Raw genomic sequence first — 128,925 nt, forward strand, 5'->3', positions numbered from 1 at the left:
AAATCTGGAGGTGCAATGATTGACCTTCGCCTATCGCACTCTTTAACTGTTTTTACACAACTCTAAGGATACTTAGAATAAGATTTGTCAAACCAAAATGTAATAAGCTGCTTGACAACACCAAGTAACACGGCATGCATGTAATCTATCGGAACACCCAATATTATGTCAAAATGTGGCAAAATAAGTCCCCAACTGATACCCTTTACTCCCTGCACAGCCTTTTTACTGTTTTGAGCAAGAACAGCATTTCTCTTAGTTTGTTCATGTGTTCTTAGGCTGTCATGACCAAGTTTACTTTCATGTTCACTATTGAAAGGATAAATTCTAGAATGGCCCTTTCCTGATGTAACAACTTTCCCCTTTTCAGTACAATACCCACATCCATTTTCCCCATTAAACTGTGTAAAATACTGAAACATACATCTGGCTGGAGCATCCAGGCAAGCTGTTAAAAGTATTGAACGAACAGTAACAATTTGATTATTAATTGTAAGAGTTATGCCATTGTATGCTTCAAACAATTCCTCAGCAAGTGGACGCAAAAACGTTGTCATATTTGGTTTTGCAGAGCCAAACCATAGTCCAGCAAATATCCTCATGTTTCGGGAAAATCGTGCTTTTGGTGGAAGTTCATTTACTGTCATATATATGGGCCAAACACTAACATTTGAAGATTTAAATATAGCAACTCCATCTGTATTCATCTGCAAGGAAATGTTGTATTGATCAGACAAAAGTCCTCCATCTTTAAACAGTTCTTTATATTTCAGTCCATCATGCACATCACAGATATCAGTAGTTAGTTCTCTTTCAAATCTGTAAGATAGGTTTTGAACAAAGTCTTCTTTCAAGAATAAGTTTCTTATTTGCTGAATGAGTGATATATGAAGAAAATACGGTTCCTTTCCAGTTAGTTGTTTGCCACATCCTCCACATGTAGTACCTTCTTGGGGCTGAATTCTTGAACTCAAATGTTTGTAGCAATTCTTACAGTAAAAGTGAAGTACCTTTTCAGAATTTATATTTCCAAAGTATGCCCATACTTTTCTTACAGATGTCTTGACATTATTTGGTTGTGGACATAAAGCACTGACTAGTTTAAGCAAATCATTTAGTGCAGCAAAACTAAGACAATGTCTTATTGCAAATGTCAAAAGCAACATTAAAGTTTCAGAAACACTTATTGCTGCATTTGAATACAAGGGCTCATCATCTGGGGATTCATCAAACAATTCTTCGTCATTCACACTTTCTTCCTCGGATTGTTCATCTGAACTGTCTGAACTTAGTGAATCTTCATCAGTATCAGTTTCTTCATTTTCATCAGGAGTGTTATTGAATGCCATATTGTTCAAAGTGAATGCAATATTTTGATCTTCATTGTCCAAAGTATCAAAAAGTGGCTCGGCACTGTTATTATCGGCAGTACCTGTATCTTGCTGTCCTGAATAAGACATGTCATCATGTGGCAAAGAATTATCATTGTCATTGTTAATATCTGATTCAGCACCAGTGGTATGTGTAATGTCAGTTGTATCAGTGTCACAATTACTATCGTTTCTTTTTGTTTTCAATCTCCATTCTGTTGTCCTGGGTAATTTAGGTTCTGACTGGTTATGAAGGTATGACCTGTATGTTCTTTTTCCTGCACTCATGACAAAAGATGTTTTGGCCCTACCTGAAAAAAACAACAACAACAAAAATGAAACAGTGAGCACTTTAAATTAAAACTAATGTTTTTAAGTTTGAGTTTGGATGTGACTGCAGCCACCGCACATATCAAGAATTATGGCAGAGGCTAGAGGTCCTGAATGCTGAGAAAAATATAATTTGCAAAGAGAAGAATATATTTTGTCTTCATACATGTCATATACATTGTAAGAGACAGGAAATAGTATTTAAAATTCTTTAATCTTTAATATGCCCACAAATTTGATATAAAATTAATAGCAATTTGTATGTCGTAATAGGAAGCTTTCATCAAACACTTGTTTCTTTCGGGGCTGATGAATTGAAATAGTCTGTTGTACTTCAATGAGTCATTACCCAACTAAAACATAGTATCTGTTTTCCTAGTCAAATGAATTCAAATAATAAAAAAAAAATAAACAGCACTCAGCAGCAAAAATTTGTTACCCCCCACCCACACGATCCTGTAATAATACGAGAGAAAGTGGCGTGCTCAAGTCGTTACCCGACTGTTTTGTGTTTTTCATTCGAAGAAACAAAGCCTGCGGTCTTGGAAATTAGGATTTAATATCTATAACACATGTACTTACCAAAATAAACGGTTTAAAATCAGCTTTTTCTTTGTGAAATGTACGCGAGCCTCAATTTCGTTTTGTTTACCAGTTTAGACCAAAACCCGTTGTTCCGTAACGTTCCGTTTCGGATTCTGTGACGTTTTGTGCTTGAAAAACGAAAATGAGTATTTATATTATAAACCGTTGAAAAATATCAATCTTTTTTATTGTTTTCTTATATTGAAATATAATTTTTACACGTAAAAGAACAGTTTACGCCGATAACTGCAGATGGGTTAGACAAGTAATCGTTACGGAACGCTACAGTACGGGTCTTACACAGAGCCAGTTCCAGGTCATTTCATTGGTTATATTTTTTGCGGATTTTTTAAAAGCATTTCCGGTTGATTCGTGTGATTACAAAAAGGCGTCTCGTTAAAAATTATTGTTGCAATTTTCTCTGTGAGTTATCGAAAAGCTCACTATGTTCGCATTAGTTGAATGGATTTTGGAAGGACTGTTCAGTGTTATCAGTCTTGCATCGATAGTTTCTCCAAGAAAAAAATTCGGCGAGTACAAACCTGGGGACGAAGTTGAAGCCAAGTTTCAAGGAAAAACGTATCCTGCTAGATTAATAAGTATTGGTGGTAAGATGTCTTGCATTATTTATTCATTCATACACATTGGCATAATTGGTCCCGCTGGTATCAAGTCAAAACGTCCCCTAGTCAAAACGCCCCCTGGTCAAAACACCCCCCATTTTGGTCAAAACGTCCCCCATTCAGTTTAGAATTTGGTCAAAACATCCCCTATTTTTTTTGTATTAGATCTATTAATTCTTTTTAATTAATTCATATCTTTTAAAGGGTTTGAAACTTATGGTTTATGTTTTGATAATACACAAAATTTTATGATTTATTAGCACCTAAATTAATGCAATCAACACCTATCAACTATACATGGTTGTGCATTAATTGTGCTGAGGGCTTAATATTAGTAGGTGTTATAAACCCATTAATCACCAGTAATAAGGTTTGAACATTTATGAAGGGAACATTTTTTCTTCTATACAATCTAAATTTGTGTAGAATGAACAAAAATCCTGATCAGAGTTATAACTTTATTTATAAAACATTAATAAAACATTAGAACAGTCACAACTGCATAGTTATTAAGTAAAAATCACATATCGCACTATTCATTCACTGTTCTACACCAAGAAGTCAAATTCACAATATAATAATTCAAAGTGTTCCAGCTACACAATATCAAGAAGTCAAATCCACTCCTATGCTAGTTAATGTTTTTATCACAATTATTCCTCCTCGTGAACTGTTGTAGTGAGCCTGGGTTTGTAAATGGTGCTCATCTTTTTTAGCAAGGAACTTGCAGACATACCCCCTGCACGGTAGCTGTAAAAGACATAAGAAACATTTATAGGAGATAGAAATGACAAATTATGCATAAGTAACTGAAAAAAATATAGTAAGAGAATGATATTACTGAAAAGAATGTTAATACATTTTTACACAAACTATAAATAATAATACCTTTTTACACAAACTATAAATAATTTTCCGAAAAAAATCTCTTATCATACTGTTGCTGGAAGAGAAGAGTCTTATAAAATTCATAAATTTTTTTTATCAAGGCAGTGAAATACTAATAGCATGAACATAATCACCTGTCCAAAGTTGCGAATACTCTGGCCAATGCATGGACCTATACTTTAAGATAATTACTTCAAATTTTAAGATTTTAAAGATAAAAAAATGTTCTTAATGAATATTTTGTTATCTTAATTTTGATTTTTTTGGTCACTAATACAGGTTTCCTCATGGAACGACCCATTATTTCTTTTTAATTCTGGTACTTTAAAATAAATATTTTTTATTTATTTCTCATTCCATTCAATATACAGTATTTCTTGATTGAATTAACACCTACTGATAACACATTATCTCCTCTGATTGGATTAACTTGACAATGCATTGTTTACTTGTATATTTGAATTTGTTTGCTTTCATAATGTGATTATGATCTGTATATTGTTTATTTCTTTCTGACCAGATTTTACAATATTTTATTAAATATTATTAAATGGTAAAAAGTAGTTAATCAGATTTTGGTCAGCTAATGGAATGTAAACATACTAACTGTATAACTCTATGTAATGGGCCTTTTTGTTCCTTGAATAATGTATATATCTAAATAATGTATAATTTTATATGATGTATAGTTCAGCCAGAAAATTACATATTTGCCAAAAAAGTAGTTAGACAATTCGGAATATGATAAGTATTCCGCAAAAGATATTGTTTACTGAAGTCTAGTAATTCAAGAAATCAATAATAATAATAATAATAATAACATAAATATAACTTACCTTATCCCTTTGTCCTCATGCAGTTGTAACAATTTCATTTATAACATAACAACATCATAATTTCATTTAATTTTATTATTAGATAACAGAAACATCACTTTTTCACTATATAAACATCAGATATAATTTCACAACAATGCTATAACATTCTAAAACTAATGGTTTACAACATTCTAATTAAAAACTATGCATGTAAAACAGTATAATGAACATTTAATATTTACCAAATTAACTTAATTAATATGTATTTACATATGTAATTTTTAAGGGGGGTGTTTTGACCTGGTAATTTTTGGAAGGGGGGTGTTTTGACCAGAAAAGGGGGACGTTTTGACCAAAATGGGGGGGGGTGTTTTGACTCGGGGACGTTTTGACTAGGGGACGTTTTGACTAACATCCGGTCCCGCTTAATCTAATGGCCTATTCCAGAAAGCATGCATCCCCTGCCCTGTGGAAATGGAAGCCGTTTTGGGACTTAAGGGGGTGGGGTGGTAATTTACAGTCAGTCAACGGGAACATGGTTTGTCTATAGAGGAGAAGTGGGAAGTATTTTGATTCTTTTTATTTGTATAGTGTGCAAGCAAGGAGGGGTATTTAACAGATTTTCAGGACGGGGGAGGTTCTTTGGACGGACCCATGCAGTTGGATGGGGGGTGGTAATTTTGAGTAACTTAATTAGATGTATTGTCTTTAGCAAATCATCACGGAAACCATGAACGCCTCGCTCGGTATTCGAACCTACTTTGAGGTCTTGTGTATTCTATCTATTAAGCATAGCCGGGGATGCGCATGTAGCGTTCTGTATGAAAATCAATATATATATATAGTCTTGTGCAGTGCAATTCCTTTCGATGTTAGGAATTCTACTGCTGGCAGTCCGAACCATAATTCAGTCTCACCAGTTATTACAGTCCACGGGTAAATGTCTATGATACAGTAATTCCGTGATAGGATATATTTTGATTGAGTCTGTTAATTATTGAGCACCTTGCTATCATTTTTGCAGATAACAAGAAGGAGTTGGAAAGTGGTCTGCACGCTAGGTCAAGATCTTCCTCCAACAGAAAAAGTACAGATTCATCAACCATAATGCCTGGTAATTATTTATCTGCCAGTTACTATATAAGCCGTTTTTTAATAACGCTGTTTCATTACTGACTTCGTTCGGTTAAAATTAAGAGCATTTTAAATTATAGTTGGACAGAATAAAGTTCATTGAAAAGCTTATTTAATTAATTAATATTCAATTTATAACTTAACACGATCAAGTATCAATTTAAGATACAATAATGTGAAACTTCAATATTTTTTAACTATTTTTTAATCCATATCTCATTAAAATTTATTGCTAATTGATTTACACAAAAAGTATAATACATGTTAGCTTCTAAAACAAAAGTTGTATAATATGAAATAGTCTTAAGCACAAAATACACATTTCTTACTTTCAAAAATGCGTGGTCATATGGTGTTAATTAATAATTGGCAGTGTGTTATCTTTCGCCAAAGAGCTATAAAAATAAATAGATCGGCAACTTGAAAGGCATATAGAGCAAATCTCGCCAACATCCCGTGACAACTGAATGGGATCTCTTTACCGGAATTGAAGTGTTCTCCACGCACTATTTTGTATGCGAAAGCAATTATTCATCGGTAAATTAATTATCACCGTATGACCATGATTTTTCTTTTTATGCAAATTATGGTAAGAAACGTGTACTTTGTGTCTTACGACTATTTCACATTAAACTAATGTTGTTTTAGAAGCTAACATGTATTTTAAATGTTGTTTTAAAGGTACATATTGTAAATCTATGCTCGCCGATGTTTGTTTTTACTAAGATAACGCCGATTCACGCTCTGACACGAGATTACAGCCAGCTGCCATACTTCTTTGCTTTTGCATACAAAATGGCATGTGGAGAACTTCCGGTAACAACATCTTGTTTGCAGCCGCGGGATGTTGGCGAGATTTGCTCTATGTACCTTTCAAGTTGCCGATCTATTTATTTTTATAACTCTTGATTTACACTTACATTTTAGCTGAATCTGGATCAACAAGAAAGAAACAATGTGATTTACCCAAGCCAAAAACTTCAAAAGGAACTGCAGCAAGTATGTAACTAATAATAGAAAAGACATATGCATGCAAGCAAAATCTGTATCTGTAGAAATGACTAATATTACAAATAGTTAAAAATTTTCATTTGATATTAATTTTCTCCAAATGTCTTTAGTGTTATGACATTTCTCAAGCAGATATTTTCTTCTGTTTTAAAAATCTTTAATCATTGAGAGAAAACTAACCGTAACTACTAGATAAACTGTTTAGACTGCTTTTATTTTAAATATTTTTCCATAAATACTTGGTCAACTTATTATTGTATTCCTGTTGAGTAAACATTGTTGTTATTTTAACAGAATCTGTACAACTCGGAAAGCGCAAGTATGGAGCTAGTCCCTCATCAGGGTGTGAAGAAACACTTACTGCAAGTAAGTTCATTATTTCACTAATGTACACTTTATTAATTTTCAATGGTTTCTCACTCAGTAACATCAGAATTCTCTATATGAGCGAAGACTTGAGCAAAAGATTATAAATGCATACATACAATACCCAGAAGTTGAGTGGCTGGCAAGTCTAACTGGGTTGTTACATGAGCATGTTAAGCTCAGCTTAAAAGATAAAAATTCATTAAGGTAATGCTTATCTACGTAATTCAGTATTCATAATTATTTCACTTGTTTAAGGTTCCATAATTTATCAAGTACTTTAACTGTGTATGATTTTCATGATGGAAAGAGTCTGCATGATAACTTAATCAATGCAAATGACACCCACACTTAAACTTCAGCATGAAAATTACAAGGTGAACACCTGGACTCTGAATTCCTCCCTAAACAGCTGAATGAAGTTTGTTCATTTGAAATTGAAAACAAACAACTCTCTTAAAACAGACTGATTGTAGCGATCCATAATAACGCTTACTGTGCTGGACATGCTTGATTCTGCTTTTGCGACCAGTGTAGGTCATAATTCTGCATAATTCGCTATTCAGTCACTCAGTATCTTTAAGGTGAGCACCCCTTTGTTACTGATTCTATCCAAATTGGAAGATGGACAAGTTCATAATAAAAATATAGCAGAGTAAGGGTTAACTGCCAATCTGTTTTCAGGTCATAATAATTTTAATGCTTGTGTTTGAAACATCTTTTTATACAATTTTCACAAAACATATTTTTTCAGCCATTATTGATGCCACCATCCAGGATTTTTTTAAAAATACACCGACAGATACAAGCACACCAACAAAGACTCCTGAGCCAGCTTGTATGCTACCAAAGACTCCTGAGCCAGCTTGTGTGCCACCAAAGACTCCTGAGCCAGCTTGTGTGCCACCAAAGACTCCTGAGCCAGCTGAGACACCTGGACACTATAAGAGGTACCAGACACCAAAGTATGTTGAAACCAGCAGCAGTGATGATGACACAGATGATGATGTTGTTTTAACACCTCTTGTTAATGTGCCAGCTGTTAAGGTACCGCGACAACTGCATAAAGATGCATCACCATGCAGACGGGAGGAGTGCATAAATGTGAAAAGAGAATTAGCACAGCTCAGAGAACAAGTAGGATCACTGGAGGCAAAGAACAGAAAGCTCATGAGAATTAATAAGGGTATGTTCAAATCCATTCATTTTTAACTTGACTATTTGAAGACAACGGAGAGCTATATTACTCACCACTTCGTCAGTATTGATTCAAGCTTTCATAAAATTGTAATATCTTGTATACCATCACAGATGTTTTCTTTAAACTTGTTTATTATAATAGTCTCTACATCTAGGCAAGAGTACATAACTCTGCTAAGTTTTTTGCCAGAACTTGATGGCCCTAGGAAATTGGTTTAGATTTCATACAAGTCGGCTTGTTTATTATATTTAATAGTATCTAAATCAACATATACAGGTATATTGTTTGTTTTATCTATTTTTCTTGTCTGAATATCTCTGATAATATTTTGACTGTATACTTCCATCAATTCTTTGAATGGTCGAGCGTGCTGTAAACAGGCAGCTCTTGTTTATATTTAGGACTGGGATGATTACTCTTTGAAACTGATTTCAATTTCGCAAAACTGCTAATTGTTCTCATTCTCAATGAAGTCAGACACATTCTTTGACCAGTACATAGACACGCAGTATATTTCCGCTAAAACACATCAACATAATCAATAGTCTCTGATTTGCCTGTTGTGGTATATTTAAAATAAAATACACCAAAAATTGAAATATAAATTATCACACTGCTTGCAAGTGATGAATTCCGTAAGTTCCTAATGAAGTCAGCTAGTGATAGCTTAAGACATTAATTTTCTTTCTTTTTTTGTCTTTATTGTGGTTTTGACATAATAGTGACATTTTTCGCTTCAGACTTGGAATCAAAATGTGAAACATTTAATGACTCGGAATTACACCAGCAATCATCTTGTGAAATCCTTGACGCTATCAATCAGTTAAGACCTGGGGTAGTAACCGATCGAAATGCTGCTAGAGAACACAAGGTGAGACTTTGTGAATTAAGACTAATAAACGTAAAACTGTGAAGAAGAATGAACAGTTATAAGCCACATAGATGTGCATATTAAAAGATAGTAATGTTACTGTTATTAACAGAAAAAATACCATTTCCTCTTTCACATCTTAAAACATCTGAGAAGTACTAATGAATAATAATACTATTATATATAATATACTACTACCAATATTAATAATGTCTTGACAAAATTACATTACAAAAGTCCAAAATATTTTAATACTTTATCACCACTTATGTGAATGTTTCTCTGTTGCAGATGGTAGAGCTGGTACGAGGTTCATACGTATTTCTTTATGAAAACCAACTGAAGCTGGCAAATGAGTCATCAAAATCTATGTCAGCACTGGCACGACATCTAGTGGATATTTTCTTTAGTTTGGATATCCAGAAGACGTCAAACCTATCCGGTTCTAATGGGTTGAAGGCCTTGGACAAAACGATTGTTGATGCCATCGTAGGTAAGCAAACTTAATAAAGTGAATTAAAATTTATAGGCAAAGAAGAAGTCATTAGAAAATGTTGGAAATTTGAACTGACATTTTAAGCTGTATCTTTCAGGAATTAAATTTTTTATAAATTTGTTTGAAGTAAGTTTAATGGTGCTGAACTTGTTCCTCATTTATTCTGTTTTGTTAACATACTAATATTTTCTAAATAAGGAACATTAGCTTATTACTTCCCTTGTAAAGTTGTATAATAAAGCGTAAGGATAACCAAATATAACATTGGTCCCTTTCAGTTGGATTCCTCTGACTTTATCATTAAACCTTTGTCCTCCAAGATGTTGGGGTTGGTAAAAATAAATATGCTTGTTATGTGTAAGTTTCTAAATAAAAATGATTAATCAAGTCTAAATTTTACAGAGAGCCACTAGAAGAAAAGTTCAAAACCTGTCCTCGATCAAGTTTATTACAAAGTCCATGATTTTATTTTACAGCTTACAGTGTATCATGTGAGCAGTTCAAGAGGCAGTCTCCAGCAGAGATAAGGCAATCTTTACGAAATAAACTTGGTTGTCTAAGGGCTCCTTCCAGAACAAAAGACTGAAAATTATATTTGCTCTGTTCACCTTATTGTTATACTGTATAGCAGGTTAATTCTGCAGGCAAAAAAATCAGCAGTTTTGTCCTAAAATGGGCCTTTTTTATTTCTGCGTTTTTTTTTATTTCTACAACCTTCGAGAAAAGCAGAAAATAATGTTTGCGGTTTGCATTTAACGGAAGTAAATTCTGTGCGTGGGAAATAGCTACCGTATTTACTATGTCAAAATTAACGACTCAAATTGATGCACATTGTTCTCGTCAGTTATGTCTTTGTGTCATTATCTAGGTTCGAAGAAAGGACAGTAAAGTTGGCACAGCTGATTCATGTTTAAATCTGATTTCTTTTCATTACCGTGCATGATCAAAAATCAAATTTAAAAATAGATACTGTATGTCTAATACCAGTAATTCAATTTAAAAGACATCTCAGAAAATAGAAAAATTTACAATATATTTACAAATATATACAAATGCAAAATCTAGTACATAGTTTCACAGTCCATTCAGTTACAACACACATTAATTAGTTTGTTTGACTTTTCATAAACCCAGAGTGTTTTGTAATATACACTTGTAAAGATTACACGCCCGAAAGGCTAACCATTCATTCGTGGGCAATATATTGATACAATAACAAAAGCAGTCAACCACAGATAAAGATAACGGGTCATTATATTAGTTGAAATATCAAAAGTTTATTTTCGCTTAAAAAATTCTGCTGATAGTTTAAATGTGCGGAATTTATTTCTGAGGGACAGCCTCGACCCTCAGAAATAAAACCCGCAGAATTAATCCGCTATACGGTAGTTTGTTGCAGTATTCATTGACAGTGGCTTTTTCTTCCACATTTATGTACAGTTTGGTGTTCATTTTAATGCATTTGTGAAATCATACTGGCCTCATGATGTTGGGCACAGCTGCTTGGCCAATTTGATTTTCTAAATGCATCAAAATATACACTAACCTAGTTGTTAATTAATTGTTGAAATTATAGTTTTGTTTATCAGAATTATTGAAATGTTATCTCATGTGGCAATTAGTATTCTTATATGATATCAGTATTTGTAGGTTATTAAGGTTAGTGTTATGGTGATGCATTAATGAAATTAACTTGGCCTAGTGGCAGCCCAGCAAAACAGTTAATTATTTTTTTTTTCTGCACCTGTCAGTTTTTATATTAATGAGTTGATGAAACATTTACTCATTTTCAGTTATCAATAATTAGTCTTTTTCAACATTTATGTAGATCTTTGAGTTAATTTTTAGCTCAACTATTCGAAGAATGGGGAGCTATCCTACTCGCCCCAGTGTCGGTGTGACTGTGAGCGTTGGCACGAGCGTCACACAAATGTTAAAAGTTGCGTACCACCCCAAATATTTTCAAAATCCATTGAGATATTGCTTTCATATTTTGCATACTTGTTTACCATCATGACCCCAGTCTGTAAAAAAGGAGGAGGCAACTCTTATCAAGCATTTTGATTGAATTATGGTCCCTTTTAGACATAGAATATGCTTATTATAATGTTACAGTTTTACTCGTTGCTTATATTATACTATCAAGCACTGAGAATAGTCGAGCACGCTGTCCACTGACAGCTCTTGTTTGTTACATGTAATATTTGTTTTATGTACATAGACAAAAAAGAAGCAAATACAATTTAAGGAGTCTTTCTTTAGTTTAAGTCCCATTCCTCTTAATTTACATTACTATTATCTGTGCATGTATCTGTATAAAAACAGTGTACCAGTCATCTGGTTTTTGTTCATTTTTGTTTGATTTTTTAACTTGGAGTTTGTACATCTAGTCCCAGTTGTTGATTTTTATTTACATTTTTTAATCAGTGCCTTTCATTACTAGTCATTTTATTAACTTTTATTATTTTCAGTATTAATTTACATTTAATTGTTGTAACATTAAGTTTAAATAACAGATCTCTTGAAATCTCGCCTCATTTTTAACAGTTTACAGGATCTCATTTTTAGTAAGTGCCATTTGAAACTACGGGTAATAATTATTGTTGCTGTTGTTGTTGTTGTTGTTAATTCACTTAAAAATTGAATATGATCCTCTATTTTGACAAATATAGAGTATTTAAAATGTTCTAAAATGTCATTTCATTGACTAACAGTTTTTTTTTTGTTTTAATTCCCTGTTCTTTCAGTACAGAAACATTGTCAGGGCAATTGTTGTATGAAGCATCAGTCAAAATGCACATAATTTTTGACCACTGTTGTAGAAAGGATGTCATCCTGAAAATGGTTTGAAACTGAGTTTATCCTTGAATGTATATGGTGAATAGCAACAACTTCCTTAAGCTTAGATATTTGAGTATTATCACAATTTTATTTTTGTAGCAATTAAATAAACATTTTATGTACTTTTTGATGTATTATATCATTAAAGTTGAGAATTTGAACCTGTAATTCATTTCTTGCTATTTGTAACTTATTTGCAAATACTTTGCATATTATTTGCATATTGATTGCGAACACTTTGCTATTACTTTGTAAATTATGTTTTACATATTTGCAATGTATTTGCAATGTATTTGCAAAATGTTTGCAGCTGTGATTTGTAAATTGTTTGCAGAGTATTTGCGTTTTGTGTGTGTGCAGTGTGTATTTGCAAAAGCTTTACGGAATAGTTGCAGGTTTCGTTCCAATTCTACTCGTATGTGGAATATATTCAGCAATCATGTGCTGCAACTATTCTGCAAAGGTTATCGCAAACATTTGGCAAAGGTAAAACATATAATTCGCAAAGGCCCTGTTTAAGCTTTGCAAAAGCTTTGCAGAATGTTTGCAGGTTTCGTTCCATTTCTACTGATCTGTGGAATATATTCAGCAATCGTGTGCTGCAACTGTTCTGCAAAGGTTTTGGCAAATATATTGCAAAGAGATAAAATATATTCCGCAAAGGCCCTACTTATGCATGGGAATTATACTATGAATCTATTTTTTACAGGATCATAAATTGTTTTACACACAGCAAGGCTAAAAAATTTCAAAATTAAAAAGATTTTCATTATATAGCATAAATTCCCACTATCCAAAAAAAATCATCCTGTTACAAAACATTCTGACTCAACAATAATAGAAAAAAAGAGTAGTCACCAGACAGAAATAACATGACTTATGAGACCCACAGCAAAAACAGTTACCATTTTATAAATGGAAGTGTCTAGACATCCGGTAACCAGAAACCTAGCTGGTGTTCTAGCCAACCAGTAACAGGATGCCTATAAGCCTATCCAAATTTCTATCGTATAGGGGTTTTCTAGGTGTCCGGTAATCAATTTTAAAATATTGTATACGCCTTGCAGGTTAATATTCAAACCTATGCCAAAAATGATACAATAAATTTATTTCCTTACAGTATTCATATATAAAAAGATCGCCGAACAGCTAGAAAAACATTCGCGGAGAGGCTAGTCGTATTGTTGCCGGACAGCTAGAATGCAGGGTAGGCGTCCGGTTACCGGACATCTGCATATTTCCTTTTAAAATACCTTGGCTACTACTTGAGAGGGGACTTTTCGAGAAATGATGTGACACAGGCAGGCATATATAAGTCTGCATCAAATTTATTATTTATCATTGCTACATGTATATTGCATTTTCCATAATAATGCTTACTATGGACAATGGGCTATTCCAGAAAATATCCACCCCCCCCCCCCCCCCCCCCCTGTGGAAGCAGTTTTTTCGGAGAAAATTACCCCCCACCCCCTCCTGGAGACATTTTAGCCCCCTCTCCCCCTTCCACACCCCGGTTACCTCAAAATACCCCTCTCCCCTTCCTCCCAATTGGATCCCTCCAAATACCCACCCCCCTCCCCTCCTCTCGGGTTATTTCAGAAAATAACGCCCCCCCTCCCATCGGGCTATTTCAGAAATATCCCCCCCCCACTCCTGGAGATATTTTACCCCCCCTCCCCCTTCCACACCCTGGCTACCTTAAAATACCCCCCTCCCCTTCCTCCCAATAGGATCCCTCCAAATACCCCACCCCTCCTCTCCGGTTATTTCAGAAAATATCGCCCCCACCCCTCCTGGTGACATTTTACCCCCCTCCCCTTCCACACCCGGTTACCTCAAAATACCCCCCTCCCCTTCCTCCCAATTGGATCCCTCCAAATACCCCCCCCCCCTCCCCTCTTCTCCGTTATTTCAGAAAATATCCCCCCCCCCCTCCCCTCCCATCGGGCTATTTCAGAAAATATCCCCCCCACCCGCCTGGAGACATTTTACCCTCCCCCTTCCACTCCCTGGCTACCTCAAAATATCCCCCTCCCCTTCCTCCCAATAAGATTCCGCCAAATACCCCCCCCCCCCCCCCCCCCCCACATCGGGCTATTCAGAAAATACCCCTTCCCCCCTTCCATACCCCCGTCAATACAGTATTCAATTCATAGATCTCAAGCTTTTGCGACCCCCACCCCCATGTAGTTCTTCAAATTCTTCAACTCCCTTAGATGTGTTTCATCACCATCTCCTAGCTACCAGCCAAACAGTTCCCACCCCCACTTGCCACCACAAAAACAATGCAGTCTGAAAGACAGCTAAATCCCCCCCCCCCACTGTTATAGTGAAAGGGTAAACCTTTGACCTTGAGCTGTGACCTTGGCCTTGAACTGACATGGCTGACCCATGAATTCTGCACATCGTCTTGATGAGGTGGTCATTTGACCCAAGTTTCATGAAAATCCTTTAAGGGGTTAGGGGTTTAGAGCATCATAAAGAGCTCAAACCTTTGACCTCGAGTTGTGACCTTGACCTAGAACTGACATGGCTGACTGATGTGTTCTTGATCAGGTGATCATTTGACCAAAGTTTGATATAAAAATCCTTCACCTGGGTTTAAAGAGATACAGAGCGGACACAAAATGGAAGGCTCAAACCTTTGACCCCTAGTTGTGACCTTGAGCTGGCATGGCTGACTCATGATTTCTGCACATCGCCTTAAGAGATACAGAGTGGACACAAAATGGAAGGCTCAAACCTTTGACCCCAAGTTGTGACCTTGACCCTGAGCCGGCATCTTTGACTCATGATTTCTGCATATCGCCTTGATGAGGTGATCATTTGTCCCAAGGCTCAAACCTTTGACCTTGAGTTGTGACCTTGACCTTGAGCTGATCGACATGGCTGACTCATGAGTTCTGCACATTGTCTTGATGAGAAGATCATTTGATCCAAGATTCATGATTATCCTTCAAGGGGCTTAGGAGATACTGAGCGGACACAAAATGGAAGGCCCAAACCTTTGACATTGAGTTGTGACCTTGACCTTGAGCCGACATGGCTGACTCATGGGTTCTGCACATCGTCTTGATGAGGTGATCATTTGGCCCAAGTTTCATGATTATAATTCAAGGGGTTTAGGAGATACAGAGTGGACACGAAATGGAAGGCTCAAACCTTTGACCTCGATTGTGACCTTGACCTAAAAACTGACATGGCTGACTCATGGGTTCTGCATATCGTCTTGATGAGGTTATCATTTGACCCAAGTTTCATGAAAATCCTGAAGGGTTTAGGAGATACAGAGCGGAAAACAAAATCTTACGAAGGATGGAGACCATTCCTATAACTCCCCACCACTCGCGGCGGGGGATTAAAAAGATTAGTGCTTTCACACTGTTGACCAAATTCTCCGCTTACCATATCCAAGAGTCTAGCCCCTCCCTGGCTGACCTAGTGTGGTATCTTCTTGCTACATGGTTGAGCAATGATAAACTACCTGCTCACTCGACCCCCAACACATACCTTCACTGAATAATGAATGTCCTCCACTCCGCCACCCACCTGGTTTCTGCTAATGGCAAAACAATATTCATGCTAAAATGTGCTCCACATCCCTTGTCTATACAGTATTCAGTTCATAGACCTCACCCAACATGCCTGCATTTGTCCCCCTACTTTCTGCTTACCTCAAAATACAACCCCCCCCCCCTTAACTGGCCACCCCCTGAATTAAACTGCTTCCGCACAATCGATTAGTTCTCACTTCTTCAAAATGTCCCTGTCCTAAAGGGTGCTTCCAGACAGTTGTTCAATACCCCCTCCTACCATCCAAATAATCCAGCCCCTCCCCTAACCCTAGTGTGGTTTGTCCTTTCTACATGAAATGGTAAACTACTTACCCCCTCCCCTCCCTATTATCATCACCTCCACCCACCTGGTTTCTGCTTGCCACAAAATAATACCCCACTCACACTTGAAAGTGCAAACTCCACCCTTTCACATATAGTAAATTACCTTGGTAAACTAGATGCCCATGGGCAACATGTCGAGCCCGCCCTTTGACCTCTAACTATGACCTTGACCTTCAAGATAGAGTCTGTCTCACTGGGTTAAACATTCATACCAAATATAAACAAGATTCCTCAATGCATGTCAAAGTTATGGGCCGGACAAGATCTGACATGAACTTTGACCTCCAACTGTGACCTTGACCTTTGAGATAGGAATCTGGGGTTTGTGCATGACACTCTGTCTCACTGGGGTTAACATTCAAGCCAAATATAAACAAGATTGCTCCATGCATGTCAAAGTTATGGTCAGGACAAACAAATCCAGATGCACGCACATACACCAAACAGCCATTTGGACAACTATGTCTTCGCTTCCGCAAGCGCGTTCGACAAAAAGTATGTAAGCAAGAGATAAAAATCAGCTCTTTAATAGGTACGAGATTTTTTAATTCTCCATTGTTTACAGTAAGCAGTCTTGTTATAACTGGAACATATATAGACATATACACAACACATAATTATACACCCTGCATAGGGTGTAGCTCTCATTATGCACAGTACGTATATGCATAATATAAAAATACAGGTATGTTTGTTGCCAAAAGAAGAGTTACTAAATTAAAGCATCTTTAATGCAAGCAGGAACTTTATATATATATAACCCTATTATATGCCACAAAATGCATCAGAATGCACCATTTTTTTTTATCTAATTCTACAAAATTGGCAATAATATGGGGATGCTTTTAGCAGTTAAAATATTCAAAAATTTGACCTTTTAAGTGTACTAAGTCCCCTTGATATCCAACAAAATGCATCAGAATGCACCATTTTTGATCTAAGTTTCCAAAATTTCCCAGGAAACTGGCCCTGGTGCCACCAGCAGAAGGGGGAAACCTCCTCCCCCACTCAGCTCTTGCATATCATTTTTGAAGCTCTGGCTACGCCTATGCCTTGCAGTGTTTTTTATCAAATTACAAAATAAAATTCTGTAAAATGTTATATGAAACCCAATACATTTGAAACACAAGGCAGCAATCTAAATTAAGTTAATTACTCAAAGTAATACTTGGACATTTTTAAAGTATCACCTTCTTTAACACTTCCAAATCTGGACATATTTTTTTCCAGTTCTAACATCCTTGGCCAGATTTTCAATTCAGTGGAAGAAAACACAGCTCTGTGGATTCCTTCCATTAAAGTAATGGGTTATAATGATACAATCTGCAATGTCAGCAAAAACCTACACCCCTAAATAAAATGAAGTTTCAAGAATCAGTTTTCAAGCCCTGTTTGCTAGCATTGTATATATACATGTATATTAAGTTAAATAGTTCATCCCTTATGAGTAAAAGTATTGTGATTGCACTCATTCTCTGGCTTGTATCCAATTTAAAAAGTGAGTTTTGAGTTTAAAAAAGCATGTTTTGCGGTAGGAAAGGAGTGTTTCGAAGTTTCTTGATAAAATCAGAGGCAATATAGGCAGGGTTTTTTCTAGCTAATTTGGGAACATAGCCTATACCCCCAAAATTGGGAATTTTGACGCGTAAATGTTCCAAATTGGGAAATATGTAGTCCCATAGGATATAGTAAGGATGTGTTCAAGCACTTTCTCATACACTTGTTTCATATTGTACAACCTTTTTAACATACTGCCATTACAAAATTGTCCATAATTTGGTCAATATTTGTGCAATTTTGATGATTTTTTTTTTCAGAATGTAGATTGGGAATTTTTGCATTCATTTTGGGAAAAATACATACTTTTTGGCATTGGGAATATAGCCAAATAACGGCTATAAAAACGGCCGAAAAAAAACCCTGATAGGTCTGTGTGCTGGGACTGGTACTTCTAAAATGAATTATATTTCTGCTGTTTATCAGTTCTAGGACTTAACCTTGCATCTTATTTAGCACAGATTTACTATCTGATACAGGCCACTACTGAGTAAAATGTTATAAAATCTTTCTGCCATAAAATCCTCTATAATACCACTTTCTGAATCTAATGACTTGACAAAATAGTAAGTAAGTACATGTGTAAGTAAGTAACGACTTTATTTATAGTGGATGACATATTTCGCAGAGCCAGTTTACAATATGGTCCACTGTATAAATATGTACAAGTACAATACCACATGATTATAAACAATAACAAGAGAAAATTTTACAAAACATCACAGCAACAGTTACTGTTATGATACAATCCATTATTAACTACAATTACAACAAAAGCAATATGAACTGAAATAAATTATATACATATATAAACAAACAAAAATATTCTAAGTAAAGTTAAAAGTCTGTACATGTAGAAACTTAAAGATTTTGGTAGGCAGTATTTTCTGATAGTAATTTTGGTTGAGAAAAGTGCCATTGAAGATAGGATTGTTTGAATTGTGAATGCATGCCATGACAGTTGTTACTCCATCTCCACTAAATCCATGCATGTAATTTTATGACCATTTAATGGACATAAGTTAACCAAAAGCTGTTTATTAAGACAAGGTGCTAATAGATATGATCAGGCCTTACTGCCTCTGCTATAATCCAGTGATTTCTTGTCTGCAGAAACAAGTCTTATCAGATACATGATTTTATAGTTTAAACTATGATACATATTTAAAAACCATTCAATGATAATATGTGTACAAAATTAATAGTGTTTTAAATCGGAGTCATCACAAATAAGTTTATTATTAACCTATATAAATTCTGTAAAAAATCGGCTTGTATTTCACAATTAAATATGAACAGACAGACAAAAATTCCGTATTGTACCTTTTAAATTCCGTATTGTACCTTCTGTATTGTATGCTGCCAGACTTTTTCCATTAATATGCATAACCTGACACAGTTCTATAAATAGCACACATAAAAACTTCACTAAGTTCCATTTAATATCGATAAACATTGAAGATTTCATTCAAGAACAAAACAAGAATCAAAATGGTAAAGGTATATATTAAAAGGTCATTATAACAGTAGCTGGATCTGGGACTTTGTATTCAGCTCTTGTGGATTTTGCAAGGTCGGATCACACTCAGCACTTGCACGCCTCGTGAGATGCGATCTGGCAAAATCCACTCGAGCCGAATACTGCATCCCAGATCAAGCTACTGTTAAAAATCGGCTTGTATTTCACAATTAAATATGAACAGACAGACAAAAATTCCGTATTGTACCTTCTGTATTGTATGCTGCCAGACTTTTTCCATTAATATGCATAACCTGACACAGTTCTACAAATAGCGCACATAAAAACTTCACTAAGTTCCATTTAATATCGATAAACATTGAAGATTTCGTTCAAGAATAAAACAAGAATCAAAATGGTAAAGGTATATAATAAAAGGGTCATTATAACAGTAGCTGGATCTGGGACTTTGTATTCAGCTCTTGTGGATTTTGCAAGGTTGGATCACACTCGGCGCTTGCGCGCCTCGTGAGATCCGATCTGGCAAAATCCACTCGAGCCGAATACTGCATCTCAGATCAAGCTACTGTTATAATAACCCTATTATATTGTATGAATTGAAATAGTAATTTAATTTATTTTTTATTTTAAAATATTATGAATATAGTGCTCTGTTCTAAACAAATATAAATTTATTCTTAATGCAACATAAAATTACTGTAACTTATAGCTGTATAAAATATGAAAAAGGGCTGTGTGTATATGAAAAAGGGCTGTGTGTAAGAAAAAAACATTGAATACATGGTATAAAATTTTACATACAATCCAACTTCATTCGCTTCAACTGAACACCCGCTTTTACTAAGTCCATGGGTTGAATTTCTCTGGGCGCAGCCAGTTTGAGCAAACAGAATTGAGCTGTATTGTATTTCGTTGAACAATGATCAAATTACATAATAACAGGGTTATAATATAATATAACAGTAGCTCGATCTGGGATTTTGTATTTGGTTGGAGTGGATTTTTGCCAGATTGGATCTCAAGAGGTGCGCAAGCGCCTAGTATGATCCAACCTTGCAAAATGCAACTTTGCAAAATCCATGAGAGCGGATACAAAATCCCAGATCTAGCTACTGTCATATAATGACCCCTTTTATTATATACCTCTACCTTTTTATTTGTTGTTTTGTTATTGAACAAAATCTCTAATGTTTATCGATATTAAAATGGAACTAAGTGAAGTTTCCATGTGCGCTATTTATAGAACTGTGTCAGGTCATGCATATTAATGAAAGTAGTCTGGTAGCATACAATACGGAAGGTACAATACGGAATTTAAAAGGTACAATACGGAATTGTTTCTGCCTGTTCATATTTAATTGTGAAATACAAGCTGATTTTTTACAGCATTTATATAGGTATATAATAAAAGTACATATTGCTACATCTCGATATCAAAATTTTCAAAACAGCAACATCTACATTAAAGATACATGTTCTTTTTCCCTTCAAAAACTATGTGATATCATCATTCATAATGCGGATAGTACAGATCCTAAATATATGTCATTCTTAATAATACAAAAAGATAAGAAATAATGTCTTTTTATGTCCCTGAAGGTGTGTATATTAAAATCGCACTGTCCGTGTGTGTGCGTCCGTGTAAATTCTTTGAAATAATTTGGCATAATTGTTCACCATAATCAGACATGCAAGACCCAGACCCTTAGCTCCAAGGTCAAGGTCACACTTACAGGTCAAATGTTAACAGGGTCTGTTTCGTGTCTGGTCCATAACTCTGTCACATGAAGAGATTTTGAAATAAATTGGCATAAATGTTCCCCATAATGAGATGGACATGTCATGCACAAGATCCAGACCCCTAGCTCTTAGGTCAAGGTCACACTTAGAAGTTAAAGGTTAACATAGTCTGTTTCTTCAATATTCATAGGGAATTTGAAAATGATTTGACACAAATGTTAACCATATTGAGAAGGTGTGTCGCGCTTATGACCTGGGTCTCTCAGGTCAAGATCACAAATGAATTTATATATATTTGTGAAAGCACTAGCCGATTCTGAATCGTTTTTATACAAAACTATATGTTAGTCTCTAGGAAAACTTGCACCATAATGTTCCACAACATTCCTTCCCGATGCACACAAACTTATTGACTGCAGTTTTTACACTCCCTTTTCTTTGCAAAGCTGTTGCATGAAATGTATCTAAACTGTTGTGCACGTGTTTTGTCTATTTTTCTGCAGAATTGTAAAGTTAAATCACCAAAATCAATAAGGATATGTATCAATGCACGTTAAACATCAATATCTTTAACATATTTACATGAAGAAAACATTGCATTTCCAGTGCGCATGATAAAAAACAATTGGTTTGCAAGGTGAACTTATCTTCTGTTAGTTTTAAATCATATTTTGTTCCTATTATATAGCAAATGATAGAAAGACCTATCATAAAAAGCTGCACTTCTTTATTTTAAAGTATTATCGGCAAAGGCAGAACCAAACAATAAAAACTGTTATTACTTGAGCAGTATGTGGCAAAAAGATCACAAGTGGTAATTTTTGCGTTTTAGCCTTAATAAAAATGTTTTGAAACATGTTTACTAAACATGTGCTGCATGATATCATTAATTTATTCTAAAATCTGATGACTAATTTTCGATAAATCATGTTCAATTTATTTATTTATTTGGGTTTACGGCGCACCAATATATGGCACCAAACACGACTACAAATTTTGGTTTCACATCTCATTTACATCGAAAAAAGAAATGACAAGCCTTGTTGGCGTCTGGTAATACATACATGTATGTTTTAAAATAAAAATGTCCTTAACTCAATATAATTTTTCCAAAACTGTATTTCTGTAGAAATTGTGCTAGATCCATTATACATTTTCATACACTGACTGGCAGATTTTCAGGATATTTGGTTGAACACAACCTATAGATTTGGACATTAAATTATAAAGCACCAGCCTAAGTTGCAAATGAAAATCCGGCTTAAATGTGCATAAATATTGGGCCTTCTTATATGCAAAGATGGAAGAGGAAGCAGAAGTTTCTTCAATGTATCTTGGCATGAAAACTGCATGTGCCTTTCATGATGCTCCTTTGGTATTGACTGCATATTTACAGAAAATTATTATAAGTGTTGGGTCGGAAGTGGCAAACAAACATATTAAGGGTGGTCTTATTTCAGAAAACTGACTGAAATATTATCACTATGATTTTGGACATAGGATAACAGACTGCCTGTATTTACAATTTTAAAAATAAAATTCTAAAAAATGATATACATGTATCATAGTTTAGGAGTTAGTTTATGAACATCAAAACATTAGCATTTGTTTCTGAACTTCTTAAAAAAATGCTAATTCAAGGAAAAATGCATGTCTCTCTATGCATTTAATCTTGATAAGGCAGTTTTAGTAGGAAATAAAATAATTAATAAAGTAAACCAGTGTTTTTTTTTAAGTTTTGGGGAAATGGTGGCGGCCCATAAAGGAGGGGAAAATTGCACCGTAACCACTAAAATAGGGGGAAAATTGTGTTGTGATAAAAGCAGTATTTTTCATAAATATGTTGCACTAAAAAAGAAATTTACTTAAAAGCACATTGTCTGATGTACAGTTTACATTATAATGTACATCTAGAAAGGGTTTTGTTGGTAAGGATATGTTTTATTGTTGATTTTAGGGGTCTTTTTCAGAAGTAGGAGAAAATAACACACTTTTTGGACAGGGGAATGGGGCCAAATTTCAGTAAAAAGTCACTGTAAACATAATACTCTATATTTTCAGATGATGAAAATATAATACTCTGTGCTTAATTAGAAAATGTAACTTGCATAAGATACATATTAATCTAACATGCACCATTCATCCACCACAAGTTGGATAATAACTTGGCTCATAGATTTCCAAAATTTTAACAGGCTGTAAAATGTGCAGGTCAAAATGATCCTATTAAATATAAATGCAGCACAGATCACCATTATCATGACCTGTGGCCCTGTAACTCTACAGGGGCCAGGAATTTTACTGCTATGGTGATAAAATTAATTGCTTCTCAAGTTGGCAGGAGCCCTAGTTGTTTCTACTACATGTCTAGGGAAACTAGAAAGGGAATTATTACAAATTTGCTACATGCATGTATTGTGAACTTTGGCTGACTTCAATGGCCTGTACTCAGAATCCCAAATGGCTTTAATTAGTGGAATAAAGTAACAAAGCTAGTATATTGTGTTAGGGACCGACCATTTTATATTCTGGGCCCAGGATTGGTTTTTTTTTGAAGAAAAACATTCCGACTCTAAATTTTGAAAACAATTCTGGCATATACATATAAAAAAAATTCTGGCTCCTGAATCACTGAAAAAAATTCTGGCTTCTGGACAGAGTTATTTCCATTGTTTTGAAAGCCATATTCTTTGGTTTTGAACTGCTTAAGGTTTTACTTTTAATATTTTATAAGCATTACTTGATTATTATTATGTAAATATCATAACATAACACTCTTTCTTTATTAGTAGGGAGGAACAGCATCTCCAGCCACCGTTAAATATTAAACATTGCTGAAGAAGAGTGCAAAATTGATTTGAAAGTATTTAACCTGTATGGTGTAATTTTCAATATATTAATTTACATATAACAGTATAATTATGAACAGTAATTTTTCCTATTCTGTAACTTATACTGTATACATGGCATCAGAGCAGTAGGGGAGCACCACCTTTTGAGTGTCTATATATCTCCTTCTTACTGATAACAACATACTGACTAATTAATATCTGTCATGTGTTTATGAATCGGATAGAAATATCCGTACCGAGGGCACCTGAGCATTGGGCGGTAACAAGGCTATTTCTAGTAACGCCCATACGCAGGTGACCTTTAGGGACTGATATTTTTTATCCGATTCGTAAACACGACTGATATTTTTTCTTGCATATCGTTTACATATAAGCTTAATTTTTATTCTTGCATACCTTATTTTACAAATAATAGAAAAAATAAAGCAAATCGAAATACTTTCTTTGTAGCACTCTTTCTTATAGTAGAGTATGTACACAAAGCGCGGGAAATTAACGTCTGTAAGCAGGAGTGACGTCATGACATTTCAGTGACGCACAATATAACAAAGTTCCACTTTAGTTTTGTCGTTCGTAGCATTCTTACCCTAAAATAACGTAATTTGAATCAAGAAATATACTATAAAGAACAAAGAGAAACTATCAAGGTACCTAAATTTTTTGTATTTGACATAAACAGTATACAATCATTGCATGAATTTCTAGCACGAGAGTCATCTGTCATGGGGGGTGCCAGATGGATTTTGCTGGCATGTGTAAAATGGAAATGCCAGTCCAGTGTGCAAGAAAATTTTATCCTTTAAACTTAATATCTGCATTTGTTCTGCAGATAGTAACTTGCATGCAAAACTTTAACCAGAATTTTCTAAGTCAAAAAGGGGACATAATTTGCCTGAAATACATGTCAGAGTTATGGGACTTGATCCAGTGGTCCAAAAGGGGGCATAATTTGCTCAGAATACATGTCAGAGTTATAGAACTTGACACAGTGAGGTTGGTAATTGATCTAGAAAAACAAGAGCTGTCCGTAAGACAGCCAAGCTCGACTATTCGAAATATTGACCAAGAAACAGGAAAATATTACCCAAAAAAGTTAAATATCAAAAGAGTTTTAAGTTCAAAAGGGGGAATAATTTTACCAAAATACATATCAGTTATGGGACTTGCTGCTATCAACTAGTTTTATAACCCCGAAGGCACATGAGAAGTTTCAATTCAATATCTGCATTAGTTTTGGAGATAGAAACTTGCATGTAAAACTTTAACCAGAATTTACAAGGTCCAAAAGGGGGCATAATTTGCTCAAAATACATGCCAGAGTTATGGGACTTGATCCAGTGAGGTAAGTAATTGATCTAGAAAAAGAAAAAATAAGTTTCAAATCTATATGCCTTTTAGTAATAGCTGTATGTACTTGCACGCAAAACTTTAACCAGAATTTGCTAAGTCCAAAAGGGGGCATAATTTGGCCAAAATGAAGGTCAGAGTTATGGGACTTGATCCTATCAACTAGTTTTATAACCCCGAAGACACATGTGAAGTTTCAAATCAATATCTGCATTAGTTTTGGAGATAATAACTTGCATGTAAAACTTTAACCAAAATTTTCTAAGTCTAAAAGGGGGCATAATTTGCTCAAAAAACATGTCAGAGTTATGGGACTTGACCCAGAGAGGTTGGTAATTGATCTAGAAAAAGAAAAAATAAGTTTTAAATCTATATGCCTTTTAGAAATAGTTGTATGTACTTGCACGCAAAACTTTAACCAGAATTTTTTTAAGTCCAAAAGGGGGCATAATTTGGCCAAAATGAAAGTCAGAGTTATGGGACTTGCTGCTATCAACTAGTTTTATAACCCCGAAGACACATGTGAAGTTTCAAATCAATATCTGCATTAGTTTTGGAGATAGTAACTTGCATGTAAAACTTTAACCAAAATTTTCTAAGTCTAAAAGGGGGCATAATTTGCTCAAAATACATGTCAGAGGTACGGGTCTTGACCCAGTGAGGTTGGTAATTGAACTAGAAAAAGAAAAAATAAGTTTCAAATCTATATGCCTTTTAGAAATAGTTGTATGTACTTGCACGCAAAACTTTAACCAGAATTTTCTAAGTCCAAAAGGGGGCATAATTTGGCCAAAATGAAAGTCGGAGTTATGGGACTTGCTGCTATCAACTAGTTTTATAACCTCGAAGACACATGTGAAGTTTCAAACCAATATCTGCATTAGTTTTGGAGATAGTAACTTGCATGTAAAACTTTAACCAAAATTTTCTAAGTCCAAAAGGGGGCATAATTTGCTCAAAATACATGTCAGAGTTATGGGACTTGACCCAGAGAGGTTGGTAATTGACCTAGAAAAAGAATAAATAAGTTTCAAAGCTATATGCCTTTCATTGATGGCTGTATGTACTTGCATGCAAAAACTTAACCAAGGTGTGACGCCGACGCCGACGCCGACGCCAGGGTGAGTAGAATAGTCGAGCTAATAAAAAAAAGTTTCAAAGCTATATGCCTTTTGGTAATAGCTGTATGTACTTGCACGCAAAACTTTAACCAGGAATTTCTAAGTCCAAAAGGGGGTATAATTTGGCCAAAATGCAGGTCAGAGTTATGGGACTTGATGCTATCAACTAGTTTTATAACCCCGAAGACACGTGTGAAGTTTCAATTCAATATCTGCATTAGTTTTGGAGATAGTAATTTGCATGTAAAACTTTAACCAGGATTTTCTAAGTCTAAAAGGGGGGAATAATTTGCTCAAAATACATGTCAGAGTTATGGAACTTCACCCAGTGAGGTTGGAAATTGACCTTGAAAAAGAAAAAATAAGTTTCAAAGCTATATGCCTTTAAATGATAGCTGTATGTACTTGCATGCAAAACTTTAACCAAGGTGTGACGCCGACGCCAGGGTCAGTAAAACAGCTAAATTATTCTTCGAATAGTCAAGCTAAAAAATAACATTGGTTGCTCATATATAACATATTGCCTATTAGTCTTGATTTGATCATTTTGAAGCATGTTGTGTAAGATTTTCTGAAACTTCTTATTTAATTCCATGTAGCCGATCTTGCAGATAGTCCTACCTGTCAAGTCATTGATCAATATTTAATCTCCAATTATACCTGTAATCAAGACAGTTTAGAGTAAAGTGTTATAAACGCTTTTCGATTTTCAACATAAAAAGTAGTAAAAACAGCAAACTCTCATGTGTTTCGGTAGCATTATAGTTTGTCAGTTATTAAGTAATTAAAGCCTTCTTAAAGCCCAGTTCCGCGGCTATTCAAATTCTGTTGTGTGTATGCAACCCATGATTACAATAGGTAACAGTTAACGGCCACGTGCCACACTTAAGCACGCAAAACCACAGGTATTCTGTATAGAATTTATATAAAATAGACTCTATTTTGACAGGCGTCACTGTTCATAGGATTTTCATGCTTTTTCAGTGACAATTTAAGGTTAAAAGGTAGGCCTGGAGCAGGTCTTTAAGAAATATAGCATTTATTTCCAGATATCTAAAACAATTTTTTTTTGTAATTGAACAATCTGGAGGCCAGACCTTAGTATAATCGTTTATCATGCATGTTCTTAGATACTCATGTGTAACATTTTCTTATATCAAATTTCTTTTAATGAAATAAATAATGGAGAGAAACAAAATAAAGAATTAATACTTTGATAAATTGAAAAAGAAATATCAATAATCATGATTGTATTGATTATGTAACTAAGAGTCTCGGTAAAAAATGAGTTTTCTTGTTATGTATTATACTTGAAACAGGAACATAACAACCAAATATCTTAATACTGGTGATTTTGATAATCAGGAATGGATATCACATATTTTTCTAATGCTCCTTTACCACATGCATGCATAGTAATCTGTTAAACAGCCAGGCTACTTATCACCATAAAATTGGGAATCATTGCAAATGAGCTTGTGATGTAACATAACCTCTGGTTGACTCCAGTGCCATGTAACAGAATCTTTAATAGAAGTCTGAATAATGAAGTCATGTAAGTAATCCAATTTGGCCAACCCTTCATAAATTTGATGCTCTTATGTCAGCTACTTCCAAAAGGATTATTTGCAACCTTGTAAAATTTATATACTAGCTATTCAAACAAAAAACACATCATAAATATATTCGGTAAGATGAAAAAATATTATTCTGTTCATTCATAACTTTTGTTCTTTTGAAAATGTATGAACTATTGCTCTTGCTGCATATTATTTTGGGTTATTTTCATAGCTATAAACATTGTATATTATGTTTAATGCTAATAAAATGTATTGTATTGTATAATAAGAGTGTAATTATATATGATATCATATTATATTGTTATCTGATTGTAGTTTATATATTAAATGTGTAATAACATTAAAATTTAGATGCAACACAGTAATTTCCTACTAAAAAGTGTACTCCGTGGAATTATACCCTACTTGACAAGATCTGAGATTTCAGAAGTAAGGTGTTAAATGATCTTTATTACAATAGTTGTAAAATCCTTATGCTTTTTAAAAAATGGTATCTGTAACATATATATATCTTTATTTACGTCTCATTCTTGCATACATACATTTCATACAATTACATTATAATAAAAACATAAACATCATTGTACCCCACGACAACAAAGTTGTAAGGGGGGGGGGGGGGTATACTGGTTTCAGGTTGTCTGTCTGTCTGTCCGTCTGTCCGTAGACGCAATCTTGTGCGCACCATCTCTCCTTATCCCCTTGACAGAATTTAATGAAACTTCACACAAGTGATCAGTACCAACAGTAGTTGTGCATGGGGTATGTTAGGTTCTTTAAGAAAAAAAATTTGCAGAGTTATGGGACTTTGTTTTTTTGTTACTATACTATATACATAGACACAATCTTGTGCGCACCATCTCTCCTCATCCCCTTGACACAATTTAATGAAACTTCACACAAGTGATCAGTACCAACAGTAGTTGTGCATGGGGCATGTTAGGTTCTTTTAGAAAAAAAAATTGCAGAGTTATGGGACTTTGTTTTTTTGTTACTATACTATATACATAGACACAATCTTGTGCGCACCATCTCTCCTCATCCCCTTGACACAATTTAATGAAACTTCACACAACTGATCAGTAACAACAGTAGTTGTGCATGGGGCATGTTAGGTTCTTTCAGAAAAAAAATTTGGAGAGTTATGGGACTTTGTTTTTTTGTTACTATACTATTTACATAGACACAATATTGTGCGCACCATCTCTCCTTATCCCCTTGACACAATTTAATGAAACTTCACACAACTGATCAGTACCAACAGTAGTTGTGCATGGGGCATGTTAGGTTCTTTCAGCGACAAAAATTGCAGAGTTATGGGACTTTGTTTCTTGTTAACATTCTATGTACATACAGCCTGCATATGCAATCTTGTGCGTGCCTAATCTACCAAACCCTTGCACACAATTTAATGAAACTTCACACAAGTGATCAGTACCAACCCTAGTTGTGCATGGTGCATGTTACATTCTTTTAGATAAATATTCTGCATAGTTATGGGACTTTGTTTTTTGTTACTATACTGTATACATACAGTCCACATAATTATGCAGTCTTGTGTGTGTCAAATTCAGTGTACTTTGTCAGTGCATGCGGGGGGCGGGGGGGGGGGGGGTACATTTATCACCTTTAGTGATAGCTCTAGTTCGTGGGCTTGGTGCATGAATGTTGTAAGTCATAATTTGAAAACTTTACAGGAGAGAGAAAAAACTATTTTTATTTTAAAATATAAATCAAAACTAAAGTTTCCTTTATTTATTTATTGTTTTATGATAAATGCTTATGAGCAGAAAACAGAGAACACAGATTATTTCCACCAAAATTGATATATTTAAATATAACTTAGATACAACATTTGCGCACTGAAATCCAAATGGAAAATATTGTGCACAAATGTTGTAACTAAAACTCAAGACAACATCAAGTGTGCATTATTCCAGTAAAGCTGAATATTAAAACTAAATCATATCAGGAATATCACAGTGAATAAAATTTGAACAGATTAGACATAAGAATTACTTAATTAAAATCAGTCACATATGTATTTTGACAAAAAGTTTGTTCAGCTCTTCAAAATGTATTTCACGTTTCAAGGAACAACTAAGTTACATAAATACTTTTGTGCACAGTTTTAATACAATCATACTATTATCTTTTATTTTTCAGCAATAAAAATAACCAAATTTAGGAAACCAAGGCCAAGAAAACTATATAAATGTTTCTTGTCAGGGTCATATTCCTAAAACATCAGACACCATTAAAAAGGGTAGAATTTTCAGACAATATTTGACAAAATTCAGGAATGTCTGGAAAGTTTTCATTTTTCTGTGACAAGAGAAATAATTGCAGTCATGACTGACTTAAAATCCTTAGAACAGCCACTAACTATAATAGTAAGTTGCATGTACCCTATACAAGGGTATGCCTCTCTTCATTCCAAGAATTATGGTAAAGTATAATATTAACTAGTTATGTCTAAAAGCACTTATGAAAAGAACAATAAAACAAACAAATCATTGGAATGGATTACATTGAAAAATGGTCTTTAATGTAAATTGTTAAAATTTCTAGACCTGTCCATAAGACAGCACGCTTGACTTTTCTCTGTGCTTGACTGAATTATAGCTTTGTCCGTAAAAAGTTTATAAAACTTTCATAAAAAAATTCAAGTTAAAAAGTTGGCATAACTCTGTCAAAATTAACTAGAAATGTGTCCATGGGACACAGATGCCCCCACTACATGACATTAAAATGACAATTTTTTCCCAGGTCAGGGGCCATAACTCCTACAATACTGAATGAATCCGGACGCGAAACCCCAGGTGCACAACTGCACATGCTGACCAACATTCCTGTAAACTTTGGTGACTAGGTCAAATACTTTTGGAGCTACACACAACACAACATTAAACTGACCAATTTTTAACTAAGTCAGGGGCCATAACTCCTACATGACTGAATGAATCTGGACGCGAAACCCCAGGTGCACAACTGCACATGCTGACCAACATTCCTGTAAACTTTGGTGACTCTAGGTCAAATACTTTTGGAGCTACGCACGACACAACATTAAAATGACCAATTTTTAACTAAGTCAGGGGCTATAACTCCTACAAGACTGAACGAATCCGGACGCGAAACCCCAGGTGCACAACTGCACATGCTGACCAACATTCCTGTAAACTTTGGTGACACTAGGTCAAACACTTTTGGAGCTATGCACGACACAACATTAAAATGACCAATTTTTTACTAAGTCAGAGGCCATAACTCCTACATGACTTGATGAATCCGGACGTGAAACCCCAGGGGCACAACTACACATGCTGACCAACATTCCTGTAAAGTTTTGTGACTCTAAGTCATATACTTTTGGAGCTAGGCGCGACACAACACTAAAATGACCAATTTTTACAAAGTCAGGGGCCATAACTTCTACATGACTGAATGAATCCGGACGCGAAACCCCAGGTGCACAACTACACATGCTGACCAACATTGCTGTAAAGTTTTGTAACTCTACGTCAAATACTTTTGGAGCTAGGCGCAACACAACATTCTCGGAAGGACGGACGGACGGAAAGACGGACAAGGGCAAATCTATATGCCCCCCCCCCCCCCCAAAGTGGGGGCATAAAAAACAGAGTTATGGGGATTGTTTCTTGTGGTGTAGACTTTGATAGTAAATAAATAAGAAAAGTTTCAAGTCAGTAGCTTTGATAGTAACAGAGATATTTGACTTTATCAAAAACTTTAATCAACGCCAATGCGTGGAGTGCAATATCTCTGGTACTTTTTCTTCGAAAAATCAAGCTAAAAATTGCAAAAGATACTATCCTTTTAAATAGTAAAACTTTAAAAGATTTAGGGAAATCTGTAAAACTGCCAATTATACACGCCTAATATTATTCAACCCAACCATCAAAACGAAAATATCCCTTTATGTGCCATTTTGACATTACATCCTACATCATTCAGGCTTTTGTATAGATAAACGAAGTTTCCATATGGAACGTTTATAATAAAATTATATTATGCAGGTGACTATGATATTGTTCATATTAAGGTAATTCACCCTGATAAACTAAAGCTATTTGTGTTGTTATACGCCCGAATGGACATATTATGTTTTACCCTGGTGTCCGTCTGTCTGTTAGCTATTTCGTGTCCGCTCTGTAACTCTTGAACTGCTTGAAGGATTTCTAAAAAACTTGGCACAAATGTTCACCATACCGAGACGACGGGCACTCTGAGCACCTTTCAGATGTCTCGCCTCACGGTCAAAGGTCATATATGACTGCTTTGTGTATATTGCTCTGCATTGTAGTGCTCTTGTTTTTATTTGGCAGATCCCTTTTTTGTTCACTTACAATTACTATTTTTTGAATAACTTCCCTTTTATGTTACTATAAATACCTTCTTTTGAAACTTTTTTATTACTGGCCATAGGGGAAAACCCGAGTTCCTGTCTTTTGGACTTCAACAGTCGAATTCTTTAAATTAATTCTGCTCCCATCCTCTGATGTAACCCATCGGGCATATATTGCCCCACATGGCGAAGCTCTTGTTGATGATATATTCGCGGCAGCACATCATTGTCGTGCATAATTAATTTTGGGAGTCATGTGCATTTCTGTGTAAGTATCAGTATATGGTTGCTGTTTCATATATGTACGGGTTTGTACGTGAAGGATATTATTCCTTATTTCAAATAGCATCTAAGAAGTCCAAATTTAGATCTTTAAAATTTTCATGCAATTTAGACGTGCAATATGTCATAAAACATAGATTTACGTGTTTGGAACCAACTGATTACATTTTTTTGGACAAAGTTTGACAGACATTTATATATACGTGTGGATCTTAATGAACGTGCATGTACACATATGTGAAACTCTGTCAGCTCTTTTAGGTACCCAATTAACACTTACCCTGCTAAATTTCTATTATGAACTTGTCCGTCTTTCATTCTGGACAGTACCGTTAACTGTTAAAAGGGGTGCTTAACAAAAATATACTGACTGAATGGTGAACAGTGCAGATCTTGATCAGACTGCCTGGATGTGCAGGCTGATCATGATCTAAACTGGATGCAAAGGCAGAATCTTTTGTGTCCAGCATAAGGGCTGAAAAATAAGTGTTTCACTATTTTGCAAATACTTTTTATGAATGTGTCGGATATAAAATTAGTCTCATATTATTTAACAAAAGCATTGTCAGTAAAGTTGTCTTCTTAAAATGTTAAATAAGATTTTAAATCATAGCAAGAGATATTAGCTTAATTGTTTAAAGGTTCAGACATACTAAGCTGATCTGAGGTCAGATCCTTAAAAATACTTGTTTCTTGTTTATATCAAAATATAACATTTTATTTTTTCCCATTATTTTTAGGCCATTCTATATAGGAAGCATACCAAGACCCGTGATGATGTCAAAGTAGTAATACATGTATATCTACACTCATGTATCTTAAAAATAGTCTTCAAGAGCTATCATATTGATTTTGTGTTATATTTATAACTCTATTTACCTACTTACAACAGTCATGCACAGAACTGTCGGGAAATACCAGTGTGCGCATATGTTGTAAGTTGAGATACAACATTCACGCACAATGAAAATAGTACGATTTGAGATACAACTTTTGTGCATTTTCTGAATTTTGCTAGTTACATTGAGAATATGTTTATGATATTTTGTCATATAGTGAACATGTCTAAAATAATACATTTAATGCAAAAAAATGATTTTCACAAAAAATCATAGTTACAACATTTATGCACCAAGCCCACGAGTTGTATCTGATTCAGCTGTTTCATTAAACTTTTATACAGAACACAAACTGTTTTTATTAAAAAATTTGATATAGTATACAAACAATGCATTAATATATATACTATATAGCGAGTTATATTCGCGGAGGTTTAATTTTCTCTATATTCGTGGTCCACATTTGACAGCGCGAAATCTAAACACCGTGATTTTTTGTTCCCACGATTATACACATTTCACCAAGGAAGACCATTCCACTATAAACTTTACTCATTAGCGTTGTTGACTTTGTTTTTTGTTACTTTACGTAGTGTGCGACAAATTGCAATGTATTGTGTCAGTGCATGCGAGTGGGTACATTCACCACGTTCAGTGATAGCTCTAGTTTTATATAAATTTAATAGTATGTTGAAGAAAGAAATGTGAAAAATCCTAAAATTATGATACAAATAAAAGATCAACTATTATCTTTAACCAAGATAAAGCTGTGAACAACAAAACTGGCACAAGATGTCACATGGCAATTAATTACTGGCCACTTCATCTATAAAGTTTAACAGATTGTAACAAAGGACAACCACACCATTTGTTATCGGTTTGAATTGAGAAGTTGATGTCATTTTGAAAATCACCATTCCACAATTGCTATCTATTCATAATAAAAATATTTGAATTTTATAAAGGAAACGTCAAATAGTTCAGTGAGACCAATTCCGCTCTCAGCAAAGGAGGTAATTTTTTATCGGTGCGATGTAAATCTTACTTTCATTTTCATTGTCTACCTCAAAATTTTTGTATTTATTATTTAAATGTCTAGGAAGAGTGACCTCATTTCCTGTTGTTTACAACCAAGGTTTATAATTCGCGGTCAAAGTTAAGTTTCTGCGAAATTAAGACACTGTGAATTCAAAACTCTTCAAAAAACGTGAACATTTGGTACTGTGAATATAACCCGCTTTACAGTATTATGTATAGAATGTATTAAAATATTGATTCTAATAATAAACCATGAAATATTTTTCTTTTAATAATTGTAATGAACAAGCCTAGTTTATCAGTCAAAAATGATCACCTCCATCACCCATCCAGAAAACTGCTTCCACATTGGGTGACCTTTAGTGCAAAACTGCCAACTGATCACAAACATGAAGAATTGCCAACGCCCCCCTCCCCCCCCCCCCCCCCCCCCCCCACACACACACACATACCGACCAACTATAGTTCTAGAAAACTGAAAACTGCTTCCACAGCAACTTGGCTCTTTTGAAAATTGTAGTCAGTATTTGTGACAAAGATGAATTGCTGATATAACATAATGTGAAACTAATAAATGGGGAGCTTTTTGTCTCCCGCCTTTTTCAAAGAAAAAAAATGGGGACACAGAAATAGGCTGCATCCTTCCTTTTGAGTCCGTCACTCTTCTTGTCCGGTCCATAACTGCCATCCATGAAGGGATTTTGAAATAACTTTGCATAAATGTTCACCATAATGAGACCATGTGTCATGCGCAAGACCCAGGCCCCTAGGTCAAGGTCACACTCAGAGGTAAAAGGTGAACAGGGTCTGTTTCGTGTCCGGTCCGTAACTCTGCCATCCATAAAGGGATTTTGAAACAACTTGGCATAAATGTTTACCATAATGAAATGATGTGTCATGCGTAAGACTCAGATGCCTAGCTCCAAGGTCAAGGTCACTTTGAAGTCAAAGGTTAACAAGATATGTTTAATGTCCGGTTCATAAATCTGCCAGTCATCAAGGGATTTTGAAATTACTAGGTACAAATGTTCCCCATAATGAGACAACCTGTCATGCGCAAGATCCAGACCCCTAGCTCTAAGGTCAAGGTCACAGAGGCCAAAAGTCAGATACAAGAATGACTTTGGAGCATTTCTTCTTGCATGGAGGAATTTTGATGTAACTTGGCACAATTGTTCACCATCATGAGAAGAAGTGTCATGCGCAAGAACCTGATCCCTAATTTAGAATAACTTCCCTTTGTTGTTACTATACACGTAAATAGCTTATATTGTAACATTTTTATTACTGGCTGTAGGGATAAATTTAGACCATGCACTTTTCTGTAGTACAACATGCGTGTTACATCCAATTTTTAGGTGTATTTTGACCTATTGCTACCTGGTAATAATTTTTGTGTGGACTTAGAATTTTTAACTTCCCTTGTTTTGTTTTTGAGTTATTAGATTGGGGTAGATGTCGGTTGGTCGGGCGGGCGGCGGCGGCGTCAAACTGGTGTTTCCGGTCAATAGCTTTTGTTTCGGTAAAGATATTTGAATAAAACTTGGTATGTATGTAGCTTATATCAAGACAGAGGCTGGGATTGATTTTGGGGTTTCTGGGGTCAAGGTCACTGTTACTTAAAATAGAAAAAGGGTTTCTGGTCAATAATTTTTGTTTCAGTAAAGATATTTGAATAAAACTTGGTATGTATGTAGCTTATATCAAGACAAAGGCTGGGATTGATTTTGGGGTTTCTGGGATCAAGGTCAAGGTCATTGTTACTAAAAATAGGGGGGTTAGGGTTAGCATATCTTCTACATGCATGGAGGGATTTTGATGAAAGTTGGCACAATTGTTCACCATCATGAGACGGAGTGTCATGCGCAAGAACCAGGTCCCTAGGTCTAAGGTCAAGGTCACACTTAGAGGTCAAAGGATACAAGAATGAAAACTGTCCGGAGCATATCTTCTTCATGCATAGAGGGATTTTGATGTAACTTGGCACAATTATACACCATCATGAGACGAAGTGTCTTGCGCAGTTCCCTTCTTTAGAACAATTATACACCATCATGAGACGAAGTGTCTTGTGCAGTTCCCTTCTTTAGAATTACTTACCTTTGTTGTTACTATAAATAGCTTATATTGTAACTTTTTCATTACTAGACGTAGGGAAAAATCGAGACCACTTTTCTGTAGTACAACATGCATGTTACATCCAATTTTGAGGTGTATTTTGACCAATCTCTACCTGGTAAGGATTTCTGTGTGGACATACAATTTTTTTTTTTTGGTATTCTTTTTTTAAGATTAACTTCCCTTAGTTGTTACTATAAATAACTTATATTGTAACTTTTTTATAATTGACCGTAGGGAAAAACCAAGACCACTTTTCTGTGGTACAACATAGTTGTTACTTTCTATCTCTACCTGGTAAGGAGTTTTTTTGTGGACTTAGAAAAACAAAAGAATTAATATGCAAATACAGGTGCTAGAGTAAAGAAATTTGCTGTGACGGGCGTATATTGTGACATTCTGGCACTCTTGTTTATTCTTATGAAAAGTGTTGAAAACCTGGTTTCGTGGCATTGCCGCGTTTCTTGTTGTTCATGCCAAGAGATGCTGTATTGGCATGCAGTATGTTTTTTGAAAAATGTCTTTAGGCCGGTGGACGTTAACTCTGTTACAAATTCTTGTTATTGCTTGTACAACATATTAACAGATTGTCAGTACAGTAGCCTAATTATGACAAATGCTGTGTGGAAGTAAGGAATTTAACACATCCCTCAATCTGTTTCCTAAATACCCTCCCCTGCCACTCTAATTTATCTGTAAAATACCTCCCCAAGACGAAGAAAACTGCTTCCACACTGTGTAGACTAGACCCTTGCTTTACTACGTGTATGAACAAACATATAAGCTAAAGGTCTATTCCAGCAAAGTTCATTCCCACCCCCATGTTGAAGCAATTTTTGTCTAGCGACAGTTTGGTGTATGTGCGTGCGTGACTGACCATCAGATTTTGTACGGACCACAACTTTGACATGCATAGAGCAATCTTGTTTATATCTGGCATGAATGTTTTTTAAAGAAAATTACCCCCTCTCCCAAAGACATTTACCCCTTCCATACTCCGGTCTATACATGTATGTAGTATTCAGTATAGGCCTCATACCACACTGTGTGATTAACCGCTTAACTAAAAATAGCTCCCCCCCCCCCCCCCCCCGCGTTCCTTGAAAATGACCCCCCCCCCCCCCCCCCCCCCTCTCCCCTTCCACACCAGTCCTGGTCTACACAGTATTCAATTAATAGTTGGCCTCACACAACACTGTGATTACAGCACAGTCAGCAAAAAATAGCCACCCCTCCTCCGTCTGGCTCCTTCCTCAAAAAATGACCTCTCCCCAAATACTCCACCCCCCCCCCATATCCCCCCCCCACCGCCACCAACACATACCCAGCTCCGTTTCTCAAAAATCGAAAGCCCCCCCCCCCCCCCCACCACCTGGTCTCTCAAAATACCCCCCCCCCCCCCCTCTCCTGGAGACATTTTACCCCCCTCTCCCCCTTCCACACCCCGGTTACCTCAAAATAACCCCCTCCTTTTCCTCCCAATAGGATCCCTCCAAATACCCCCTCCTCTTGGCATGCAGTATGTGCCACAAGATACATTTCATAAATTTCCCTCGGTATGTTTTGGATTCACTTCCGGGTAAAAAAAACGACTTATTTCAGTAAAAGTTTCAAATATATTGGAGAACTTCATTAACAACTGTTTTTAAACGGTACTTACCAAATCAGTAAACAGTATTACAAGTCGCAGATCCCTTGATCGTTGAACAAAAGGTAGTTAAACAAAAGTAAACTTCACATGCTTCCTTGTTTTACTGTTAAAATCCGAAACCGGAAACATAGCGAAGGGGAAACAACTGATTTTCAACGAAATATTTTGCCTCAGGCGTAATACCACTATTTTTTTACAGGTCTGATGTCTAAATATTCTTTCTGTAGTAGGCTGTCATCAATCATGTAACAAGCAGTCGTACTTTAACTGTCAAACTTTTGCTAATTAAAACATGGGTAAAAAAGCTGCGCGCGTAAACTTGGCGCAACTTTAAACGTCGTTTCTCGATATTACGTCATGCCGCATCTGGACCGGTTTTCAAAGACGACGTCACAAATGACGTATTGATCAGGTCGGCATGACGTCACATCCGGAGCAGTCGATTATGCAAATTACCTTGGAGGTGAAAGCAGGACCTCGCAATTCGTAGCGAATTAACTAGCGGTGTGGGTTGTAATGTTTTTATTTTCAAATAAAACAAATCAAGAGTCATCTTTTTTATTATATGCTTACCCAATGGTACAATCTATATATTTTTTAAAAAAAAGTAGGTATTTTTTGTGATAATTGATTTTGTGGCATTTTAAAACGGTCTGGAAAAAGTGACAGATTATGTATTGTCAGCTCTTTGGCGCTACGGATCAGTTATGATTAGCTTATTCAACATTTTCTCTGTTTGCATTATATTACATATTAAAATAAGCTAAATATCTGAGAACATAACATTTTTTTTTTATTCAACTTCTTTGCTTAAAATCGTAGCAGTTGTTTATTTCATCTTTCAGAGAATCTTTCAAGTGTCTTGAAAAAGAGTTTTTGTTTGTTTGTTTTCTCAAGAAAGAACAGATAAAATAAATAAGTAAATCAGTTTTCTGATTTTTTATGTCTTTTTAAAATAAGCTGATTTTCTAAATGTTTTAATGCTCTGAAATAAAATATTTTATATTGTTGCCATTTCCTGAAATATACTTTGTGCGATATATTTCATTTAGTTTATGTAAAATGCTATAATTAAGTACGAAAGTCATTTAAATAAAGTTAAAAACTTATTATATATGTAATCTTATTGCAGGCATTTTTTATTTTATATTTATTTATTTTATTTATTTATTTTTTTTTTGAAGAAATGTCCTTCCAGCCAAAAATTAGTTTGGTGAATTGATTTTAAAATTTCAAATGAACTATATGTGTATTGATTAAGGTTTTTTTTCTATGTAGGAGCTCTATTAATCCCTTAGTCAGTTAACACTCAAATAACAATAATGTACATCTTCCAAATATCATAAGACCCTGAAGGCATACATCAAACGGATAAAACAGGAAATTACCATAAGGCTCCGAAGGGGTACATGAGAGGGATGAAACAAACAAGAAATCAATCTATTAATTAGTGATAGTCATTAAGAACTGGTCAAAACTGATTATCATTAATATACCACATACTGATTGGTTTCCATAGTGATCTATAACTTATGACTTGAATGAATGCTTTAATTTTATTATATGTGGAAGCAGTCAATTGTGACAGTCTAACAATTAACAAAAAAATATGGATTTTGAAAACTACAAGGTATGGCTAAAATTATTTAAGACAAAGCGTGCAAATTATCATTCACAGTTTTAAATAATTGACAATTTAATACAAAACAGAGATCAGCATTTTTCAGTATGTTCGTATTTAAGGAAGTCATCAGTTTATTGATACGTACTGGCTTTTCGTAGAAAAGAAACTACAATGCAGTTATTACATTGTATTATAATTATCATTTAATCTCCACGTGTAACACAGTAGCTCTAGCTGTCATATTACATTTCAAACAATTGTTTATATATAAAAAACCTTTGTGTTATAAATGCAGTTAAAGATCTTCTATTTTGATCCTGATACGCTTCGAGGGAGAAAAAAATCCCTTATCCAGTATTTACGCATTATGTACTATTATGCTTTAAATTATGACACCTTTTATTAAATCTCATACCAATCAGAATTTAGGTAAGAGGTGTTGATTTAATCAAATTTGGCGTTACTGAATCACTTTTGACACCACAGTATAAGCTATCTGGCTTTCAGAACTGTTTTAATGGTAGGCTACAAAATAGAACGAGAAAAGTGAAACGAATGGAGAAACCTAATTAGATGAGCTAGATTTTCTGTTTTATTTATTTGTAAAGACCTCCGATTTTTTAAATTATAATTTTCATTCAGTCCGTCACAAATATGAGACCTTGTAGCTTACACGGATTAATGATGAATATCACGTCTGAAACCTAAAAAAGAAAGATTTCTTTCTCGGGAGTGATTTCTCGAACATCATGCTACATTATAAATTCACTGACTTCTTAATATTGCCCAAAATTTTACTTTAAATAAAGAAAAATAACCAGCACAAAGGAAACATTAAACGCTTTTCAATTACAATTAAGCGTTTGCTGTCACCTCCGCTTGTTGCTACGCAACGCGATACGCTGAAGTGCCCGGATATCCGACCTGATCAATTACGAACTACATATATGAAGAAGATTTATGTAGTTATTTTAAATTTTATATTTTATTTCGAAAAACGGAATAAAATCCAATACCTTGACAGTTCCTCTTTGTTACGCTGGAACTGATAAAATAAAACCGGAACTAAACATTTTTATTTGTCTTTGAAACGCCATGACGTCTTTCCTGTTTACGGACGTTGATTTCCCGCGCTTTGTTAAAATACGCTACTATAAGAAATAGTTCTAAAATGAAAGCCGTTCGACTGAATTTATTTTTATTATTATATCTTGATATCGGTATGCAAGAAAAAGATTCTGTCACTGGTTATAGGTGCAGATGGGAATATCTGGCTCTCGGGTAACTGTTTAGGCGGTATCTCGGTAGGAACCTCGTTACCGCCTAAACAGTTACTCTCGAGGCCGGAAATTCCCATCTACACCTATAACCAGTGAAAGAATCTTATACTAAAACAAATTTAGAGAAAAAATATGTTTGAAAAAGAAGTTTGATATTTCCTATAAAATAGAACGTGGACTGTCGAAGTACATGTGTTGTAAGACAAAATACATATAACTGAACAAGGTGACCTTTACTACTTCTTCTGAACAATTCCGATACATATATTTTGAATATTACGGGTCTGTCAGGTAGAAATTCCAAAATGAAAATTTACCCGAGGGTGGTCTCAAAAGCTTTACATGATTCATAACTACAAAAAAATCAAGCCATCTACACAACTTTTAATTATTTCTGTAATAGTATTTCAATGTATTCAATTCACCATTAACAGCAGACCAAGTTTGGATATAAGCAATGAGTTACAGTGTGGTGATGCTCTGCTAACCTCGTGTTAATTATCAAATTATTGTGGAGTTTAATCAAATGAATTTAAATTGAATAATCCATAAATATAATGGCCAACACAATACATTTTTTATGGTATATAAATAAGGGAGGAGTAAAGACCCAGGGTATAAATACCTGGATGAATAAAAACCCAGGGTGTAAAGACCTGTATGTATAAAGTCCCAGGGTGTATCGTCCCGTTAGTGTAATGTCTTGATAATTAGTTGCTTTTCTTAAAACAAAAATGTGTGAGCGAGTCATTTTAAAAGCTACAGTAGAATTAGAAAATTCCTACAATAGTAATTCAGGAAAAATAGTCTCCTTTACCCGTTCTGTAAAATTATATTATTGAAGTGGCACAGTGCTATATGTATGCCTCTGACTGCGTATGCGTACACATCATTTTGAGTCTGGAATAAACAATAAAAGTATTAAAAAGAAATTTGTAACAAAATCAACGGATATAAGAGAATGCAACAAAAATATAAATTTACGTTTTTTATCATCTGGTGTTAGCACCATGTCAGCATTAGCTATGAACTGCTATTGACTGACTTGTACGGTAGCATGCATTTCCACTACCGTCCATGAACAGATCACTTATTCTTCACTGTCATATTTTGAAGCGCTCTTCTTGCCGATTATTCATCGATAAGGTTTTCTCTTCATTTATTGAATTGCTCGCCTATCCGATTGCATCTGACTTATTTCTAATTCTTTACCACCATCCAATACACCGCTCATCTACATCATACATGCCTATAAGTCTTCATCTCCATCCAAAGTATCGCAAATGCATTGTTCTCCTACACCTGACTCATCTGTAGTTTTATCTCTATCCAACGCATTGCTAACCTATATCAAACTCAACTATAGTTCTATATCACCATCATCTTTATTTTTTCATATTCGTCAAATGCATTGCTCACCTATAGGTTAGAGATCACTAACTGTTTTCCCATAGACTTCTGTTATAACATTGTGGCGATTTTGGTCTGCCTTCCATAAATCGGAAATCGGAGTGGGGGGGGGGGGGTCGTATCTTTCATGCGAAAAATACTCAAATAAAGTATCAATATTCATATGTCTTCATTCGTTATTTTTTGGAATTATGATAGTTCTTAAATAAAATGACACTAGATATATATGTTATCAAGCAGAAAACCGTTTCATGAAACTGTTTTCAATACACAGCAGATGTGTCGAATGTATAATATATTACCCTAAACGCAATAACAAGGTTCAATTCCGAAAACAAATCACTGTTGGGTTCGTTAACTTTACTAACGAAACAGAACGGACTAAACATTACCTTATTCCCAGATGTACTATTATTCCCAGTTTTATTTTAATTGGTAGTCTCTGACCTATACTAAAACTCATCGTAAGTTCTTCATATTGCTCATAATAATTATACTCACCTGTAATTCTTTAAAAATTATCTCTATTCAGTCCATTGCTCATCTACATCAAACTTATGTTTTCTTCAGTCATTGCAATAATTGCTTTGAACGGATTCATACCTAATTTGTCATCTCCTTTCAGTGCCATGCTCATCTAGGACACACTCGTTTCTTTAACCAAAATTGATTGTCCACCTACATCAAACCTATGTACATATTTCATCATCGTAATCCAATGCATCGCTCAATATTTCTTTTTATTACATACCTATATAAATTCTGTAAAAAATCGGCTTGTATTTCACAATTAAATATGAACAGACAGACAAAAATTCCGTATTGTACCTTTTAAATTCCGTATTGTACCTTCCGTATTGTATGCTGCCGGACTATTTTCATAAATATGCATGACCCGACACATTTCTATAAATAGCGCACATAAAAACTTCACTAAGTTCCATTTAATATCGATAAACATTGAAGATTTCGTTCAAGAACAAAACAAGAATCAAAATGGTAAAGGTATATAATAAAAGGGTCATTATAACAGTAGCTAGATCTGGGACTTTGTCATCGACTCTCGTGGATTTTGCAAAGTCGGATCACACTCGGCGCTTGCGCGCCTCGTGAGATCCGATCTGGCAAAATCCACTCGAGCCGAATACTGCATCCCAGATCAATCTACTGTTATAATAACCCTATTATCTCTATCATTTTGTCATTCATTTTAGTTTCCCCATATTGAACTGTATCTCTTTATCTCCATTTAACGTATTGCCCAGCTACATCAAATGCAGCTATATTGGACTTTGAAAACGCAACAGTGGGAGCAGTTGGTTTTTACCAGAAAAGTAAAATCAATACAAGTTTAGAAAAAGATGAAAATGGGAATTTACTTATTTTAAATGCTTTTAATGAAAATGTTGATTTTACAGTTATATGCCTATATGGACCAAATAGAGATGAACCTGCCTTTTTTTACATCACTACGAGATAAATTATCAAAAATTGAAAACAACTGTTTAATAGTAGGAGACTATAACTTGGTTCTTGATCCTGACATGGATTGTTACAATTATTTGAATATTAATAACCCTAAGTCACGTGATGTGTTTTACACATATTACATGAATTCGACCTGATTGACTGTTGGAGAGAACAGAATATGGAAAAAAAACAATACACATGGTTTAAGAAAAATCCAATAAAGAAAGCAAGGCTTGATTTTTTCCTGATTTCAAGTAACTTATATACAGATCTAAAAGAAGCTACAATCGAACGAGGGTACAGAACTGACCATTCGTTAATATATTTAAGTATTGAATTAGGTAAAATTGAGAAAGGCCGATCATATTGGAAATTTTATAACTCTCTCCTAATAGATAAACAATATGTAGAGCAAATAAAAAATGTCATCAAACAGGTGAAAACGCAATTAATATGTTGTAAATCTGATAGAAAACTAAAGTAATGAAAATCTAGAATTTAGTATAAATGATAAATTAGATTTTGAAACTTTACTAATGGAAATCAGAGGTAAAACCATTTCTTATTCTTCATATAAAAAGAAGCAAGAAGACAAAAGACAATTAAATTTAGAAAAATATATTAAGTTTCTCGAAGGACAAGAACCCATTGACTGCAATCTGTTAGAAAGGAAGAAATCATAAGTGAAGTAAAAAATCATTATAAAAATTATACTGTCATAAACAGACAGAACATACAGAATTAGAGAATATTCTAAATGTTGTAGGCATACCTAAACTTAATGAAGAAGAAACAAATTCATTAGAAGGGCATTTGAATTATGGTGAGATGTTGGCAAGTCTAAAAATATGTCCAATTCATCGCCTGGTAGTAGTAATTTTACAACAGAATTCTTTAAGTTTTTCTGGATAGATATAGGTCATTTTCTTGTTAGGTCAGTTAACCATGCTTTTGGTACAGGCGAACTATCAGTCACTTTAAAACAAGGGGTCATAACTTGTATTCCAAAAGGAAATAAAGACAAACAATATATAAAAAAATGGCGCCCAATATCTTTATTAAAAGTATCGTACAAAATTGCATCCGCAAGTATTGCCCAACGTTTAAAACTGGTGTTACATAAATTGATTAGTGAAGACCAAACAGGCTTTTTACCAGGCAGGTATATAGGAGACAACATAAGGTTAATCTATGACATAATGTACTTTACAGAAAAAAAAAAATATACCTGGCATGCTTTTACTACTGGATTTTGCTACTGCTTTTGACTCTGTCATGGTCATTCATGTATAAAACTCTTAAATTATTTAATTTTGGTGAAAATTTCATCAAGTGGATTAAGCTTTTCTACAATGATATTCAATCCTGTGTTATTATAAACGGTCATCTCTCAGATTGGTTCTATTTCACCGTGGATGTCGTCAGGGGGACCCGCTGTCCCCGTATATTTTTATACTCTGTGCTGAAGTTCTTTCAATTATGCTAAAACAAAACCCAAGAATAAATGGCACATTAATCTTAATAATTCTGAATTTCTACTGTCACAATATGCAGATGACACAACTGTATTATTAGATGGGAGTGAAGCATCTCTCAGAAACACAATGCTAACATTAAACTCCTATGCCAAAATTTCTGGATTATGTATTAAAGTATAAAAAAACAAAAGCTGTTTGGACAGGAGCAATGAAAAAATAGTCATTTAAGGTTTTGTACTGATCTGGGTCTACATTGGGAACAAGAACAATTTAAATTACTGGGTGTAACCTTTATATTAAATCTGAAAAAAATATTGTTATTGCAAACTACTATTCAAAAATAGAGGAAATTAAAAACTTATTAACACAATGGTCTAAAAGAATGATCACACCAATAGGCAAGAATATAGTTATTAAGACGTTAGCTATGTCAAAATTGAATTACCTAATATTAAGTTTACCAAACACAAACATAGAAATGACTTAATCAATACAAAACCTATTTTATAAGTTTCTGTGGAATTCTGGACCTGATAAGATAAAGAGAACAGTCATAACACAATCTTATGAATATGGTGGCATTAGAGTGGTGAACTTAGAAACCTTTATGACATCTCTTAAAATTACATGACTTAGAAGGTACCTTACCTATAATACTAAATACTTTAATTTTATCACACAGATATATCCATTTCTTAATACATTTCACAGTTTTTGGTGCTGACTTTCTAAAAAACAAACTACATAATGTGAAAAATCTTTTTTGGAAAGATGTTTTCCAGGGATATATAAAACTCAGCTTGCAATATCCAAAATCATGGAAAGATTTCTGTGTTTTACCAGTTTGTCATAATAGTATGTTTAAAATAGGAGGAGCAAGTTACTATTTTTCGATATTCTTTAAAAAAGGAGTAAAATTGGTGAATGACTTCCTGGACAGAAATGGAAATCTGTTATCGTTTAACAGTTTTATAAATATATATAATATTCAAACTACCAAAGTATAATTGAATCTATTAGGGAATTTTTAGATAAATTAAGATTTCCCCATTATGCTGTGAAAGAGCAAAATCCTTTGCAACCTTTACCAATACAAATCATTCAGAGTGCAAATAAAGGTTGTAGGCGTATTTATGACTTTTTGTCAAGCTTTCATAAGTTACCAGATTCAAGTAGAAAATGGAGAGACAAATTAAATTTAAATGCTAATTTCAACTGGAAATTTGTATACTGTCCATTTGCAATAACAAAGGACACAAAACTTCAGTGGTTTCAGTTCAAAATAAATCACAGAATTATTGGCACAAACTATTTATTAGAAAAACAAGGCAGTCTGAAAGACAGCTAAATCCCCCGCCACTGCTATGGATAGTGAAAGGGTAAACCTTTGATTTTAGCTGTGACCTTGACCTTGAACTGACATGGTTGACTCATGAATTCTGCACAACGTCTTGATGAGGTGATCATTTGACCCAAGTTTCATGAAAATCCTTCAAGGGGTTTAGGAGATACAGAGCTGAAACCTTTGACCTTCAGTTGTAACTTGACCTTGAGTTGACATGGCTGACTCATGAGTTCTTGATGAGTAGATAATTTGGCCCAAGTTTGATGAAAATCCTTCAAGGGGTTTAGGAGATACAGAGTGGACACAAAATGGAAGGCTCAAACCTTCGACCCTTAGTTGTGACATTGACCTTGAGCTGGCATGGTTGACTCATGATTTCTGCACATCGTTTTGATGAGGTAATCATTTGACCCAAGTTTTATAGAATTCCTTCAAGGGGTTTAGGAGATATAGAGCGGACACGAAATGGAAGGCTCAAACCTTTGACCTTGAGTTGTGACCTTGACCTTGAGCCGACATGGCTGACTCATAAGTTCTGCACATCGCCTTGATGAGATGATCGTTTGACCCAAGTCTCATGAAAATCCTCTAAGGGGTTTAGGAGATATAGAGCGGACACAAAATGGAAGGCTCAAAACTTTGACCCTAAGTTGTGACCTTGACCTTGAGCCGGCATGACTGACTCATGGGTTCTGCACATCGTCTTGATGAGGTGATCATTTGACCCAAGTTTTATAAAATTCCTTCAAGGGGTTTAGGAGATATAGAGCGGACACAAAATGGAAGGCTCAAACCTTTGACCTTGAGTTGTGACCTTGACCTTGAGCCAACAAGGCTGACTCATGGGTTCTGCACATCGTCTTGATGAGGTGATCATTTGACCCAAGTTTCATGAAAATCCTTCAAGGGGTTTAGGAGATATAGAGCGGACACAAAATGGAAGGCTCAAAACCTTTGACCCTAAGTTGTGACCTTGACCTTGAGCCAGCATGGCTGACTCATTGGTCCTGCACATCGTCTTGATGAGGTAATCATTTGACCCAAGTTTTATAAAATTCCTTCAAGGGGTTTAGGAGATATAGAGCGGACACAAAATGGCAGGCTCAAACCTTTGACCTTGAGTTGTGACCTTGACCTTGAACCGACAAGGCTGACTCATGGGTTCTGCACATCGTCTTGATGAGGTGATCGTTTGACCCAAGTTTCATGAAAATCCTTCAAGGGGTTTAGGAGATATGGAGCGGACACGAAAGTGTTACGGACAGAAGGACGGACAGAGACCATTCCTATAACCCCCTTGTGGCGGGGGATTAAAAAATGAGGAAACGAAATGATAATCTCTGTACTCTATGTCACAATCACTCAGAAACCATAGAGCATTTATTTGCAGACTGCCAAATTTCACTAACATTTTGGGAAAAAGTTAAAAGATGGATAAAAAGAAAATGTCCTAATGCAGATATTGACTGGTCAATATCAGATATTTTATTAGGTAATTCAAATTTCAGTGCAGCTACTCTAGTAATAATCTTGATTGGAAGATACACTATTTATCAAAGTAAATTTAAGGAGGCGGTTCCTACCTTACAGATGTTTATTAATAGTTTAAGAATACATTTGAAAACTGAGAAGTATGTCGCTAAAAAACCCAAAATATGAATAGCTTTGATAGAAAATGGAATAGTTTTAGGACTCTACTTGTAGATGGTGAAGTATAACACGTGGGTCTGGGGCTTCATAGTGACTGCGCCTGTTGTCTTTTTTGTTTTCTTTATTCTGTTTTTATTTCTCAGTAAAATTTTTAACTTAGGTCTGAATTACATGCTATCTATGGAGCATATTATTAGCTTTTCATTAATGGATATTTTTACTGACTCTTTTCCATTCTGACCTTGTACTTTTTAAACTACATTTTTTCCCCTTTTTCCCCATATAACTTGTTGAAAAAGTTACTTTAGAGAAGATATGCAACTCTGCAATCTCCACACAAAAGTATCTGTTAGAGCTTCCTCCCCTAGATCAATAAACGTAAGCAAGGTAACTATGTATTCTAATTAAGCCGCTAACTTATTGTGTGTAATTGGATTTCTGGAACCTACTGGTCAACTTGTCCTTGTCATTTTTGTACTCGTTTCCTTTTTTTTCGAGCAAGGATACCAAATTATAATACATGTACAACTATTAACGATATTAATGTAGACCCAAACATTGCAAGTTAAGTTTATTTACTGATAAGTTACTCAAACAGCGTTTGAAAAACTATCTGATCATGTGCATGGTCTTTTCACTGTTAATATATTACTAATCTTTCTTTTTAGAATAGTCTCCATCCGGAACACAACATGTATCACTTGATGACAATGAACAATGTATATCATTATTCGCATAGATATGTACATTTATGCACTTTCAAACAATTCTGGTTTATGTAGGTAGATATATTTCTCCAACTAGGCTTGATATTATAATGTAAAAATCTTTTCTGGCACACAAAATCAATTTTGTGATGAATGTATGATACTTTTGATGTGGAAAAGGAAATAAATTATATAAAAAAAATCATTACATGTATTGCCATACTTCATTATAAAGATCAACGCAATGTCGACGTGTTGATACCAAACTATCTAAAATCAGATGCTTTTCGAAGAAATCATTGCATGGTAAAGGTTTTGCTTCAAAAAATGAAAGTAATGCATTGATAATTTGATTTCGATGTTGAATATGATCAGCCAGTGAGAAGTTCGGAAAAAACAACCCAAAAGAAAACAGACATACAACATAGAGTAAATCTGACACATCATGTATAAACAGAAACAAATCCTTTGGTACTGTTATTTGGGTTTCATTTTACGACAAATATTTAAAGAGTACAAGTCCATTCTGAGCGTTCCTTACTTCTACGCACAGTTACCTCATTGAACTGACCACGTGCGAGTTTGATAAATTCAACAATGCTTTGGATTATGCATAAGCCAAAAGTGTGACTTTCGTTTTATGAAGCGAAGTAAATAGTAGTTTCTCCCACTGTAGCATCTTTAAGATCCGTAAGTATTCTTCATCTCTATCCAGTGCGTTACTCAGCTTCATTACACTCATTCCTTTCTTCATGGCAATGCTCGTCTCTGATTCTTTATATCCATCCAATGCATTGCTCACATACAACCAACTGGGCTTTAATTTTCATTTCCGTTCGATGCTCTGTCTCCATCCAGTGCATTGCTCCCCTACAAGAAACTCATTTGAGCCGTGCCATGAGAAAACCAACATAGTGGCTTTGCGACCAGCATGGATCCAGACCAGCCTGCGCATCCGCGCAGTCTGGTCAGGATCCATGCTGTTCGCTTTTAAAGCCTACTGCAATTAGAGAAACCGTTAGCGAACAACATGGATCCTGACCAGACTGCGCGGATGCGCAGGCTGGTCTGGATCCATGCTGGTCGCAAACCCACTATGTTGGTTTTCCCATGGCACGGCTCATTTATATGTTTTCATCTTTAACCTGTTCTACAGTTCTTTATCTCCAATCGTGCATTTCTCGCCACCAACGGAAACATAACATATAAATCTTGACTGCAATCAAATGCATTACATCCAGTACATCTTTGATTCTTCAACTCCATCCGCGACAGGGCTCAACCACATCAAACTCATTTTTAGTTCTTCATCTCAATCCAGTACATTGCTCGCTACATCAAAGAAAGTCTTAAGCCCTTTCGTACAGTGCATTTCTCACCATCATCTTATTACATATCAACACAACTAATTCCTTTTCTCCACCCAATGCATTGCTCACCTTCATCAAACTTATCTACAGTTCTGTAATCACCTCAAACCAATGCATTTCTAACCTACATCAAACTTCTCTATAATTCTTCATCTTTAGCCAATGCATAGCTCACCTTCACCAAACAGACATAAATCTTTAATTTTTCATCTCCATCCAATACTTCGCTCCATTGCGTTAAACTCGTCTATAGTTCTCCTTCTCCATATCCTTCTCTATTCAATGCATCACTTATCTACAAACACTCGTCTTTAGGCTTTCTTCATCTCCATCCAATGCCTGACATATTTTATTCTTTATCTCCACCCAAAGCGTCGCTCACATACATCAAACTCATCTTTAGTTCTTCATCTACGTCCAATGCATCACTCACCTTCATCAAACTCGTCTTTAGTTCTTCATCTACGTCCAGTGCATCACTCACCTTCATCAAACTCATCTTTAGTTCTTCATCTACGTCCAGTGCATCACTCACCTTCATCAAACTCATCTTTAGTTCTTCATCTACGTCCAGTGCATCACTCACCTTCATCAAACTCGTCTATATTTCTTCATCTACGTCCAATGCATCACTCACCTTCATCAAACTCGTCTTTAGTTCTTCATCTACGTCCGATGCATCACTCACCTTCATCAAACTCGTCTATATTTCTTCATCTACGTCCAATGCATCACTCACCTTCATAAAACTCGTCTATATTTCTTCATCTACGTCCAATGCATCACTCACCTTCATCAAACTCGTCTATATTTTTTCATCTTAGTCCAATACATTACTCATCTATATCATATTCATCTATCATTGTGTGTTTCTTTTCGCAAAATCAACAGCTTATGCCAATTAACAACTTTTCCAGATGGCCAGACAATGTTTAGGTGTTGGCAAGCACCTTATTGGGTCAACCGACGAAACACTCGTTTTGTCTACATTGCTACATGGACATATCTAACAATATGATACAGTGCTTTTTGCAAAGTTATCTTTGCAGAACAGTGTTATTGTGCCTTTATTTGAAGCTTGGTTGCCCTGTTAGTTCCGTAGAGACCACGGCAATACAAATATAGATGTCAATATTGATCTTCAGGCAAGACAAATGTCTAGATTTAACTAAATGTTATTCATTCCAGATGATTTTTAAAAAAAAAGATGAGGAGAACAAGATGATAAATTCTTGCATACCAGACGGGGATTTCCGATATTTTTACCGGTGCTGGAATATAAGATTCTTTCACTGGTTATAGGTGCAGATGGGAATTTCCGGCCTCGAGGGTAACTGTTTAGGCGGTAACAAGGTTCCTACCGAGTTACCGCCTAAACAGTTACCCGAGAGCCGGATATTCCCGTCTGCACCTATAACCAGTGACAGAATCTTTTTCTTGCATACCGATATCAAGAGATCATAATAAAAATAAAGTCAGTCGAACGGCTTTCTTTTTAGAACTATTTCTTGTAGCAGCGTATTTAAACAAAGCGCGGGAAACCAACGTCCGTAAACAGGAAAGACGTCATGACGTTTCAAAGACAAATAACAATGTTTAGTTCCGGTTTTGTTTTATCTGTTGCAGCGTAACGTTATGAATTTTTGATAAAATAGCGTGTTTTGAATCGAGAAATATACTATCAGGAACAAGAGGAACTGTCAAGGTATTGGATTTTCCCCCCGTTTTTCGAAATAAAATATAAATAACTACATAAATCTTCTACATATATGTAGTTCGAAATACGTCATTTAAAGCACAAGAGTCATCTTACACCCCGGGGTGTAAGATGGATTTTTCCAGCACCGGTAAAAATACCGGAAATCCCGTCTGGTATGCAAGAAAAATCCATCTTACACCCCGGGGTGTAAGATGACTCTCATGCTTTAAATGACGTATTACGAAATACATATATGTAGAAGATTTATGTAATTATTTATATTTTATCTCGAAAAACGGAATAAAAATCTAATACCTTGACAGTTCCTCTTTGTTCCTGATTGTATATTTCTCGATTCAAAACCTGTTATTTTATCAAAAATTCATAACGTTACGTTGGAACTGATAAAACAAAACCGGAACTAAACATTGTTATTTGTCTTTGAAACGTCATAACGTCTTTCCTGTTTACGGACGTTGATTTCCCGCGCTTTGTTTGAATACGCTGCTATAAGAAATAGTTCTAAAAAGAAAGCCGTTCGACTGATTTTATTTTTATTATTTTATCTTGATATCGGTATGCAAGAAAAAGATTCTGTCACTGGTTATAGGTGCAGATGGGAATATCCGGCTCTCGGGTAACTGTTTAGGCGGTAACTCGGTAGGAACCTCGTTACCACCTTAACAGTTACCCTCGAGGCCGGAAATTCCCATCTGCACCTATAACCAGTGAAAGAATCTGATAAGTTTAAAGAACACTTTATTTGATTATCTAAAATTGTTCAATCCATCAATTCAATACAAATCAAAATATGACCAAAATATGTTTACTTTCAGAAAAAAAAACACGGCAATATTGACGTCACGTTGACATATTATTTGGCGTAATACAGTCGCAGAGAAGGTGTACAGCCATATTTTATCTACAATTTTATAATGAAAGACATTTAAAAATCAAAATGATACCATAGAACGGTGTTACACTTAATTTTTACCGACTGTAGACTCGAAGAATAATTAACTATGCGTCTACGCACTCAAAAATTATTCCACAGGACGTATTACCTCAACGTGGTCACGCTCACGTCACGTCGACTTACTGATTTGTACTATGGACACGTCATGAAATAGTTGTTCCTTTATCATTCGGGTTTTTTTTTTTATTTTTCATATTAGAGACATGACAGAATCGGAATGATATGTAAAAGAACCATTTTTTATATACCTAAACACAATATATAGGTTATACTCACTCGTACTACGCCCTCTCGAAATTATTCCGCAGGCGTATAACCTCTTCATCGTGCTTAAATATATTTAAGCATGGTTCTGCTATAGATCTATATCATTTCTTAAGAAAACACACACTAGTCCCTGTGGAATATTGATTTTCATCGTTTAACAACTTAAGTATTTACTACCAACTTGCGCAGTACTAAATATTGAATGAAATAATAGTTAAATGATGAGTTGGGAAAAAAATGATCAATCGAATGAATGAATTAATTAATTAATTAATTAACTTTTTAACGGCTATTCTGAATTTCTTTTTTCATATTGAGATTACAAAAGTTATTAAACTGACTTTTTTTGACGCCTCTGAATTTGTTGAAGCAATAAAAGAGTATTTTTTTCTGAAGTGTATCATTTAAATCGACATACATAATAGGAAGCAACCCGTGTTTCCGATTAATAGAAATATAATTCATGGTCTGGTTTGTCACAAAAAGAAGTCTTATTGAGAAAAAATCGGTCAAATTCAGTTTATTAAAAATTAAAACATATTAAATCAAATAAGTACTTACCCGTGACTTCCTTTCCCTCTGAAATATGCAATATACAGTTTATCTCGTGCGGTCACTTAAAGGCCTAGATTCACTACTAGATAAGTGTCGCCCCACCCCAATCCAATACAACTCCCATCTTATCTGCTGCTTATCAGCGATTATGTAACCGTAACTGATTAGAGGGCAATTAGCACAGCAAGGACCCCACCTAGACCATGAAGATGTGTGCAGTGGAGTTGAAAGAAATTAATTTTTCTTCAGTGAATGTGGAATGATAATAATATAAATAATTATTTTGATGTTATATAGATGATAATAAGAATTACTTTAATGTTATAATTATGATAATAATAATAATAAAAATAATCATAATCATAATTATTATTGTTATTATTATTATTATTATTATTATTATTATTATTGTTGTTTTTATTATTATATTACATACAGGATGATTAAAGATACAGTAATAATATTGAAAATAATAATAATAATAAAACACACGTATAGTGAAAACTTCAGGAGTTATTTGTGCTGACAAACAATATTTTTCTCACTGGAAACTTGGTTTCTTGTATTCATGTAATCAACATTATTTGAAAATAAGTTTCTGATTATCTTATTATTGTGTTTGATCAACAAATATTTTCTTTACATAGAAACGCCAAAACAAACTGGTATAACTTTCAAAGTTATCAATTATATATCAATTTAAGATAAATTACATTGTTTCCCCTTCTCACTAATTGATACACTTGTAAGGTAGACTGACTCTCCAATAAACATTTACCCTTGTTAATTGGAACCATACTGTGATGGTCACTAGCTACCAACTGTGCTGGTGAAGACAGAAATCCATTGGCCCACTGCCAAAATCTAGGCCTTTTAAAGTTTATTGGAGAGTCAGTCTACCTTACAAGTGTATCAATTAGTGAGAAGGGTTATCGCCTCGGGATACATGAACGCGCGAAGCGTGTTCCCCACTGACTGGTCGGAAGAAATCATACCTAATATCTATGCATTAAAGATCCCACTTAATTTGCGCTAATTTGTGTTAATTGGCATTCATCGAGTTTCTGATATTGTCAATTTGCAGGTAGAAAAATGTTAGAAATTGTCAGACTGGATTACCAGGCTTAGGGTACATGGGCTATCTATCTGTTTATATCTCTTAAATTTAGTTAATATGCATACAATTATTATCAATTAATGTTGCAGTAAAACTGTTCCGCAGAAATTATATGTACAGTTTATTTTCGTGGAGATGGGTAAATCAGTGTAAATGCTTATATCATTTGATTTAATGAAAGGCACTCATTAATCTTTGCCAATATTTTTCGAGCGTTTTCGTTAATTTACGCAATATTTGTATTTTATACAGTTAATCAGTGTCACGGTGGGTCTGACTTCCACCCACGTTACCACGGTTATCATTTCTTTAAAGTAAAGTAATGTAATGTTATCGCTACCTGTTTTATCTTTATGAATTTTAATTATTTTCTCTTAAAGTATTTATTTTCTAGTACGCTTGTGACAGGTAATGTGTCTTTTTGTCTAGAATATTTTTAATAGTCGACTTTTTTACAACGGGTGAATATGATAACTTTTAATAAATGGACCATAAATATCACGGTGCGTTTGACAAATAAGTGGTAAGTTTGCAAATAAAATTTAGGGGAAAAGGTATGGCCAAAAACTCGAACCCACTACCTTGATATTGGCAGCTAAACGCTTTCCGCTAGCCCTGCACATGCGACAGTATAATATCAACTAAGAATTATATATGTAATATTTGTATCGCTATCTATGTTTGGACATTGAAAATGAATTTACGGAAATATACGAAATATTCATATGTGCTAGGTCAATACTAAAGGACACTACATCCACGAGAAATAAAATAGTCTTGGAACAGTGTATACTACGGTGGAATATAGGAGACATAGGAAACATTTTATTTACCACGTGCGCACGTGTTAGCACCACATTCGCACATGTTAGCTACCACGTGCGAATGTGTTGATTAACACGTGCGCACGTGATAGCTATCTTAGCTAACACGTTCGCATGTGATAGCTATCACGTTCGCAGTTGTAAGCTGACATGTGCGAACGTGAAAAATTACCAACAAAACTAATCGAGATATCAGCCTTTTTTCAAAAACAAGAAACACTTACTTCGTAAATTACGGCTAGCTACTAAATAACACTTCCTTATGAAAGACATCCATTTAGAAAAATTGCAGATCTTTCACGCTTTTCAACTGATCAGCTAACACGTGTGCACGTGTTAGTTATCACATGCGCGCATGGTAGTAGAACGTGCGAACGTGATAGCTGTCACTTGCGCACGTGATAGTTACACCCGCGCACGTGTGAATTACCACAAATGCACGTGGTAGCTAACACCTGCACACAGAAAAAAAAATAAAATATTTCCTATGTCTTCGCTATGCCAAGGTACTATACATAGAACATCTGCGGAATTACTTCGAAACAAAAGTCAAAGGATATGAAAATATATTTCACTTAATAATTTATAATTAAGTAACAGCTGAAAGTGAACATTGAACAAAAAAGTATAAAATACATTTTTATAGCTCTTTGAATTATATTAAACTGAATGACTTCGGTTTATTATATTATGTGCTTTCTTTATAACCAAAATGCTATGTTATCTACATGTTGGTTTAAAGGTCCGACCTACCCGGAGTGGGTCTCCGTGGCCGAGTGGTTTAGATCGATGACTTCAAACCAATTGCCCATCACCGATGTGGGTTCAAGCCTCACCAAGAGTGTTGAATTCTCCGTGTGTGGAAGACATTAAGCAGGTGCTCGTTCGTGATGAAATAATGCACGTTAGGGCACCTGGGCTATTCCTCCACCAACAAAACTGGAAAGTCGCTAAAGGACCTATAAGTGTGTCAGTGCAACGTTAATCGCAACAAAAACAGAAAAAACGACCTACTCGGTCGGTAGCAGACGATACTGTTTTAAATCTAACGAAGGGCGTTTGTTCGAATCTTTGGACGCAGACACATCATATCGATTATTTTGCGTCTGTAAAATTATTAGAATTGATTTCATAAGTAAAGTATCAATACATGTCTTATATACTTTTTTCAGTACAAAACAGAAATGGATTAGTTCATCTTTTTTTCTATAAATATTTGCATTGTATGCACAAGCGTTGGAAATGTGCAGAAAAAAGAGTTAATTTATCCTTGCATTTGATTTTTACAATGGCGATGATCAACGTATGTATTTATCACTACAAATAAATAGGGATGAATTGATTAATCTTTTTCTTTTCTCAATCGGCTATTTAGATTTAATGTTCAAATAAATCGGAAACGCGCAAGATGAAATGATGGATTCATTCATGTTTGATTTTATACCTGTTTTGGTCCGTGAATGCTTTTTTTCAGTTCATGTCATATTAGTATTAAACATTTCTTTCTTTCAATATTGGCATTCATTCTACATACATATATAGTTAGCGAGGTACACCCTGATAACATTTCAACAATCTGATCCATGCAAGGCATATTACATAGGTTGTTGAAGTTACCATCACCCAGGGATTTATGCAAAATGCGCCACATATTTTGTCTTATATTATCATTTGTTCGACAAAACAAAATGAGACTTACGGCGACTGTCGCCAACTTACATTTAGAAAGATTGCATAATACGTAGTGGTAAAAACTTTACTGACTACGACGACAACAGTCTTACAATAAGGCAAATAGTCCGTACATAGTTGACCAAAGCGCCATATATTACATGGGATAAGTTCTCCGCGAATGCTCCTAAACCCATACAAACTTTCATCGAGGGTCAAGCGTAACCTATACTCGTACTTTGCTAGCCTGAGTATGCTTTTTTTAACAACTGATTTCCATTCAACAGCGCCAGGAAATTTCGCAGTGATCACATAATCATGCAAATGGTGTCCTAGACCGTATTTTCCAAGTATACGATAGATATCAGACATAATTATATCCAACGATTTTACTAGTTTTATTCAAGTACTGTATAACACGGACATTAAATATTTCTTTCACTCGTTTATGTGGGTTCATATTATTCAACTGGCGAAGAAATAACAGTTTACGTTTATCAATTTCTTGCTCAAGAGTTAGAGCACCAATGCATCCAAGAGCTATATCTGTCCTTGTACGTCGCGGCATTGACTGCATAAATTTAATACACTGCCGATGAGCCTTTCAAGCGACTGTAACTGCGTGTCCGTTATGTTACACCATAGTTCGCAGCCGAACAAACTTTTGGTAAGGAACTAGTCTGATATAGATGCTTTACGGACAGAGGGTGAAGACCGTTCTTATTCACGCCAAAATTTGACATACCAAAAAAACGTTTTACTTATTTTAGAACATGCATCTTTGATAGTCTCATCAAGATACATGTATTTATCGCAAACGATTCCGAGGTGAACATATGACTCGAATTCATCAATAGTTTGTGTACCTAAACTCCAATTTCTATCAGTTTCCTTAAATACCTTTTCAGCCTCATTAAAAAACAATAAAATACTACTTGTTCTGGCATTATACATATACCTTTCTATTGTAGAATTTCTATAGCTTATGTCTATTAGCTTTTCTAGACCAAATTGGCTGTTAGGAGAGTAGTGCCATTTCATCGGCATGCGTTGGGCATCCATAGAAAGTTCCGTATACCTTAAAGCTATATTTAGATGAGTCCATGGTATTTATCAGGTCATTCACAAAGAGTAAATACAACCAGGGACTAATACATTGACCTTGGCGCGTGCCTTGTGCTATTTGGAACCAATCAGATGTTATGCTATGAGTTCTAACACAACTTTTGACGTTTGTGAACATGTCTGATAATATTTTATACATATGACCGTAACTGTGTTGTACAGCTTTAGCATAAGCAGTGAATGTGTAACCCTGTCAAAAGCTTGACAGACGTCAAGAAAACAAACGTAAAGTTTCAAACTATTTTCTGCAGCGAAGTGAATATTTTCTCGCAACAGAAATGATGTCATTGTACAAATGCATCCTTTTTGGAACCCACTCTGTAAACCATTAATCTTAACATTTTCCGTAGTTTCAATGATATCCAAGATAACCTTTTCATATAGTTTGAGGATATTTGAGCATAATAAGATGGTCCTAGAGCTATTTGGGTCATTTTTTCATTTATTCCCCTTTTCAAAAGTGTTGTAATACAAATGTAACACCTTTTTTTAGATCATCTGGAACATGACAAAGGTCTGATATTTTCTGGAAAAGTTTTGTCAAAGCGAATATAAGTAAATCGCCCCCGTTTTTGATATTTAACACGGTCGTATCCACATGCTTTACAATTTTTGCAAGTGCTAAGCTGCTTTCTAACCATAAATTCGTCAATCTGAACTTTGCTATAATCATTCAGGCACAGATTCGCATTAATATCGCGCAAGTCTGCCTCTCGCACCGACAGGTAATCGTCGTCAAATTCCTCGTTACAAATTGGGTTTGTAAAGTTCCGCAAAATAATCTCTCCAGCCACGGTTTATATCTTGAGAGGTATCGCAAATATTAAATATTTAATTTATTATTTGGCAATAATTATAGGCATTTATCACAAAGGATATGTGACGAAAAGAGAAGTATTTTAGATGATGTTAGATGATCGAAATATTTTGGCCGCCACCTGTTTTTTGTAATTCAATCATCAGACATAGTCACAGAGCGAAGGAAGCTATTTACCCAACTTCTCGTAGTCCGTATCTTGTATGACTGCTTACACCAAATAGGAAGTGAAAACTCAGTGTTACATGTTAAGTAGTCCTTGATGAAGTTCCATATTGTTGATGAGATAGTGTATATGAGTCAGATAAGGATGTGACAGTTATATCTTTGGCTTAGTTGTATTGCTTAATGGTTGGGGAAAGATCTAGATTCACTTTTACTGTGAATTTCCATGTCTATATGTACACGAGTTATTGCTAAATGACAAATTTCATGGGAGTATTTTCAGAAGGTGATGTTTGTTTGTTTTTGTTGTTGTTGTGTTTTTTTTTCAGACATATAATGGTTCTTTAGTATATGAAACCTAACATCTCAATATACATATATTTTTCATTTTTGGTAAGAAGACATGACATATTTAATGGATATATGTGTTTTTATATCATTGAAATGCTGTAAAGCACAGAAAATGTTGAGGTTTCGAGAATTAATTGTTTATATGCAAGAAAGGAAAATGTAACCTTGTACCATTTCGGTATTTTCATATAAAGCAAATTGATCATTCTTATATAGTGTGCATATTGATAAGAACTGGAACAGTCGTACTAAGTTGCAATAAAGAATTAATATTAACACTGAGACGTCTAGGATTTATTCAACTTGCTCAAATTAAGTAAAGGGTAGTGCATAGGGATGGGGGAGGGGTCTCGGGTTTGGCTACACGGAGTTATTCATTAACATCCGGAATTCATCCTTACACCGTGATAGTCCTATATAAACTTTTTGTTTCCGTCTTAAAAGGGATTATGTTATATGTATGTTTTTCAATGTTTAGGATGTTAGTCATCATAGTAAAACAAACATTTTGTATTTCTTTTTTATTTTTCATTTTGTCAATAAACTGTAAAGTGTATTTATATACAAAATAACTAGAAATATAAGGTTTATTGAAGTAACGGAGCCGGAATGAAAACGTATAAGGATAACATTTACTGACTTTCCTTTTGCAAACTGACACTTTAACTGTGTGTGTTACATAGATATTTTTTTCGTTACCGCATGCAGAGGATGTATAAAGCTACATCTTTGATTTTTCCATCTGCGTTATATACAAAATATTAAGTGTACTTGGTAACATACCAGTGGTGATGATATCTCCTGAAAGTTGATTGCATAATACAAGATTTCAACAGAGTAACAATAAGTGACCCACCCCCAAAATAGGAAATACGCAAAGCCTTATTATTATTTTGCAAATTTTATCGTACATTCTTTCCACACGAACATTAGCATCACTATGGTAGAGCAGCCCACGCAAAGCTTTTACTCTAGACCTAGTAAACTCCCATTATGGTACAGCTGAATAATCGAGAGAAGTCCGGTAATACGATTAATTATTAAGTAATCTACAATATTTGATTTCGTAACCGTATAAGTAAAAATATCAACGAAACAGAGAACAATTTTATGCATGATTTATATGTTAAGCGTATTTATACAATACTGACAGCTAACAATGTCAAAAACACAATTTATCAATATATTTTGCAACAATTAATTTAATAAATTGTGTTTTATTTTTTATGTAATATACATTATATATTCCAAGCCGAGATTTAACGACTTATTCCTTAACTTCATTGTCAATACGTATTGAATAAAGGAAGCGAATTAATAGCCTATATGGCATGTAATCCGCTGCATTAATATAATTAAAATGATGTTATAATGACGTATCAAAATTTTTAGAATTTTATTTGCAGGCGTATTATACAAAATTTTCAAGCCAAAAATCAGCCACAGTTGTAATGAAGTCCAAAAAATATTTAAATAATTTTCTGATTTAATTTAACAAAGGCACCTTGTTGGTTCACAATTGAATGCATGTGCTAATTACTAAAATTGCACGAGCTGATGACAATTAAGAAATTTAATAAGATATTTAGAATATAATCACTGCAAACAATAGATATTCATAATTTAATGAAAATATGAAAAATAATACTATTACCTTTTGAAATATGACACAAGAAAGTTTTTTGAGTTTCCGCGATGACCAGCTTCTGTAGCCGTTTCCATGGTTACGGCACACCGCTAGATTTCTACGACCGATCTTAAAATTCAGTCCTTATTTTACTTAATTGTTTTGTCATAGTAAAAAAAGATTTATATGATGGCTAAATTAAGTGTGGCACATGTTTTGAAAGATTCCTCGTATATAATGAAAACTGTAAACATAGTAATTTTGAATGTACAAAGATGTGTTAAATCGTAAAAAATATCAAAACGTACGTGATGTTTTTGACATTTTTTGCTTGGAAGAGGCCATATTGGACAGATCCAAACACACGGCTACCAGTGTAGTTACGATACAGTAAAAGTAGTTTATTTGAGGAAAGTCGCTTGACAATCAATGCTTCTAATAAACCGCATGCATTTCGGTAATCAAAATGATTTTCTAACACGACGTCATATTGTACAATCACGTAATTCCGTTGACTTTTTTTCGATATTTTACTGAAACAGCTATATCGTAGGGACTTACATATGAGAATTCTAGATATTACTCGGAACTAAATTACGTGGATTTTCACAGCCACAAAATCTACAAAACATCGCCTTTTATGACTATTAATATTATATTGTTTATATATACATTTTGTACACTAGAATATCTATCAGCAGAATGACACGCTATGCATGCACATTTTATAAATGCAGTGCCATCATGTTATGAAAATGTCAACAAACAAGCGTTCAAACCATGCTACTTGTTTGCTTTTCGGCTAGTTTGTAAGTTTTCAAAGTGACATAATTCACACGTACTTACAAAATATAGTATTGCGTGTTTTGAAACTGTCATCAACATTACTTACCAAGAACGTGTTTTTCTATGCGATTATTACAAATGTAGTTCAAAAGAGTTTCAACCATAGCTGATACCAACATTTTGTTTGGATGTAATTCCATACTTTTTACTGCAGTTGTTGCATCTCTGTTATTCAGGGGAATTACTTTTTGATGGAGCCCACGTAACATTTCACGTATAATGAAAGTATATAAAAAGCCAATATAATCTGGCTGCCTTATTGTCCAAGTTTCAATTCTCTCCTCCCGATGTGTATGAGGCAATTTGATGAATATTCTAAATACACAATCTTGTTTTATCACTTGTTCCAAATACCGCCGTACTGAGAGCATGTTGGCAATGAAAAACTTTATACTTTGAAGCTGAATATGTGCATATAAATGAATAACTAAAATACGTTTGCTTACAGTTTTTGAACAGTTCAGTTGATCGTGCAATGTGTTGGCGAAAGTAGTGTTTATATTAGAATCCTTAGCTGCAGCTGCCGGAATGTTATGAGGTATATAAATCAATAACAAATTGTATTGTTTGCAGTAAGCTCTGATCCTTTTAAAAAAGCCCTTACCTTCATGATATACAATTTTACATCCTATGTTAGTATGGGAATGAAAATAATTAAACCACTGGTGTAGTGTTGAGTCACCCCAAAAGTACAAAACAGTGTTGCGAAGACATTCTCCTACGCTTTTAAGCTCTCCTTAAATGAAAAAACAAAACATTGTGTTTTAATTAATGACATCTGTATACAACTTTGAATATATCGCATTGTCTTTCAGACACTATTCGGGGTCAATGAAATGCTTAACTATTTTATCAGTCAAGTATAGATCGTCTTGCATACGATTAAAAAGTAAAATAATGATTAATTTTACTATACCTTTTGTGCAGCTTAACTAAATACAAAATTCTGTAAACTATGTAATGGTATTTAATAGTTGGATACTTCGACAATTCCTACAATACCACGGAATTCACATAAAATTAGCACATGGACGCAGTTATGTTATATATTCTGGTACTTTGAGAGCATAGAGACCGTTTCGCTGAATCCGGTGCAATTGTGTGTAAAGTGTGACAGAAATTATTACCTTTGACGCAATATTTTACCTGGATGCTGTGTCTGTATAACACACAAGAACCCGTACTACTTACTTTCCTCTTATCCATCTCGTTACATTTAAAACTATCAGTTCATATACCTAAACATTTCAAAAGATAAAATGTAAAGGTAGATTTCCCGGAAGCACACAGCCATAGAGCCATGCATCGCAAAGTAGACCCACAACAAAAAGCTGTAACGGAAATATATTGTAGACGGGTTGCTTCAAAAATCCATCAATAAGTACTTTATACGTAAATATATGCAAAATACAGGAAAATTGGGATGGAGTGGTAAGGGGTAGATAAAAGGGTCGGATGTAGGAGAAAGGTGGAGCAAGGATGACTATTCAACAGGGAATATTCAAGCAAGAGTTAACGAAGATTGGCCCTCCGTTATCAGAGTCTGCCCTGGTGCACAAATATTCTAAGCTTTTATAAGCATGTTTCCTGCTTTAGAAGTATACTGTATTGATAATGTAGTTTTGCTGAAAAAATGCAAGTACCGTACAGGAACATTTTACTTAACCTCTCATGTCTTTTGGGAAACATTTTTTGCTTATATCATAGAGTTCTGATTTTTTCATTACATGCAAAGGAACTGTGGCTTCTTATTTATACTTAATGTTTCATATTCTGCTAAATGTAAACACATATACACTTAGTACAGAGGCCAATAATGTCTACCATGCACCCCATAAACTTTTTTTCATATACCAAATTGTTCGGCGGGACCAACTCTTTCAAAATAAAAATGTTCCCATAAAAAATACGTTTTTGAACTATACATGATTTCAATGTTTCCATGGCAACCGTTCATTTTTGGAAAGGACAACCATATAAATGATATTCAGTCATAGCTTTGTCAGTTTTGGTGATAAAACAATAAAAATGGTATCAAAATGGAGCTGAGATATTTAAATAGCAGCACTTGTATGTTATTTAGTTAAATTACATATTCATGAATATTAATGAGAATGTTACAAAATGACAAAAGTTTGTTAAAGATAACACTTTCTCAGTTTCAAAACAATTTAAATATACAAATTAGTTTTGATCTGGTTTTAAGTCTCTCAGTGTTTTCTGAAATATTTTCTACTCTCATTGCATTTTTTTACTCCAAACTAGGGGTGCTTAGCTAACTTGCATAAAATGAACCAGTGCCACAACAACGAACAAAATTCTGAGACCAATGTGTTCTATATTGTTCACGGTCATAGAGGTACTGCTTAATTGAAGGAGGAATAATAATGTAACATACATTACACCATGTTACGTTACCATTTCATCAATCTTCTTTTATTGCACTAATTATTCAGAAAATAGACCAGAAACATAATCAATATTAGTTATTTTGTGCTAAAAGAATACAATATGATTTTTTACTTGTCAGACAGTGATATTTTGTCCCTAACACACCTTAAAATACGTCACCACTACCATTGCTATTTTAAAACAAAAGATATTTAAGAAGAAATTGAAGCAATAATTGTCATTGATTTATCTAAACTGTTAGGGGTAAGTTCTAAGATATTTTTTCTTCTGGTTTTTCAGAGATTGCCTAAAATATATATTGCACTATCCATGCATCTAATCTTAGATGGAATTTCTATAAAACACACAATAATGTCAGTCTGTGCATTCATATAAAACTGAGTAGTACCGGTACAGAATCCAGGGACACTGGTTAGGTTAACGGCTTAACATTACATGACTGAATTTTTGTTGCAATCCGGTGCTAAACCAAAACTCTGTTTGTTTTGGGTTTTACGCCGTTTTTCAAAAGTATCGGGTTAAACCAAAACTAACAAACAAAAGAATATATTAAGGTATTGAAATTGAGAACTTTAGATTTAAATCTTTTTCCAGGTTGACGAAACTGTTATCTTTTAGTGATACCAAATCAAGATATAAGAAATATTTTAAACTCTATAGATTTGAAATAAAGAAGACTACTGTATTCTAGTCATTTTGAAACATTTACCAGAATTACAGAATGTATAAAATAGTTTTTTGATATTTTCAACTGTACAGACAAGGACTAAACTGTACTAAGTGGTGGAATATTACTGGATATACTGGAACATTAAGAGAGCCACTAAGAGAAACTATGCATCATTCATAAAACAAAAAGTTTGAATATCAATTAAATTATGTATAAAAGGCTATGATAAAGGCATGACCTGTCTTTGTCAAAAGTCCAAACTATAGCACGAGACTTTAGAGCATGATATAAATTGCTTCAAAATCAATGTGTATTCAAATGTCATAAATAAATAATAAAGTGCATTTAGGCAAGCCTATGATCTTTTTTTTTTTGTCAGTTGCTTTCCATTTTAATAAATAATATTTTACAAAGCAACGCATTATTCATAACAGTTAACCAACAAGACAGCAAATAAGCTACAGTTACTTTAGGTAACATTAAAGTGAAAATATCGAAAGTCACATCTTAATCAAGACATGCAGGATGTGATTCTTGTAACACTGCTGACTCAAATTGTGTGCAGTTCATATTTTTCAGACATTTCATCATGCTTTTAGATTCAGATTTTACTAATCCATTCAATTTTACTATAACAGAACACTGTTTAAGCTTGTGCTAGGGGCATGAGGTCAGTTTCACATTCCACTACATCTCATGAACAGACACAGTCAAATCAAGACAGCTAGTATTTTGCTTGGTTGTGTTGTTATGCTTCCCAAGGATCATCTTAAAAATTATTTGCTATCACAAGAACAGTCTTTTAGTGCCATGTGATGGTTGTAAAAAGTCTACTCGTACTCGGATTCAGTGCTGTTAGATTTTCTGGTCGTTTTGGATCATGTTTACTAAAACAGAATTCCGTTTTAGCCGGTGCAAGGGGGGCGTAAGGTGTGTTTCACACGTCATTATCTCCCATAAACAGACTTGATGCAACTGAGTCTGCTATTTATTTGCTTCCAAAGGATCTTCTTAAAGTCTATTGCAAAATGTTTTCAGCATCCTTTAAGTGTCGTTCAGAAGGCACTCAGTATCTTCCTAGGAATTTTGAATAGCATTAAGTTTTTGTTTTCTTAACAATTTTGGTTTTCAATCACTTATTATATCGTTCACATTCTTGACAGCTTTTTGCAATTTCGTAAGTTTAAATCTAAAGATTACATAAACTCCATGGATATTTCATCTTGTTTTTTAGTTTTTGTTAAGTGCTGCTTTTCAACAGTGAATATTTTATTGATAAGCACATAAATATCTAAATACAATGCATGATTGTGTTTCTGAAATTCCAGAACAAAATACTTTATTTCTATGCTTATTTTCTCATGCAAATGAGTAAAATGACTGCATAGACACAATTCAAAGTCGCAAGCACTTGTCATAGGTTGGAAATAATAGAAATTATTTTCTCCTGCAAATAATTTATTTTGCAAGGAAAAACTGTAAACACCGTTGCTAGTCATCACTAAGCAATTGATGGTGTTATCGTCTGTTATGCATGGTTTCTGGTCGTATCATTAAGCCTGGTACCAGTTCAATTAACGGTATATAAGCAAAATAAATCCGCGCCAATTTCTCTTTCTCAATTCAACACCGGAAATAAAACTGATCTTCTGAAAACTAGATTTTTACTTGCTGCCAGAAAAACCAAGTTCATTATGCCACGTAGCTGCGGTGTACGGAGGGGGACTCTTGGGCCAAGGCAACAAGGCACTGTCGGTCGAAATATCCATGCTAAGACGGGCGAATAATATACATCATGCTAACTTCAACCCTGATGATGCTGATATCGTCACTTACTAGTTGATTCATGCTGTCAGTCGGACTCGCCGTGGGGACAGGAGGGCCCGAGCGAGGACCTTGGAGGAGCGAGTAACAGCCTATTATGACCATTAAGAAACAGGTAATCTATTAGTTTAACGAAATATAGCTAAATTGAGGCGTCACATACAGAGCATTTATTATTTAATATTATCGCTTCAAACTTTCAGCACTGCTTGATAATGATGATAGATTGAGTTCTATTCCGTTTTTTAAATAAATTGACATAATGTAAAGTAAAAATAAATATATTTATACAAAAATACCTGTAAAAGTTCATACAGTGCGTTCGTAAATAACTATTTTGTTTTTACCGTAAATACATAAAACAGCTGCGAGCACAGAATTTGGATTTTCAGCCAACATTTGTACTATGTCTTTTACATGCTCCTTTTATTTGAACACAGAATGCATATAAAACATAAACCATCCGTAATTACCTTTACAATGCCGTAGTATCCATTTTCCATTGTAGAAATACCCTGTTGAGTTTTTTAAAAACCACAGTTTTTTTCTGCTGTATTTTGTGCATGGTATAGTTCGCAAATCAAACGCTGCTTGCTGTTTACTTCTAGAAGTTGGTAAAATTGTAATACTTATTATCTTCCCAATGGTAAATAGTTCCCTAAAACGAAAATATTATGTTGAAATCGGGTTTTGAGCCTGTCGAACCAGACAGCAAATTTCTAATTTTTCTTTTTTCGTTTTTGCAAATAATGTTAAGCCATCTCATGTCTTGAAGAAAAAGTATGCCAAAAAGATAAATATCCGTTCAGTTTTCTATATGACATAAGATATATTTTATCAATAACACAGCATGTCAAAATATTTGAAAAATGGAGCGTGGTACTTTTCTACTTCACAAATCGCCTTGATACAATGTACGTTAAAAGCTGCTACGGCATTTTGAAATTACATACATGAAATCTGCTTATAGTTGTTTATATATCTCATTCTATATTTGTAATAATATTTTATTCAATTTTGTATTTGATTATCATTCAAGAATTATACAGGAGTTTTTTGAACAAATAAGGACTGTATCAATTTTGAACGTTCAGTTAATCGTTCATGATATATTAAGTTACGACAGTAGTTTGCGATGAATTTTCTCAATATCGGGGAACAAATTATTATTTGTTTACGAACCGTTCAGGAAACGATAATCGTGTGCAAAACCGAGAAGCATGTTTACAAATGAAAACTCGTATCCAGTTACGCATGCGCATCGTTAAACTAGAAACGCAAAACGAAAGTTCATTGCCCCTCTGCAGCGAGAAAATCTGATTTCATGTGCTCTTTCATAATTGATTTGTGGTGTGCGAGTTAAAAGTTTGAAGATAAGATCAAACTTCAATAAATTCTTGCCCAACTACAGTAATGTTTATGTGATTTGATGATCAAAGACATAGAACTTGATCCCATCCTTTAAACTTAGTAATACAATATAAGATATTTTAGACAGTAATATTACAGTAACGTGCAAAGAATTCCGACACAAAAAATACCGTTACTGTAGTGTTTATATATTTATAAAAACATAGCATATTGTCTTATTTTGCATTAAGGATGTAGGAGCAAATTTTTTCTAACGTAAAGAATTTTTTCATACTCTATGAGCTTGAAGGACATATGTTTCCAACAGAAACAAAAGAAGAAAAAACATAGGTCCCCGAATTCATTTTAATTTTATAGAGCATTTTCTTCACCCACTGCTAAGGCATTTCTGAAATTTTGTAAAATTAGAAAAATGGTGGGTCTTTATGAAACATATAATATCCCACTTAATTTTATATGGATTTCGGGTGTTACAGGTTAATATGAATACAAGGTGATGCCAGTATTATGTAAGCATAAATGTCACTAACAATTCTCTTTCATTTTCACATATTGACATAAATTCTCCACACACTTTATTGTCAATGGAAAAAAAGTCTTTAGATCTACAAAAAAAATCTGACGTCAAGATTTTCAAAGTATTTTGCAGCTTTCATGACTCACAAAAATGCTTCAAAATGGAAAGAAAAAACATTGGGATCACTGTGCATCTAAGATATTTATTAAGAAAAAAAAAACTGTTAAAATTGGTGAATTTTGATATTTTTTGTTTATTTGATGAAATGATATGGCTAAACATCTATGACATACAATTGTAATTCATCATATATCGGATAAATACTATCAATCATGTATTTAAACTCACAATCAATTACATAATTATGTACTATAACTGATCAAGAGTTAATTTATATGAGATATTAGAAATTGCCGTCTACATACTATACGGGTGCCTGTCAAATCGTATCACTATATTATAACATAACAACTTAAGAATACATTATGTTTCCCAGCACGGTTTTGGCACAATAGAGATCTCTCCCACTTTTTGAAGATTAAAGTGTACGTAGTCATTGCTTTTGGATTCTTACTTAAAGTTTCTGTCTGTCCATAGCTTCAACACTGTTTGAATATTGCCTGCTCACTTGTGAAAATAATAATTCAAAAGTATATATATATATAAAGCTAAGCGTATACAAACAGCTCAATGGAACGCCAGCGTCGGTATATGACTAGCATCTTGCCATCCAAGAAAGTACCTCAAACCACAACTTTATAAGATGGCGTATGATTCTTATGATGACCCTCGGAGCCCAACCGGTGCTTTTTAAAAGTGCCTCACAAATATATGAGATTTTTTCCTCGTTGAAATCACTAGTATGTATGAATACTGTTTTATAGTCTCTACATCTTAATCGCCGATGTTTGGTGGGGGACCTCCTTGGCTGAGTGATTAAGCTCGCTAACTTCAAATCACCCTCACCGATTTGCGTTCGAGCCTCACTCGTGGCGTTGAGTCAATAATGTGAGTAGAGGAAGCCAACCAGTTCACGTATGGAATGTCGATGATGCTCACAAACTTCCGACCGTAATGCATTAATTCACGGAAGAGCACCTGGGTTTTTTAACCCAACAGCAACAAATACAAAATTTTATATATGAATTCGTGGATTTTTCTGAAGGGAACGCACTTTGACTTACAAGCATTGATGTGTATGTATACTTGCATATATTTTACTATCCAAAGCATTTGATCTAAAACATTATTTAAAATAAACAAATTACTGAAACGGAAACCATATATCTTTATTCCAATTTCTTATTTAAAATCTCTTCACTTTAAATACTAACCAAAACATTAATCTGTTAAGAAGACTTTCACAAAAATGTGCTGCATGATAATACAATATAGTCTACGCGAAGTTTCTTTCAGACGGATTGAGCTACACTCTCCTTTAATGACTTCATCTATTTAACTATTTGAAATAAACTTTCTGGAATCTACATTTCACATGTTTGGTTTATTTTTACGAATGCTAGAGGCATTTTCGAACTATTAAAATACTTATTGAGTAAAATTCTGTTTCACAATTGAACATATTTCTCATTAAGTTAAAAGTATGGTTAAAGAAAATGTGTTTTAACAGACGTTTAAACGTATTAACCATTTGTATCTTTTCATTAATACAGCTGCTTAAAATTCGTAATAACGTTTCAATTTATTCAGTAATCAAATGTATGCAGAAAGATTGGTATTTTAGAAGAGTTCTATATCTACGTAAACGGGCACCCTTAAGCTAGAATCACACTGCCCCGGATGGGTTGCAGAAAAGTTCCGGATTCCTATCCTGGAATGCTCCGGATGTGAAAAAAAATGGTTTTACAAGCAATACCTTTATTAACTTTATTAGAACCGAATAAAACCTAATATCTCGTAATTTTTACCATAGTGATTGTCTTCCGGACTGCGGCGATCTTTTCAGGACTGTTACGGATTTATTATGAATTCCTTACGGATATATTATCCATTGGTAAAATTTTGAGCAGGTTTAAAGCTTCGCAACCTTGCCGCTGAACGGATACATCGGATAACTTTCGAATGGAACTCATCCTTCTGTAAGCCTATCCGGGGCAGTCTGATTCTAGCTTTTTACTAGAATCACACTGTCCCAGATCGGCTTGCGGATGAGTTCCGGATAGCATCCGTAACGCATCCTTAGAACTCCTAACTAATTTGTAAAACATCTGGTGTAATTAAAAATCGGGGGCATCTGGGACAAGGGTGCGTAGTTTTGACCCTGCTAAAGATATAGCCACGGATAATAAATCCGTAATGAATCCGTAATAAATCCGTAATGGTTCTGAAAATATCGTAACAGATCTTAAAGGATCGAAACAGTCCGGAAGACAATCACTGTGGTAAAACAATACGAGCTATTATGGTCTTATTCCGGTTCTAATAAGGTTAAGTAAAGTTCTGGTACGATTGAAACAAATCTAACAATTTGAAAACCCCCTTTTTGTTACACATCCGGAGCTATCCGGGGATGGGAATCCAGAACTCATCCGCAAACCCATCCGGGGCAGTTTGATTCTAGCTTTACGTATTTTTTATGTAAATCCATGAAACATTTGAAATTCATTTGTCCTTAAGCAAACACTATGACTTTTTACACTGTACGACCAACGCAGCATCAACTAAATATCATTGCTGGAAATAATAAATTGCATTTTGACGAACCGACTAATCGGAGAACTTAACAAATTTGAAGGTTTATAGAAGTCGTGAAAGTAGTTACTTTTCAAACGTTTACCTGTTGGCTAAGTGAAGTTCACATTTGCTCAGATTTGTGACAAATCCAATCCAGTTGTGTTTGTAAAATGACAAATCAGAACAAGACAAGTTTTTGTAATGTGGTTTTACACAGAACCACGGCATCGTGTTATTCCAATAAAACAAATTACACAGGCTAGAATATCCGGTATCATCTCTCAATGTTAAATCGTCAGCACTACATTGCGTCGACTCAGAAATATTAAAGCGTGTAAATATTGCTCTTGCGTCTCTGAAATGCTACAAATTGAAAATAATAAGAAGGAGAGTGTTGCAAAAAACGAACATATATTTTTTTCTTTACGCCAGCACATTAAACACAACATAAATACATGCAATATTTCACACTGAACTTCACGGTGTCTAGTCATTCTAGATCAAGTAAGTACCACTTGGTTCATATTACTACGGGTGAAATATAGGCTATTAGTTTTACTGTATTCTTTATATCATAGGTCATAAAAATCAAACATTTTTGATAGTTTCAATGTCGATTCAGTACATATTTTTTATAACACTAATATGCTGCTTGGGACGTTTTCGCTTACAGCAAATAATTATGGTAGGCAATTTATTTTGAAAGGTTACAGCATTATATTAACAAGTTAATATACCTGCATATACTTTCTTACCAAATCAGTACTGATATTAATGTTGGATTTGAAAAGCATCGTTCTTTTAATTATTTTTTTAAGAATTTCTAACCAGGATGATACCTTAATCCTACTTTAAGATATTCAAAATAATTTCCCCTGAAAAGATATTCTGTGGAGACTGAGGCTTACGATTATGCCCTACGATGAATGAAGTACAAACACGATATCTATAAAGTATTTCACGCAGCTTTAAACGATCCATGAAGGAAACAGTCTTTCAACAGTGTATTTATTTTTCTTTTAAGAAATCGTTTTTTAGCAACCGTTCTAAAGAATCAAGAATATAGAATTATGACTAAGATTATCTTTAACAATATATACAGGTATATTAGATCCAAATTTCATATCTAAAACAAGAACTTATACACGATTTTACAAGAATAATTTTATGTTAAATAATTGTACTATGCATTAGGTTTTAAGCGACTTACCAAAATACCGTGATTTATGATTTTTGAAATCGATTTTCACCAAAAGGCAAAATGTCGCCACTGTTTTATATTTACACGAAAATTAATGGTTGATCATTCGGGTTTTCGTATTTTTTCTCATGCATTTTTTAAAAACCGTGCAATGGTTTTTTGTAAACATTGATAAATATAGAACGAGATGCGACAGTATTTTAGACACTCCCATCACGTTGGCAGAAAATCAAAACTGCGCAGTCGTAAATTTTGCTTCCGTCACTAACAATAGAGCATATACGTAAGTATAGGTATCGCACAGCATGTCGTTTTTAGATATAAACAGTCAGTCACTCCCGTTAAAAAAAAAGATACACGCAGTAAAGCCAATACTAATCCCCAATGATAACGTGATTCCCGCCAAAACGCAAGGACGAGTCCATTTTATGATAAATGATAAAATAACAATTCATAATGCTTGCAGATTACTTGGCAAGTAAACATTAGTAATACTTCAACACAGCCCAGCCGCGTAAAATGCAGATAACTGTTATGTCTTTACAGGATTAAGAGAAAAGAGATTATTGTTTTATAGTTTATTACTCATTGCTTAATAAGTTACAACTGCAGAGACTATACTACATGGTTTAAGCATTACAAGATAAGAACCTCCCTAAGGTGTGGTTAGTAGATGTCCATTATAATTAAACTTTATACATGGCAGTATAATACACAACACTTCTCCCCTTTTTAATTTGAAGCTTCCGCATCAAATTCATTAGAAGTCAATATTAACCTTAATATTTACACTAATAGTACAGAATTGTGAATGAAATTATATGAATGGAATATTTTCCTATGATTATTCATCTCTGTAAAATTTCTCACGAAAGTTTTTTGTGGAAATTTTCTGTAATAAAATAAGTATGAGATAAAGTCCTGAAAAGTGTTAATTATTCAAAATCCAGTTCTAATTATACTCGATATTAACACATTAAATACTTGTTTTATCTAGGGGAGTAAAAACCGTATCTATCTGGTGCTTTTCTATTCCGTAATGGATATCGTATTTCAGGGACAATGTCTTGTTTACTGTTAATCACCATAGGTGCATTATCAGTTTTCTGCGTATTATCTTGTTTCTCATGCACTGTTTTCAGGTCACCTTGTGCCTGATTATTTTGATTTTCCGGGCTGTAAGTCGGATTATTTTGAGCGCGAAATGTTTCAGTTCGGAGTTATAAACTTGACTTTCCAGCGACATATATATTATCGCGATTCCGTCATTTTGGTTTTCCACAATTAATTTGCATGTCTACGCCATTTTATTTTGTATCCTACATCTACCTGATACATAAGCGGACCCTCACGAGAAACTACAGTACCGCCAATCCAATGTCCTTACCTCGATAGTCACGAGCCAACACGTTTTCACCAATTTCGAACTCTGGAAATTTTCTGTCATCAGAAAAGGAAGACTTCATTTGCTTATCAGACACATAATGTTTTGTGTCAGGTTTGACACGATCGAGTCTAGACCTCAAACTTCTTCCTAGAAATAACTTTGCAGGCGATTCAATTGTCGTACTGTGCGGTGAACTGCGATACCGTAACAGAAAACAACTAAGTTTCTGATTGAAATCTCCTGTTTCAAAATTCATAGCTCGTATACTTTGCTTGAAATGACCGACAAATCTTTCCGCGAGACCATTTGTGCTCGGGTTGTACGGTACAGACCTTAAATGCAAAATACCATTGTCTTTCACAAATTTTTGCGAAAATATCTGAACAAAACTGTGTTAAATTATCACTCGCAATATTTGTAGGTAGCCCATTTCTTGAAAGTACCGTACGCAAAACTCCTATCGTTCTTTCGGCCGTTGTACTTTTTATTTCAATGACTTCCGGCCATTTTGAATGTGCGTCGACCATAATAAGAAACATTCTTCCTAAAAATGGTCCTGCAAAATCTGTATGTACGCGCTCCCATGGACAACTAGGCCTTTCCCAGGGGTGAAGATTAACTGCTGAAGGTGCCTTCTGCTGTTTTTGACAACCGACACAACTTTCTACAAGCAATACTAGATTTTTGTCAATGCCAGGATACCATACATACTCTTGCAAGATTCTTTACTCTTACAATGCCAGGATGGCTGGCCTGCAATAGATCTAAAATCTATTTCCGTAAATTTGTAGGTATGGCCACTCTTATTCAGCATAATAATCATCCACGGTGGATCAATAATTCACTTTTCCGATTCGCGTATGCCTTTAGCACTGAATCATTTTCATTCGAATTCAAACCGTTTTGCACTTGTTCATAAACACGTGACAAAATTTTGTCTCGTCGTGTTTCTCGTGCAATTTGAGCGCTAGTAACCGGTAATGGCTCTATTTGTGAAGTATAAAATACATCTTCACCAGCATTGAAATCTTCTTGTTGCGTACGCACGGGTAAACGTGACAATGCATCGACGTTTGCGTTTTTCTTTGTTCTCTTGTACTCTATATCATATTTAAAACCTGAGAGATACAAGGCATATCTCTGGACGCGTGCTGCGGTCGTTACTGCTATCTGTTTTTGTGGAGAAAAGATAGAAAGCAGAGCCTGGCAATCAACTATCAATGTGAATTTTCTACCACACAGGTACGTGTAGAATCTCTTCACAAAGTAATAGGCTGCCAAGGCCTCTCTATCGACCTGCGCATATTTCTGTTCAGTTTTTGTCAAAGTTCTTGATGCAAACGCGATCGGCTTTTCCGATCCGTTTGCATTACATGCGAGAGTATTCCACTGATACCAACTGGTGAGACATCAGTTTCCAATCGGACTGCAAAATCCGGATTATAATGTGTGAGCACGGGCTCTTTTGTCAACAGACTATTTTTTCATTTTGAAATGCTCGTTCTTATTTATCGTCCCACTCGAATTTTCATTTTTTCTCGAGCAATTTATTCAAGGGTTTGACGACAGTAGATATGTCAGGCAAGAATCTATGGTAGTACATGAGAAGACCAAGATAACTACGAAGAGAACTTACGTTTGTATGCCTGGATGTGTCTAAAATGGCTCCAATTCTAGCTTGCGGTTTCCATAACCCACTAATATCAATTTCATGACCACAGTAGCTTATCCGTTCTTGAAAGAGTGTGTGTGTGTGTGTGTGTGTGTGTGTGTGCGTGCGCGTGTGTGTATGTGTGTGTGTTCGGGTTTAACGTTTTTCTCAACAATTTTTCAGTCATAAGAACGACAGGTTCTTGAAAGAATGCAGATTTGTCTTTGTTCACTTGTAATCCATACTATTCTAGTCTCGTTAATACTAAATCCAGATTTTTAAATGTTGCTCGTTGGTAGCACCGGTAATGACCATGTCATTGAGAATGCACTTTACTCCATCAATTCCCTGGAGGATTTTTTCAATCGTTCTCTGCCATATTAATTATATTGACGTCGCTGAAGATATTTCCGTAGGCAAGTCTACTTTACGAATACAGTCCCTTATGCGTATTTATTGTTAGAAGCTTTTTGCTTTCGTCGTCGACTTCCAGATGGAGATAAGCTTGTCGTAAATCCAGTTTCGGCCGAGCTGTTACGACTTCCTCGTCACGGTTCTTGGACGGTTGGGGGGGGGGGGGGGGAGGGGTTCGATGGTGTCGGCCGGGGCCGTCGTCCGGGTGTGGTGTGGTTTTCTGGATGTGTCGTGATAAACATTTACATAAATAACAATTTCTTTACTGTTTTTAGAAAATAAAAGCATAAAATTATCTTTGTTATATCCATGTATTCTAAAATCATAGATATTCCCACTTTTTATTCATGATGAAGTCTCTATTTTCAGTCAGATCTTATACAGATATTTAGTACAGAAGCAGTATCAGAAATGTTAAGTAGAAAGAAAACACAACCCTATCTGTGTTTTACTCATGCATTTTAAAATTGTAGGTATTTCTTCATTTTTGCTCTTCATAAAAGGATGATTATTTTCAATTGTACTGAATACAGATGTATCTACAGTACGAAGGCGTATGTATATATATGTATATATATATATCCTTTTGCGACATGATGAGTCAGTTACAAATGTATCATGATATTCTATTTAGACATCATTTTTGTGAGATCATCTACCGTACCTTTTGATGTAAGAAATGTTCATGCAACATTGACATGACCATGCAAATTTGTAGTTTCAATGTAAGAGGGATAGGTAACACTTTAAAATGGAAACAAATGTTTGAATGACTAGAAACTATGGTTTATGCCTTTTACAAGAGACACACTTAAATTCAATCAAATTTCAGAACTGGACATCAGACTGGGGTGGAAAAGCCTATTTTAGCGGCGAAAACAATAACAGCGCAGGTGTATGCTTTCTAACCAATAAAAAATATTTTGTAATGATATAAAATACACAGAGATAGTCTGTGGAAGGTTAATTGCAATCGAATTTAAACTTTAGAGTAAAACGTATATTATCCTCAATATCTATGGACCAAATAAAGACGATGTATCACTATTTGAAAAATTAGATGTTTTTTGCAGACAATGATGATAAGGACTTAACAATAGGCGGTGACGTCAATACTTATCTAGATCCAAGCTTAGACAGAAAGAATGGGCGTAGAGATTCTCATAAAAAGTGTAGACAAAAAATGAAAGAACTAACAGAGAAATTTAATATCTGAGATGTTTGGAGGCTAAAACATCCAAATAAAATAAAATTCACATGGCATTCAAATAATAAACCTGCAATATTTTACAGACTCGACTATTTTCTACTATCGCAAAACCTTATTAACAACACTAGTTCATGTAAAATAAAAAACGGATATAAATCAGACCATTCAAGAATAACTCTTTCCTTAAATGCTCAAACACAACTGAAAGGAAATGGCTACTTTAAATTAAATAGCAATCTTTTATTAAAGGAGGAATATATAAAAAAAAAAAACGAAATATAATAGAGGAAACAGCCGAGATAAATGCGGGTACAAATCCAAATACGATGTTGGAAATTATAAAAGACAATATAAGAAATGAAACTATCAAATTTGCAAGTAAACACAAAAGAAAGTGATAAAAAAAAATATTAATATCCACATTACTAGAGTTGAATGCACAACTGATATTAGAATCACGTATTGATAAAGTCAATAATATAAATAAAGAATTTGACGCAACTGTTAAGTTGCGTCAAATGAAATTGATGATAAAAAGATAAACGGAATTATACTGAGAGCTAAAGCTCATAATGTGGAATATAGTGAAAAAATAGTAAACTGTTTTAAAACTTGGAGAAAAAACACGCTGGGAAAAAAATAATGAATCAGATAAATGTAAACGGGTGTTTGATAACAGATCAAAATAAAATAATTCAAGAACAAAAGAAGTTTTATCAAAACCTTTATAGAGATGTGGAACAAAAAAACATCTAACTTTGATTTTATGGGTCCAACAATGCCAGTTCTAAGTGATGAAGCAAATAGAAATTTAAATACAGAAATGACAGACTATTAATTCGCAACTGCATTAAAAGATATGAAAAACAATAAAAGTCCCGGTTTAGACGAGCTGACAACCGAATTTTACAAAGTCAAGAAGTTTTTTATAAAATCTATCAAATATTCTTTTGAAGATCAAAATTTAACAGAGCTTCAAAAGTAGGGCATAATTACATCTCTACCTAAATCTAATAAAGATACGCTATATATAGAAAACTGGCGACATATCAGCCTACTGAATATCGATTATAAAATAATAGCTAATGTCATAGCCAACAGAATAAAAAAGTACTACCTTTAATAATAAATAAATGTCAGTCGGGTTTTATGAAAGGAAAGTATATTGGAGAAAACATACGTCTTATCTTTGAAGTCTTAGAACAAATGGAAAATACAGACCTATATGCAATTTTGTTTTTCTTTGATTTTGAAAATTCTTCGTCAGTCTTAATCATAACTTTTTGTTTCAAACATTATTTTTAAGCCATATATTGCAATGAATAAAACTCCTTTACAAAGACCCAAAAAGTTGTGTAATCAAAACTGGACATATATCGGACTTTTTTAGAATTAAATGAGGCGTTCGCCGGGGGTGCCCACTCTCTCCCTACCTATTTATTGTCTGTATTGAATTGTTATCGAACTGTATTTGGAAAAACAAAAATATAAAAGGCATTTCAGTTAACACAACTGAACTCAAGAACGATTTATTTGCAGACGACGCAACTTTTGTCACAGACGGGTCAAAAAGGTCCTTTGAAGCCCTAATAGCAGTATTAGATTATTTTGGCAAAATGTCAGGACTTAAACTAAACGAAAGCAAATGCCATGTGCTAAAAGCAGGCTCTTTATGCAACTCTGATGTGAAATAAGAAGACAATACCATCTTTAGAAAAATGTATGTTTGACTTTATATAGGATGGAAAGCCGGACAAAATGAAAAGAGATATATTGAAAAACGACTACTTAAATGGTGGCAAAAAATGATTGACCTTAATAAATCTATACACTCTACAAAAGCTAGTTGGGTAAAGAAACTTATAAATAATGAACATGACTCTTTTATAAAATCTATATATCAATCTAAATTGGAAAAACTCGGTGGAAACTTAATTTTTGAGTGTCAAATAAATGAAAAAGATATACAAGAAAATTTTAAACACTGTCCGTTTCTAAGAGATATTATTTTATCATAAAATAAAGTCAAGCTAATTCCCGAATGCATAAACACAAAGAAGGAAATAATATGGAATAACTACAAAGTAAAATCGAACAACAAAACTATTTTTTTTATAAATCTTGGTTTCAAAGGGGAATTCATTACCTAGAACATTTATATGATTTTAGAATTAATCAGATGCATTCATTTGACAATATCAAAGAGTTATATAGCATTCCAAGTGGAGATTATCTCAAGTATATGACTCTAGTTAAATGCATACCACAGGAAATAAAAAGTAAAATTAAAACAGACAATATTAGAAATGATACACCAAACAAAGACATTTTGAAAAAAAAATTGAATGTAGAGAAAACAAATAAATACTTGTATGAACATCAAATGAAAAATAATAAAATATCTCCGAACACTGCAGAAAATAAATTGAAAAAATTCATCATACCAATTGCAGATTTAAAATGGAAAGAAATATACTCACATCAAGTATAGATAGTAAATATAGATATTTTCAATTTAAATATCTGCGCAGAATAATCGCGACAAATAAAAGTATGCTAAAACAAAAAGGTCGAATCGAATATATGTGACTTCTGTTCAATGAATGTTGAATCTATCGAACACTTATTTTGGGAATGTCCATGTGCATAAAAATTCTGGGGAAGCTTAAACGTTACTTTCATGAATGAAACTTTCATTTAGATCTTAACTGCTCTACTATTTCTTTCATAATGACAGAAAACGACAAACAAAAAGACGCGAAAAAATTTATTCTTCTAGTACCAAAATATCATATTTATAGTTGTAAAGTAAAAAGTGTACACCAAGCTTCAATTTCTTTCTAAAATATCTTTGAAGTAGACTTGAAATCGAAAGCTATACGGCATTGCAGCACGACATAATAGGAAGACATTATCAGAAATGGAAAGAAATCCTATCCTATGCAGTCAATATAAATGAAATATAAAATAAAAACAACAACAAAACTTCAAGAGTTGCGACAGATGTACAGTCTAACCTGCACTAACGGTCACCTCCGATCAGCAATCACCTCCGTTCAGCGGTCATTGTATGACGCCCCCGACGGATTTTCCTCCGAAATTGCCTCCCGATCGCCGTATTTGACCCCTTTCAGCGGCCATGTTTCTTCCAAAACCAATTATTTTTAGGCGATAATCGCCGAAGATACCCGATATTTGAGAAACACGTGATTGCTAAGTTTCGCGTGGCTGCACCTCCGATTAGCGGTCACCTGGCTTAAGCGGCCAAATTATCTGCTTCCCCTGGCTGGCTGCTTAAGACAGGTCAGACTGTATCTTCTTTTCTTTCTTTATAATTCTTTTTTTAAAATTATTTCTGCTGATATCTGTATATGCATATTTTTTTTTGTGAATACAGTCGTGTGTGAGTGTGCGGGTATGTGCATATGCATATATGTATGGGTGTGTGTATGTTTTTTTATGTTGCTGTTGTTATTGTTCAGGTATACATGTGTGTGTGTGTGCGTGTGTGTTTGTGTGTGTGTGTGTGTGTGTGGAAAATGAAAATATTTCTTTGTGAACATAGTTACATTTGTATACTTTTTTATTATGAGCATAGAGAAATAAAAGTATTTAATAAAAAAATCCAGTTTCGTAAATTTTTGCCCCGACGATAAATTTGCGAAAATATCTTCAATTCTTGGGTCTACTTTAAGCTCTTGGTTGACAGTAACCTTAAAGTCACCATATATTCTCACTTTTCCGTTTGGTTTTACTACAGGAACAATTAAAGTTGCCCAGTCACTGTTATTCACTTTCGAAATTATTCCTTGTTGTTCGAGATTTTCAAGTTCTTTCTCGATTTTCGGCTTCAATGAGCATGGAACTGGTTTTGCTTTGACGAATTTTGGAGTAGTATTTTCTTTGAGCGATAAGCTTGCCTGCATGCCTTTGACTTTTCCGATGTCATCGGAAAGTACTGAGCGATGTCGATCTAGTATTTCCTTCAAGCGAATATGTAATTTCTTACTGTCAATTGTATTTACCTGTAAAATGTTCTTCAAGTCAAGCTGGATTTTTGACCAGTTTATGACACAAATCTGCAAAATTTTAGATTGGTCTTTTACCTTGACACGTACTAATTTTGTCCCTGCTTGTGTGATTTCTTCACCTGAATACGTCCTTAATATTGACGTTGGTCTGTCCAAATACTTATTTCCAAACAGTTTTTGGAATTCCTCTTTGGATATCAATGTAACAGCAGAGCCAGTGTCAAGTTCCATTTTTAAAAGGAATATTGTCAATTTCCGGCGTAATCCAGATTTTGTTTGACGAACGACCGTGTACCGAATTAACATAGTTGATGTCATATTCCTCATCACTTATTGACTTCACTTTGTTTGATTTACATACATTTTTCAGATGTCCCGTTTTCTTACAGATGTGGCACTTTTAGTTCTTAAAGAAACACTTGTATGTCTTGTGGTTTGTTTTACCACAATGTTTACAGGGATCGAACGAAGCTGAAGTGTTTCGGGTTTTCGGGCTTTTTTGTCTTCACCGGAAATATGTCAGTCTTGTGCACTTGTTCTGTCGATGTTCGTAATTCGGACGCATCTCTCGCTGCCGTTTCCATAGCTACCGCTTCTTTGATGGCTTTTTGTAAAGTCAAGTCTGTTTTCCACAACAGCCGTTTTTTTGTATATTTTCTTTTCTCAAACCGCACACGAATCTGTCCCTCAAGGTATCATTTAGAGTATCACCAAAATCACAATGCTCTCATAACTTCCGCTATGTAATCATGCACACTTTCACTTGTACACTGATTTCTTTATGAAATCTGAATCTCTCGGCGATAACTAACGCTTTTGGAGCCAAATGTTCCTTTAACAGCGTTGTTAAATCATCATACGATTTTTCTGCTGGTTTCATCGGCGAACACAAGTTTTGCAATAAGCTATAAGTTTTTTCTCCGATCAATGTAAGAAGGGCAGAAACTCGTTTTTCGTCTTCGATGTCATTCACCGAAAAGTATTGTATAAGTCTTTCCTCGTACGAAATCCACGAGTCTATGTTTTCATCATATGACTCTATTTTTCCAATATATCCAGCCATTTTTATCAATTCATTAATTTAAAATTTGAATGACAATTCCATTTATCCTCGTCGCCACTATGTTATGTCTTTACAGGATTAAGTTAGAAGAGATTATTGTTTTATAGTTTATTACTCATTGCTTAACAAGTTACAACTGTAGAGAGTATACTAAATGGTTTAAGCATTATAAGCCAAGAACCTCCCTAAGGCGGGGTTAGTAGATGTCAATTATAATTAAACCTTATACATGGCAGTATCATACACAACAATAACAATTGGATATATGCAAATCTTTTGTGAGCTCGAATCCGCATGAGGATATTTTTTTCAGATTTCTTTCCTATTCGTTTTTATTATTGTTCCCATATTACTTGCGGTGACGTCAAAGTTTTTGTTACGACTAAGAAAGGGTGTTACTATATTTTATCTACTATTTTGGATTAAAGGCATATCAGAATCGAAATAATTTGTAGCAAAATGGTGTTTTAACACTATTTATACACTCGGGCGGTAATATGTCGTACAAATAATACCATTACGCCCGACGTATAACCACCCATCGCGCATAAATAGTGTTAAAACACCCTTTTGCTATAAATTATTGTTTTAGAAAAGAACTGCAGTGTCAATATCTTAAAAAGCACTAGATCCATGTATAGAGTGCGTCATGCTAACTCACAGATGCCGCATAACGTATGTACTATATACTGAATGCTTAATTTTCTATCAGTTTGATTTGAAGCAGTAACATTTTTTACCCTTTTTATTTCAACTCTAAAATTGTTAGAACAATGTTTTTTACCAAAGATAAATACATGTCGTACGCAACATAAAGACCACTAGTTCAAGGTCAATGTCACACTTGCAGGTCAAATGTAAATAGGTTTTCGTTTCTGTCCGGTCTATAACTCAACAATCCTCAAAAAGGGATTTTAATACAACTGGGCAAAACTGTACCTCATAATAAGACAGTGTGTCTTACGCAACGCCCTTAACACTAACTTATAGGTCAAGGTCACAGTAAGAGGTCAAATGGCAATAGAAAATATTTATCCTGTCCGGTCAATAACTATGTTATTTATTGCGATATTTTAATATTACTTGACAGAAATGTTTCCCGTAATCAGACAATTTTCATATGCAAAAGCTTGAACCCTAGCTTAGAAATAGAATTATGTTCTGTTCTGTAAAAACTGAAAGACGTGTATTTTGATCAATAGGGTAATATGTGTTGGAGTAAATGCATTAACAAAAAAGTGTCTTATAGGCCAAAAGAGCTGATTGCCAATTTGTGTGAAAATAACAGTTTTCATTCTGTTACCATGTACATAAGTCACTATAAAACAATAAACTTATAGTGACATGTTATACATCTGTAGTGCAACTGACTTTATCGATGTTCTTTATGCATGTATATAAATGAATTGTGAAATATTTCTCAGGGTTATATGTTACTGTACGACCTGTATAATATGCACAAATTATGATAGTATACCATGCATGTATTGATATAGCAAAATGTATATTTGAGTTTGTCTGTGACCTAGAAATTATTATATTCTAAAAAGTATGTATTTAACGAGATACTGTATATGTATAAGTTAGTGAAATAACATTATATTCTGGTCAAATATCAACATTGTGTTTTCCTGTCAATTCTGTAAAACTAATGATAAAAGCTGATGTTTAATCTGGACCAAATTATAAAAAATATTGGTGCATCTTTTTCAGAATTAAGTCCCTTTAATATGATGATTTGTTACATTTTCTCTCATATTTTCTCACCAGTTTCAAAATGTAAGTTATCAAAATTGAAACTGAATACTTTCTTTATATTTATAGATGTAATAAGCAGTCAATAATTTTATATTTTTGTACATGCACGTTTTAATACGAATGTTGTGTTATAACTAATTGTATATATAGTACGATATTGTTTATAAATTTACGCCAGTAAGGAACTTTTTATTGCATTGCAAAACGTCATTCATTTGTTTTATAACATTTTTATGAACGCATTGCAGTAAATCGAACATTAGCCAATTTACAACAAACAGAAGAAGATCAAACATTTAAAGGTTGAATTCTTTATTAATGAACTGAATTAACTTAATAGAGTGTGTGCATCAAAATGAAATTGACCGATGTGTAATTGATTTATAGACCGGTTGGGGTTTTTATTTACTAGAAAGGACATGTAATTCTTAAGTTTCTAAGTTAAAAAATCATCAAAACCTCAATATCATGTATGGCAACAGGCTTAAAGCTTTTAATTTGTCGTACGCTGAGAACGATTTGTTTTGATTAACATATAAAAAATTCAAAACAATTAAACATGGACACCATATCTCATTATGGGACTTCAATATATCTTTGAAAAGTCAGACAAATACACCAAAATATAAACATATTTATATATATTACAAATTGTCGTAAAACGATATTAGAGAAGAAAAATATAGCACAGACCATATAACGTCGTTGTCGTAATAATCGAAAAATATAATTGCTATTTGCATGGTTTTTAAGAAATAATAAGTTCCCAAACGTGGTTTATCGTAGAATAACCCGAGTTTTGAGTTCTTATGCGTAAAAATATTACAAAGGCCGTAGGCCTGAGTGACAGATTGTTTCGCCTAAGAACAAAAAACTCGGATTATTCTACGATAAATCACACTTGGGAACATACAAGGGATGTTCGAAATGAATTGCTTATTTCTATCCAGAGACTTCAAATTTCAAGTTAGCCCAAAAGAGCTCATTTCATGCCCTCCAAGTACTCCCCGTGGCTAGAAATGCAAAGTTTCAGCCGATGTATTCACTTCTTGAAGGCGTCACGGTACGCTGATTTGGGCACAGTAATAAGATACTGATGAATGGCAGATCCAAGTGCCTGTCGGGACTGGTATTTCCGCCCAGCAAGGAATGATTTCAATTTCGGAAACAAAAAGGAATCACATGGGGCAAGGTCTGGGGAATACGGGGGGTGAGGCAAAACAGTTACTTTTTCTTTCTTCAAAAACGCCGTAACTATTGCGGAGGTATGAGCGGGGGCATTGTCATGTAGAAGACGGACATGTTTAAAACCAGTGGCAGGGCGTCGTTTCTGATAATACTTTTTCAGTTTCTTCAGTACTACGCCTTTATAGTACTTTCCGGTGATGCTTTTGCCCTTTTTCACCGGCACTTTTATTGCGACTCCTTCACCAGAGAAGAAGATTGCATACAAAACCTTCTTTGCACTCAAAGAACGTTTGGCAATTATTGGGCGTTTGCTGTGTTTAGTGGCCCAGATCTTATTGCTAACCTTTCTGACGAGCTCAAAATAATGGACCCAGGTTTCATCACCTGTGACGACATTGGCAAACTGCTTTTTGTCATATTTTGGAAACATTTGAAGCAGCTTTTTGGCCACTTTAACCCGTTGCCTCTTTTGCTCATCAGACAACAGAGTGGCACCCATCTAGCAGAAATCTTTCTGACTTTCAAATGCTTCTTCAAAATAAGGTGAACCGTTGATAGTGATATGCCTACCTTTCGTGCAATATCACGAACTGTAAATCTGGCATCTCCTTCAATGATTACCTTTATTTTGGAAACGATTTCTTTACGAGATGCAGATTTTGGCCTACCTGATTTCGGTGCATTTTTGATGGACTCTACACCAGACTCAGATTTCTTTTTCCACCGCCGAACTGTGTCATAAGACACACAAGAAGGTCCATAAGCAGTAGAAAGTTCAGTCATCAGCTGCTTCAAAGAACAACCAAGTTTTGAGCGAGCTTTGATGTAAGCCCGTATTTCATCTTTCTTGTCGACGCTTCTACCAACCATTTTTACTACAGTGGTCAATTATTGCGTGTATTCAAATGGCAAATTTTATGTCTTACACTAAGTCTAACATGTACATTTATACACCGTTGTGTAGATATTGAATAACCCTATACAGGTAGGTATTGGTTTTTATCGTGCCCCACGTGGATATCGAGCTAGAGGACAATAAGCAATTCATATCGAACACTCCTCGTATTATTTCGATTCTACGCACCTGAATCGGATGACGTAATTGTACGCGAGTGGTTTATTGCAGAATAACCCGAGATTGATTTTGCTCTACATGTATGTAGGTTATTTGCTGGTCGTGCTAGAATGAACTATATTCAAACATCATTTTCTAAACCCTTTTCTTCAGCCATTTTCTTAAATTTCACAAATTTAAGTACATCTTTGTGACTTATTTATAAAGCGGCATGTTGTAGTAAAACGAATAAAATTTTATCTTTTCACCATTCGATATTTTTAGAATTTCCAATTACATATTCATGTGGTAAAGAAACCAGGCACTGAATAACAACAACATCCTCAATAAATAAAAAAAGAACGCGTACCATTGATAGTCATCAATTTTCAAGTTTTGAGACATTCGTGAGTTATCGGGATTTTCCATATTTTAGAAGATTTGGCATAGCTCCCATTTAGGATAACATAGCTCCATGCGTTACTGTAGACTGCCCGGGGATAAAAGAACGAAGCAAAGTTATATTTCATTCCAAAAAATATCCTTCTTGAACAAAGACATTGTATTTTCAAGTTAACTTTAAGTAATGACAAATAAAACGACTCAATCAAACTTCTTGCAATATCTCGATTGGTTTTGGCTGAGTAGAGGACAAGTGATTTGATGTAGGTGAACTTAACCAACCAGCTACGGGGACCCATCTGCTAATATTTTAAAAAGCTGTGACCTCTAATGGCATTCTTTCTGAATGGCTCAGAAAAGGACTGTAAAGGTATTTTTTGGTCGAAAATGAAATTCAAATTAGGCTGCTACAGTCTACGGACCTTCTTTAGAACAAAATGACGTGTAAGGTCAAATAAATGCATTCACAAAAAATTGAACCATTACATTCTCGTTTCACGACCATAACTCTCATAAAATGTTTTAAACATTATATTTTGGTGTATTTTTTTTATAAATTTGATCAAATACATTAATTCCAACCAATGCGCAAGATATACATGTAAGCGAAGCATGAACTTAAAGAAATAGTTAAGGTGGAATGCGCCTAATTTGAAGTTATCTGGTTTCGTTTCGAAATTTTGATTAATATAAAATTCAGCATATTCCTCGTAGACTGCGGGTTTTACTTTTTTGATATTTCTGTAACTATTTTCTCTGCAAACCTTCAAAAACGACCATTGACGTCCATTTTTGATGAACCGCGATTTCACGTCCGTCAGACGATTTTCGTAAATCGTTCTGTTCATTCTACAAAAATCGATTTGCTTGCTAATCATCATATTTTAATTTAAAAATGTCTTTAAAATGGTGTATAATTTACGGAGATCATTTTAACGTAAAAGTCGATATTTACGTTAAAGTGACGTAAGAGCGACATATATGACGTTGAGTTTTGAATAAAATTTTTACTTCCATCTTGTCTCATGTAAAATCCAAACGATAAATTTTGACAAAAAACTAACATGATGATGAAAATTTTATTTTCTGTCTATTTATGGAATAAAATTATGGGGTCACCGAATTCATTTTCGCGTAAAATTACCTTTCGCTACCCCTACCCCCAAATCACAACATAGCTTAGTTTACGTGCTTTTCTGATATATATCTATTAAAATCTAAGTATTTTACACTCTCATTCATCAGAGGCTCACTACAGATGTGAAACGAATCTTGGTACGTGAAAAAGAGGGTTTTCTTTTTCAAAAGAGGTATTTATAACTGTAAAACTGGCGACCGGTGCGAAAATGGTTTCAATGCAGTATTTTTTACATACGCCAATGCGACAACTTTGCGTAAAATACTGATCATGTTATTTTTAAAAATCGCTTTAAATATATTTCTTTATAATTATGATTATTTTTCTCATCTTTTTCTTATTCAAAATACCAATAAATAAGTTTTCCGTTGTAATACACTGCTAAAATGAAAAAATTATGCATATGCAATTGTATATATAGTTCGGAGTTTTCATACTTTAAACAATATTATTGTAAAATATCATAGTTCAATATTATACAAGTTCAAATATTTTAAAGTTTGTTATTTCAGATGTATGACCATTGACTTAGCCGCCCCGCCACGGTAGTAAACGTTGTTTGAATCTTGTTTTTCTTTTTAGTATCCCTAACACTCCCTAAGCACGCACGAAAGCACGCACGCATGCACGCACGCACGCAAATCCCATAAGATGACCATAAGTTTAGTTGCAACGGGCTTGCCCGGTAAATTACCTGCTCTACGCAAATGTTTATATATACGACGACAGAATTCGGTTTTAAAGGTCAGAGTTTATTTTTTATTCTTTTGAAATTTTATACCACAGGCGCTATTTGAAATAAATCATAACTTCTATAATTTCCGTAATCATGATATAAGAGATACTATCCCTAGGTTACATATACGTGTTAGTGTATCCTTATAAACTTCCGATGAATGTTGAAAATCGTTACATTCTGAATTTGGACATCTAAGACGCTTATTAAAATAAAAAGTGAAACCTTACACATATACACGTGCCCTTACAACTCCCAATATCTCGTAAAAACGAAAGCAGGGTTTGCAAGTTTGAGCCTCCAGTCCTCCGTACAAAGTTACGATTCTTGAGTCGCCATATAGATAATGGCAACATAGAATTACACATGTATTTACAATCAACCGCTGTTGAATTACAGAGAGTCTCAGTCACAACCGCTACTTTCTTTCTTTCTTTTACCCCACACGCTGAGCTCAATAGAAGGAGCGCAGATCTATGAATCGTGAGTTAGATCCCCGGGTAGGGCATGGCGACTTGATAGGAGGCACGTGTCAGAAATCATTCGTCCTCCAACTCTGATTTATGTGGTGAAGTCGGAAGTAACTTTTTGAGAATACAGAATCCAGAAACACTGGCTAGGTTATTTCTCACCGTAACATAGAAAACAGCGCTAAACCCAAAACAAACTTTTTTCGTGAAATATTTATCAGTTTTAGTAGAATGTTTACCCATATTTGTGGTGTTTGATAGGTTTCTACTGTTAGGAAAAAGAATTACATATGGAATATGTTTCTTTTACGTGTCTATGAATACAACGATAACCTTCTTTACACACTTATCTGGAGAGCTAAAACCTCTTAGCAAAGGATGGTGTTTCTTTTCTAGCCAAGTTACTAAATAAATTAACCTTTTCAGAGCAACAGCCTCCGTATAACAAATATACTCTGTTTCCCCTGAGGTATTCACAGAGGATGCACTTTATTCGGAATCGGGGTGTCCGAAATCGGGGTGTCCGACTACTCTCCAAACAAATATTTCCGAAGCGTAAAATTTGTAGTAAAGTTAAATAAATCAATAAAGTTTATTCAAACATGATGATATAAATTACCTTAAATTTTCTAAAGTTGTATTCTATTTGTTTGTCTCATTTCATTTCTTTATGTATACAGTTTTACGCTTAGATAATACGTAACGGAAATAGCGGCTTGTGATGGAATTCTGTACAGGTAATTGTTAAAATTAAAAGGTTGAGATAAGTCAATTAAAAGATTTTAATTATTTAACTTGCGAAATAAATCATTTCAATCTCAGAAATGTCAAATGAAATTATTGCACAGTTGTAAAGAACTCAAAATGTGTTTGTCTTTATCCCAAGATATAAGAAAATCCATTGAATTACGCATTATTTTTTAAATCTGGGATAGGGATAGAGTAATGTAATTCAGGGCAACGGTAATACGGTGTCGATTTTGTCGCATTTTCTGAATTACAAATGTATTAAATATAATCTAAACATTAAAATCTGAGTTCTACACTGAAATGATTTCGCCGAAGATAGCAGAATTTTAAAGAGTATTATGATTTAATTGTACTTAGAAAAATAAAATAATAGATTTATGGAAGAAAAGAGGATAAACTGGAAAAATACTCAATTGCGCTATCTTGTGATTTGGGGGTAGGGGTAGCGTAATGTAATTTTACGCGAAAATGAATTCTGTGACCCCATAATTTTATTCCTTCAATCGATAGAAAATAAAATTTTCATCATCATGTTAGTTTTTTGTCAAATTCTATCGTTTGGATTTTACATGAGACAAGATTGAAGTAAAATTTTTATTCAAAACTCAACCTCATATTTGTCGCTCTTACGTCACTTTAACGTAAATATCGCCTTTTACGTTAAAATGATCTCCACAAATTATACACCATTTTAAAGACATTTTGAATAAAAATATAATGAGTAACAAGCAAATCGATTTATTATAAAATAAACAGAACGATTTACAAAAACCGTCTGACGGACGTGGAATCGCGGTTCATCAAAAATGGACGTCAATGGTCGTTTTTGAAGGTTTGCAGAGAAAAAAGTTACAGAAATATCAAAAAAGTAAAATCCGCAGTCTACGAGGAATATGCTGAATTTTATATTAATCAAAATTTCGAAACGAAACCAGATAACTTCAAATTAGGCGCATTCCACCTTAAAGGCTTGTAGAATTATAACTTTTCAAACTGTATAACGTTTGCTATGGTATGACTGAATACCAATAAGCTTTGTGTCATTATTTCAAAATTTATCAATGAGAAAGTAAGTATCACTCTACAAAAAAGGGTGCTATATGTTTCAATCACTATTTGATTTTTGTTTGCATTTTACGACTACCTTTGATAAAACTGTGATAGTTACAATCATATATCTTCATTTAATTAATTTAAACTAATGGTTAAGAATGAGCATATCATATTTTATATTGCTGTAATTAAGTTAAATTGTTTATATATGATTTATATTATCTTTAAATGAAACATTATTTAGCCACATTGAGTATTCCTTAGTCTTCAAAAACGCAAGGTACCTTGATGTGAAAAGAATCTTCTCATTGGCTTCTGATTTCAGAGCTATTTCCCGGAACGAAAAATATTGAGCGGATACGTCTTCTATATAGAATTTATGTAAACCATTCTAAATATCATTTCGATTTGTCTTTTGCCTTTGATTGGATTGAATTGAAAGATGTGAGCTTCTGCTACATTAAAAAGGTTTGTCTAGAAGTCAGCCTCAGTAGTTAGAGATTTGAATGCCTCTTACTAACGTGCACGCTCAAATATTAGCATGAATTGAACTATTGGACCACGTTGGCCAAATAAAACATACATCAAAGGATATTGTTGTGTACACATTGTCCCAATAGTTGGGCCACTGTTGCATCAGTTGGAAATCCAATACCTGAGACAGACTTGGCATAAGTCATTGGTGTCGGTTGGCTTATTTTGACCCCATAAAGTTTCTGCTATCTGTGTTCATATGGAAGTTATATAATGAAAATTATTTCTTACCCAGTCACGCCTCAAGCGAAGCATAGCTGCTATAACTTCCCTCGTGAATAAAAGTTCTACTTCCAAATGAGCCGCACCCGACCATAATGCATCTACTTGTACAGTATATGTTCCATTTTTGTGGTCCGTAATGTGTCCATTTGTATATGCTTTAATAGAATCATTGAATAGCCTTGCTCGAAGGTGATCGCCACCAACAGATTTTAACTTTCCATACCCGTCGAAAAGAAAAACCTTAAAAAGTATGGTGTCACCAACATAAACTAGTTTATCTTCTGAAAAAAAAAAGAGTCAAACCATTTGCTTTATAGCAAAAACATAAAACACACGGATAGGTTACCTATGAAATAAACATTTAAAACAATATAATGTATCTAATGTAATGTAAAAAATCGTTTACAATATATAATTGATTTATTGATAATTTCTTTGTTCCATTTTACCATTGTGACAGTAGTTATTTTTCCCCATCACATGTTAACACATGATCTTTACAATTGCATTTAACATTTTATATTCAGAAACATATTTCGCAACAAAGTCATTTTTAAAGAACGATCACCTCTCAATGAAAAGTAATACATATAAAAACACAGATTATTTCACATATGTAAAACAATACAAAGTCCTTTATCATTTTTTGTTATTATATACAGATTTTAAATACGGCGCTAAAGCTAGTAAGAATGTTCCTTTTTATAGTGCATGCTCTTGTGACAGGGTCTTACATCCTGAGACGTCTTTATAGTTCAAATGATAATATATAAATCCGTTTCAGGTGGTGCTAGTAGGTGTGAGAGCTGTTGTGCATTCACTCTTAGACTCAATCAAACTGAGTCTACTATCAGATTCCTTGGTTCCGTTTTATTCTTCTAAAGGATTTTATTATGAATTTTATGAACTTGTTTTCAAGACAAACTTTAAGTGTCTTGTGGCGGCTGATGAATGAAACATCTCAATGTACTTGAACGCAGTAATGTTATACTTTCATGGTCGTTTTGGATCAAAAAGTTACTTTAATATAATAGATTTCCGCTTTAGCTGGGTTTGAGGCGTGATGTAAATGAACAGATTCCATCAAATCAAGTCTACATTTATTTTACTGATTGCGTTCTATGCTTCTACAGGATCTTAGATTTTATTTAATGTGTGTGCGTGGGTGTGTTCGGGTTTAACGTATTTTTCAACAATTTTTCAGTCATATAAACGACGGTATCTACTTGTAGCAGTGATCACACTGCCCGACTTTATAGTGCTGACTCACTGGAATATCACACCGTAGATACGTGACATGATCGAACCCAGAACCTCCCGCACTCGAAGCGGACGCCCTACCACTAGGCTACCGAGGCGGTTAGATTTTATTTGATAATGCTTGTCATAAATGAAGTGCTACGAACGAAAGAGAAGACAATTGTATGTTATCAGAGATTATTTGTAACTACTATACATCTATGAGAAATTTATGAACTACCAGTGAAATGTAATTAAAGGACAAACAGGCTATTTACCTATTTTTCCTAGTAATTTTCTTTAAAAATATAATAATATAGTAATAGATATTGACTTATAGATATTGACTATAGATATCTTACTTATGATATTGACTTATAGATATCTTACTTATGTAAGATATTACCGAACTACAAAGAGTCAAACGTTAGGTGAGACAGGATGCATTAGATTGTAATCTGAAGCGTCCCTTTAGTCAATTTCGGTATAAATCCTAGTTAACTGGAAACATTTAACGCAACCAAGAAAAGTAATTATGTCTGGATTTAAGTCAGCAACACTTTTCACGGGCAGTGTTTCGCCTAAAGACATTTGCGATGCGTCTGTATCACACGAAAGTAATACGTTATCCTAAATCAATACTTATTGAATTATTTCATATTTTAAATGTATTATATGCATGTCAAAATATGACAATATATACCACCTTACTCTTTAGCAAAAGGTATAAATAACTTAGTATTAGATAAAGCCAAAAACAAAACACGTATATTATAAATGAAGTGTTCATTTGGGTATTCCAGACAGTAACACTTGTCAAAGAGATTAGTATCAGCCTTTTAAACAGATATTTTATGACGAATAATAAAGTAACAAACATCCATTACCTTCAAAATATATCAATTATTATGAAGCTTGCCGTCTCTTCATTTAAATTGTGATCGACATATTTCTGGTAAAAAAAGAGTATTCAAAATATTCTTAAAGTATTAAAATGCGACAAGATCATGCATCATTCAGTTGCCTTGGTACTGGAATTGTGCCAGACAGTTTGCATTTGTCCTTTCACGTATGACAGTGCCATGCCATCGTCTTTGATTACGTCAATGCCACTTATTTAAGCGGTTTGGAGCGTGAAAATGGAATCACAATTTTATGATTTATTATGTTGTTAAATTTATTTATTTTTCAATGGTGATGGTGATGGTAGCTTGCATTACCACTACCGTCAATAAACAGGCTTAAAAGACGTTAAACCCGAACACACACATACACACACACACACACACACACACACACAATCAAACCGAGCCTGCAACATCTTCGTTTATGTCGTGTAGGGCGATCTGTGACTGTTCCACTTTTTCTGTTCTACTTTTGTAACCGACGAATGATCTATATTCTGACCAATGACCGATTCCCTGTCTATATGAATTAAATCTGAAAAGTAGATACCTCGGAGGCTCGGAAGCACCGAGAACAAGACAAACAGTTATCATTGAAGACTCGGTTTGACTGAGTCTGTTCATGAGAACCTATCTGATAATATTATTCACTTGTGCTACTGATGTCTAAACTCCACCTTCATATAATTGATATTACCATATGGAACACATTATTTAAAAAAATAATAAGGAGCATGTGAATTACATAATTGGAGATGTCGGTTTCAAAAAGGGCAATATTCTAGAGGGAACGTGAAAACACTTGTTTAAGTCATGCACTGCACATACCGTTCAGTTCGATTTTAGACTGTTCTGGGTCAGCGGCTAATAAAGCATCTATGCATTGAGTCTGCATAATGTCGTCCAAACTAAATTTTTTATTAAGTTCCTGTTTGATCCGGTATGATTCGTCACTCCTGTAAACGAAATGTGAAGAAACAGGCGCACATCTTTATGTAAGTCAAGTTTATAAAAGTACTGGACAGATAATTTTTCATAAATAATGCACTTGAGAATTGATTGTTGTTTTTTTTTGCGAAACTTAGGGATCAAAAGCCATAACAGAAGTTATAAACTTTTTTAGAATGACAGTATTTTAATTCTCGATGACTTGTTCCGACACTTTCTTAAATCAAAGTTGGCAATAAAATCAATTAATCCTGTAAACTATAAATTTTCTTTATTCAAAATCATGTAGATCATATCGTAGTTTCAAACATTTTGATTGTTCAACTGTTAAAATTTTTAATTGATTGGTTATTTGGACTTGTGTAGTCTCCACTTTGATTGGCTAGATATAGGTAAATATTGATATCTCTGTTTAAGTGTTTTATTCTGTGTTGTTAATCTGACCCACTCAAAGTAACTTTATCTATTATATTTTTAAATTAGAAAAAGCTTTAAGTTTATCATCTGTTGTATAGGCTGAGGCGTAAACGGACTTTGTTATTACTGGTCATCACTAATTGAGTATTGCAGATTGCAAACATATAACATTATGTTTATTCATTTTTGTCTGGTGTTAAAACAATCTGCATTATTACATATATTTTTATTGTTCCAGCCAGATGTGTTAAGTATGTCGTTATATTGAATATTGCGAATGATTATGGTGTTTCATACTTGTAAAAATGGTTTAGTACAACGCGATCAATTTAAGGCGGTAGGTTACCTTGTTACCAGGGTGAATTCAAATTAGTTGAACCGCAGCAATGTTTTTGTATTTCGTGTAATATGATGTTTTAACTGCTACAATCTCAATTTCGTTTATCTCTGTCCCTTCAAGTTCAGTTTTATCCAGGTTTGAAGAACATGATCATCCAATGGATTTTTATATAGAAAGAAGAAGGAAAATACTGATATTTAACACTTTTTCAGTGTATGTTAGTTTCACTGATATCCGTAGAAGTCTGCACAATTGGTAATTTTACTTGTATGCGTGTTAGCTTTCAAATATAAGCTTAACATGTATATGTCGCGGGGCTTGTGTTTCCTTGGTAGGCATTTTCTCTCATTTTTAAACAACTATGTATAAAAAACGTGGTTTTCGACGGCTTCAGTGCAATTCTGTTAATGACTGACGTGGAATATTTGGGTAATATTATTAGCAAAATACCAAGCACTTTACATGGTTCCCTATTTTTCTTAAAGTTTAAAGTAATCATGGCAACAGAGATGTTTACAATAGCTTATATCTTGCTCTTTGTCGTAACTTCTTATAAAAAATATTGAATAAAATTATCTTTCTTGTTAATGTAGCTTTAAAACATATTATATCTAACGTAAGTTATATTTTCGTGTTATTTGCATTTACTAAAACAAATTTCACGGCATAAAATACTTACAGCAGTACCCTTCGACTGTCATTTTTCATGGAAAAATCGTTCAGCATGCTGCTATTATTCTCATAGATATTGTTGAAATGAAAATAAAAAGCCGAAGGAAGCTGTGTTCCTTAAATTAACCAGTGTCAAAGCTTCTGAATTTTACATTTAGATATATAGGTCATGGGCTTTGTTTCCATGGTAACATCAATTCAATGCAAGAAATCACAATTTTCTACTGACATTTGAACAATTTTAGAGCTTAGTTTTAGTATATATGTAACAAATTATCAAGGAAACAGAAAAAATTGGTATTTCAAATCAAAGTGCATTTTTTTTTTATTTGAAAATGACCGTAACAAGTAACCTTTCACCCAGCTATATTCCAAAATATATTGGCTACCATCATCCATTTTCTTACATTCCGCATAACATTTCAATATAACTACATAAAAGAAGCAAAATATTCATTATAATTCAGAGCAAAAGACTCGTAAAATATTTTCAGCAAATAGTGGTTGTTTAAAAGTAGTTCAAATCAAGAAAATGCACAGAATTACGTACGTTCAAAATAAAAGCTATTGATTTTGCGCGGTAACTGACACGTAACGTCATGACGTCAATGACGTCATTTTAAGGCAAAATTGTTTTGAAGCGTTTCTGCGGCAATTTATTCATTATTTCTGCATTATTAAACCATAAAACATCAGATCGGAGTCAGGTTCATTTGTTTTCAGAAAAATGGATATACAAACACATTTAGTTTGTCATAAACGTCGTCGTAAATCGTCACGTAAGCTTCCGGTTGGACATGCGCAAATACAAATATTAAGGTAACCTACTTCCATTATCCTGATCAAATATTTAAAATGATGGAAGCTTTGTTTTATTTTGTCTATAAACAAACAAGAAAATCAAATGAATACAATCTGTAAAAGGGTCCTTTGGAAGCATAGAATGACAAAAGAAAATAGCAGACTTGGCTTTACTGAGTCTGTTCATGAGAGGTAAAGATATGTGCAACACATCTCACGCCCCCATAACACCTACTTAAGCGGACTTCTATTGCACATCTATTAAATGGAATCCATGATCCCAACGGACCACAAACACTTCATCAAGTTGTATTGCCTTACTTATCTATTGTGTGTTCTTTCTGTAACACATTTATTCAAATATCTATATCTTACTTAGTATGTTATAAAAGTCACATTAGTCTTACATAGGTTTTCTGTGCATGAAACAAAGTAGAAATATATATAGCGTTTTAGAGCCAATGTTCGCCATTTAACCGTTGACCCCTTGACCTTACCATGACATTGATCCTGAACAAAACAGTAAAAAAAAACATAACCACATAATACATTTTTGTACAATATTATAAGAAACAATAACAAAATAACCTTCTGTGTGACTCAGAACTGCACGGTCATACAACCTTAAGCTCGTCGATTTCATTTAGTCAGACCTACTTTCCTCTTAACCCAACCAATAAAACTATTCACGAACCGGCTATAGATTCAATTAGAATATCTGATGCTACGCTATGCAAATTCTAATCACCCCTTATAAGTAAATTTTCATAATGTAGTAAAATGTTTTAGGCGAAGTAAAAAAATTCAAACAACGAATTAGGTACCAGTCGTTAGAGCCGGGAATCTATACTTACCAATTCGCATATTGATCTTGCTTCTACAAGTGATCGTTACATTACAACTTTTTGTGCCCCCCACCCTATGAGTGGTGGGGGCATATAAATTTGCTCTTGTCCGTCAGTCCGAAGTTAGTGACGCGCCTAGCTCAAAAAGTATTTGATATAAATTGATGAAACCTTGCATGAGTCTTTATCATGATATGAACTTGCGCACCTCCTATTCTTCGTCTGGCTCAGCCTCCTATTTTTAGAGTTATGGCCCCTGAAATAGTCAAAAATGCACATTTTCACCTTGTGACACGCCTAGCTCAAAAAGTATTTAATATAGATTCATGAAACCTTGCATGAATCTTAATCATGATATGAACTTGCGCACCTTCTACTTTTTATCTGGGTCCGCTCTCTACGTTCAGTGTTATGACCCCTGAAATAGTCAAAAATGCACATTTTCACCTGGTGACGAGCCTAGCTCAAAAAGTATTTAATATACATTTATTAAACCTTGCATGAGTCTTTATCATGATATGAACTTGCGCACCATCTATTTTTCATCTGGGTCCGCCCCCTATATCCAGAGTTATGGCCCTTGAAATAGTCAAAAATGCACATTTTCACCTTGTGACGCGCCTAACTCAAAAAGTATTACATATAAATTGATGAACCCTTGCATGAGTCTTTATCATGCTATGAACTTGCGCACCTCCTATCTGTATCTGCCTCCGCCTCCCCTGTTGTCAGAGTTATGGCCCCTGAAATAATCAAAAATGCACATTTTCACCTGGTGACGAGCCTAGCTAAAAAGTATTTAATATACATTTATTAAACCTTGCATGAGTCTTTATCATGATATGAACTTGAGCACCTCCTATTTTTCATCTGGGTCCGCCCACTATATCCAGAGTTATGGCCCTTGAAATAGTCAAAAATGCACATTTTCACCTTGTGACGCGCCTAGCTCAAAAAGTATTATATATAAATTGATGAAACCTTGCATGAGTCTTTATCATGCTAAGAACTTGCGCACCTCCTATTTGTATCTGCCTCCGCCCCCCTATTGTCAGAGTTATGGCCCCTGAAATAGTCAAAAATGCACATTTCCACCTTGTGACGCACCTAGCTCAAAAAGTATATGATATAAATGAGTCTTTATTATGATATAAACTTGCATACCTCTTATTTATTTGCTGTCTCCTCCCCTATTTTTAAAGTTATGGCCCCTGAATATTTTTTTGGTTGGGTTTAACGTCGCACCGACACAATTTTAGGTCATATGGCGAATTTCCAGCTTTGATGGTTTTTAGGAAGAGAGTAAAAAAAAATGCACATTTTCACCTAATTAGGTGCCTAACTAAAAAAAGTATTTAATGTAAATTCATGAAACCTTGCTTGAGTCTTTATCATGATGTGACCTTGCACACTTGGCATTCTTCTTGAGAATCTTAGCGTTTATTACAGAGTTTTGGCCCTTAAAATAGCGAAAAACGTGGATTTGTTGTTTGTGATGCCCATAGCTCAAAAAGTATATGGTATAGAATAATGAATCCTTTTCATAATTTTTTTGAGGCTATACCTCATTAAGACTGCAAACATTTGAATTATTTCCCCTTATTTGTGACAAATGTACCAGTGGGGGCACACCCTGTGTCCTACAGACACATTCTAGTGTTGTTTTTTTCTATTAGTAACACTTGATTTATATCCATTCTAGTTCAAGTCAAAAGTTTCAAACTGATATTAGCTGACGTAAACTTCAATAAATGTATGTTAATGGTCTGTCTCTACTTAAAAAGTGCAATGTCGAATAGCTTATACGCTCACACATTTACAACATGGTTGCTTTTCAAAAGAAATCCAGTTGTGTCTCATACTTTTCTCAACAGACAGTTCTGAGGTATTTGGTACTAGGATATTAAAACACCGTTTATAATCCTTATCAACCACTTGTTCACTTTGCTTCCGATGTTGCCATGCTAATAGATTATTTTCATCATACTAATATTGTCTGAACAATATTTCCATGCCACTTGGGATTAACTTGTTCATTACACGTTATTTCAATTAGTGTCTTTCACTTTACTGTCTATGTTACATAATAATTGTTTTAGAGGAACTTATATTATGATGGCTATGGCATAATATACTAAACTAATTTGCTAATATTCTTCTTCTTCTTCTTATTAATATTATTATTATTGTTACTATTATTATTGTTATTACTATCATGTTTGTAAAGTGTTTAAATACGAAATGGGTGAGTGAGTTGGGTTTTACGGCGAATCGACACAAAATGGTCATATATCGCCGAAAGCACGAAATGGGGTTTAGCTGACTTTTGCATACAGCAAGTAAACAGGCCTCTCTTATACTGATAGGGGAGATAATTTAATAGTCTGAGAAGAGTATAAGCAAATTTCCGACTGCCATACATCAAAGTTAGAGTCTTTGGAACAAAAACTCGTCTAAAATCTTTAATTCTAACCAGTCTGTAATCTTCTATTATATCTATACATTACTTTGACGAGGACAGTTGCACATCCTATTAGAAATTTATGGCATGCGCTTTATTCATATTTCATTGTCTCAATAATGTGTACTAAGATTAACAAAAGCAAATTCTTTACACTATACTTTAATTTAACACCGTTCATGTCCTAAAATTGTGTCAAATAAACAATGCTCATTTGTATCAATTAACTTAATTCGAAACTAAGAATAAATGATGATAATATTCTTTTACAGTAACAATAATAATAACTAGAACTGTCACAGGAGTGACGAATACCCCCCACAATACGGTCTTGTCACAGAAGAATGGCAACCATAAGAAAACAATGGCCACAAGAAAGTGCAATTTAAATCGAACTTGATCTGTATTTTATGATGTTATACCTGTATACCAAAACATTTAAATCTATCAAGAACTGTCGCTGAAGTGTTTAATGACGCCAATGGTGGATGAATATTACACAGTAGTTTGAGTCTGTGTTTAAAGTATCAAATAATAAGAGAGGTACAGAGAAAGTGTCTGGTGCAAGAGTTATGCACCTTCTTTCGTATGATGTGGGTGATGATGTAAAACAACTACTTCAAGTTTGAATCAAATGCATTTCGTTATAACTGAGATATAGTAAAAATGCATCAAAATTGTATTTTATGATGTTACACCTGTGTACCAAGAACATTTAAATCTGTTAAGAACTGTCACTGGAGTATTTAGTGACTCAAATGGTGGATGAATATTGCACAATAGCTTGAGTCTGTTTTAAAAAATACCAAGTATTAAGAGAGGTACAGATAACGTTTATTAGAACACTATATAAGTATAATTCTAAGCCAAAAAGGGGGCATAATTCAGATAATATTGGTTCAAGATTTATGCACCTTGTATCATATGATGTGGGTAATGATGTGGAACAACTACTTCAAGTTTGAATCAAATGCATTTCGTAATAACTGGGATATAGTGAAACTGCATCAAAATTAGCCTTAAATTCTAAGTGAAAGGGGGCATAATTCATGAAAAATTGGTGCAGAGTTATGCACTTTGTGTCACATGATGTGGGTGATAAGGTGGAACATTCATTTTAAGTTTGAATCAAATCCATTTAGTAATAACTGAGAAAGAATGAAAGTGTATGAAAACATTAACCTGAAGTTCTAAGTAAAAAAGGGGTATAATTTATGAAATATTAGTGCAAGAGTTATGACCCTTGTGTCATATGATATGGATGATGATGTTAAGTTTGAATCAAATCCATTTAGTAACAAGTCGAAAGATTTCCTGCGGCCAGAAGTGATACAGACCAGAAATTGTTATGGATGTATGTGTGGCCACTCAGCATAAAAAGTAAGTTATGGGTGAAAAACATGCTTGCTTTTTTAGCTCACCTGCTCAGGTGAGTTTTTTGATCGCTCCATGTCCGGCGTCCGTCGTTTGTCGTCTGTCGTCTGTCGTCTGTCTGTCTGTCAACATTAAGCTTGTGTATGCGATAGAGGCTGTATTTTTAACTGATCTTCATTAAATTTTATCAGAATGATAGACTTGATGAAATCTAGAAAAAGTTTGAAAATGGGCCATCTAGGGTAAAAAGCTAGGTCACTAGGTCAAATCAAGGAACAAGGAAAAACATTGAGTATGCAATAGGGGCTGCATTTTACACTGGATTTTCATAAAATTTAGTCAGAATGGTTGCCTTGATAAAATCTAGGTCAAGTTCGAATATGGGTCATCTGGGGTCAAAAACTAGGTCAAATCAAAGAAAATATTTGTTTACACTCAAGATTTTTGCTCCAATTTTAATTAAAATTGGTCAGAATATTAATTTTGTTTCCATGAAATCACTAGGTTAAACATGTTTACACGGTTATGGTGTGTTTCTCAGGCGAGCGATCTAGGGTCATCTTGGCCCTCTTGTTAATTACACCATTATGCTTTAATGTAGGAAATATTACTCCATTCTACATGCTTTTCAAGCAGACCTATGAAATATGTATTTCTTAATTCTGAAAGTTATTGTTTTAAGCAAAAATAACTATATTTCCCTTTCATGTATAACATAACTTTTAGCTCAACTGGTCACATTTCTTGACTATTGAAATACTTTACTAGTGCTTCCACAAATGTGATTCATGCCTTCACCTAGACTTCGTTAACAACACAGAACCATATAATCCAGGAAACTGAAGAGCAATAAACACAAAAAACACTTATGCACAATTAGGTATCAATATTGATCATTGCTGAAAGTTTGAATATTAAATTATATGAAACAATGAATGAGGAATTCAGGTCACAAAACATTTCTCTATATCTAGAGTGCCAGCTATATTGCAAAAACGGCGTTCTATAAAAGCGATAAGCCAATCGCGTATCGGTAAAATGTCACGTGAAATCACCAGTCACAATGTGTTACACTACTTGTTGCATTCAAATATACCTGCGGCCTCCAGGCCGCAGGCCGCAGGTAATAAAACCCTTACAGGCACATAAAAGTTATGGAGCAAAACCAAATATCTTACCTTTGGCCTTGCATTGTGACTTTGACCTTTGACCAACACGTTATCTGGTCTTCAGGAATAATAATGTGAAGTTAAATTAAATTCCTTCCAGGCATATTGATTTCGGGACAAAATGTCCCGGGCGCGACGAGAAGGGACATGCCAAACTGATTCCTATATAGCTTCCCAACATGTTTGATGGGATATAATGATGATTATTATCATTATCATTATTGTTGTTGTTGTTGTTGTTGTTTTCAGTATCATCATACATTCTAGAAATTTTGAAAAGTTCTTAATTCCCAAGTGCTGAATTCAGAGGCTTTACTGAAATACATAAATTACAATAATAATCATAATAATATTCATATCAATATTATCATTTTTTCGGCGACGCCGTCTAAATTCGTTTTCGTTACCTATGCCACGTGACTTCAGTTTGCAAATCAAACTACTTGATAACGCATTATAGATAATTTATCAGAATGGAAGATTTATGCAACACTCTGCCTGATTGGACGAGAGTGTCAATTTCTTTCACTCTGTTGATTGTGCTACGCTGAGTGAAATGTAGAAAAAGCGTTTATCCTAAACGACGCTGTTCACAGTTTTAAAGCTAACTTTGGCTCAGTATATTTAGCAAGAATATTGATATATCTCAAAATGATAAGTAAGTTTAATAGATATGATAAAAACCTGTTCAAATACCAACATATATCAAATTAAAGAAAGAGCTGAATACGGTCTGCGTATCACATGAATAAGGGTGTGATAAGAGTTTTTTATGTAGAGAAGTGCTTTTTAAAAGATTTTCCTTGTTACAATTGTCGTCTGTATATGAAAAGGTTTCTTGCTTTTGTGACTTATTCAGATTGCATATTAAAATGAGTACTTGTTTGCTTTGATATATTTGTTATAAATTATTTAACTGATTTATTATATATGAATATTTTTCTTTAGTATGGTATGCAAATATTGAACTCAGTTGAAATCTGTTTTATTATATATATGCTATATAATGACTGAATCTCATTACACTGAAATGAAGGTACTCTGCATACAGTTTATCTATGTGATATGACTACGGTCAAACTTTGCTTATGAAACAGAAATATTGAAATAATTACAATTGTATGTTTTGCTTGACCTTCACTTTTTTATGTGTGACGTCATTGTCCAAAGATTCATGAATAGCGAATATGCTATTTGTTAAAACGGGATCAGTTGTCCTATTTTAGAAATAAATAAAAATAATAAATAAAAAAATCCTTTAATTGATCTTTTCTCATTTATTCATCTAATCAAACTTGATTTGTAGCATCTTTATTAGGCCCGCAGCCAACTTTGTTCAGCTGGGACAATTGACCCCTTTTAGGGGCTGCTAGAGGTAAAACTAGAAATGCCTTTATACAGCGTCTCATGAACAGCTTGGTGGATCTTTGTCATACTTGGTCTGGAGCATCATTATAAGGTCCTCTTCCAAATTTATTTATATAGGAACTTGGGCCCTATTAGGGACCACTATAGCTAAAAGTAGATATGCCTTTCTTCGCATTAACCACTAAAATGTAATGGATTTTTATCAAACTCGATGTGTAACAATATCGTAAGGTCTCCTGCTATTTTGTTACAAATGGGGATATGGACCAATTTAGCTAAAATATAAATACGTTTAATGACCTCTTCTCATGAACCGCTTCATGAATCTTCATCAAACTACTGCTGTAATTATTCGTCTAAGGATAAACGAAACAAAATTGCAACCCTTCGAAACCTTTGCGAAAAATTAAAAGAGAACCATTTAAATTGTTAAAGTGCGGTGTTTAGTTTTGCAATTTGAAAAATGTTAGATGAAAGATGAATGTTAGATGAAAAATTCATAAACTTCTTTCCTTATTACAATTCGCCGACCATCATTTTTAAAGATATTTCTTGTATTTAACTATTTCCGTTTTCATTCTCATAACTTGGTCAAGAGATGATTACATTCGATTAAACTCACTGATGGTTTATATACACTCATAGACTTTTATAATCGGTCACTGATTGCGATAACTTAATATTTAATACGTTTAAATATTTAAGACCAATTCTCTGTAAGAACAAAAAGTCAAAGAAGGAGTCGGAAACTCATAGTCTCAGAATTACTTCATATTTGCACCCGTTTTAGTATTTAAGCCACATACACAGGATTAACAGTGAAAAGATATGGACCAGCTCTGGTTACAATGGAAACGGGAATATTATATTTTTTGCGTAAAAAATGTCAATTTCTGTGAGTCAAATTTTACTAAAATGTTACTATTTTCTTTACATATAGTGGTATCTATGTCTGAAATAGAGCACTAATTTTCATATTTGCCTGGAATACATACCCGAAGTAAATATTTGAAACAAATACTATCTTTCAACATTTTCACAGTTTTAGAAGCAAGAATTTTATAAATACCCCCCTTTAAGATTTTACATTATCTTTAAAATTGGCCTGCATGTATATTTTTAACTTGTAATAAAATAAAAAGTGCACACATCTGAATATAATACTTGTATGGATTCAGCAGAGCAATGATATCCATTCCAATTTAAGGAGGAATTTTAGTGGGTCATTCATATTTGAGCTTTTTAGAGAATTTAGAAAATTGACAAAAACTGTTTTCAGCAAACTCATTTATGCCTAAATTACAGAATAACCTGAAATTATATAACATTGCCAGATACATAGTTATAGCAAAACATAAGTATTTCATGTATAACCATTTTACAAAGTTAAAGTGTCCAAAACTTTTTCTAGAATTTAAAGAGAATTTTCCGTTACCATGGCAACGTACACGAAAATTATAATTCAAACTTTCTGTATCAATTTTGTATTCTATGAAACAAGAAAAGTTCATTTGTAAGCTGTCAAAATATCTCTGGCACCTAAAGCATATTCTGGGCAGAATTAAGAAAAATACAAGCATAATAATGATCTATGAACCTTAAAGCATTGTCACAAGGTAAGTTTTCCACAGCCTTGTATGCACTTTTCTTTCTTTTAGGTAAACTAATTTTGAGTTTAAAAACAGTTGGAAATACTCATAATCAACTGTTACTGGCCTTTAAGGTATTGTATGGTTACTAATCATGACTGTCCAATTTTTTTCAAGTTGCCATGGTCGCAACATTCATTTTTCATTAAAAAGGAATTTTTGCATAAAATAAAAAAAATCTATGTGTGTTTATGTAAAGACAGTGTCCTTTCACCTCTGGAAAACACTTTGTTGCCATGGACATAAATGGCAGTAAAAGCAAAATCATGTATATTTCGCCATTTGATTTACTATGTACAGTTTAAATACAATTCAAAATTATGAACAAATAACAGTGTGTATCCAAGACTGAAAAATATCATGATATTTAAAAATAAACAGCATATATATATATTTGTATGTTCATGTTATAACAATCACGGAAAGTTTATCAGGTTTAAATAATTTCAATGGTAAAATGAATGTTTCTGTTATCAATTTACATTAACTTAAGCATGTTACAAAATTACAATGCTGAATTATTTGGGCTTAAAGTCATTTCCATCCAGTAGATTTTTGGTGAATATTTAAAAAATTGATATTTCTGGACCAAGATATATATTCTTCCTTTAACAATCAAATTAAATCAAATGATCTACAGAACAGTTCAGTCATGATCATGCACATTCCAGTGCCAGTAAATATTCAGTAAATACAAACTGCAGTTGCAGACATATCTCCTAATCCTTTCCATAATTTATCAAAATACACAAATAAATCTACTTTATTGATTAAAGTAAAACATGCTGATAAAACAGGATGTTAAATGCTTTGTATATCATAGAACGAAACCTGTTTTACAGATGACAATTGTACTGAATTTCTGAAGATTAATAGCTGTGGTCTTAAATTAGTCAGAAAGTCAGCTAGGAACTCAGATGTTCCCTTTAATCATTGATCAGTTAGTATATATACGCTTAAGTTAATACCTAACACAATATAGGTAACTTTACAAATGTATGAATTTTCATTAAAATCTAAATTGCAGACATTTTTTAAAAAATAAATTACATCAGAAAATATTATTTTAAGATGCAAGAGTGAAAAAGAATTGTAATATTTCAACAGTCTCACAAAATCAATTCAAAATAATTTAATAATTAATAATAAAATAATTCAACCATTATTTTGCTATATTTTCTCAGTATTTTTTTAAGATTAAAAAATCCATTTAAAATAGAATTAACTATGGTAGACAATATACAATTAGATCTGAATATGTTTGTGAGTAATAAGCTTTAATGTATAATTATGCTGTAAACTGATAAGCATATCTAATGAGAATTGCAGAACATGTGGGATTCTTTTTGACAAAAATTCAAAGACTGCCATATGTCTATATTCCAATTAAATATGTTCAAGTGCATCTTTTTCAAAATACATTAATTTTCATCAAATTTAAATATTACAAATTTAATGTAATACATGCAAAAGTATTCAAACAACTATACTAGATTTTTTTAATATATTTTAATTTAATTTTTAAGTCAAGAGTTAATACCTTTGGTTAAACAATTATCAACATTTTTAAGAAATGACATTCTAATTTTTCCATAAATCTGAAAAAGAAACATTAACGCAAACAACATAATTCCATTTTCAGGGTTTGCAGTGCGAGTTCTTCTATTTATGTCAAAGACACCAATAATTTTTTGGTCTGCGGCAATCCAAAAAAAGGGGACAGATTTTCACTGTTCAGATCTCCATAACTTATACCAAACACTGATTGATGATTCCCCACTTTCAGCCTCTCTATTTGGAAAACACAAAATCACTATTTTCTTAAACATTTTACCTTCACAGTGACATACTGCATTTCAAACTTGTGTCCTCTTCTTTAGAGATGAAATGACATCCTGTCATAACTAAACTACATGGATCAGGCAGTTAAGTCACAGACTGCACAGTTGCAAGTTATAGAAAGTCTTTTAGAAGTCCTTGTTATTTTCATTTGATACATAATCTTGAGAATGCTGGCTATTCAGGTGATATCAGTGGTCTTCTGACCGCATTTACTTTTACCATGTAGCTGTCACTGAAAAATATAGTAGTGGGAGAACAACAATCTGAATGTCTTTTATTTGACTATGGGTGGTGGTGGTGTGGGGTGGATTCTCCAGTTATAATATTTGTGACATCATGTTACTGGGTAGAACTACTTATCTTCTACAAGCCAGCTGGAGGGTTTCCTCTCACAAACTTGTAAATGAATAAAATTTACATATACTAAATATTTCAATAATTTGATAAATTTTATACATATTTCAAATATTGTATAAGTAAATGTATAATATACACATATTTCCTTTATTCTTTTAATAAAAAGAATTTATCACATAGACCTTCCCTTCCTTGAAATGATGTTAAAAGGACCAATTGTATGAAATACATTAAATACCTTTGACTTTGCTACACTTTGATTAATGAAACATGTAAAATAAACAAAGTTCATAAATATTTTGTCAAAAAAAATAACATGTATTCAAGCATTTATAAAGATTTGAAATCAGACCTGATCAGATACTAAAACTATACATAAAATGTTTATACCTTCCTTTTATAAAGGGATGATGACGACTATTCGTTCTTTGAAGAATTAATCTGGAACAAACCCAAATCAGACTAAAATGGTTACATTTTGACAGATACAGGATATAATCCTTTTTTAACATTGTATGGACCACTTTCTAGGCGAAATCTGTTTTTCATGTGTAGAGGGTCCTTTTCTGAAAAAGGGTATGTCATATTTTAAAATTTCAAAAACTTATCTTTCAGTTTTAAACATATGTAAGCAATATTTTGTAGTCAAAACTACAACAGAATGTTTGTCAATTTAAGTTATAAAGTCCTACTAGCTATTGTATCATGAATTGAGATGTCAAGATTTCATACATGTATGAATATGGGCATGTGGGGGATTTCTTTCTTCATTTAAATAGGCATCTGAGGTGTAAATATAAAAACGACATATTAACTTTGACACAATCAATCCATTTACATTCAGTATGTACTTGTAAAACAGTTAAACAGGCATGTGCAGGTTAAAACATGCTCACTTATGTGTAGCAGTTGATGCAATTAAATGTTTTCATTTATCAATATTTGAGTTTTTACTTTTGTTAGTCTAATATCTACAGGTACTTTGGCAAACACATACACTATTGCAAATGACTAAATTATGATTACCTCTCTAGAACACCCACTCACTTGATAGTTGTTGGAAACTTTATCATGAAGCAGCCATTTTCAAAAGACACAACTCAGCTGAAAAACAAAACGAATGAATTTACAAAATTATACAAATTTTGAATTATAAATGTCTTTATCAGCTTTTTACAAATAACATAATATACATGCTAATTGTCATTTACAACTAAAATCATGTGTTTTTTTTTTCCTATAAATCTACCTCCCATAAAAGGAGGTAATCTCACAGCAAAAAAGTATGTTTTTCCCCAATTCTGAATTTTGAAATTGTTACTTTATTGGGTGTTTGATGTTTTAAAATGGTTTTGCTAATTTGTATGTATATTTGGATTATTAAAACAACATTATACTGTTGGTCAATTACTGAAATATAATCCATTAACATTTTACACAAAAATATCTTTACATAGATTTTGGTAATTTGGAGAATTTCCACATAATAGACAATTTCTGAGAGCATTTTTCCCAATTCCACTGGTGTTGCATGAACATTTACCTGTCTTAACTTGCTTTTTACCTAATCTTAAAGTTGTAAACATTCTAGTTACTGAAAATTTATTATTTTAGAATTCTTATAAATCTTTTAATAATGAAAAAGAAATGTCTTACGCCCAGCGGCTATTCTTAAGCTCACTTAGTGTGTATCATATTTTATTTTTATAAAAACTAAGTTCTTAAATATCTTACTCCTATATACAGATGCATGTATGTTATAGAAATGATGTATGCTGCAAATAGTATAGTTTTACTTAACAATGTATTTATCATCTCTTACAGCTCTTTCTACTTTTTATGTTGATAATGTTTACATTTGTTATTCATAGTCGGTTGTAAAAGCTCATATGAGCTTATGTTTATATGTCGCTGTCTTGCTGACTCAAAATAAATCTTATCTTATGTTATGGTGCTGGTGCATGGTATTCCCAAAATGATGAAAAAATGCGCCTGAAAGTGTTATCTTGGAAAAATAATAAGAAATGTCTGTCCAATGCTTAAGAAAATGACCTATGTATGGTCTTGAATATGTTGAAGGAGTTGACTAAATATCTTGCATAGCTTGAAATTTTTACATGTCAGATTAAAACATAAAATATTCTGAGACTCACCTGTTTTCATTGTAGTGTTTTCCTTTAACATTGATCCTTTAATCAGATTCACTCTTCACTTTTAGAGATACACAGACAGATTAGATTCATTTCTGCCAGAGAAGTTTCAAACGTGGACTTAGTTTGAATGGACACATCCAAGCATCACACGCCCATTTAGCATAAAATCTCTGATTGTCATTGAATTAATATACCAACAATTTGCAAAATCCGAGTAGAAATCTTATTTCAGCATACTCCAGGAAATAAACTAAGTTAAGCTCTTTGTGGTTTCCTATATAAAGAACATCAATGGGAGGTAATAAAAATAGGAAAAATACCCCTAATCATAAACTTTGGCCCAGATCTACAAGAATGTGTCTGAATGACCCGCTACAATTTATGTTTCTTTTTGAAATATCATCTTCCTTTATACAAACAAATGTACTTTTCTACCGAGACCTGTGCAATTTTAAAGATGTAGAGCACAATATAAACGTATGTTTTGCTCCATAAATATATTTTTCTTGCAGATGAAAGTCTAGACCATACAAAAATAAAAAAACAATATTTGGAAATGTTAGTTTGGTATGAAGAAAAGGACACTTTCTAGTACTTTCCAGATAACAAAATAGGCATGCACCCCTGATTTTTTTAGCAAGTTGGGGAATCGCATCCTCGTTTCAATGGTAACCGGGACATAATTATATTGAAAAAAAATGAAAAACAGGATTTTCTTAATTTTGCATCCTCTTCAAGAAAAAATCGGTTTAAAGGAAATATGTGACTATGAGTTTCCAACTTTTTTTGGTTCTTACAGAGAATTGGTCTTAAATTACACTACTGAAATTTTCTCGATCACCTTTGTTCTCATATGCTATTTATTCGTGAGGGTAATTTTCGATTAAAATGGCTTAAATCCTTCGTGCGTGGTATACTTTATTGTTTTATTTTCAGCGTAGTATTAACGAAATACATGTATATGAAAATCATAAGTGACCGATTACAAATGTCTATGAGTGTATATAATATACTTGTTGATGCATATACGATGCAACATGATTCTATATTTTCCCACTACAGTGTTAACTTGCTGCGGGTCAATGTTGCGATGTGTGACTAAGGCTACTATTGTTATGCTGTATGCTTAAAAGTATTTAACCTTATCTAAAATATTTTCTACACTAATATTCTTCACCTCTTTTTTCTTTATCTTTTCAATTTCTTGAAAACATTTTCTTCATCTTAATTTGCACTGCATAACTAAGTGTTAAACTTGCACAATATTCTAAACATTTAATTTACAAGATAAGGGCACGAGCATAAATATTTTCTTACAATAATTATTTTTTCGTTTAACGTCATGTCAACACAATTATATGTCATATGAATACTTTCAAACCTTATATGGTGACTCCAGGCGCCCATCCGGACTATATATATCTATTACAGGCATGGACTGACACCTTGTTAGAAGCACCCACCTTCAGTAAGCCAGCTAGATGGCTTTCTCAAACGAAATAAGACTACAATTCCAGCAAGGTTTCGAACAAAAAACCGTGAGGGAAAGCTTTTTAAAGGAATTGATTTAAACTAATCGGTCTCGGAGGTCTCTTATAATTATTATGATATTTTCATTAATACAGATACATGTATGCTACAAATGAAATTTGCATACTTACCATATATTTTGACTAAAGACTGGCAGATCGTTGATGCGCTTAGGCGTAAATGTTTCATTCATTTTGAAACAGAACCAGATCCCGAAAATATGAATTGATCCCAAAAAAGCCCAACATGTCAGATGTCTATTCCTAAAAATAGAGCAAAATATTATGACGTCACATGGATTCAAGCTCTACAATTGACACATAAAGCAAAACAACCCAATGTTCTTCATATGCTATTTTCGAAGTGAACATGTTACTTCGAGGCACAATGGTATATGTTTCATATTCATTAGAGAGTTAAACAATTGTATATAAATTATATCTATGATGCATGCGCTTATCAAATATTCTAGAAGTTTACTTAAGTCGGTGTTCAGCCCGCTGTCAGTATAATGTGACTGGGTTGGGTATCATGTCACGTGTCTACGGCGCGATATTCCAGTGAGGCAGCACTATAAAGTTGGACATTGTGCTCACTGCTACAAGTAGACACCGTCCTTTATATAACTGAAAAATTGTTGAAAAAGACGTTAAACCCGAACACACACACACACACACATACGCACGCACGCACGCACGCACACACACACACACACACACACACACACACAAGTCGGTGTTAGGGGGCACGAGGAGTGATGGACATTTTAAACCTTTCATGAACAGACTTAATGAAATCAAATCTGCTATTTTTTCCTTGCTTATAATTTATTTTCTTGGTTGTAATTTATGCTTCTTAGGGGTTTAACTTTAGATTAAACGTTCAACTTATTAGAGAGTTTGAGATTTCAAACTTCGCCTTCCCCTTCAACGTCTCTCATATATATTTTGGGTAAAACGTCACCGATATGCGTGTATTTTATTTATATCACACGTTGCTACTAAAGTTTTCCATGTAATATCACGTAAGCCTAAGACTTCTCTTTATTACTATGCGGAATAAAAAGCTTAGTTTCAGGATTTCTGCTTATTAAGTTATTTTATTATCCATATATATAATTAGACTAAATTTGATGCGGAACACTATCAATAGGTATAAGAATAATAAAGTTTTGTATGGCTAATGATTTTAACTAAATACATTGAATTGAACCTGGAAGTATGAAGTTATCAACTGATTTTGAGAAACTTTGAGATTTTGTTCAAACTTTAACTTCTACGGCATATTTGTGTCCCCAGGCGATATCGATTAAACCAGATTGGCCTTTTTGTCGTATGAAGTGAAGTTTTGAACGTCCGAAGATGTGATATCACGAAAGTCGAAACTTCATTCTTTTTACATCTACTCTGTCCACATACTCGGCATCAAAGACTGAAATCTGGATGGAGGCACATGGCATGACAGTCATTTTACTTGAAAAATAAATAATTACGCGCGAATATCATTTGGTGGAACATTTTATTTTCACATCCAAATAAAATCAATCTGTTTCTGTCGGACACTTAATACGACAATTGCGTTTTAATTATAAACATAAAATGGTACTAGTAAGGCGGAAAATTCTTCTGAAGTATCAGACAATTTCAGATCTATGATATCATGATGAGAGAGGTTTCCTGTTAGCCGTATGGGATAACTCCATTCTTTAAATGCACGGAACCAGAGCCTGGCAGAGGGACATTGTGGGTTAATTCCCCCTTTGATTCTTACATTTTACAAAGAAAGTCGGTCTTGAAACTCGGTGTGACCCTACTCCCCCCGCCCTGAAATGGGAGACCCGCCTTTTAATGTTGGTGTCCCTCTAACCAAAATTCCTGGATCCGCAGATGTTTTACTTATAAAATAGTATATTAAAATCATATTGTGCTGTCTGAGAGTTTGGCATTATACAGAGCCATACAGAGTGTCATTATCACGTTGATGTGATCATTATAGGTTATTAACTTTGAATGTGGATATATGCACGAGTTCTGCAGCGTTAATATTGCGCGACTTTAGGAGCGCAATATTGTCCGCGAAAGAATGAGTGTATATATCCACATAAAAAATTGATAACCTTTTTATTACATATCCACTATCAAATGATTAATTTATATCTAAATTATCGTTCTGTCACGAAAGACAGGAAAAAATACGGAAAAAATTCTCCGAAAACGCAATAAACAAATCAAACTGACGCGCATTAATATTTCCCGCGAAAATGACATCAACTTGTTGTCGCAACGTGCGCGTGGACGCCATGGACGTCACGCGATTATTTCCATTACAACGTTAAGAAAACATTCCACGTCCTATATTAGTCCAACTCATGACGTAATTATAACTTTCATTTCATTTCAGTCTGATAAATTACTACGTGCCAGTATCTAATAGGTCAGATTAATCAAAATGTAAAAGTAAACAAAATGTTGCATAAATACGTATTAAACAAACACACAATAGCAGCAAAAATCTAAAGAAACGAGATCCACAATGGACGGACCGTCAGGGGAGGTAACTAGAGTCACGGATTGGGACTAGTCCGAAATGAAAGCGTTCAACGTCATGATATGGAAAAATATTGCACGATCGCGGTCCACTGAAACCCAGTGGAAAATAATTTTAGGTATGTAATAATCATTTTTATTTCCTCTCATGTATGATTTACAATCGTGCATTGTATACTGACTATACTGACATAATTTTATATAAAACCTAAATGTTTGGAGCAACGCTAACGAGTTTTTACATTGTTCACATTGTTTTATCGTTTATCGTTTTTTTGTTTGTTTGTTGTTGTTTTTCTGTTGTTTTTTTTTTTGGTAATCGCTCTAATATCCATGCGATGATTATATTAATTGAAATGTTTTTTATTTAATTTTCATTTTTTCATTTTTAAAACCTCTTGTAAAATTCCTGGCCTTTCAGACGATTGGTATCAAAATGCACGAAAAAAACGATCATAATTACGGATAAATTGAATGGGCGGATTAAAAGAAGTAAGGTTCATTCTAATGTTTGAAATCTCAAGGAATTTTAATCGAACTTCAACTTCATACGTTAACTTCGCAAGAGACGTTGAAGGGGAAGGCGAAGGTTGAAATCTCAAACTCTCTATTATCGGATGACTTGCCTGAAATTATAATTTAAAAAAAAAATCTTGAATTGGTAAAGAAAGACATTGAACATTCAAATAATTGTACCTCTTTGTTTTTGGTCATTTACTGTCCAGGATCATCCGTCAAAAATGAAATACAGTTTCTTCAAAAATGAACAAAGTTAAACTAAAGGTTCATTTTGACCTTACAATAAAACAAAAAAAAATACAAATATTGATTTATTATATGCAAACAATAACTGTTACAATAAGTTTTGTTAATCCAGTTGCCCTACCCCCCCCCCCCTCCCCCACCCCACCCCCCGCCCGAAAAAACACAGTTAATTGCCTTCAAACGTTCAAAGTTCAAAGGCAAACTTTTTTTTTCTTTATTATCTGTTCTGACCTTCATGTGTTTCTACAGAAAAACATGCAAACTTTATCTTTATCCTTGAAGTGCTTTACCTAATGGTGTTCCATATTTGTTTCGCATATTGTGTTTCTGAACGTATAATTCAGATATAAAATTCAATTATTTTTTTTCTATTTTTGAAACTGTTATAAAAAGTCCTTTGTTTTAAATCTGCATTTGACTATGCCAGTTTTGCAAGAAAGCATAGAAAATCACAGTAGACGAGTGAACCACTATCTTTGTGTTGTGTTAACGATGTCTACTTTGTATTATCTTTTACGTATTCATAAATACATTATTAAATAAATGCTCGAGTTTCTGTATCTTAAATAATGCAATGCCTTTGTAAATTCCGTGTGCGAGACCAATAGTTTTGGCAGTGCTTGTGCTAAAATACCTATATGACCATTAAGCCAGTTCACCTGAATTTGCTGTGCCATTTGGAGTTGCTGTGCCAAGTAAAGTTGCAACACTTCCTGAATTTGCTCCGCCCAGTGGAATTATTGCACTTTTTGGACGCGCTCTTTGGGACTTGCTCTTCTTACTGCAGTTGTAGCACTCTGACATTGAGCCATTTTTCATTACTTGATCCAGAAATGACTGTTGAAGAGGTTTCCGGAAAGTTTTAATATAATACTATGGAGAATTTTTTTTAATAACACAGTGGTCGAATTTATCATCAGTCAACGTCCGTATAGATCCCATTTTAAATACCTCTTTCAGGACCTCACTTCGTGTTAGTCTACTTACTAAATATAACTTTGAATTATGTCAATGTTAAGCTTAATTTTGATACCAACCATTGCTAATTTGCAGAAATAAAAACGTTACAGATTAAAAACGTCATTTTCTGTCCGAGTTTATCTTCAGTACCTGTACATTTATATACAAAATTTGTTAAAATACAAAAGGTGTGTTTCTTTAACGTAAAAATGACGTAAAATCAGTAGGTAAATAATTATTCTTAACAACAGTAATAGCCATCCGTATCTTGTAAAACTGGAAATCTTGATTTAACAACTGTTTTTGAAATATAGAGATTTTGAACGCTTTATATTAATGCAAACATAGAAAATGGAAATGTGAAATGAAATAAAACTGGCAATATTAAAATACACCGTTTGGGAAATAAAATAGTTTCAAAGGAGACTGTAAATTTTGAAATTTTGCCTGTGGTATGTGTGCAGATAACATATTTCCAACATTTGAAATGGCAGTGTCATATTCAAGCGGTTTTGAATAAATCTATTCCAGGTCACATTCGTTTCATATGTTATACTTTAAAGTTACACAGTAAATGGTAATGTACAAAATCACTATCATGTTATATGATTTCACTGATAGTACATGTAAATATTAACTTTAGACTATGCATTTTAACCATTTGCACCATAACACTATTCTTGCATTAAAACAGTCTGACATCGAAATTCAATATAACACTAAATAATATATTCCTACCTCAATGATAATTTCTCCATATAATAATGCATATTGATTCCAAACAAACAGTCACATATGTTGACAGACTTTGTTCCAGTGTTTGCAATTATAAAAATGATTCACGATCATTTATGGACAACATAACAGCAGATAAGTATATAACCGATAGCTGTTACTGCGCAACCTTTTGCGCAGATGACGGTCTATGTAATAGATATTCGAGGGGGGTGTAGCCCACTAGAAAATAAAAAAAATAGCTACCCATGTGGTTTAATTCTAAAGCAATATTGGCAGCATTACATTATATATCAAACTACCTACACAAACTATTCTTTAAAATTTAATGAATCATTCCTTGAAAATTACTGATAACAGTCGTCAAAACTTTCCATTTCACCTATTGCGCAGCGGTCATTTCAATTCAAACCTTCGGGAGACAGTCATCGTTGAATTTAATTAGATATAATAAAAACATGTTGTTGTTTTTTGTGTGTGTACAGTACGTGAACAATTATGGAATCTGAATTGTTGGGTGCACGAAATGAACATTTTGAATAAAAAGGATCAGAATCTTAGTAGTGAAAACGTGTTTCTATCACAAATTCCACTGCCAGATGATGTGCTTTTGGAGACGAACGTTCAAACTAAAAATAAGTGAAATTAAACAGGAGATGTCTAAACTCGAAAACAATAATTGAGACAGTTTTTCAAAATTAGGTATACTACATGATAAACGGTTTGGGAAACCGGCAAAGGATGAGGAAATACAAGAACTAAAGTTGTCCAGACGCAATAAAATCTCGGCAAAAACACAAGTTGGGCAGGAACATATTTGATACATGGCAAAAATTTAGACACTTTGATATCCGGAATTCACACAATTGAAAAACCGGTGCTGTCGTACTGGCTAAAAAATCAAATAGGGCGAGGTTATCCACAGGAAAGATTTTACCTAATCATATGTGGACTATTGAGACGTTTGCGTGAGTGTGGTGTGCACGAAATGAACATTTTTGAATAAAAAGGATCGGAATTTGATACCGTGCTTGATAGCAAAATGCAGCATCTTTTGAAAAAGGGAATTGGTACTGACGTAAATCAGGCTGATCCTGTGTGTAACGAAGACGAAAACATGTTGTGGGGAAAAATGGTGTGTTCGGTATGAAAAATGCAAATACCCTGCAACTAACTGTATTTGTTATGCCCGTAGGTAATATACGATATAATATAAAAAGTAGACTGTATTTAAATGTAACAGCAAACATGACAATCAATGAATTGTTAACCTATGGCAATTTGGTTAGTAGTCATAACAAATGCAGCAAGGCCATTGACAATGGAGACAATTACAACAACGACACGTTCATATTTTGCATTAAGGATTAGGATGACGTAGGCACCTTGACAGGATGCGATATCAGAAATGCGGTTTTATGTACACACATGTCACGCGATATATTTACATACACAATAAGGTCATTCAGGACTTGCAAAAAATCACAAGAAGGCTAGACAATTTGCATTTTTATGACTTTACACTGTTATTCTGAAATATTTAAAATTGCTTTACTTTCAGGGTTAGACTTAGGGTAAGGGTAAGGATACAGGACAATTGACGAAATAATCCAAGTCATATGAAACAAAATGGTGTAGCTCATTGACATGGTTTAGTTTGCACAGTAAGACATTTCAGGACTTATTTGCAACAGTTCTTTAACTTTGCAATCGGCGTTTGGTCTGTTGTAAAGATGTTAAGACGAGTATATATATTCCTTTTGTAGCTAATAAATGTAAAACAAAAGAACCTTGTTGAGATAATATTTATCGTTTTAGCGACCTCTGTTTAGGTTTTAAGTGCTAAGTATTGATGCTAATTGTATTTCAGATGATATGTTAAATGGTGATATAACTGAAACATGTGTTCGTTATGTCACTTTTAAGATACCTATTGAGCTATTATTGTTGCCTGTTTTCTCCTTATGATCCAGTTAATCAGACGTATATCTTTGCATCCATACACGATATAATATTAGTTGTAAAGGTTTTTGACGGGATATACCGTTGGCATATAGCCTGACTGTGATTCCTATAAACCTAGGCTATGTGCTCACCGTATATACCGTCGAAAACTTGGCTACGGAGGTACTTTGTTAACTGTTTGTTTGTTTGTTTGTTTTTCAACAGTGTTTCAGTCATGTAACGGCGTGCAGTTAACCTAACCTGTTTTCCTGACTTCTGTACCAGTACAAACCTGTTCTCCGCAAGTAACTGCCAACTTTCCCACATGAATTATCAAAGGTGGAGGACGAATTATTTCAGACACAATGTCTTTCATCAAATCGTCACGGAGAACATACACCCCGCCCGGGGATCGAACTCGCGACCCCGCGATCCGTAGGCCAACGCTCTCCCTACTGAGCTAAGCGGGCGGGTTCTTTGTTAACTGTACTAGATGACCAGTTAGATTCTCAAAAACATTACTGAATAGAACTTTTACATTTTGTACAATGTAATGTGTAACTCAATGAGTTTATTATGCCGAAAAAAAGTTCTACATAAGAAGGAAGGTATTTACCTTGCTATTTGTTCTTGCATTAATGGTTTCCAGTGTTCAATACATATTAAAAATAAGGTTCTACATAAGTAGGAAAATATTTCCCTTTCTATTCTTGCATTAATGGTTTCCAGTGTTCAATACATGTAGTAAATTATTTACATATAACTGGGTATTCAATTGACATGCCTATCACATCCTTTAAAAATGTAGAAAAAATTCAACATTATCTGGACCAAGATGTAAAATTCTGCAATGCTCAGTCAGAGTCATATTTACTAGAAATGATAAAATTTATACATATCAGCATGTTTAGTAAAACTTTTTCTCAATCTGACTAAAGTACATATCCTATTACGCTACGCATAGAATCTGAGAACGACCTATTGATAGCCTCGTTCTGACGACCCTTTCGCTAGCCAATCAGAGCTTAACTTACAACATTTTGCAAATATTCATTTAGCCTTGATTTTTAATATTTACAATTCTTATGTCATAATATGTCAGATAGCAGGTTAGCTCAGTCGGTAGGCCACTTGCTCTGTAAGCGATGGGTCCCGGGTTCGAGCCCTGGAATGACTGCACATTTTTCTTACTCTTTGACATTCGAACAAGTCGTCTGATTGGTTCAAATAAAAATAGATTTGCGAAAATAAAAATAGCAATACCGGAAATCCAAAATATACAGAACTATGGGGACTATATAAATGTGGTCGCTAGTCGTTTAATAAGAACAGTCGTTTAATGGAATGAATTTATATTCTGAAAACGTTCGGGAGGGATTTTGACAGGTCGTTTAATACAAAAATCGCTTAATAGAGGTGGTCGCAAGTACGATGTCGACTGTACAACCAAGAAGAATAATAGCAGACTCGGTTTGATTTGGTCTGTTCATGAGAGGTAATGAAATGTGTAACACTTCTCAGGCCCCCTAGCACCGGCTTAAGCGGAACTCTATTATACATATGTTGAATGGACTCCTGATCCCAAAGGACCAGGTACGGGGAGACATTTTACAGCCGGCACTTAAAGATCGCTGTTGTGATAGTTAATAAAATCTGTAAAAAGATCCCTTGGAAGCAAAGAATACAACCAGGCCCCCTAGCACCGGCTTAAGCGGAACTCTATTACACATATGTTGAATGGACTCCATGATCCCAAAGGACCAGAAAATATAACAACACTGAAGACGCCTTTAATTTGTCGTTGCTTACCATTTCTTGACACGACAGGAGGTTAAAGGAGTAAATGCACTTCAGTTTTGTTCTGCAGCACATTCTTTTGTATATTCGCCTCTAGTCTCATGAGTTAGTCGACATTTGAAGAAAAAGTTAAACCAAACTTGTAAATACAACATAGAAAGGAAGTAGATTGGAAGAGTCCCCTACAAGCTTACTATGGTCTAATAATGTTATTGCCATATCTACGGTTGACAAGCCATTAGGTTGGCTTTAAGTTTGATGAACAAATGTTTACATGATTGTATTTAACTAAGTGGTCATAGCTCATGCAATTTTTCTTCAAGAAACTATCATAATAAGGCCCAGTTCAGGACTCATATCGTTCCCTTTTTGCAACTGTTAATACTCAGTTTTTTAAAGTTATTGGATGAAAGGTGACTGAAATCATAAAATCACAAAAGAACACATATCAACTTTTTCTGTTTGTGACAAATATGACATTTTGTAGTTAAACTGCATGTATTTATTCGCAGTTACTTTTCGTGGCACAACGAATTTCTAATTCATAGAGATATCTGGGACTGTAATAGTTAGAATGAAAGAGTTAATAGAACAGTGAGTATGCGAGGGAAAGGGATGGGGTGAAATTCTACATATTTCATACAGATATGCTTATTTATATCCAAATCAAGATGCACACATTTTACACCAACAAGTTCATATGCTGAAATTTGGCTATTAACAATGCTTATTTGTGTAAGACTGCAGACAGTTTATTAAAGTCATATCTTACTATTAAATTAATTCAAAACCGCTAATGCTTATTTAATCTGGAAAGTAGATCCCTCGGAAGCACCGAGAACAATACAAACTGAAAATTGCAGAAACGGTCAAACCGAGTCTTCAATCAAACCGAGTCTGCAATTTTCACTGTTTGCCTTGTTCTCGGTGCTTCCGAGGGATCTACTTTCCAGATGTTATTGATTGAGTCTGTTCATGAGCAGTTATGGAAAATGCAACACCACCCACGCCCCCTACCACCGGCTTAAGTTGTATTCAATCTTCAAATCTAAGTGAGCTAAAATCAATGATCCCGAAGGACCAGAAAATGTAACAACACTCAGATGAAGTCGGGGGGACTTTTTACGGCCGCCACACAGCACTTAACACCTGCTGTTGTGAAGTAAATATAATCTGGAAAGCAGATCCCTCGGAAGCACCGAGAACAATACAAACAGTGAAAATCCCAATTTATGGTACTATCATATTTCTTGCAGCCGGCTTCCAGTATTAGATTTTGGAAAAGCTCTTTTCTTACATGTAAAGAGTGCTCTAGTTTAAGTGATGATGTTTAAATGAAAGAAAAATCAGATAACAACTCTAATTTCGTCACCATAGTTGTGTTTTCTTACATTATAGTAGATATTCATTGCAGCAGGGACTTCTGCTAAACCCTGTCAATTTTGATTTATAAATACAGCGTTTTTACATAGTTGATACTATGTTTAAGTTGAATGTCTTAAGCATGTATCTGGATAAATATATTATTTCTTGACCGCATTTTACCATTTAAGAATTAGATGTATAAAAAAAGACGATTTTCTACCTATAATTCCATTTGAAAATTATTTTTTCATGAATAAAAAAATCAATACTTGATTAACACTTTAAAGAAACCATATAAACACAAACCCTCACCATTTAAAATATTTATTATTATGTCTTAGTCAGAAAAACAGGTTAATTTGAAGGCTAGATTGAATATATAAGGACATCATTACTGAAATATAGCAGCCAATGTGACATTCAAGATGGCTGCCACACTAATGGCCGAGAAAAATGTTACCAATAGAATTCTTAAAAGGTATCGCATAAGCTTTCATAAAAACATTACTTTTCAAAATATAGGAAATAAATACACAGGATTACAATTCACCACAGACTAGTTGGTGCCGTCTTATGTGGCTCGGTCTGTGGGTGTCCTATGACATTGACCTTGACGAAACTTTTGCAAATCTACTTAGTGGGTCTTAGGGAACAACTTTTCTATATGGCCCAAAGGTATCGGACTACAAACTTAAAATGTAGCAAAGTCGACCTAGCCCATTTGCCGCTGACAGATTCTTGTTATGGAGTGGTTCTGTGGGAGGTAGACAATGGTCCGGGAAAAGTAATTTTTGCGGGAGTTGTTTTAAAAGTATGGTTCATGTTATTTTCGCCTTAAGGTGACGTGGGGATTTGAAATAATTTGAGAAAGACATTTCGGTAGCCATCGTTTGTTGTACGGTAACCTAACCCTTGCGCTCCGACGAAAGGTTTTTTTGTGGGAATTGTTTGTCTTTAATTGAACTGTTGGTGCTAAAAGCCTAGACTGCTTTTGCCTAACAGTGACGTGAGAAACTGGAATCATTGAGATAGACACTGCGGTAGCAAGTTTCTGTTGTCCGGCAGCCTGACATTGATGGTGGGAGGAAAGAATTTTATGGGATCTGTTCGGCTTGAATACTAGTAGAACCGTTAATGCACATAAAATGACTTTTTTCGCCTTAAATTGACGTGAAAAATTAGCATTTGATTTGATTGCTATAGCAACCTTTTGTTTTACGGATGCCTTGCTGTATGTGGGGTAGAATAGGGTAAAATTCTACACCAAAATGCCGTATGGTGGCTCTGCCATAGTGGAAAGCTAGGCCTAAGATGTTTAGGCTTAAATTTTGGCATAACCAAGCCACTACATATCAGAAGCCACTTTCTAGCATGGCGTGGTTTACAAGTGTAGAGCTGCCCTCGCACAAAATGGGTTAGCTCAAAATTTATAATAATAAAACGTCTGTCCCTCTGTCTGTCTGTTTGTCTGTCAAACTCTTGGGTTAGAGAGCCACTACATAGAAAAGGCCGCTTTTTATCTCTGTATTTGTGCATCAGAGGGACAAGAACAGTTTTTGATCAATAACTTGAGAACCATTGACGCAGAACCTATAAACTTCATAGAATGATAGCAATTTCAGAGTAGATGGCCCCTGGGGTTACTAGATCAAAGGTCAAGGTCACAGGGGCCTGAACTTGGAATAACGTTTCTGATTGATATATCAAACTTCATATGGTAGGTCTTAAAGAGTATATGATTCCTATTGTTCTTGGGAACACTTGAGCAATGGTCAAGTTCACAGAGGCCTGAACGTGGAAAACACCTTCCAATCGATAGCTTGAGAACCACTTGACCCAAAATCTTCAACGGATGATTAGATATACAGAATAGATGACCAATGGACAAAACAAGTTGAAAATAGGGCTACCGCCTTAGAAGGATTAGTAACCTATATAAAGGGTATGAAACGCGGTTAGGGTTACGGCATGCCAATCTCGCACTTACTCTATTTTCAACAAGAAATGACTGTGTAAATAAAACACTATCCCGCTGAGAAAGGCTCTGACAGAAGTGACAACATTGCAGGTTTTAAAAAGTGCAGCAGGAAAATAGGGAAAACTAAGAAATAATTACGCAAGTTGACTCAACAACTTATCTGATGTAAGAGCTCCTTATGTTTCTTGATATCCAATTATGGAAGGATTTGTTTTTACGAATGTTAAACCTACCGTTTTTGAAACAAAACATACAAAACATGTTAAGAGAGAAGCAAAGATGTTTTCAGAACTTACTATTTAATAAAATGGGTGAAATAACTCGCTTCTCACTATAATTCCACAAAACTGTTTCTATGCAGCTACGGTTACGCATATAAAATGAACGTACAAGTTAAATCCTTGTAAATGTAACCCTTTCAGCAGGTGCGCGTGTCATACCTACCCTTTAATCTTGATCAGCGTAATCTTTGAAGAGCCAAATTAACTTTTCAATTAAGAATTGAATGGTGTTTTTCTGCGGTTCATCGATGTATGAACTGTCAGGAAGTTTACACCTAATTTTTACATAAACACCTCCGGAAGTTCATACATCGATGAACCGCAGAAAAACACCATTCAATTCTTATAATTACAACTTTCAAATCTTCTTCAATTTGTTTCCTATTTGAAAAATCTAAACTTTTATACTAAAATGCAAGCATTAAGAATACTTGGGGTTACGCGTATTAATTTCGTCGTCATGGACGCAAGCGAACGACTCACTTGCATAAAGCAAAAGAAAGATGGCCGACATCAACGTTGCAATCGTGACGGTCTGGAATTTTAGGTTTGATTAAATTAAAATCGGATTTTTGAGGTTGCTAAGACATATTTTGTGGTTTAACAACTGGAACTCTTATCAAAGATATTCAATTCTTATGAATATAACGTTCAAGAAATTCATTTGAAAGGATGATTGGAGAAAACACGTGTCAAAGTCGGTCGGTGACACTGACAGCTGGAATTTGGAAATTATGTTTTTGGAAACTGGAGCAAGGAAAAACTTTGAATGGATGATAGCGATAGGTAAGGAATTTAATTAATTATATGTCAGTTTATTGCAATAAAAAGTATCTACAGTTCACAAATCAATAAACGTGGAAAAACTCCACAAATTGAACTTTTTTTTTGCAAATTTTGCGTGGCCTTAAATTAAATCTTAAATTAAATTTAATTACTAAATTAATTCATCTGTTCACATTTGTTTATATCATCTTATGTCTGTCAACAGGTCAACAAGTATTATGTACTCGTTTTCTATGAATTAGATCAGGTATGGAAAATTTAGCAATGGGACAATGAATTGTAACAAGATAACAAAGTGACCATAATTCTGAATCTGTTTTTCAAATTGAAATTGTGTTTTCAGTTTTAATAACTGAAGAATCTGAGCTTAATTTTGAGTTTTTAGGGTATTTTGCAGAGTGAATGTGCAGTTGTTAAATGTGCATAAAGACGGATTAAACATTCCCATTCCGGAATCTTGTCAGCAAATTGTGTTTTTTTTTTTTTTTTTCATAGGTTGGATTTGGACCATCCGAGATGGGAACCGGAACTACATTTGAATTTAGCTGTGAATTTCCTTGGTGCAAGTTGATAATCCGATGAGGATTTTTGACATTCATTTTCTGCTCTGTTGTCGTTCCTCTGCTGTATGACCAAACAGATGCTTCGTTACGATATCCAGTCATAAGCATTATATGCCGGAGCTCACATCCGGCATCATCTAGCCCCTTGGTTGCACTAGCACGAAGGCAGTGTGCGGTGTATCAGAAAATGCAACGGTACCGTACAATAACATACAATCTTCGATGTTTATGTCAATTAGTCGTAAACTTCTTGACAGTTTATACATAATGGACTGCAGAAAAATAACATTCAATTCTTATATCTGTGTGAAATGTTTAGTATTGATTTTTTTTATTAGAAGCTAATTTTATTTAAAAAATGGAATTGAAATTATTTGAAAACAGAGTTACCGTGTGTCAAGACCTGCATTTCTAGAAATATCGCCCATGAAACTGGTGAATTGTTTGATGCTGACTGGTTTCATAGTGTTGTATCTGACAAACATGTTTACATGGCAAAATAGCTTTTCAGCATTTTGGTCACAGTGAGCATACAAGCCTTCAAGTTCTGAATAGGACACTTTTCACTGTCACCTTCTATAGCATACATTTTCTTTTCATTTGTGAAGCCACTTTCATTTTATTTTTCTTTCACTTCATGGGTAAGAGAAATATACTCCCTGCCTTCCTCATCAGCACAAATCTGAAGGCTGTTGCGGTTCAACTGTGGGTGAAAATAAGTTTTTCAGCAATACTGTATAAACAGTATTGCAATAGTCAAAATTTGCCTCAATAGTCACCACTAGTCTTGGGGGAATATTAAATTTTGTTCTCTTTGATTTTTTCAATTTCTCCTGGTGACAGGTTTTGAAATCTGGGAGGAGCCGCAGTTTGTGTTACATGTATAGATTTAGATTCAACCTATACAGTTTCTAGTTGTTCTGATCCCCCCCCCCCCATCCCCCAGCCACCCACCCCCCCCCCCCTTCCCCCCAACACACAAGGACTTCACTTTCACTATTGCCTTTGGAGACAGTAGACTCCGGGTTGTTAGAATGTCCTCGGGAATTTCGTCTTGACTACTTTCATTTGGCTCATACAAAGTGCCAAATAATTGCTTAAACAAAACAAAATCTGATTGTTGTTGTTGTGCAGACGAAGTTTACAGAACGCCAGATGCGGCAGTAATTAAATGTTTATATAATTTCAACTATTACTCAATTCATAGATTTGCGCGTTTCTGATTGGCTGCTTCAGCACACGTTGTCAACTTTCATTTATCAATGAAGCCGTCACGTATTCATTAGATCTAATTAATATTCATAATTCTACGGACTACTTTTTCGTTTCTGGGTCACGCACTTTCAGTTTCAATTCGCCGATTTAGTACATTTTCTGACCATAAATCATGGAACAAAAAATAAAATATATAATACGAATTTTTTTTTTTTTGTATTTACTCCCATTTAATCTTTTATTAAACATTTATATAAACATATAATTACTGCCGCATCTGGCGTTCTGTAAACTTCGTCTGCATAACAACAACAATTAGATTTTGTCTTGCTTAAGCAATTATTTGGCACTTTGTATGAGCCAAATTAAAGTAGTCAAGAAGAAATACCCGAGGACATTCAGGCCCTCTTGGCTAGTCTTTTCAATGATGAACTTGAAATGGAAAGTAAAACGAAAACTGAAAGTGAAACCGATAACAACCCGGAGTCTGCTGTCAACAAAGACGAAAGTAAAAGTGAAGTCCTTTGGGGGGGGGGGGGGGGGGGATGCAGAACAACTAGAAACTGTATATGTTGAAGCTTAATCTATACATGTGACACAAACTGCTGCTCCTCAATTCAAAACTTGTCACCACAGGAGAAATTGAAAAAAATCAAAGAGAACAAAATTTAATATGCCCCTAAGACAAGGGGTGACTATTGAGGCAAATTTTGACTATTGCAATACTGTTGATTGCTGAAAACTTATTGCGATCTATTCTATTGCAGGTTACTATTGCGATACTATTGCAATAGTTATCGGCCACCATGTTTTTTACAGTAAAACTGCCAACTGGCATTATTACAGTGTTAAACACAGCACTGTTAATACACATTGAAATGTTAATTAAACTGAAACGCACAGAAATAAATCTAACATTAAATATTTTTTACATTTTTTTTTCTTGCCTTCCTTGGCTTTGAAACGATAAGTAAAACAATAAACCTATGCAAGGTATACTCATCGAATTTGCCATTTTGTTGCGAATGTCAACGCGTTTAAAAACACAACGCATCGAAAAAGACGAAAACTGACGGATCAGAATAAATGAAGTGCCCTACCGAAAAGTTGGCTATATCATACGAGTAGCCTACTTTCTCCATGTCCATAGTACTTTTTCTCGTTTAAGATTAACAGGTTATTTAAACATTTTTGTATTTACTAATATTTCAAAACTATCGAAACTATAGATTGTCGAAGGAACTAACGGCGATTGTTGTTGGATCGTGACTGTTCTATCGATGCATACTATCAGGACCCTCACGATCGTAATGCATCAATATTTCAATGTATCGTTACACCCCTACCCAAGACAAAACAAAATACTGACCAAGTGGGGAATAA

General features: G+C 34.2%; 3 protein-coding genes across 6 annotated transcripts in view; 1 reads left to right on the forward strand and 2 right to left on the reverse strand.

Moving 5' to 3' along the window:
- LOC128556331 (uncharacterized) overlaps positions 1–2,353 on the reverse strand; it is a 2,724-nt gene extending 371 nt beyond the window's left edge. Inside the window, exons 1-2 of the mRNA XM_053541058.1 lie at positions 2,283–2,353; positions 1–1,681 (exon numbers count right to left, since the gene is read on the reverse strand). The exon at positions 1–1,681 is cut by the window's left edge and continues 371 nt beyond it. Of these exons, the coding sequence (XP_053397033.1) occupies positions 63–1,658 (1,596 nt within the window). The 5' untranslated portion in view covers positions 1,659–1,681; positions 2,283–2,353 and the 3' untranslated portion in view covers positions 1–62. The remainder of the gene's footprint in view (positions 1,682–2,282) is intronic.
- A 2,684-nt stretch (positions 2,354–5,037) lies between these two features.
- On the forward strand, positions 5,038–12,695 carry LOC123528201 (uncharacterized). The gene is made up of 7 exons (XM_053541059.1): positions 5,038–5,728; positions 6,676–6,747; positions 7,054–7,125; positions 7,880–8,311; positions 9,067–9,197; positions 9,489–9,690; positions 10,170–12,695. The coding sequence occupies exons 1-7, from the start codon at positions 5,722–5,724 to the stop codon at positions 10,277–10,279; spliced, it is 1,026 nt and encodes a 341-aa protein (XP_053397034.1). The 5' UTR covers positions 5,038–5,721; the 3' UTR covers positions 10,280–12,695.
- A 48,222-nt stretch (positions 12,696–60,917) lies between these two features.
- On the reverse strand, positions 60,918–117,731 carry LOC128556332 (NXPE family member 3-like). 4 transcript variants are annotated; one of them, XM_053541060.1, is made up of 7 exons: positions 116,578–116,967; positions 112,739–112,870; positions 95,510–95,637; positions 92,544–92,818; positions 72,376–72,635; positions 68,164–68,348; positions 60,918–63,520 (listed from the first exon to the last, which is right to left on the reverse strand). In XM_053541060.1, the coding sequence occupies exons 2-7, from the start codon at positions 112,798–112,800 to the stop codon at positions 62,823–62,825; spliced, it is 1,608 nt and encodes a 535-aa protein (XP_053397035.1). In that variant the 5' UTR covers positions 112,801–112,870; positions 116,578–116,967; the 3' UTR covers positions 60,918–62,822. The 4 variants fall into 4 exon arrangements, with proteins under 4 accessions (XP_053397035.1, XP_053397036.1, XP_053397037.1 ...); XM_053541063.1 differs by lacking the exon at positions 60,918–63,520 and adding an exon at positions 66,230–67,782; XM_053541061.1 differs by lacking the exons at positions 95,510–95,637; positions 116,578–116,967 and adding an exon at positions 117,617–117,731.
- Positions 117,732–128,925: the final 11,194 nt, after the last annotated feature.

Source organism: Mercenaria mercenaria, chromosome 4 (genome assembly GCF_021730395.1).
Source record: "Mercenaria mercenaria strain notata chromosome 4, MADL_Memer_1, whole genome shotgun sequence".
In the NCBI taxonomy this organism is placed as follows: Eukaryota; Metazoa; Mollusca; class Bivalvia; order Venerida; family Veneridae; genus Mercenaria; species Mercenaria mercenaria.

Excerpts from the sequence above, each read along its gene's own strand:
- LOC123528201 (XM_053541059.1), top strand. Across the intron at positions 8,312-9,066 it reads GCTCATGAGAATTAATAAGG|ACTTGGAATCAAAATGTGAA; the intron begins GTATGTTCAAAT and ends TTTTCGCTTCAG. Across the intron at positions 9,691-10,169 it reads GATTGTTGATGCCATCGTAG|CTTACAGTGTATCATGTGAG; the intron begins GTAAGCAAACTT and ends TTTATTTTACAG.
- LOC128556332 (XM_053541060.1), bottom strand. The coding sequence starts at position 112,800 with ATGAATGAAACATTTACGCCTAAGCGCATCAACGATCTGCCAGTCTTT. Across the intron at positions 95,638-112,738 it reads GTCTTTAGTCAAAATATATG|GAGTGACGAATCATACCGGA; the intron begins GTAAGTATGCAA and ends TTTCGTTTACAG. Across the intron at positions 68,349-72,375 it reads GAACTTCACTTAGCCAACAG|GGAACTATTTACCATTGGGA; the intron begins GTAAACGTTTGA and ends TTTTCGTTTTAG.